Genomic DNA, 144,179 nt, shown 5'->3' with positions numbered 1-144,179 from the left:
TGTTTTAAAGCTTTAGCCAGTGAGATAGACCCTGTTAAGGGTTGGATTTTTTCTGTCCTTGAAAAATGTGTTGACGTCCTAAACCTGGTAACTATAAATGTGGTCCTTTTTGGAAATAGGAACTTTGCAAATGTAATCAAGTCAAAATAAGCTCAGGGGGAGGTGGGCTAATATAGTGGGGCTGACGTCCTTATAAGAAGGAAATTTTGTACATAAAAACTGATATGAAGAGAGGCAAGATGGAGAAAGAGAGTGAAATAGTATTTCTACAAGCCAAGGAAGGAGCAAGGAAGTTCTCCTCCCTGGAGAGCATGGTCCTACTGATGCTTGATTTCAGACTTCCAGTATGAAGAACTCTGAAAAATAATTTTCAGTTATTTTAAGCCATCCAGTTCCTGGTACTTGCTTATGGCAGAACTAGGAAGCTGATGAGCTCACCAATTATTATTATTCTCTATTTAAGCTTCAAAAAGATTTATAGAGGAACAATCTGGCTATTTCCTGTGTGCACAATCAGCAAATGCTTTTGTAGTCTCTACAAAAAGAAATTTTATCTAATAGGCATTGCATTAGTTTCCTATGGCTGCTGCTATAAATTACCACAAATGCAATGGGTTAAAAATGACAGATTTTTTTTCCTCTTACAGTTCTGGAGGCCAGAAGTCCAAAATTAAGATATTATGAGAAGCATAATAAAGAGGCTCTACCTCTTTCTGGTGACTGTCTGCATTACTGGACACATTACTTCAATCTCTGGACCATTTGTCATATCATCATTGAGTACATCTGTCAAATTGATTTTTACTGATTTTTACTTTTCGTTGAGTTTTACTTTCTGATTTTTACTTTTCGTTGAGTTTAGAGCCCATCTGAATAATCCAAGATAAAATCTTCATCTCAGAATCCTTATTTAGCATGTAAGTTTTGCCATATCAGTTAACATTTACTCTTTTACCGTGTAATGTAAGAGCCACAGGCTCTGGACACAAGAACATGGGAATATCTATTTTGAGGTCAACATTCAACTCATTATAGACATGCAGTCCTTTATACATCTTTGTAGACTCAAGCCCATCCATACTTCTAATTCCTTAAGGATACTATTAGACAACCTTGTATTTTCCTATTGAAGTGATTTAAAACTGAAAATTTACCCAAATGGCAACAACTACATAATTTTTAAAAAATTAGTTTTTCCTGAACGTTTTCTACAATGTAGAGGGAAAATGATTAAAATCAAACTTATCTAAGTTACATTTTTTAAATATCCCAAACTCCGTAGTTTATATTCAGCCTCACTCTTGGTTTTATACATGTACCTTCTATGGGTTTTGATAAATGTATGACATATGTCCACCTTTGTAGTATCTCAGGGAAACTTTCTCTGGTCTAAAAATCCCCTGTGCATCACTTATTCATCCCCCCATCCTCCTAAACCCTTGGAAGTTGCTGATTTTTTAATGTCTGTAATTTTGCCTTTTCAAGAATGTCATATACTTAGAATTATTCAATACATAATTTTTCATATTGGCTCCCCTAACTTAGTAGTAGTCATTTAAGTTTCCTGAATGTATTTTCATGGCCTGATAGCTCATTTCTTTTTAGCTTCACATAATACTCCCTTGTGTGGATTCACAACTGTTTATCCATTCACCTACTGAAGAACAGGTTGACTGTTTCCAGTTTTCACAATTATGAATAACGCTTCAAGAAACATCCATGCGCTGATTTTTGCATGGAATAAGTTTTAAACTTCTTTGGTTAGATACCAAACAACATCACTGTTGGATTGTATGGTAAGAGTAAGTTTAGTTTTTCATTTTTTTGTTTTCGTGCCAAATTGTCTTCCCAAGTGGCTGAACCATTTTGCATTCCCACTGGCAAGAACAAGCGTTTTCATTACCCCACAGGTTCATCAGCATTTTGTGTTGTCATGTTCTGGATTTTGCCAGGCTAATAGATGTGTAGTGATATCTTATTGTTTTAATTTCTATTGTCCTGCTGACATAGAAAGTAGTAGATATTTTCATATGATTGGTTTTTGGTGCCACGGTGGCACCCCTTCACCCTCAAATAAAAACAGCTGGGACACAGATTGAAGGTACAAGCCTACAAGAGGTGAGCTTCCCATAGGTGCAGGGAGAGCCCTGAGTAATCTCTGTCGTGGCCTTTTACTGAAGCATTATGCAACAGGTGGCAGGGGGCCACAGATGGAGCTACATGCTTAATGATCGCTACGTGCTTTTTCTCCACAGGCTCGGGCTCGAATCCCACCCTGTTGCACCACAAATGTCCAAAGTATAACACCTGCTTCATTAATGCTGGTAGTTGCTTGAGGGCATGTCTCTGAGCAGCAAAACATCTCCATACCAGCTAGAAGATTTGTCTCACTCCCAGTGCCTCCCTCAAGAACTGGTGGCTTCTCCTATAAGCCTGGCGCTTGTTCTCTTACAATTGGTCACCTCTTTGGCAAGGTGTCTATTAAAATCTTTGACACATTTTTTAAAACGAGGCATTTGTTTTCTAAATGTTGAATTGTAAGAGTCGTTTTTTATATTTTGAATAATGATGGTTCATCAGGTCTTTTGCAAATATTTCCTCCTTGACATGGTCTTTTGCTGAGTGGAAATTTTTAATTTTAATAATGTCTAGTTTATCGATTATATTTTTCACCAATTATACTGTTAACATTTTAATTAATAAGACATATCCAAAACTTAAGGATATAGAAGCTTTTTTTTCCTATGAAAACATCAAGGTGTTTTATCATTTTGCATGTTATGTAAGTTTTGAATTAATTATTGTGAAGGTTGTGAGTTCTCAATCTAGATTTCTTTCCTTTTTTGTTCCATGTTTGCATGTCCAGATATTTCAATACCATTTCTTGAGAATATTATCTTATTCCATTGTATTATTTTGGATTTTGTGTCAAAAATCAAATGAGTATTTTTATATGAGTGTATTTCTAGGTTTTCTATTATGTTCCATTGATCAACGTGTTTGTATTCTCACCAATACTAGTGTTTTGTTTGTTGTATCTTTATTACAAGTCTTGAACTTGGATAGTATCAGTCCTCCAATTTTGCTTTTCCCCTTCAGGATGGGGTTGGAGATTCTAGGTCTTTTGCCTCTCCATATACAATTTGGAATTGTTTTTTTAATATCCACAAAATAACTTACTGGGATTTTTATTGGGATTATGTGAGTTTGTAGATTAAGTGAGAAAGAACCAACATCTTTACAATGTTGACTCTTCTCATCCATGAATATAAAATATCTATCTAATTATTTAGATATTTTTCACTCATTTCAATGGAGTTTAGTAGTTTTTACAGATAAATATTATTTATATTTAAACCTAGTTATTTTCTTTCTAGAGGTGCTAATGTAAGTTATATTGTATTTAATATCAAATATCACATATTCATTGCTAGTATGTAAGTAATAAATTGATGATGATACATTAACCTTGTATCTGGTCTCCCCAGTATAATCACTTATTAGTTCTAAGAGCTTTTTTGTTGATTCTTTTTAGATTTTCCACATAGACAATCATGTCATCTATGAACAAAGATAGTTTTATTTTTCTTTCTCACTAGACATGCTTTTTGTTTCCTTTTCTTGTCTTATTTCATTATCTAGGATTTCTAGCAAGATGTTGAAAGTGTTGAGAGAGTACATCCTTTGCTTCCCATTTATCTTACTGGAAAAGCATCAGTCTGTAGGGTTTGTATGTATTCTTTGTTATACTGAGGAATTTCTCCTCTAGTTCTATTTTAGAGCGTTTTTTCAGGAACGCATGTAAGATTTTGTCAAAAGCCTTCTCTGTGTACATTGGTATGACCATGTGATTTTTCTTCTTTAGACTATTGAGTTTATGGATTATACTGATTGACTTACAAATGCTGAACTAGCATTTCATACCTGAGATTAATCCCATTTGGTCATGGTTTATAAATCTTTTTTAATATCATTGCATCTGATTCACTAGTATTTTGCTAGTTTTGTTGCATCTATGTTCAAGAGAGGTATTTATTTGTTATTTTATTTTCTTTTAATGCCCTTCTATGGCTTGGTTATTAGGATAAGACTAGCTTCATAAAATGAGTTAGGTATTATTTCCTTTGCTCCTATATTCTGAAAGCAATTTCAAAGATTTGATATTATTTCTTCCTTACATGTTTACTAGAATTCATCAGGAAACTTATCTGGGCCTTGCCTTTTCAGTTTCAGAAGAAGGTTATTAATAGTTTATTAAATCTCTTTAGTAGACATTGACCTATTAAAAGTATCTCTTTTTAACCAAAGGAAAATTACATATTTTTCTATCTTTGTGACAGGACATAGTTTTATAATTTAGAGAAATATTTCCACTAATATTAGGTGATGGGGTGCTATATTTTATGGTGATTATATTTTAAAGGGATGTCTCCCAGGTCTTTAAGGAAAATATTCTTGAATTGTAAAACCATCAAGAAGCTTTTGAATATATTTAAATATATTTGAAAGGGACAAAATGAATTTATAAGATTTTTATTTGCTTGTTTGTTTTTAAATACTCAAAAGGGAGGTCAGCATATAGAGTTAGAGGGAAGCTTCTCCAATGTTTAGTCAAGCTGAAGGTAATGTTAAGAGCATCTTGGGCAGTGTCTATTATCTGTCTGTCTCTCATACACACACACATTGCTTAAATATATGTATTAATAATAGTAATGTTTTCAAAGATATTATTTAATAATAAGTAATTATTACAAATAATTACTATATGCACACGCACTACATTTTCCTTATATATTTGAAACCATTCCAGAAGAAAAATAATTTATACTAAAAATTCAAAAATAAAATGAATAGTTGTGCTATTATATATTATTTCCAAATTGAAAAACATAGCTCACTAATAAAAGAAGGGGGAAAGTAAACAAACTTAGATTTAGGAAAATAAGTCTCCTTTGTTTTTATCTTTATTTTTGCAGAAGTATCAAACATGTTTGAAACCAAAGGTGACTTTCTGAACTAAAAGTTGGATAAGAGCCACTATGACTTAATTGAGCTTTCCCTGAAGAAACTAATGTCATTGGAAACAAACTTGTGGAATCAAATTTATCTTATGTAACAGTATTTGATTCTAGTTCATCTATTCATGGAAATAACAATTTTCTGGTTCAAATAAAACTTTTGAGAACCACATAAGTGTACTCAGAAAGCTAATGCAGACCAGATAACCCTTATCAAATAATATTTGTGATAGTAAAAGCATAAAAGCAGAAATATATAGACCCAATTTACTTTGAAATGAGGATAGATGTCAAAATTAAAGTAAAAAAAGCACATATTTTTGAGGATTTCTTTCATACTTTCTAGACTCCTAACGCCCTCATGGTTTCCACTTCTGTCACAAGTGTACTTCTTCAGCAACAAAGACATTGATCAACAGAAGGAAGTGTTTGGAAAAGCCTGATGCCTCTTCTGGAAATTAAATACTAGGGAAGCTATTTAAAAAGAAAAAAGGCAGATTTAAAAGTTTTCTCTTGAATGGTACAAAGTGTCTATTTAGAAGTTTTCCAAGGTAATTGCCTCAAAGTCTGATGAAATAAAACATTATTCAAAGACACACCATTTAAAATGAACTAATTTTACTTGCTTAGCACCTGGGCAAAGTGAGAGTGTGTCCTATCTTAACCATATTGCTTTCCGATCTAATTAGATGGGCATGCATTTATTCAGGAGCCAAGATTGCAACTTAGTTTGACTTGCTTGTTTGTCTTTGTGGTGAGAGAAGACATGTGTATTAAGGATAAAGATATGGGTATTGTTTTGTTGTTTGTTTTTGTTCTTAATTTTTAACATTTCTTAATGAAGCTGAGCTAATTTCAAAGATGGAAGAAAAGGATGGAATGGAAATTTGATTATTCATTTCATATCAGAACATCATTCTAAAATGCTGAAATATACAGATAGCAATGGATTAAAATTCAAATATCTGTAATTTTTTCTATAACATTCTGTGACTCACAAAAATGTATGGAGTGAAGAAAATAATTACGTATTTTTATTTATATATTCTTTTTTATCTGAAAAGAAAAACAACTGGTAAATTCCACTATACCTGTCTCAAAATAGTAATTTTAAAAAACAACTAGTTAGAGTCATAAATCTAATGACTCTACAGCTTCTTTTTTACTGAAAATAATTGAAGAGGGTTCTAAGTATGTAGAATTCAGAAAAGCTGCGAGCATAGTAATGCTGGAATAAAATGGTCTGAGATGTCTTTTTTTTTGTTTCAAATAGTTCATTAGTAATCTGCACTTTAAGATGAAACTTTTAAGTATTAGAAGTTCGTGTGTCTTTTTTACATGGAATTGACAGTATCTTTGAAAATGAGTTTAAAATAATTGAAAAGAGTATTTGTTCAATTATTCATCATACAACTCAATCAATATAGATAGAAAACAGACATACACAGAAAGTTTTATGGAAGTACTTTTGCGGTAACATGAAATTACTAAATTCTGTATAACAAACAACATCAAATAATTTGATGTAGTAATGTAGAAATAGACTAATTTCATTACATTGCTACTCACCCATATCTGAGGTAAAGTACTGTCCCTTCAGCAGGTACCCTGGGTGAAGGGCTCAACTACAACTTGAACTTTACCTGGGAAGTGAGAACTATGTACCTAAACATTTGTACCCTCATATTAATTTTAAAATAAAAGAAATACAGAAAATTCAATCTGTTTGTGAAAGCAAGGAAGGGCACATAGATATCTGTTCTTCCTCATATGTAGCTTCCCACATATATAACATCACATAATTTCAAAATTTTTATCATATCATCTAAAGCACTAAATAAAAATTTTTTAAAATCTCTTTCAGAAAGAATTGGTCTTTTCATATGTTGATGCTCTGTTTGCCAATTGTGTTACTGAAATAAGAGATGACATCTCAGTCTAGAGGCTGTTGTATAAAGAAGTGGAGGGCAAAGTGGTGCAGCATTGTAAAAGGAAATAATCTTCTCACAATCCGGTAATAGGAAGTTAATGCAATTTTTCAGATCCTTCTTAAATGTTTCACACTAATCAGAGCAGAAAATATTGTAGTCTCTGAAAAAATATTCTATTGTAGAAGCTTCAAAAATAAACATTTTAGAAACATTTTGTTTGATATGCTCTCAATTGTGTGCTATTCATAAGGCAAAGTGTTCTCTTACTCAAATATAGCTAGTATCTCTGGTCACCACTGTCAAAATGTTTTAAACTGCATATAAATGCAAAGAATCACACTGTAAAGTACTGTTTCTATTTTTTTTTGCTTAAATCTTTATTTAATTGATTGCCTTAGGCAGAAAACACATCGTAGCAAAAAAAAAAAAGAAATAATAATAATAATAGCCTCTCTATGCTGAAAAGATGAATGTCTACAGGACAGTATTAATTATACCAAGTAGTAATTACACAAGATAAATGTATGCAACAAAGAGTTTTCGAGAAATAAGGTTCTTGCATTGCTCTGTTTCCTACATTTATTAGTTTATTAAATAACTTTATGTCAAAGTAAAATCCTTTTTATTAGCCTAAAGGAAAATTGAGAATTTTAGCAATAAGGTGATTGATTCAGTTTCCAAACTGTACCTGTTAATGCAATTATGCAAAATTAGCTCTAAAATCAACCTACTTCTCAAAAATAAATGTAAAAGAATCTTGTTAATAGAAATAATGTTAGTGATCACTATTAATCTTCATAGAAAACAAAGTCTAACACTTAAGGCAATGTGATTACTTCTCTGGAATATCAACATTCTTTTTCATTTTCTATTCTTTGAAGGATTTACAAAAAAACTAACTTACTGAAATGCAGTCAGCAAATATTTAACATTTTCTTTGTAGGTAAAAATCATGATTAGATATAACTGTTTACTTCTCTTTTTTTATTTTTTTTTTTTGTTTGTTTTTATTGTTGGGGATTCATTGAGGGTATAATAAGCCGGGTTACACTGATTGCAATTGTTAGGCCAAGTCCCTCTTGCAATCATGTCTTGCCCCCATAAAGTGTGACACACACCAAGGCCCCACCCAACTCCCTCCGTCCCTCTTTCTGCTTTTCCTCCCCCCCCATAACCTTAATTGTCATTAATTGTCCTCATATCAAAATTGAGTACATAGGATTCGTGCTTCTCCATTCTTGTGATGCTTTACTAAGAATAATGTCTTCCACTTCCATCCAGGTTAATACGAAGGATGTAAAGTCTCCATTTTTTTTAATGGCTGAATAGTATTCCATGGTACACATATACCACAGCTTGTTAATCCATTCCTGGGTTGGTGGGCATTTAGGCTGTTTCCACATTTTGGCGATTGTAAATTGAGCTGCAGTAAACAGTCTAGTACAAATGTCCTTATGATAAAAGAATTTTTTTCCTTCTGGGTAGATGCTCAGTAATGGAATTGCAGGATCAAATGGGAGGTCTAGGTTGAGTGCTTTGAGGTTTCTCCATACTTCCTTCCAGAAAGGTTGTAATAGTTTGCAGTCCCACCAGCAGTGTAAAAGTGTTCCCTTCTCTCCACATCCACGCCAGCATCTGCAGTTTTGAGATTTTGTGATGTGGGCCATTCTCACTGGGGTTAGATTGTATCTCAGGGTGGTTTTGATTTGCATTTCTCTAATATATAGGGATGATGAACATTTTTTCATATGTTTGTTAGCCATTCATCTGTCTTCTTTAGAGAAGGTTCTATTCATGTCTCTTACCCATTGATATATGGGATTGTTGGCTTTTTTCATGTGGATTAATTTGAGTTCTCTATAGATGCTAGTTATCAAACTTTTGTCTGATTGAAAATATGCAAATATCCTTTCCCATTGTGTAAGTTGTTTCTTTGCTTTGGTTGTTGTCTCCTTAGCTGTACAGAAGCTTTTCAGTTTAATGAAGTCCCATTTGTTTATTTTTGTTGTTGCAATTGCCATGGCAGTCTTCTTCATGAAGTCTTTCCCCAGGCCAAGATCTTCCAGTGTTTTTCCTATGCTTTCTTTGAGGATTTTTATTGTTTCATGCCTTAAATTTAAGTCCTTTATCCATCTTGAATCAATTTTTGTGATCTTATACTTAGAGAACACCAAAGACTCAACCACAAGACTCCTAGAAGTCATCAAAAAAATACAGTAATGTTTCAGGATATAAAATCAATGTCCACAAGTCAGTAGCCTTTGTATACGCCAATAACAGTCAAGATGAGAAGCTAATTAAGGACACAACTCCCTTCACCATAGTGTCAAAGAAAATGAAATATCTAGGAATATACCTAAGGAAGGAGGTGAAGGACCTCTATAAAGAAAACTATGAAATCCTCAGAAAGGAAATAGCAGAGGATTTTAACAAATGGAAGAACATACCATGCTCATGGACGAGAATAATCAACATTGTTAAAATGTCTATACTTCCCAAAGCAATCTACCTATTCAATGCCATTCCTATCAAAATACCAACATCGTACTTTCAAGATTTGGAAAAATGATTTTGCATTTTGTATGGAACCAGAAAAAAACCCGTATAGCTAAGGCAGTTCTTAGTAATAAAAATAAATCTGGGGGCATCAGCATACCAGATTTTAGTCTGTACTACAAAGCCATAGTGGTCAAGACAGCATGGTACTGGCACAAAAATAGTGACATAGACACTTGGAATGGAATTGAAAACCAAGAAATGAAACTAACATCTTACAACCACCTAATCTTCGATAAACCAAACAAGAACATACCTTGGGGGAAAGACTCCCTATTCAATAAATGGTGTTGGGAGAACTGGATGTCTACATGTAAAAGACTGAAACTGGACCCACACCCCACTCACAAAAATTGATTCAAAATGGCCAATATCTTCCAGTGTTTTTCCTATGCTTTCTTGGAGGATTTTTATTGTTTCATGCCTTAAATTTAAGTCCTTTACCCATCTTGAATCAATTTTTGTGAGTGGGGAAAGGTCCAAGTATAAATTCTGCAGAGTTAGTTACAATTATCTTACCACTGTCACCTTTGGGGATCTGAAAGCAAATACACATGTGTATGAGAATGAAAACTAAAACTATCTTTTCTAGTCTCACAGACTTTATGGCTGAGTTACACACTACGAGATCTGGTTTCGATCTCTTTTTCAAGGAACTTTAGACAATTACCAGCATATTATCTTTGCCATTTTCTTTTTATCATGTTAAACCGTGGTTATTTATATTTATATTTACCTGTGACCCTACCCAGATTAGGTTTTATTTTTTGGTTATTTTTTTCCCCACAATATGTAAAGCCAGGCCTTATTTCTAGAAATTCTGAATCAGAAGATACAAATAGAGGCCTTAATTATATATTTAAATTAAAATAAGTGATTTTAATATATATCTGTGATTGGAAAAAAACACATTTAAAGGCCAAGAGGAGATATGTTACCCTGACGTCCAAGGTCCCACCATCCAGTGCTTTGCCCCTGAAACAATTCGTCCTAATTGAGGAGGAGGAACCCTACTATATCTTAAAACATGCATGTGGTTTATATTTTGTTAGTATTAACCAAAGGATTTATTTAAAATCATGAGATACAGTGCAAATATAATTTTAGAGTTAGACAAACCCAAATTTGAATCCATACCCATCTTTACTACCCCTCTGGGAATCCCAGTTTCCTTACCTTTAACTTCTGCAGATTAAATAGAATAATACCAGTGAAGATTTGATGAAAGATATATTTTAAATAAATATTATTTACTTTCCCCATCTTCTAACTATGCAGACTGTAAGCACTTAGTAGTAACCCGTCTCTTTGTGCATTGATCACCTTCATCCTTATAGTACCTTTTAAATCCAATTTAAAAATGCAGGACCAATTAAAACTGCTCATGCTGTATACTTCACAATACTAGGGAATATCTTTCATAGAGTTAGAAAAAATAGCCCTTTCCATCGTTTTGAGGCTTAGTATGTATACGTACATTTGGATTACTGTAAGCTGTGTATTCTAAAATTATTAGCAAGCACAGTGGTAGATACATGCAATAATGTCTTCTGGGATGTCTCTGAAATACTTATAAATTTGCTTTTGAAATTATAAGAACAGTGACAGGTATGTGTTATATTTTATTTCCTCTTACAATTACTTTTATGATTATACACTATGGGTCAATAGCAGAGCAATATGTTGACAGTTGAAAGGCAGAAGTTAATAGCTAAATTTATCACTCTTTGAGTTTCTTCTTAGAGAGGTTCTTGAAAGTCATTTAGTTGTTTGAGTACACAACAAACAAGTAGTTTAATTTAGATTTTTATTTGGAGCATGTGAGAATAAACATTGTCTGTGACCATAATCTTAATTATCAATGTGTTAAGTCAAAACTAAATGCATTTTTTCCTGAAAGGTATCTTACAGTAGTTTTTGTGTTAAATAATTGTTTTAGATATAAGCATTCCTGTTTTGCAAAGAGGCTTTAACTGTTGGTCTTCAAATTTTACTTTGTGTGTGTGTGTGTGAGAGAGAGAGTTTAGATTTCCTCTTCTTTCTTTACTTGACACTCACGTACAGTAAAGCCTAATAATCAATTCAACAAAGCCAAATACTTTCTGGTTCATTGTTTTCTTGAAAATATTTTCACCTCCAAAGGCTTGTGTTATGATAATTTTATAATTGCTTCTGTTCTAATGGAGCCACTTAAAATTGAAATTATGCATTTTAAATATGTGATGAGACTCTTATCAGTGAAGCTTACATTTAATAATGATTTGTGTGGAAGCGAAAATGCTGAAAGCAGAGCTGTTGGCTTTTGGCTCTCTATTACAAGTGCAGTATAGACTAATAGCTCAGTAAGTACTTGTCTCTTTCAGAGAGGATCTGAGAAGAAATTTCATTTGAAATGTGAACAAGGGCATAGAAAGCTATTTTCAAAGTGGAGATGTCGAGAAATAAGCTTACCAGCTCTTCTTCTAACAGCCCTCCTCGAGGAAATTTCCACTGTGACTATTATGTAGGTTAGGTACACATGGTTTTTATTTTTCAAGTACCAGTAATCTATTCTGTGGGAACTGAAAGTGTGAAAAAATTACTAACTGGGTTTTATGTGTGGGTATAAACTGATTACATAAACATAAATAACTCTGTGGCTAGACCTCAGTTGAGAGAGTTCAGATATACAGCATTGGTATTTTAAAAAATGCACCATCTTTATTCCAGACCTTTTTTCTAAATGTTTCATTAAAATTACAAATTGTCCCTTTTAAACTCTCTAGAAAAAGGTAAATTTAACAAGAGCAGAATAAGGAAAGACAATGCCCAAATCAGGTTTATCGATTGTTTTCCTTCAAGGTTTTTGTAAAAGGAAAAATCTTCACCCATTGCATTTTTAGTTCAATCATCCACGGTTACTTCACGACTTATACTGATGTGAGAAAACACTTCATATATTCTATTTCACTTATTTTTCAATAGTCCATTAGCTTTGAGTTTTGCATGTTAAAAGAGAACTGAGGTTCTCAGGTTGCTTATTTACATCATACAAAAAGAGTCACTGTTCACACCAAAAGAAATTTGCCGATAATAATTACACTCTTATTATCGCAGAGCGTTTGCGGCTCAGGTGGAGTAAACAATATAAAATTTTTTCTGTAAGGTAAATATTAACAATACTTTACATGTTAAGTTACTATTTTATAGTCATCATTACTTGTAGCTATAATCCTGTCATCTTTAGTTATACAAAGCAAAATGGAAAATGAATATGCTTGCAGATACTAGTAAGAAAGGTATATTAAGGAACATATTAAAAAGGAGAAAAATAAAGAACAATCGGTGCATAGCAGGAGATGCAAGCTATCAAAATATTTACTTCATGAAAATATAAGAGTGCCAAGGTATATCAGGTTTTCTCCTTCCCTCTGTATACTAATAGTATAGTTCTTTGCATACATCAGCATTTAAATTAGACTATGTGTTACCCGATGGCATATTCAGATCTGTCCTACGTGTTTTCAAATTCTGAGTTTATGTCAGGCTAATGATACAGTGTCAACATCTGGTGTGCATTTGTTAAATACATTGCATTGGTCATCAGTAGGACACAAGGATAGCACTGAGTGACCCATAGTGCCAATTAAGAAAAGGTGCACTGGAAGGGAAGACAATCAGAGGAAGTGCTGCTTCCTTCAGGGCAAGTGTGATGACCTCATGGTCATTGTTTGGAACGAGAAGGGAAAACCAGATTTCGCTCTTCCATGTAGGCTATCTGTGTGCAGACCAGTACAGAGCAAAGACACTTGAACTTGTGCAGCATTCTCAGGCTTAGGTGAATGGCCTGATGGTCATTTTGTTTTGTCTTATCCTCAAGGGGTAGCCAAGGTATCCAGTTTGCTGTGGAAGGACAAAAACCTAACCTGGTTCAACCTACACTTTTGCTCTTGTCATAAATAAGGGAAAGTTTGCTTCTCCTCCAGGTATCAATTAATAAATCCAGGTGGGCCAGCCGCCTGACTAACTCCTCTTCACACCCCTCAGCACTTTTTCCTCAGGATACCCTTGCTGTTAAATGTCACCTAAATTTTGCCTGAGGGAAGTTGAATTTGGTTCGAGATTCTCTTCTCTCATGGTACTACTGAATAAAGTCCATTCTTACTGTCTTCATTAGTGCCCAGCTTTGTTTATCTTTGACAGGCGCCCAGCCTTTGAGAGGGAAGGAAGTAGGTACCTAAGCCCATGAGCACAGGAAGTACTATCAGCTCCCTCATCATTCAAAGAGGACAATATATTGACCATGATGTAAACATAGTAAATTATAAAAAATTGTGGTTTGTGCTATTTGAATCATTATTTTTAAAATACAGGCTTTGTATGCAACAGAGTGTAATTTTGAATATTTCCACATTTATCCTGTTGTGGCCTCTTTTTGCTGGGCACAGGGGTAATGTTCATAGTTAAGATTGTTAAGCATACTGTGGAGTTTTAATATTTCATGGAGAAATGAAAAATATTAAAGATTTCAACATAGTAAGAAGGGTAAATTCACAGTTTTATTTAATAACATAAAAATATTGTAGTTTATAATTTAGTTCATTTAGAAGGTATTTTTGGTCATTCACCTGTCATGATTTCAGAATAAAATTATTATTGTTTTCATGATACTTAAAAATATTAAATAAAAAGAAAGTTTGAGAATTTAATTTTTTTTTTTTTTTGAGACAGAGTCTCATGCTGTCATCCTGGGTAGAGCAGTGCCTTGGTGTCATAGCTCACAGCAACCTCTAACTCTTGGGCTCAAGTGATCCTCTTGCCTCCGTTTTTCTATTTTTGGTAGAGATGGAGTCTCTCTTTTTGCTCAGGGTGGTCTCAAACCCATGAGCTCAAGCAATCCACCCACCTCGGCCTCCTAGAGTGTCAAAATTACAGGTGTGAGCCACCGTGTCCAGCCATAATAATTTTTTTTTCATTTAAAATACTATTATATTTATTTCAGTTAAAATCTGCATGAGTGTAATTTAGTAATATTAAGACTAGGAGATGGTATACCTTCATAAAAAAAAAGGCATTTCCTGACTTTCGTTTCAGTGAAAGAGACTAACAGGATCCTTAAAATTTGCTGAGTAGTATTTATGGCACACATATACCTCAGTTTATTAATCCACTCATATGTTGATGGGCACTTGGGTGATTCCGTATCTTGACAATTGTGATTTGAGCTGCCATAATAAACATTCTTGTGCAAATGTCCTTATGATAAAATGACTTTTTTGTTCTTCTGGATAGATAATAGCAATAAGATTAAAGGATCAAGTGGAAGGCTTCCTATTAGTTCTTTGAGGATTCTCTATATTCTTTCCAGAGCCTTTGTATTAGTTTGCAGTCCCACCAGCAGTGTACAAGTGTGTCCTTCTCTCCACATCCATGCCAGCATCTGCAGCTTGGGACTTTGTGATGTGAGCAATTTTCACTGAGGTTAAGTAATATCTCGAAATTTGCCTTGACATGATATATATGTGAATCACATTTTCAAAAAGAAAGTACACCTGTCGGAATTTTTTACCAACAGCAACAAGAAAAATTTTGCCCAGGTGCTAATTTAAAATAAATATGGGTATGTTGGGTACCAGCCCCAATGCACAATGGGTTCCCTTCTAGTGGCTTGTTGGGGCAGAAAGCAGTCAGAAAATTGGAAAATAGGGAATAATAAATGGGCAAGAGCAAGGAAATAGTTTTGAAAGCAGTGAGGATTTAGGCGACGGCACCTATCATCATGAGGTTTCCAGTATGCTGCCCTCAATACCAGGCTAGCTCTGCAGTTATTTCATACACCAGTGTTTCAATCACAAAGCTCGTGAAGGCAAGGCGAACAATCCTGTCATGGTTCTTGCTGTGCTTGCATTTCTTTAACTAAACTATTTCTTCAGCTAACTACGTTAATTGTATGGATTTACTTGTTACTTTATTGTTTTAAAATATTTATGTTCTTTATACAGAATATGGGTAGTGAAACAGTCCAGGAGCAGGACATCATAGAAATACTCTAATTAGACCACCGTTGCAAATCACAGGAGTGATTTTTTAATGTCTCCGAAGCCTTATGGCCAAACCAAGGTGACAGAAGAAAAGAGATATTTCATCTCCTTATCTGGTCTGGAGCAACCTTGCTTTTTTCAATAAAGTTGAAATATTCTACATTTCCCCTAAAATCACTCTCCCGGAGTGAGCAGCACCCTGGAAGAAAACCTCTGTGGCTTACAGCCACAGTAGCAGAGGAGTGCTGTGGGGGGCAGGGGAAGTTCCAGCAAGACAACCTTCAGAATTTTAAAAGGGCCAGGTCTTACCCAGTGCTTTGCACTGAAATTAAGCTTCCTCTCAAATCTCTTATCTCCTTTTTCTGTTTTCCTTTTGTCCACCCTCTGTAATCGTATTCCTAATTTAATTCCTAATCTATTTACAACTAATAGTTGAATATTGGTTTCAAGCTTATAAAATCTTTATTACTAGTAATGCAAGCACATCAAGCTATGACTATTCCCTTAGGTATTCCCACATGCACTCTGCATGGACACACACAGTAGAGAAAAGACTGACATGAATTTTACATCCTTCAGGTAGGTTAGTTGATTTTAGCAAGTGTGGTTGTGTTCCTTCAGACTTCTCATTTCTTACCATAAGTGACTCTCCATAAAAAAGTTAAAAATCGGAGCTTGTTGAATTAATAATAGTTCACAGACTTAAATGTATTTATGAAATTTAGCATGTTCACAAATTGAGTAGCATTCCAAACCAATTATCAGTTTTTACCCTGCTATTGCATGTTCATGTACTTTCTCAATATTTTACAATTCTTACATTAAAATTCTGGTATTATAGTGTTACCAGGTAGAATATGTGAGACCATAGAGCTGTGCAATTGCTGAGTTACTTGCTCTAGATTTAAATAAAACATTGTGAAAAGCAGTAGGGGTGTAGTGTACCTCTCCCAAAATTTGAGTGCCTAATTTTGCATTTCATCTTCCATTGCACAAAGCTTCTCTCAATCCCACCAGGGTTGCTACTACTTGATAGATTCAAGGGGAAACGATGCTTCTAAACACTGTTTTTTCATTTGCGTGTGATTTGTATCAATACACTAGCATCATAATAAGGTGAAGGCTCTGACCCCAGAGTAATTAAGTAGTTTATAAAATCAATCAATGATCAACTCTATTTGCTTAGTAACAAAATAATAATTAATTAATAGGACTAAAAATTTAAAATAATTATAAAAAAAGGTTAGAGAAAAATTGAGGACTAATAGCTGTCATCTGTTACTGTCCTTGGGGAAAAGTTGTCTCTCTCTCTCTCGCCTCCAGCTCCTTTCTAGGGACTCCACTTACTATATTAGTTGACAGAATGCAAAATATTCTGCACATGACCTGGATTCTTATCTGCTTTCCATTTCTGTCTTTCCTCAACTTATAAATCTCTATACTATTTCCTAAATTTATTAACTTAAGACATTTTATTTTGACTAATTGTAGTATTTTTAGTGATCATATTATCTTCCTGTGCTGTAAATAAACAGCTTGCCCTTCCAATCATTTCTGTCAACTCAGAAATTAATACATCATTCATTAGATGAAAGATATTAATTTATTTCAAAACAGTAATGGTTTTTATATTTATTATTTTCTTTTACCTAAAATTGTAAGGAAATTGATCATTTGGAATGTTTTAAATGCCAATAATAAGTGAATTTATATAATTCACACCTCTTAAATAAGCTCAGAAGACCACATGCCTAACACGTAGTTCTCTATGAGGCTGTATCCTTAACCTGACATTATTTTCCTGATAGATAGATGAGCCAAATTCCTTGGAGAAGCCTGTACATCATTGAAAGAGCTGTTAGTGGCCTATAATCATAGCTATTAGTCTGCCTGTGGAAGCTGAGATTTTTTTTCTGAGATTAGCACATCTCTCTGGAGAAAATCTATAATGTTATAATCTTTACAGATCCACACAACAGCACTATTACATGACTTAAAACAGTTACACTTTATTTGAATAAAACATTAAATTAACATTGAATTACAGTATAATTCTTATGAAAGTATGTGCGACAACCACATTAAATTCAAATGAATTCATTATGATTAGCGCTATGACAATGAATACAAAGGAGTTGACAATGACATGACACTAAAAAATGTTTGCAAAAAATGTAGTAAGGGGCACAGAATTGTTATATAGTGTCCAAGCGACTTTCTGTTCTTTTATTACGATTTCGTGCCTGAACTACTAAATCCTAATGGCAAAATTTCCATATATAGGTTAATTCTTAACATTAGCAAAAGTTGAAAATACATGAATCTGCTTCTTTAAGTCCTGCTCTAAGGTAATAACTTATAGACTCCCTTCACTGTACATATGCTACGCATTTCTGGAGCCTTTTGATTGATATAGGAAGAACTCTCCCTTGTTTTGGAGCTAACTCATATTCTGACAGCAGGTATCCATCCTCCAGACTTACCTTCCAGCAGCATAAGTGGCAGATTAGTGGGCACTGCCATGTTTACTCCGCCACTCCTTGAAATGCTGCCATGCCTACAGCTAACCTACACAGAATTCCCATTTCAGTAACCAGTCTGTGCTGTCTCGTGCACTGCTTTCCAGAACTATATTCCATACAGGTACCTGCTCAAGAGCAGTAGAGCCAAAACCGCCAATGCTCCAGATGGCTGTACTTACTAACAAAAGCAAACTGCAGTGAGTCCAAATGTTCTGCATGTTTTCTGTGGGTCCTTTCCTGAAAGCTTATAAAATCAATCAATGAGCAAACCTATTAGCTCAGTAAGAAAATAAAAACTAATGAACTGATAGGATCAAAACTTCAAAATAATAGTTATAAAAACATGCTTAAGGAAAAATAACATTTATACAATCAATAGGCCAATAATCTTTGAGGCCCATTAGGTGCCAAACTCTACGTACTGCAGGCTGAGATATGCCTTCTGACAAGGTCAGGCCATCTCCCACTCATGGAGTTTATGGTATGGTGAAGGTCTTCTTGACTTCCTAATCATCCTTGACTCAGCTCAGATACCACTATTTATAGCAAGCTAAGTGACTACAGCCAGGCGCTGTGGCTCATGCCTGGCCTAGGCATTCTGAGAGACCAGGTGGGTGGATCACTTGAGCTCAGGAGTTCAACACTAGCCTGAGTAAAAGCAAGACCTGTCTTTACTAAAATAAAAAGCAAAACTAGCCAGGCCTTGTGGCAGGTACCTGTAGCCCCAGTTACTCAGGAGGGTGAAGCAAGAGGATCGCTTGAGCCAAGAGTTTGAAGTTGCTGTGAGCTATAATAATGCCATGGCACTCTACCCAGAGCAGAGAGTAAGACTCTGTCTCAAAAAGAAAGAAGAATTAAATGACTACATATCTTCTGTAGTGTCTTCAAATTTTTTCACATGGTTTTTTTGATCTGTCATTTATGGAACATCAACATCTTCTTAATCATTTAAGCTCATGCCCCAAATCATCATCATACAACCAAAGCAATATAGGACAATTAGTCTAAAATGGTGTTACCCAATGTTTGAAACTTCATATTTGTTAATTTTTACTTACACTTTTTGTTATTCAAGAGATTTTTCTCTTCTATTGTTCTTTGCTCTAAAAGTTTCCAAGATATTCTTAATACTTAAGCAACTTAAGTCTGAAATTAGGGCCTGGCTCACCTCAGTTCCATTCTTTTTCAGCGGAGTTAAAAATTGTGTACTGTGGGAATTAGGGGGCATGAGAGTTTGTGTACCCAAAGGCACACTATGTCAAGTGTTCATACAAAGTAAAAAATGTTATTTTAGTAATCACACATATTAATCGCTCCCTGAAGGATGGTACAGCCAGGTCAGCATCTCATGGTTTGCAGTTTCACACCACTGTCCCCCCTCTCTCTCTATTTATTTCTTCAGTCTCAATCATGGTGTGTTTACTTCACAAAAATAATCATGATCATCAGGTATCTCAATTATGAAAAAATATATATTTATATATCTGTACTTTTGCTTGTCTCTAATGAAGACACATATTCCTTCCAAATAAAGCTTCTATACTATGAGATTAATTTTATCTCTCTCTCTACATCCTTTTTGGATTTGGCTCCAGAAGTAATCATTATTCTGTATCCAGTCTCATCTTTACCTGGGACCAAGAAATTGGGGGATTATCAATATGTGGTAGATAGATAGATAATAGCTAACATTAAGGTAGAAAGGTAGCAAAGAGGACATACATAAACCCGATATTTTGTTTTCATTACCAGATTGGAATAAATGTGTACAAACTATACAAAGGAACAATTTCAAAATGTGCATTTAACAAATTTCAATTTAATATATCTGTTCAATTGTAATACGTTTGTAGCAAACAGACCATGTTGATAACTAATATGTTAATTCAATATAGTGTTATAAACTATGCTGCCAACTGTGTGACATATTTTATAAATAACACTATATTGAATTAAGTGATACAGTCATTATATTTTTGCTATATTGGAAAAGTTTCATTTAAATATAAGAGCAAGAAAAATCACCACACTGTAAAATCAGTATCTTAAGAGAATCAACTATAGAACTTTTAAAATGGATTATCTCTAAAAAATATTATTAGCAACACGTGGTGACCTAGTCACATCCCTGTTGAGCCTTTATTATGTAAGTACATGTTTGGTTGATCAATTCCAGATTTTCAAAGGAACTATAGAATAAGCAATAAATTAATATAAATATAGAAATCATTACAATGAAGTTGTAGTGCCAACAAATTGGTTGTTTAAAAAATTTCAATTCTTTGCTTCTTACTACTTCCAGCTGTGACCTTGAAAATATGTTTACCCTTAGACTTGTAAAGTACGCTACTAGATAATCTCTAAAGTACATATTTTGTATACAGTATATATTAATGTATTATGTAATATATTATACTAAATAATATCTAAGATATATGTGAAGTTGTAAAGATAATTATAGGTTATAGGATATGGTTCTCAACATTTTGTCTTTGTATTACATGCCTGGCCTTGACATGAAATACTCAGATGATTGGCTTTTAGTTTAGCGACAGAAGGGTGCTCCACTCAAAGCCAAAAGAGCCAACTACAATGATCTACCTTAGAAGTGATTTCAAAATTTGCTGTCAATTAATTGATGAAACACATTAGTTCCATGTTGGTTAGTAAAGTTGTAAGTTTAGAAGATTTGTCATATTCACAGGGGAGACATTTAATACTGCAGATATATCTGGTAAGGGGAAATATTTATATACTCTTATAGAAAGAGCCCATATGAGAATAGAAGCTATTCGGTGGATTTTACCAAGTTAACTATGCAGATAATTCCACCAACCTCTTTATCACCATTCCACTGTTCCAATTAGCATATGTGGCAATGTAATCAAAATACTGAAAAAATTACAGTCATAATGTTGACTTATAATATGCCACACAAATGCATATCAGTTTACCAGAGAATCAAAATTTAAACTCACAAAATATTTACTAAATCAATATCCTAGAAAACTAGCCCTTTGAGATGTTCATGAAAAGTGTTACAATAAGCTTTGAGGGCAATATATTTAGTCTGTGCTGTCTCCAATGCCTGGGAGATATGTGATATGCCCAGGCTTATTACACTCTGTTACTGTCATATTATTGGCTAAAGGTGTTCCATGTTACCCAAATAGAAACTATTTACATCTAAGTACATATCCTATAGATGCTTTGGGCAATGCTGAGAGAATTCTATTATTGTTACTGATTGACTGATGTTTTATGAGGTGTCAGGACAATATTTTATCATCTAATAAAATGTTTTGTAAAACTATTCTTCTGCTAAATATGTCAGTTTGCCTAGGAATGATCATACTATTTGGCTCAGATTTAGCATAGAATAGATGTAAAGGATCTTTGTTGGAGCATGTTAGGGTCTCACGTTTAAAATGAAAAAATGCCCATCTTATTCTGAAGCATACCTCTTACTCTTTCTTTCTAGTTCTCAGCTGTTCAATGTCCCACTGGGCATATTTAGGTCAATTCATGCCTCCTACCTGGTTTCTGAGACTATCTTAAAAAATGCAGCAATTCTAATCAACAGCCTGAGGACTCTGGCTCTCAGTGGGGCTTTGATCAAATGGTTCTCAGAGATTTGAGATACCTCAAGTGAGTCATGATTTCCAGTCACCTGCCTTTCTTCCCAGCTATTTGTACTTCTAATCAAGACTGAAGCAGACTGGTTCACAGCAAGGACCAACGCATATTCCACGGCCTTTAGAACAAGGCTTTTTATAGGAATAGTTTTTCCCATATTTCTGTCTTCCATATTTTCTCTGCTTCTTTCTCTGATGCTGAAGCCCAGATGAAGGGCCAGCTGTTCTACCTTGCTTTCTCTGGTCTTACTGTATGAACTTATGAATTAACACAAATATTTCTGTGTTTATAAACACAGAAAAGCTGTAGTCACTGTTACCTGGAAATGAGTATCATGGATGCCAGCACCTATTTTAGTTCTGAATGATGATATAGAAAGAAGACTGAATTGTGACTACGTTAACCTGGCCAAAAGAATTTTAACTCAACTAGCATATGTGCTACTTGCAACATCTTCTGCTGTGAGTCTGGTAGTGAAGGCCAGTTTTTTCACTACATTCTCTGTGATGCAGCAAGCAGACCAAGACTAACCACTGAGCCAAACATGATCGTCCCCAATTATCAAGTAAATTTGATGGGTTTAAAGATTATTATTATAACACATGCATTTAATAATAATAATATTTTATACGTGTTTATGCAATCTAATCTTGTAATATTAATTGGGCAAGTATTATTTATTATGCTACCTCAAAACAAAACAAACAGAAAACTAATCTCGTGCTTTCTGGAGAAAAACATAAAATATTAGCATCAGATACAATTCATTTTCATTTATATATGTATGACATATTTTAGCATTATTTAAAACAGAAGATGAATTCATGCATTAAAAATTGCATATGAAGAATTTTTAAAATGCAAAATCATTTTGAAAATCATGTACTTGTAGATATTGGATTTAAAATATGAATAAATATAAATAGAAGAAAAAGTTTGTTTAATAAAAAACTATGAAATTTGATATGAATTCTTAATAACAAAATATTTTATATTTTCTATTATCTTTGAATGCAGGTATATAAATTTTATTTTTGCATGGTCTTAGAAAATGATTCAGCATGTAAAGTCTATGCATTCGCTTCAATTGAATAGTCAGTTTGAATAATTTCTTTCATTCCCCACTTGAAAATTAAAAAAAAAAAATAGTTCTCAACTTTAAATAGCAATACAAACATGAATCACAACCCACAGGGAATCTTTGGTTGTGTATAGCAATAGAATAAATATTTTCTTATAAATTAATTTATAAGCCTTCAATTTTAATGTATGGCATATGTGGTCTACCTGTGGATTCCAGTAGTCATTCAAACTCCCCCAAATAATGTATTTTGTATGTATGTGCCCATACATATTTTTTTCTTGGAATAAAGTCTAGTATTTTATAGGTTTTACAGTTGTTTGTAAAACTATTAATATAAACTGAAGGACCACTGCTTTAGGGAGTCTGATCTTTTCTGAAACACATTCTGGAATTTGAATGCACAGAGAAATATTGTCTCAGAAAACGGTTGACCTTTGGTTATTGCTTTTCAAATTGTATGCTATCTACTCCTGAGTCCTGGGAATGGCTGGGTGGTGCATGGGGTGACTTGACACTTCAGGCTGTTTTTTTCTGGCCATAAGTAGCCTTGTGTGAGACTTCTTGGAGTGCAGCCTGGGCAAAGACACTTTGAACAGCATGCTCCCTAGACCCCCACAGCTGTGAGTGTGAGGCAGTGTACCTGACAACCACTGTTCTGGCCCAGTATGCTGAGCATACAGAGATTCGTTAACACGTAAACAATGTGAAGTGAACAAGCATGTTCCTGTCCATTGTGGAGAGGGAGCTGGTATGGATTTTCTGCTGCTGCATAAGGAAGTGCATCAAAAAGAGGCAGCTCAGTGCAGCAAACATTACTGTCTCACATACGTTCTAAGTGTCATGAATCCAGGAAGGTCTTAGCTGAGTGCTTCTGGGCAGGATCATTCATGAAGTTTCAGTACAGGGACAGCCAAGTTGTTTGAAGTCTTGACAAACCTTGAAGAATTAGCTTCTAACCTTATTCATCTGGCTGTTGGCAGCTTTCAGTTTCTCCCTATTAAACAGGGCTTTCTCTTCCAAATGCTTTGACAGAGGGCACTTAAGTGATGCCACACTGTCTTTTACAACCTAGTCACCTACCACCGTTTCTGCTTTATTCATCTTATTGAAGTTAAATCCACCACACCCTCAATAAGAAGGATTGCATAAATGTGTGAATGCAAGGGGGCAGGAACACTGGAAGGTCATCTTAAAGGCCAGCTCTCAGACCAAGCAGCTGTCAGAGGACTTGGTCTTCCAAATGCCTAAGGAGAATGTCACATAAGATGTTAAAGAAATAATCTGTTACTCAAGATGTTAAAGAAATAATCACTACAGAATCTTGATTAGAAGTTGCATGTAGGTATTTCAACACTAAAAGAATTAGGGAACAAATATTAATATGTTACTAAAAAATTTCAAAAGTCTTAGATAATTTCTTAATAAATACAATAACTTATAAAATTAATATTTACACTTAGATTCACTGTATTTTATTTTTGTTCTCATAATTATATAGGATAATAAAATAAGCTTGATTCTGTACCTCTACAAGTATAACCAAATTCTATTTTTATCATTTTCTACGTGTACCGTGACATTAAAAATTGTGAGGTATTATGTCATACTCTTTATAAATAGGTAATTATGAAGAAAACATAAGAATATGGCAAGATTTTTGTTTTCGTGTAATTGATTACAAGATTGCAGGATACTGTGAACTGCACTTCTTAGGTGTGAATTTACCCTTTCCTTCCTGTCCCCTCCCACCTGCTTGCTTTCCTTTGAGTTTTACTACCAAATGTGCACATGGGTGTTAATAGATAAGTTTCAATTTAATAGTGAGTACGTATTGGTGTTTGTTTTCCCATTCTTGTGATACTACTAGTTCCATATAGGTTGTTATTAAAGATATTAGTTCACCATTTTATATGGCTGAGCAGCACTGCATGGTATACATATACCACATTTTATTAACCTACTTACTAATTGATTGGCAGTTGGGTTGTTTCCATAGCTTTGCTGTTGTGAATTGTGCTGCAATATGTATTCAATTACATGTAACTTTTTTTAAATGGCTTTTTTTCCTTTGGGTAAATACCCAATAGTGGGATATTTGGGTCAAATGTAGGTCTACTTTTACTTCTTTGAGATATATCCACATGACTTTCTATAGAGGTTATACTAGTTTGCAGCACCACGAACAGTGTGTAAGAGTTCCTTTCTCTCTGGATCTATGCCAGCGTGTTATTTTGTGATTTTTTTTGATGAAAGCTATTCTCACTGGAGTTAGGTGATATCTCACTATGATTTTGATTTGCATTTCCCTGATGATTGTAGATTCTGAGCATTTTTCATATGTTTTTGTCCATTTGTCTATCTTCTTCTGAAAAGCTTCTGTTCACGTCATTTGCCCACTTTCTAATGGGATTGTTTGATTTTTGTTTTGTGAATTTGCTTGAGTTCTTTATAGATACTAGTCATCACCCCTTTCTTGGATATATAGCATGCAAATATATTTTTTCCATTTTGTAGGTTATCTATTCACTCTATTGATTATTTACTTGGCTGTGCAGAAGCTTTTTAATTTAGTCATTACCACAGTCACAAATTTGCTATCTGTTAATTTTCGCTGTCTCTGTGATTGATTTGGGGGTGTACTTCTTAAATTCTTTGGCTTGGCTGATGTCTGTAAGAGTTTGTTCAGCATTTTCTTCTAAAATTCTTATAGTTTTATGCCTTAGCTTTAAGTCTGTTATCTATCATGAATTAATTTTTGTGAGTGATGAGAGGTATAGATATATATCCTGTTTCAATCTTCTACATGTGGCTATCCAATTTCCCCAGCACTATTTATTATATAGGGATTCTTTTCCCAAGTGTGTGTTATTGTCTGCTTTGTCAAAGAGCTGATGGAAACATGAGGATGGTTTTATAACTGGGTTTTCTGTTATGATACATTGGTCTCTGTCTTTGTTCTTGTGCCAGTTCCATGATACTACTTATCTGGTGCAAGAAATTTCCCATTTGTATATCACGCACTGAAATATTGTGTCCAGTTCTATTTTAAAATTCAATTTTATTCCTTTATGGTTTCTTTAGAAACCCAGAACCTTTTAAAGAAAGTAGTACTTCCAAAAACCAAGCTTTGAAAAGTTCAGGAGATTTTAAAGGCATCTAATAGAAGCTAATTTCTTTGTATGATCAAACAAGAAGGAAGACTAGAGGAGGTTATTAAAGTGGAATTCCTCTTAGATTTGAGAAAAAGAACATCTCAGAGTTTTTGTCCAGGTCAGGGAGTTACATTCTTTTTCTTTTCTTTCTGCTAAATCATGAGTAGAGACTAAAATAGTAAAAAGAAGAAACGGCAATGAAAAGTAGTCTACTCCTTCTACTTACAATAATAGAAGGAATTAATGTAACCAATGTGGTATGTTCCACTTATAAAAATACTCCACAAAATCCAGGGGTGACAAAAAGTATGCATTCAGATTAGGTTACTTCATTTAGCTTTGCAGTCACCTGGTTAAATTAGCAATAAATAATCAGATACATAATTGAAACCATGTAGTGTTATCTAATTAACCAGTGAAATCTATAATTTCTGTGACTCATTTTTGTTTAACCTTCTTTCTCCAAAGTGCAAGGTGCGGAGAGCACATGCCATGCTTTATTCTGCAGGGAATTCCATTCTCAAATACAAACGTCTGTAGGTTCAAGTTGAAACTGGTAAACCTTCTCTTAGACAACCATGGTGTAGGATAATATTTAGAAGTAAACATATCCTACATCAAGCACACAAAGTGAACTCAGTGTGAGTTTAAAACGGCTTGCTATTCTTACAGAGGCTTAAGGAACCTGGCCCCCACCCCCTGAGGCATGCACAGAGCTGACTGCCTAAAGTTAAAATTCCACAGGCCAATTCTCTGAAGTTGTGTACCCTGTTAAGCCTGAGGCCAAAGGGCATGCTGCCCTTCCTCAGAGATATGGGCCAGAGGGTTGACGTATGTTAAAAACATATTGTCAGAGATCTATAGGTGCTCTGCTCTGTGGAGAAACACAGTTGTTACTTCATGCTGAGTAAACTGAGTGAACGCTTAAAGGTAATCTTCCATTAACTCCATTCCCCTGTGGCTGTTTTCTTCTTTGTAATCTTTATTTAGATACCTGCCCAAGAGATTAGTCAGTGTCTAGAAAGGAATGTTTACTGCAAAAGTGATTGTGTTGATGTGGTAACAGGATATTTCCTTACAAGTTAATTTCAGATAGGTAAAATGAGGTAATGGTGAAACTAACAGATGATAGATTAAGTGTGTACATTACTAGAAGTGTATAAAATCAGACCCCCAAATAAAGAACTTTGCTACATGCCATCCCTTCCAGAGTGCTGTATTGGCATTAAGCCCCGTTTGCCCACCATGATAATATAATATCATTTTGTTCCCTCCCTTTTCTGGTAAGCAAAATGAAAACAAATTTATTTCTTTTAAAAAATGTGAACAGAGCAGATATGTTAAGGTAGAAAATAGTAAAAATGATAGAATAAATACTGAAGAACTGAAAGTCTTTCCAAACTAGGAATTTAATTCTTTGCTAACAACAAAGAAGTCATTAGCCTAAGGTTTGTGACCTTAGAGAAAATTAAAAAGTTTTTAAACAGCTACTGTGAGCACCAGAGTAGGATTTCTACTTTCAAAATATAGATACAGAAGCAAACAAATCCTTGAATAAATGAGACTTACAAAATGTAAAAAAATATTAAATACAATTGAAATTAAATGACACAATTCTTAAACGGATTTTAATTATTCACTTACACAGTAGGATTGCTTGAAGAGTTCATGTGGGAATACTGAAGGGAAGAGTCAAATCTTGATGTGCTTGCATTCCTGGTAATAATGATTTTATAAGCTTAAAACCAATATTCAATTATTGTTAGCAGATTAGAAATATTATTAGGAATAGAATAACAGAGTATGGACAAAGGGAGACAGTAATAGAGGATTGATTCAGACGCAATTTCCTGGCTTTGAGCACAAAGAGCAAGAATTTGTCACTTTAATATTCTAAAGCCTGGAGTGTTGAATATCCCCTCACAGCTGCCAAGCAGCCACAGTCTATAGGCTTTGAGGCCGTTCTCTGCCAGGGCAGGGCTGTGTGATCTGGGAGAGTGTTTTGGGGGAGTTAACAATGTGGAATCTTTAAACTTTGTTCAACACAAGAAGATTTACTCCATATCAGATAAGAAGATATTTCTTAGCTTCTCACGTTAGTTTGGCCAGAGGAAGCCTTGTGTCTGTCTGGACACAAGGCTTCCAGAGTATTAAAACATCACATCTGTGATGTGTGACTGTGGGTCAGCTAGGGCTTGTTCCTTGAGTCAGCCTCTAATTGTCTACCTTGTCAAGACTCTGTGTTTGTATTAAGACCATAAATACTCCAAAACAATAAAAAGCAAGCAAATCCATACAATTAATGTGGTTAGCTGAAGAATTATTCTAGTTTATAGAAATGCAAGCTCAGCAAGAACCATGACGGGATTGTATGAAATAAATACACAGCTAGCCTGATACTCGACGCAGCATACTGGAAGCCTCACAAAGAAGGATGTACCACCTCCGAATCCCTGCTGCTCTTAAAACTCTTTGCCTTTGTCTATTTATTCTCTATAACTTCCATAATAATTTTCCATCAATCTTGTAGTACCACCAGGCCACAAGGAAGTAGACTCAGCATGTATGGCTGGTTTTCTGACAATTGCTAAATAAATGTAAGGTAAATTTTGACACAATTTTAGTTATACATAACTTTTTCTTCAATGATTTGAGTCCACTTCATTTTATTTATTTATTGAGACAGAATCTCACGTGGTTGCTCTGGGTAGAATGCCCTGGCATCATAGCTCACAGGAAAAGTCAAACTCCTGGGCTTAAGTGATCCTCTTGCCTCAGACTCCCAAGTAGCTGGAACTACAGGTGCCTGCCTAATTTTTCTATTTTTGGTAAGACAGGGTCTTACACTGAGCTCAGACTATACATTTTTAAATTTTCAGTGTGTTGCCATTTTACACACTAAAAGCCAGCTAATAATCCTTGGTTATGATTCATATTCACTAGATAGAATTAATCAACTTAAAAGAATTAAATTGAATTTTTGTCCATTCCTCTGATTTACAACATAGACTTTCTAAACATTTTTTCATTGATTGATTAAAAAGCAGAAAATCTAGGTTTTGACCTCTAAAACAATTTTAGTAGAATCAGTAAGGCTCACAATAGAATTAATAAGCCCTACCCCAAGAAATTTTTTTATTCCTGTTAAAATGACAAGTATATCTGTAAAAACTTTAATATGTGAAAGACCTAAACTTGTAATTACACAAAAATAATGTGTGAGCATTCTAATTTTTATCAGAAGTTGGAGATCAATGACATGAGTTTAATGTTATCACATATTTTCCCCAGAATTGAATATGGACACTATGGCTAATAAATGTCAGACTCAGCATTTGAAACTAAGTTGAGGTTAGAGGCTGGGCTTTTTTTCTTACCCTACGGACCTTCTTATTACCATAGATAATTTGTTGTATAGTAAATTCTTTACATATTTATGTCACCAGGATTTTCATAGCAGTCTTTACACAGATGTTATAATTTCTTTTGCAGATAAGTGAAACTGAAGCACAAAAATATTAACACTAACGTTCTCACAAGGACAAAATTGGTACGTGCTAAAATTGGAATTTAAACTCAGATACATCTCTCTCCAAAGTCCATATAGCTCATCATTTTCTGACATTCTAAAATTCTCTTTTTATTAAGAACACAGACTTTAATGACTGATGTATTTCAGAAATTCTCACTTGCTTTCCTATTTTCTTCCACTACTTATCACCATAGCTCTTCTATAATTGTGTGTACATTTAGGCATTAATGTCAATTGCACAAACAATAAATCACAAGTTTTCTTATTTTGTGCTATGTAGATTGATACCTTTCCTACTAATAATTGACCTTGCCTGCATTTTTAATTTTCTTTCTTCTGCAGAAGAGTCTCTTCAATTAAACTACTGAGGGAAGGGGGAGACAAGATGGCGGACTGAAGCCAGCTTTCAACAAAGGCTCCCGTCCAGAAGGAGAGTTAAGGGACAGGAATTTAGTAAGTATCCTGGTGGACTTGAGCCTCACCAAGAGAGAAGGCTGAAGAACGCACATCAACACCGCTGAGGCAAGTTGTGATCACAAGGACGCAAACAAAAGGTACAAAATCCACCACCAAGCGGACGGGAGTCCCCCTCCCCCATGAGACCGGCTCTAGAGCCCCATAATTGAACAAGCGGGCAGAAATTGAACAAGCAGGCAGAAATTAGAGCCCTTTAATTTCCACGGTCTCTCCACGGGAGAGACCTTCTAAAAACTGGACCTACCTCCCCTACTGGGGTGCCGTGGCGTTCTCCTGCTGGACATAGGGCTGAATAAAACTTTGGGAATCCTCTGCCGGCAACCCTGAATCCCCGGCGCTCCCCTCCCGCCCACTGAGGTCTGGAGGCCTGTCCCCCAGGACTTCGGATCCTTGGGTGATTTCTCAACGGGAGTGGACAGTCCCCTTGAGTGCGACTGGTCAGCATTGACTCTGAGGCACGCCGAGTGAGGAGAGGGCACCAGGCTGAGGGGGAGTCACGCCTCGCGGCACTTCCCTGCGGTGCAGTGCAGCAACCCTCCCCGGGCATACGGGGCCCAAGACTGAATCAGACTCTGGCCTCCCCGCTGAGAGCTGAGAGCCCCTACTCTCACTCGGGGTCTGAGGGCCTATCCCCCAGGAGTTCGGTTCCTTGGGTGATTTCTCAAGGGGAGTGGACAGTCCCCGAGTTGCGACTGGTCAGCATTGACTCTGAGGCGCGCAAGTGAGGAGAGGGCACCGGGCTGAGTCACGACTCGCGGCACTTCCCTGCGGTGCAGTGCAGCAACCCTCCCCAGGCATACGGGGCCCAAGACTGAATCAGACTCTGGCCTCCCCGCTGAGAGCAGAGAACCCCTACTCTCACTCGGGGTCTGAGGGCCTATCCCCCAGGAGTTCGGCTCCTTGGGTGATTACTCGAGGGGAGTGCACAGTGCCTGAGCTGCGTCAGGTCAGCGCTGACTCTGGGATAAGTGAGCGAGGAGAGGGCACTCTGCTGAGGGGAAATCAAGCCTTGGCGGCACTTCCCTGCGGTGCAGTGCAGGAGCCCTCCCCGGACCGTAGTATTGCGTGAAACTGAATGAAACTCTAGCTTCCCCCCGCCCCACTCCCAATCGGGGTCTGGGGGCCCATCCCCCAAGAGTTCTGATTCTTGGGGGATCTCTTAAGGGGTGTGGACCCAGCGCAAACTGTGGCCGCTCAGTGCTGACTCTGGGGCGTGGGACAGAGGAGAAAAGGGTCGCCTGAGTGCCCACACCAGAGCAGCAGTTCCCTGGAGGTAGATCAACAGCCGTTTTTTCTTTAACGGCAGAACGCTCACTTCTGGATATTCTGAGGCCACACCCCCTGTCTCCCTGGGCAACCAGAGGAGGCCACCGGTGACACGGCTCACAAACCCGGAAGCCTCCAGGGCGGGGCCGACCCAGAGAGGTGTTCAGACGCAATTCTCCAGCAGCAAAGACGTTTGAACTCAAAACAGCCCGTCTCCTGTAGGCGACGACAAGAACAGAGACAGAACCTCACAAAGTTGTCTGTTCTGTTCTGTTCTGTTAGCAGCATGCCTCAGGGACGGGGCTAAGCCTGAGTGAACACCTCCTTCCCATCACCTGCATCAAACACTCAAAGATGTCAGGCCCCATCTCCTCCTGCTAGATAGCGGCAGTCTGCGGGGGCCTGGCAGACTTCCTTGCGATTCAGGCAGGTGCAAACCCCTGGAGTGTCTGTTCACTGCAGGCAACTGGGTTAGCCATCTGCAGAGATACCAGTGACTGGGTCCGACGGAGGGGCAAAGTGAGGAAGGAGACGTCAACCTTCCCAGACTGCTCTGTTTGCTGGGTGGCTCCTCCTGACTCCACGCTGCACTGGGGTGAGCCGTGTCAGAGGAGTCACCAGGCCCCTGTGATCCAGTTCCCAGAGACCTCTTGAACCCTTCCACCCGAGACAAGTGCCGATTGAGACAGTTGATTCGGACCTTTTGAACTGGGCTAATAGACTGAGGACTCTTCAGGCGGTGCCCTGGGTGTGCGATTGTAGGAAGGTTTGATTCTCCTTTTCCAACTGGGGCCAGAGGTGGGCAGGCGGGGTGACTTAATTGCTGATTTTTCCACACAGCTGCGACTTCAAGCCAGAGTAGAAGTTGCAATAGGATCGAACAGAAACCAGCTGAAAACAAGACAGAACCACTTTGCTCCACCACACCAGACAGGGCCCCAGTTTCTCAGGCCACAACACTGTACGGGCCCTCGATAAAACCCCAGGGGAAAAACCAAAGGGAGTAAACCATGGGGCGGAATCAGCGGAAAAACTCTGGTAACATGAATAACCAGAATAGATCAACCCCCCCAAGAAAAGATACGGCAGATGTGATTGAAGATCCCATTCATAAACAACTGGCTGAGATGTCAGAAGTCGAATTCAGAATTTGGTTTGCAGACAAGATTAATAAAATGGAATTAGGAATTCGAGGAGAAATTCAAAAATTGTCTCAAGAATTTAACGAATTTAAAGACAAAACCACCAAAGACTTAGACACACTGAAACAAGAACTTACAGCCCTCAAAGATATGAAAAATACAGTAGAATCCCTCAGTAACAGAATGGAGCAAGCAGAAGAAAGGATTTCTGACATTGAAGATAAAGTCTTCGAACGCTCCCAATCTCTCAAAGAGGAAGAGAAATGGAGAGCAAAAATGGATCACTCACTCAGAGAGCTCTCAGATAATTCGAAAAAAAACAACATAAGGGTTATAGGAATTTCAGAGACTGATGAAGTAGCTGCCAAGGACACAGAGGCCCTTCTACATGAAATTATGAAAGAAAATTTTCCAGACATGCCTAGAGAATCTGAAATTCAGATAGCAGACAGCTTCAGAACCCCAGCACGATTCAACCCCAATAAGCCATCTCCCAGACATATCATAATTAGCTTCACTAAAGTTAACATGAAAGAGAAGATTCTCAAAGCAGCCTGGCGAAAGAAAACTATAACGTACAAAGGTAAGAATATTAGAATAACTGCAGATCTCTCTGCTGAAACTTTTCAAGCAAGAAGAGGCTGGTCATCAACTTTTAATCTCCTAAAGCAAAAAAACTTTCAACCCAGGATCTTGTATCCAGCTAAACTGAGTTTCATCTATGATGGAGAAATTAAATACTTCAATGACATTCATATGTTGAAAAAATTTGCCATAAGTAAACCAGCTCTTCAGGATGTTCTCAGACCTATCCTCCACAATGACCAACCCAATCCTATACCACAAAAGTAAACTCACTCAGAATCTTCGGATCAAACTCCAACTTCCACACTGGCGAAAGGATTAAAAATGTCCACTGGACCTTTGAAAAACTCGATACCCAAAATTCCACCAGACTTATCAATACTCTCCATCAATGTGAATGGCTTAAACTGTCCTCTAAAGAGGCATAGGTTAGCTGACTGGATACAAAAACTCAAGCCAGATATTTGTTGCATACAAGAGTCACATCTCAACTTAAAAGACAAATACAGACTCAGGGTGAAAGGATGGTCATCCATATTTCAGGCAAATGGTAATCAGAAAAAAGCAGGTGTTGCAATTTTATTTGCAGATACAGTAGGCTTTAAACCATCAAAAGTAAGGAAGGACAAGAATGGTCACTTCATATTTGTTAAGGGTAATACTCAATATGACGAGATCTCAATTATTAATATCTATGCACCCAACCAGAATGCACCTCAATTTATAAGAGAAACTCTAACAGACATGAGTAACTTGATTTCCTCCAGCTCCATAATCGTTGGAGATTTCAACACTCCCTTGGCAGTGTTGGATCGATCCTCCAGAAAGAAGCTGAGCAAAGAAATCTTAGATTTAAACCTAACCATCCAATATTTAGATTTAGCAGACATCTACAGAACATTTCATCCCAACAAAACTGAATACACATTCTTCTCATCAGCCCACGGAACTTACTCCAAAATTGATCACATTTTAGGTCACAAGTCTAACCTCAGTAAATTTAAAGGAATAGAAATTATTCCATGCATCTTCTCGGACCATCATGGAATAAAACTTGAATTGAGTAACAACAGGAATCTGCATACCCATACAAAAACATGGAAGTTAAATAACCTTATGCTGAATGATAGCTGGGTCAGAGATGAGATTAAGAAAGAAATCACCAATTTTTTGGAACAAAATGACAATGAAGACACAAACTATCAGAACCTCTGGGACACTGCAAAGGCAGTTCTAAGAGGGAAATTTATAGCACTGCAAGCCTTCCTCAAGAGAACGGAAAGAGAGGAAGTTAACAACTTAATGGGACATCTCACGCAACTGGAAAAGGAAGAACATTCCAACCCCAAACCCAGTAGAAGAAAAGAAATAACCAAAATTAGAGCAGAATTAAATGAAATTGAAAACAAAAGAATAATACAACAGATGAATAAATCAAAAAGCTGGTTTTTTGAAAAGGTCAATAAAATAGATAAACCTCTGGCCAACCTAATCAGGAAAAAAAGAGTAAAATCTCTAATATCATCAATCAGAAACAACAAAGACGAAATAACCACAGACTCATCAGAAATCCAAAAAATCCTTAATGAATATTACAAGAAACTTTATTCTCAGAAATATGAAAATCTGAAGGAAATAGACCAATACTTGGAAGCACGCCACCTTCCAAGACTTAACCAGAATCAAGTGGAAATGTTGAACAGACCCATATCAAGTTCAGAAATAGCATCAACTATACAAAACCTCCCTAAAAAGAAAAGCCCGGGACCAGATGGTTTCACGTCAGAATTCTACCAAACCTTTAAAGAGGAATTAGTACCTATATGACTCAACCTGTTCCAAAATGTAGAAAAAGAAGGAAGACTACCCAACACGTTCTATGAAGCAAACATCACCCTGATCCCCAAACCAGGAAAAGACCCAACAAGAAAAGAAAATTATAGACCAATATCACTAATGAATATAGATGCAAAAATATTCAACAAGATCCTAACAAACAGAATCCAGCAACACATCAAACAAATTATACATCATGACCAAGTTGGTTTTATCCCAGGGTCTCAAGGCTGGTTCAATATACGTAAATCTATAAATGTAATTCAGCACATAAACAAATTAAAAAACAAAGACCATATGATTCTCTCAATTGATGCAGAAAAAGCTTTTGATAATATCCAGCATCCCTTCATGATCAGAACACTCAAGAAAATTGGTCTAGAAGGGACTTTTCTTAAACTGATAGAGGCTATCTACAGCAAACCCACAGCCAATATCTTATTGAATGGAGTTAAATTGGAATCATTTCCACTCAGATCAGGAACCAGACAAGGCTGCCCATTGTCTCCATTGCTTTTCAACATTGTCATGGAAGTTTTAGCCACCGCAATTAGGGAAGAAAAGGCGATCAAGGGTATCCATATAGGGTCAGAAGAGATTAAACTCTCGCTCTTCGCAGATGATATGATTGTGTATCTGGAAAACACTAGGGACTCTACTATAAAACTCCTAGAAGTGATCAAGGAATACAGCAGCGTCTCAGGTTACAAAATCAACATTCATAAATCGGTAGCCTTTATATACACCAACAACAGTCAAATTGAAAAAGCAGTTAAGGACTCTATCCCATTCACAGTAGTGCCAAAGAAGATGAAATATTTGGGAATTTACCTAACAAAAGACGTGAAAGATCTCTATAAAGAGAACTATGAAACTCTAAGAAAAGAAATAGCTGAAAATGTTAACAAATGGAAAAACATACCATGCTCATGGCTAGGAAGAATCAACATTATCAAAATGTCCATACTACCCAAAGCAATATATAATTTCAACGCACTCCCTATTAAAGCTCCACTGTCATATTTTAAAGATCTTGAAAAAACATTACTTCGTTTTATATGGAATCAGAAAAAACCTCGAATAGCCAAGACATTACTCAGAAATAAAAACAAAACAGGAGGAATCACACTACCAGACCTCAGACTTTACTACAAATCGATAGTGATCAAAACAGCATGGTATTGGCACAAAAACAGAGAAGTAGATATCTGGAACAGAATAGAGAACCAAGAGATGAATCCAGCTACTTACCGCTATTTGATTTTTGACAAGCCAATTAAAAACATTCAGTGGGGAAAAGATACCCTATTTAACAAATGGTGCTGGGTGAACTGGCTGGCAACCTGCAGAAGACTGAAATTGGACCCACACCTTTCACCATTAACTAAGATAGACTCTCATTGGATTAAAGATTTAAACTTAAGACATGAAACTATAAAAATACTAGAGGAGAATGCAGGGAAAACCCTTGAAGAAATTGGTCTGGGTGAGTATTTCATGAGGAGAACCCCCCGGGCAATTGAAGCAGCTTCAAAAATACACTACTGGGACTTGATCAAACTAAAAAGCTTCTGCACAGCTAAGAACACAGTAAGCAGAGCAAGCAGACAGCCCTCAGAATGGGAGAAGATATTTGCAGGGTATAACTCTGACAAAGGTTTAATAACCAGAATCCACAGAGAACTCAAACGCATCAGCAAGAAAAAAACAAGGGATCCCATCGCAGGCTGGGCAAGGGATTTGAAGAGAAACTTCTCTGAAGAAGACAGGCGCAAGGCCTTCAGACATATGAAAAAATGCTCATCATCTTTAATCATCAGAGAAATGCAAATCAAAACTACTTTGAGATATCATCTAACTCCAATGAGACTAGCCTATATCACAAAATCTCAAGACCAGAGATGCTGGCGTGGATGCGGAGAAAAGGGAACACTTCTGCACTGCTGGTGGGAATGCAAATTAATACATTCCTTTTGGAAAGATATATGGAGAACACTCAGAGATCTAAAAATAGATCTGCCATTCAATCCTGTAATTCCTCTGCTGGGCATATACCCAGAAGACCAAAAATCACAACATAACAAAGATATTTGTACCAGAATGTTTATTGCAGCCCAATTCATAATTGCTAAGTCATGGAAAAAGCCCAAGTGTCCATCGATCCACGAATGGATTAATAAATTGTGGTATATGTATACCATGGAATACTATGCAGCCTTAAAGAAAGATGGAGACTTTACCTCTTTCATGTTTACATGGATGGAGCTGGAACATATTCTTCTTAGTAAAGTATCCCAAGAATGGAAGAAAAAATACCCAATGTACACAGCCCTACTATGAAACTAATTTGGGACTCTCACATGAAAGCTATAACCCAGCTACAACTTAACAATAGGGGGAAGTGGGAAAGGGGGGGGTGGGTAGAGGGAGGGGAATCGGTGGGATCACACCTGTGGTGCATATTATAGGGGTATTTGCGAAACTTGGTAAATGTAGAATGTAAATGTTTTGGCACAGTAACCGAGATAACGCCGGAAAGGCTATGTTAACCACTGTGATAAAAATGTGTCAAATGGTTTATGAAGTGAGTGTATGATGCCCCATAATCATATCATTGTATACAGTTATGATTTAATAAAAAAAATTAAAAAAAAAAAAAAAACTACTGAGTTGGACATCCTCTATTCTCCTATTCAAAAGAAAGTACTGCTTTCTGTGAGAGACTTTCAGATCCTTCCATTCCTCTCTATATTATTTTCCTTTGTGCTGGTTTATTTTCTTTCTTGCTGGACTATATAGTACATGTACTTTCCTCCCATCTGATTTGTGTTTCCCTTACTTTAGTCTTTACATCTAGGCTATGTGGTTTTCCTATCACTTCTACTCTTTTTCTTGTAGGGTAGATTGTATATTTTCTTTTGTCAGATATGCGGCTTTGTTGCCTAGAGCATAGAATATTATTAAAGGTTTTGTGTTTTATTTTGTTTTCTGCTCCAGGGCTTTCTAAACTATCTTTACCCCACAAATTAATGATGTTATAATAGAGGCATAAAATTAACTTCTAACACTTTCTTAAATATTATGAAGGCTTAGTAACTGAAAGTACTGTCTTATCTTTTGTTCCTCAGAAAGCAAAACTTGAGACAATGGCAATTCATATAGGAATTTTTTACTGGGGTTTCACAGTAGTCCAAAGGATCAGAAATGAAGAAGAGAAGATTAGAGCATGAGTGTGTTATTGAGTTGGCCACTGCAGTAGTCACTGTTTGATCCCACAGAACTTAGTAAGATCATTCAGATCTAAGTACTTGGGAGAAAGAGGGAACATTTGCAAATTGGGTTCTGCCACTCACTGATTACAGGTTTTCCTTACAGCATATCAGTTGTTTTGTACTTCTAGACTGCACATGCTGAGTTTAATCACATCTATGTTTCTGTCAACAAGGAGGGTCCTTGGCCTAATAGCAGAGTCTTAAGACAGTACCTCAAGGGACGGTATTGACACATGGAACCTGGCTCCATCTGGCCAGTGACCAAGAAGGACTGACAGATTCAGCAGTGGGGCTGCAAGGATCTGACGTGTCTGACCAATTAACCTCACTCGCAGCAAGCTGAGTATGTGGACAGAGCAACTTCCAGTAAGTTTGGAAAAATTTTCCTTAAACTCCATCAGTCTGTTGATATTCTTTCTTTATACTCAATTACGTTTTTTATTTATTTATTTATTTATTTATGTTTGGACAGGAACATTTTTATCTCTCCAGTCTTATTCGATCTCATTCCCAATCTTCTTCTGATCTATGATATAGATAATGTTGCTGGTATTGATTTAAACAGGAGAAAATTTGCTGACTTTTTTTTTTTTTTTTTTTTTTTGCAGAAACAAAGTCTCACTTTATGGCCCTCGGTAGAGTACCGTGGCCTCACACAGCTCACAGCAACCTCCAACTCCTGGGCTTAAGCGATTCTCTTGCCTCAGCCTCCCGAGTAGCTGGGACTACAGGCACCCACCACAATGCCCGGCTATTTTTTGGGCGTTGGCCGGGGCCGGGTTTGAACCCACCACCCTCGGTATATGGGGCCGGCGCTTTACCCACTGAGCCATAGGCGCCGCCCTAAACAGGAGAAAATTTGAAAATTTGTTTAAATTTTAGCCTCCTACTAATACTACATATACACTATCTAGGTATATAGATCACATTCAAGACTCAACAGTATTCAAGTATAATGTTTTTTATGAAAATAGAGCTTACTTAATAGCAGCTGAATCTGAAAACTTTCTTGTAAAACATATCCAAAGTCCAGAAAAAAATTAAAAGAAGTCATATTTTGGTGTTTTTCTTCATCCTGGTCAGGCCTAGGCTTTGTCACAACTTACAGAACCCTCAACTTTCTAGTATTTTTTTTTTTATCAGTCCTAATTTTCATAGCAAATTTTGCCAAATAACATGAAACCTTTCTTTTGATACTTTGTAGTTTTTCTTTCAGAAAGATTATCTCAATGCAGCACAAAAGGGTTGAGTCTATTTCACTACACTACACTTTGAATAAAAGGTACATATTTTTAATTTTCTGCATTCAAAATAAATATTTCTTTAGTGTCACACTATCACAAGATCTATAGTACAGTAGAGAAACAATGATGCTATAATAAAAATAATGCCTTTGTTTTCAAACATCTCTACCTATTTCATATTATAAAAGATACAGAGGTGATTATGAGAATAATCAGATCACAGAAAGTGGGGAAAGAAAGTTAGAAAAGTTTAAGAACAAGGCACAGTATCTCATTCCTCCTTCCTCTTTACAAAGGAACAGACCGTATGCAATTGTCTCCTCCGGGGTGACAAAGTTTAAACAAGGTTTCAGCTGCTGTGTTATGATTTTAATCATTTATTTCTGATCTTGGGATCTTGCATCTTCTGTACACATCTGTGAAACTGTCAGACTAATATTTGAGCTTGAGAGTAGGATACAATTTTCAAACATTCACAGTTCTTGACAGTTTTGGCAACAAGATGGGAAGGCAACAGAGACCATTTGTACCTTTCTAAGTGTGATGTCATGGAATTCAAGGGAAGTTCTGGGCAATTCATCAAGGATATTTCACTAACTTTTATAGTCAACTGGATAACACAAGTTTCTCTGTGCTATTACATGAGGAGGAGGAGAAACTAGAAAAAGAGTCACAGGCCAAGTATCTATCTAGGTTGAAAGGCAGCTGCCCAAATGGTACACTACCAGCTGATAACTCCCTTTTGGATAAGACTCTTCCTTGCCAATCTGGAATGGCAAAACTTTTTTCTATCATTGAGACAACAGATACAGAGACATACCTGCAGTGAATGTGAAAGGAAAGAAAAGTCGGTGAGTGCTGTAACTAATGACAGGATAAATCACCAGAATTGTAGCTGATTCCCTTGAGAGATGAGAGGGCAAATAATGTATTATGTGTTAAAAAGAATCTGGACTATCTGATAACCAAATTCTTCCTATAGTCTATCTATCATGCTAACCTTAGATCCATTGGGAAGTTTTTGCAATGGGTTTTTGGCTACTATGATGGGGCTTAAGCTGAAAGATTTTCCTGAGATAAACAAAATTCTCTGCATAACCACAGGTGGAGGCAATGGCTAGTTTTCAAGTTCTTATTGTCTGGGTTGAGTTTATAATGCCAATGAAGGTAACCTACTAGATCAGTGGTCAACATCTTTTGTGAAGAAATTATAATGTAAATAATCTAGGTCTTTAGGCCTGATAGTTCTCATTGCAATGCATACATGAGTGGGCATGGCTGTGTTTCAATAAAACTTTATTTATACAGGTGGCCAGCCTACAGGCCATAATTTGTTGGCTTTTGTATTAAAGAATAGAAACTGATACAAAGAAAGTCTGATAAATTCTTGTGGTGAGGCCATTGACTTTGGAAAACTTCTGTAGCTATAGGATTAAAACTGAGATGAGGGCAGTGCCTGTGGCTCAGTCGGTAGGGCGCCGGCCCCATATACCGAGGGTGGCGGGTTCAAACCTGGCCCCGGCCAAACTGCAACCAAAAAATAGCCGGGCGTTGTGGCAGGCGCCTGTAGTCCCAGCTACTTGGGAGGCTGAGGCAAGAGAATCGCTTAAGCCCAGGAGTTGGAGGTTGCTGTGAGCTGTGTGAGGCCACGGCACTCTACCGAGGGCCATAAAGTGAGACTCTGTCTCTACAAAAAAAAAAAAAAAAAAAAACTGAGATGAAATTTAAGAGGTATTAACCTGACAATGTAGCAGCAAATGCCTTGGGTTAAAATGGACTTCTTTGAAAAAAACTGATGTTCTATGAGTCAAGCCTGAGTCTACTAGATGTCACAAGCCTGTATCCCTGCCAAAAAAAAAAGACCAACAATGGTTGTGTCTGCCAAACACAGGGCACTCAAGCCTAAAGTAGATGTTCTTGCTAACCAATACGGAGCAGTGTGCAAACCTAAACACTGGATTTCAACTGAACCACAAAGCACCTTACTTACAGGGGTGGAGTCACACTTTCCTCCATGTCCCCCCATCTCTTCTACACCCCTGTGTCAGCTGCAAAGTTGAGTGAGTTCTTCCGATCTCAATACCATTTGTACATTTCTAGGTATGCTACAAAATTTCAGGGACAGTACGACCTCAAAACTGTTATGAGTCTGTTGGATCGTTTATGATCTGTTGCTAAAGGAGCGAGAATTTTTTCCTTATTTAGGTTTTATTGAAATACTAGCATTTCAAGAGTTTGTGCTTTATGTAGTTTCTCAATGTTAACTTCTCACCTTGCATTTTTCTAAGTCCTTGTCTGTTGGTGCTACATTAAACATTAAATCATGAGTGTCTTGGTTACCAAAATTGACAAATGCACCCTGAGCTGCTATACACTGGCTTCAGCTTATCATTTTGGTTTACAACTTTCTTTTTCTTTTTTTTTGCTAGTGGAAACCTGCCTGGATTTTTTCTTTTAAGTGTAGCTAGGCTTAAAAAAAAAAAAAAGTGTAGCTAGGCTTGTAAAAAGTATTTTGTTTTATTGTATTCATTATTCCTGAGTATCTTGTGTTAGAGAGTGTATCAGAATAGCTAATTGGCCATATTATCTAAAAGTGTATCATTAATATGCTGTTCTCCTATACTACCAGCTGCATCTGGGGTGATGCACTGTGTGACAATACACAGGAAATTTCACATTAATATTCTGCATATTTTCTTTTTGCTTAAATCTGAAGTTTCTTTTCACAAACACAAAAGCTTGTCCTGTATGCTGCATGATCCAACTTTATGTAGAAATTTATAGTTTGGGTAGGTTTAGTTAAGAAAAACAAGTGAAATCTACAGTTCGAGTAAAAATAAAATATTGCTGCATCCATGAAGACAAGGACTACCAGTGTATAAACTGATATATTCTTGGTCACTTAGATACATAATGCTGTATGATTATTCTCAAGATTGATCATGGCTGTTTCAATTAAGCAATCTGCAGTAACAGTAACCACATTATTTTGCATGAAGTAAAATGATATTGCCCAACCTATGATCTGTCCCCATAGTATTACCGGTGTCACACATTTTATGATTCCATTGGCCCATTCTTTCCAGTGGCTGTAGCCTAATCTGAGTGACATACACAAAGCAGCTCATCTTTTCCATCTGATTATTCAATATTCTTCCACAGTACCAAACTTTTGGTGAGCATTTTGATGAAAATCAAATGTCTTCCAGGCATAATGAAGGCTATACATTCGTTACATACATTATATACTTTTCCTAAACCCGGCTGAGCTGGAGGTGCCTCCATAGGAGTCAGTATTCACAGAACAGAAGGGAAGACCAGGACATTTACTTAGGGCTGTTGGTCAAGCTGTACACGTTTCTGGCCAAACTAACTCCACTTTCAACTAGATGGTACTGAAAAGGTTATTTATGAGTCAAACAAATCGGCCACCTCTGTTTCTTTCCCAAATAATCTGGCAAATGAAACCTCCTAGTGGGGAAAACAAAACAGGTGTAGCTGTGGGGACCATAACAGATGATGGGCAGGCTCAGAAAGAGCCCAAACTGAAGGTGTGTGCCTTGCACCCACATCCTCAAGGCTGAGGACAAGATCCTCACCTTGGACCAGCTGGCCCTAGGATCCCCCAAGGGTGATGGCACAGTCTTGCTTTCCAGTTCTCTCAAGTGCCAGGAGCTGTTCCAGCTTTTTGGCAAGGACCCATTGCCCTGGCACAGCCACACCAGACCTTTTGTCCACTCCAGGGGCTGGAAGTTCAAGCCCACCAGAGGCCAACAGATTGGCTGAGACTACCAAAACTAACCCTAGACCTTTTTTCTTTTTCTTTTTTTTTTTTTTGTAGAGACAGAGTCTTTCTGTACCGCCATCGGGTAGAGTGCCATGGTGTCACCCGGCTCACAGCAACCTCTAACTCTTGGGCTTACACGATTCTCTTGCCTCAGCCTCCCGAGCAGCTGGGACTACAGGCGCCCGCCACAATGCCCGGCTATTTTTTTGTTGCAGTTTGGCCGGGCTGGGTTTGAACCCGCCACCCTTGGCATATGGGGCCGGCGCCCTACTCACTGAGCCACAGGAGCCGCCCCCTAGACCTTTTTTCTTATTAAAAAGATTTTGGATACAATAAATAAATAGATAATTAAATAGATTACAAAAAAATAAAGAAATAAAAGCTCTTTGTTCTTGCCAAAACAAAATTAGTACAGATCCTTAACTCAGGGTATTTGCATTTAATGACATCATGAAAGATAAACTGTATTTCTCAAAGTTTTTCCCATGTGTAGTCTTGTTCCCTTCTGTTTTAAGGGTATCTGAATTCTATAGCAGATTTCTACATAGCTGGGTATGTAAAAATTTAGCAAATATTGTCATTCTGAGAATGTGAATATCCTACTCATTCAGTTATACATATGTTAAAAATGTATTTGATAGGATCTAGTAGATACTAAGTCCAATTAATGGCACAATGTCAGTATGCATGAATGATTTTATGATTTTATATGATAACTCCAAGACCACTATTGCTTCAGTTACTATTGAGTGTTCAGGATTTTTATTCTCTACCAACACCCAGTAAAACCCCAAAATATTTTCCTTAAAAAGAGACTTGATATTTTCCTAACAGGAAACATCTTTGCTCTAAAGCCCTAACTCTATAAGTTTCCTATCAGAGTGTTTCATAAACTCTTAACTCCATAAACTCTTTTTTCCCTATGAATATTCAAATATCATTGGCTCCAAATCATTTATAGATCTGAAATATCCAAGTGACAGAACTACTTTACTTGTAGATTGGAAAAGCAGAAATATTATTTTTCATTCTTTTTGCCTTGGATGTATTTACTGTCAGAAAATTTTATATTGCTGAGTAAATTAAACAGAATAGCACAAAAAACTATGAGAATGCCACAAAGGATTGTGTTACTCTCTAAGTGGTAGAGAATACAGTTCCTATTAACCTTCACTTTGAAGGTACTTATCGATAAGCTCCAAATCGTTGAAATGTATAATCATTATTGAGATGACAGGACAGTGAATTTTCAAAAAATGTATTTCACATATTCTGGCATAAATGTCTTACCAAGGTGTACATATGCAATATTTCTTTTGCCCCAGTCCAGTGAACATGATACTATTAATGTAAAAAATTAGCATTAAGTTCTGTGAATCACTATCACCATGGTGAGATAGTCAATTTTCCTGATGGATTTAATTGTGGTACAGAGCCAGAGAACTTACATATCTCAGGAGGCCTGTCAGTCAATTTTAAAGTAAGGCTCTTGTCAGATAAAAGCCATGGTATCTTCTCATTGTGAGGGAGAATTAAAGACATTTACCAGATGAATATCTATTTAGCAAATATCAAAATATTTATTTGCTTTATTAAAGAGTCCACATCAAGAATTAGTCTCAAATGGACGAATATAAGTCTATAATTTTTATCTTATTTATTTTTATAAGGTGTATTGACAGAGATTTTAGTTGTTAGCAGAAGAAATAAACATGGAATGGGCAGCAAAACCTCTGATAGAAACACCATCTTTTGGGCCAATCTACCACTTTTATTCAGTGTTCTCAGGCAATACTAACTTAACAAAGTCTTTAAGAAAAGAACTAGAATTCCAGTTACAATCCAAATTCTACATTAATCCTCTGAAGCACATCTCAGGCAATACTAACTTAAGAAAGTCTTTAAGAAAAGAACTACAATTCCAGTTACAATCCAAATTCTACATTAATCCTCTGAAGCACAAGTTTAGAATATATCCAGAGTAGAATGCCAAGGCTTTCAAAACTTGAATGGCAGGAGCATTTATCCTTTCAGCAGTACATGCGTGGCATGAACTAAATCAGTGTTCATTTCTGTTAAGTAAAACATACCAACCTTCTTCTGAGAATTTATATAGAACTCAGGGTTTATGCAACATGTTATTTAAAATGCTCCTACTATAATTCAAAATTACATGACAAATAGAGAATAAAAAATTGATTTGTTCTCAAGAAGAAAGGATGATCAATAGATAGCAATTCTGAGATAACTCAGATGTTGGGATAAATTAAGACTTGGTAGCAATTAGTGTAATTGTGTATCACAATTACAATTGTGTATTAGCAATTAGTGTCATGTTTGAAGTGAATGTAAAAATAAAAGTTCTTAGCAGAGAAATAAACACTATAAAAAGTAATCTTTGTATGTTTAGGGCTTACTTGATACTATTGATCCCTCACCATTCATGGACATGTTTCATCAGATGGCAGCGTAACTCCTGATGTGCAGTGCATTGGTGCTGCTTCTAAGTCAATCACCAGAATTTTTTTTCCTTTTCATTTTTTCCTAGCATATATTATTTAAATGAAAATCATGCTATAAAGAATTGAAATATTTGGATGTAAGGACGATCTGGCTGAGACATCTGTCACTCCCCTTGATCTCCAGGGTTGATTTGGCTGATCTGGCTGGCTAGGCAGGTGTCCCCTTCCTCCCTCACCGCTCCATATGCATCCCTCCTGAAGCTGTGCGCTCGGTCGAAGAGGACGACCTTTCCTGATACAGGAGGACCGTTCTTCAGTCAAGGGTATCCGAGTAGCTGCGCTCCCTTGCTAGAACCTCCAAACAAGAATTGAACTATTTGTCAAGTTGTGTAAACAAATGAAATAAAATATTTTCAGTAATTTAAGATTTTGCTATATCCTTTCAAGTGAAAAGAGCTAAGTTAAATAAAAAAAAAAAAATCAAAGAATATCCTTGTCTTTCATTTGTTCTGGAGGTAGGAGAATAAGAGAGGTGAAGAGTTAATGCAATATCCTTATACAAAGTCAAATTCTTCATAAATCCAAAGATTCCCAATATGAATTATAAAAAGGTTTATTTGCAAATAAGCTGTGCTTCCATGTATTTCTGTTTTTCATCTTCATAAAGATGGGCCTTATGCTGTGAATTCAATTCAGATACAAGTGGTACAAGTGGTACGTTGGACATTTCAGCATAGTCACGTTGTTAGGACCAATTTCACAGTTGTAATTAAATGTTTTTAATGGTGACTAAATGTATGCATGATGAGTGCTATTTTTTGGAAAAAAATGTAGGTTTTCAGCAGACAGAAAAAAGGATACAGTTCATAAAAAATTAGTACTTCTTTCACACAAAATGAACTAATTATTATATGTCAGATTCAGATCAACTTTACTAGATTTTATTATACCAACCTAAGGTTGTTATCATCCTGTCCACTATTTAAAATATATCAGTCATATAAATATGTACTAAAACACAGTTTGCATTTAATGGATTTGATTATTTTGTTGATTTTTTCCATTTCCCCCAATTATTTTTTCTAGAGTGGTTAAAATGTGTTCACTATTAGTAATGAAACATTTCAAATAACTTATTTCTAAGTACCTACCATACATATTAAAAAATTAAAAAAACTTTAAGATGTCTTCTAAGTTTTAAGTAATTATTGTGTTTCCATGGGTGGAAAGATAATAAAATCACAGAGTTCAAAAACAAATAAGAATCAACATAATAGCAAGATAGAGATTAAGATGGTAGATTTAAGAATAAAATTTGTTAGAGAATAAGACAAATTAGGTTTTTAATTATAGAGAGGTACTTTCTTAGTCACCAGAGCAGATGAACAACTGCAGATTTTTGCATAGGCAGGAAACCTGCCCTGTTACACTTACCGTATATAGGAGAGCTATCCAGGATGTCTATTCTTTGTGGGTAAACATATTTGAAAATAAAAAGCACAAAAGAGCTAAGTTGAGCATCACCACTTCTTTAATCCTAATTCCACCATCAGGAAAGAAGTAAATGAGCAGTGGAAGATATGATTGCTCTGAAAGTTTTTTCAGGGAAATGTGAGGTCAGAGGAAAAGAGGCTAACCTAATAGTAAGTTTTCTAGAAATTATACTAAACGAATAAAAATAACTTGTACTTGCACATTAGTTTTGTTACTAACAAGCTTTGTGGTTTTGTCAAATCATAACTCTTTATGGTAGCTGTTTATCTATAAAACAAATACAGAAAGACATGCACCACCAATTATAATGCATGCCTCACTGAATTCAATAAATGAAGTTATTCACATACAATATTTTTGTTCACATACAATATTATTGCATTGGTTTCTTGTTTTTATTTTTATCAAAGGTCTAAGATGCAAGATTTCATGGAAATAATCATACTAAAATTAAAAGTAATTTAATTATTATTTATATAATACAATGTATTTTACATATATAGCTGAGTGAAATATTTGTGATTCATACCAATTATAGAAGGCACATTTGAGGAAAGTGTTGAGATCATAGTATTGTTTTCTATTGATTTCATAATATTAGGAATAATGATTCTCACTTTTGTATAATTTTCTCATTAGAAATTTCACTTTATTAGATCTGACTGTAATCATTGGAGAGTCTACAGTTGAAATAGACGTATTGACTGACATTATTTTAAAATAATTCTGTTACTAATTCCAATTTACATTACAGCCAATAAGTAATGATTTTTGTCTTCTATATCTGCTTAGGAAGTATAAAAGAAAAATTTTATTTCTTTGTCCTTATGTAAGGAAAGAGAAAAATCCTGCTCATCTAAAGGGTGACAGCTATTGCCTGACTTAATTTTGAACCGAACTCCCCAACCTCAAACAAAGCCCACCATAGATTTGAAGACAGGGAGTTTATTTGAGAGGTAATCTCAGGACAAAGAGTTAGATAGTAAGAAAAGAAAAATAGGAAGAGAAGGAGGGGTAACAGAGTTTATGTTAATGAGATGTTGGCTGGTGGTGAGAAAGTAAGTATTCAACTTGCTGAAGGCTCTCTGAAGAATCCTGTAGAAAGTAGTTTGTGACTGTCCTAGCAGAATCCAGACAGAATGACATTTATCATTTAAAAGACTTCTCCACACACTTGTGGATTGAGCTTCATGAGACAGCAAAGCAGAGACCTCTAAATTACCTTTCAATTTCAGATGTTGGCAGTGAGGGTGGGTCTGTCCACCACATCTGCACTGAAGTGAAGCCACAGGGATATCCCCCTGTTTTCTGTAAGATTTACTATCAGCAGTGATTTTCAGAAGACAGCTCAGTAAGCATTATATTAAAAAGCAGGACTTGCTTTCTCTCTATTCCATATTTCCTCTCATGTTCCAATTTGAACCTTAAGATAGTTGTTTGGGGCAGGGGCAGTTAGTGCAAGGCCCATGTCTGAGACAGGTTCTCCAATAGAGTTTTTCAAAATATCTTGACTTTGGCAAGTTGTCAGGAAACTGGCTAGTTATAGTAAAGATGATGCTTTGAATTCCGTGTGTCTACTCATCACTGTATTTTCAATTTCAGAATCTAGAGAGGACAGGAGAGTGAGCCTTAAGCTCCCATGACTTCCAAAATAATGATAGTTTATTTATAAAGCAATAAATCTCAGGCTCTTGGTTCTATACAGAATAAACTCTATCACTCAGTAAATTTACTACTTTCGAGTGTCACTTATTTAAACTTTAGCTTAGTCATTTTCAATTGAAATAGTTAATACATATGTTTATACACAGGGTGCTGAAAAAGTATACACATTTTAATACAGAAAAAAACTGCATTAAATTTGTAATACTCAAGTTACACTTCTGCAATTACAAAAGGTGCTCCATGTGACTGGCATTCAGCTTTTGTTATTGATACATATTGAATATTACAATTTTAATACAGTTTTTTCATTTCTTAAAATGTGTATACATTTATGGCACTGTCTGTATATTCTATCATATGAATTTATTCTAAAATGGAATAATAATATTATGATATTTCCAATAACTCCTACACATATATGTGTGGGTATACACATAAGATTTATGATAAAATTCTAAAGAAAAAGTAGCTCAAAAGCAATAGAATTTTCTCTCTCTAATGTAAATGTTTTTACGTCAGTATTCCAGAACTGGAATGGCAGCTGTGATCCATTCATAAAGAGCTTTCAGATTCCTTCCTCTTTTTCTTGAATTATACTGGACTTCCATTCCCAGGACACTTTGTAGGCTAGGATATGTCCTCCAAAGAGAGTCATCATAAGCATACTCTATCCAAGAGAGGAGAAGAAACAAGGAATTAGGGGCAAGAGGCCATTCTGGATATTATTTAAAAAGCAAAGCATTCACACAGTAATTCTGTTTTCATTCATTATTCAAATTTTTGTTACTTAGTCATACCTGAGCTGTGTGTGAAATCAGCAAATGTAGTTTTACTTTGTGTAGCAATGCTCCCGGTAAGTATTTAATAGTTCTATAAATATGCAGGATGCGGGAAAGAGCCAAGATGGCAGACTAGAAGCAGCCTGTACAATACCACCCTGGAGAAAAGGATCACAAGTGACCAACAGACTTCCGGTCATCTGAGAGAGAGCTGTGGGAATCCACAGAGGGGAGGTGGGAATGCAGGGAAGAGGACAGAAGTGGGATGACCTGTCTAGGAGGACGGGCGGTAACTAGGAGAGGCACCACATGTGGAAAACACACAGATAAAGGTCTGGGCTCATGCTGCCCTGAGGATACTGCCACTGGAGTGGTGTAAGGGCCCGTCCGCTATAGCAGGCCTCCACTCACAGAGACCTGACGGAGTCTGCAGCTGTATTGCTCTGGAGAGAAGGGAGGGGGAGGCTGGCATGAGCCCAGCCCCCACTGCTATCGGTCATATCTGCGATGGCCCTTTGCCCCAGACAGGTGGGGAATCCCAGTGCTCACATGCTCCCTGTGTGCAGGTGATATACACTCCTGGAACTGCTGCCATGAGGGGCCCTGGGCAGAGCAGGAGACCACAGGCCCGGCACCCACTGCTGTGGCCAGGGCAATCTCCCTCTGACACACTTTCTGTGAGACCTGGGTACTCATCACCTATCAACACTCCTTGCCCAGTGATGGGGCACCAGGGCTGTTGCCACGGCCACCTGAATAGCCCTGAGTGGGACAAAAACCTGAGCAGCTGAGGCATTTGGCTCTTGGTGGACTGCACTCCACAAACCTGTGCTGTCCGGCACAGATGCCCTGGGCACCACGTCCAGCTGGCACCTTGCCTCACCCACTCACCTCACTCTGCAGGTGCTCCTACCCCAGAACATGACTAACCTGCCCCAAGGACCTGACCCTCAGCTTTGCCCTGAGGGTCCATTCTGTCTACAGGCCTGCTCTGCCAGTTGCCATGGGCATGTGAGACCACTATGCTCTGCACACCTGCTACACCACGTGCTGCCCTCTGTGTGGTCCTCACCAGGCCCAGGCACCTGCCATCTCATCCACCCAGGCCTGCATGCATGTGCACAGGCCATGCGCACACCCCAGCCCCACTTTGTGGGTGCACCTGGCACCAGGGTACAGCCCTGGCACAGTGGAGAACAGCGGTGTTAAAGGCTCACTGTGCATCTGTCCTTGTCCTGCCTGGTCTAGCTTCGAGAGTAGGACCCAAGCACAGCATCCAGCCACCCTCCATATCTTCACCAAACGACAGAGGTCAGGTATCTTCTCTTTTGTTTTGAGCTGAGAGCAGTGGTCCCAGATTAGCAGGAACCAGCATAAAAACTCCAGAAACAGAGAAAACAGGCTGTCTTCCTACCTCAAAAGGATCACAATAACTCTCCAACGAGGAACTCCAACCAATAGGAAATTGTTGAACTGATAGATATGCTAGTCAGAGCTAACTTACAGGTGGCGAATAAAATGAATAGACTTGAGGAGATGGTGAAAAACCATCTCAAAGAAACCCCAAATAAAAAAAGGCAGGATGCGAAAAAAGATTCACTAAAGAGATAGATAACATTTCAAAAGAGATAGCAGAACTTAAAGAAACAAAAGAATCATTTTGGGAATTTCAAACACATTTAAAAAACCCTCTAACAACAGACTAGACCAAGCAGAAGAAAGAATTTCAGAGCTTGAACACAAAGATTTCAAAAGTAAGCCAGATTGTAATAAATACACAAACAAGAATAAAGAAGAATGAACAGGGGCGGGCACGGTGGCTGACACCTGGAATCCCAACACTCTGGGAGGCCAAGGCGGGTGGATTCCCTGAGCTCGTGAGTTCGAGACCAGCCTAAGCAAGAGTGAGACCTCGTCTCTAAAAAAACTAGCTATGTATTGTGGCGGGAGCCTATAGTTCCAGCTACTTGGGAGGCTGAGGCAAGGGAATCACTTGAGCCTAAGACTTTGAGGTTGATGTGAGCTATGACACCACGGCACTGTACTCAGGGTGACCAAGTGCCACTCTGTCTCAAAAAATAAATAAATAAGAACAATCACTGTGAGAAAGATGGAATAGGATTATACAAAGTGAGCTAATGCAAGAATTATAGCTATCTCTGAGAGAGAAGAAGTGAGGGAGAAGAAGGAAAAAACATGGAAAACCTATTTGAGAGAATAACAGAGGGAAACTTCCCCGATGTTATAAGATGGTCATTGAAGAGTGTACATTTTCTAAATTTTGTATCTAGTTTCCGAAATAAATTTCCTATTCTTTAAATCTGATGTGCAGTGTAACTCATACTGTTAGTAATTACCCATATATATGAAATTTCAAGTGTAGACTGTCTCTATCAGCAGATTGGACCCTCAGGAGCTCTAAATTTAAAAAAAAGAGAGAGAGATATTTTAAACACCCGAAATTACCATTTAAATAATCAGATATTAGAGAAATATTTTGAAAAAGATCTTTGAGTTCTATTCTTTTGGGGCCTTTGAACTTCATTTTTTTTTATTCTCTTCACTTTATTCCCTTTTTTATAAGAATAATAGCATTTATAAAGTAACCAAAAGGATTTGAAAAAACCTTGAATTAAATCTTTCAATGCAGAGCAATCTTTTTATCAGACTAATAACATTTGTGTTTATAATTACAAGTAGGTTGTGATGAATATTTTAAACTGAAAACTGCTCATTTGAGTTTGAATTTGAAAAAATATTCAGAGAGTCAAAATGTGTGGGAGAAGAGAGTGCTGCTAGCAGTTTCTAAAGAAAAGTCTTTATAAACAAAAAAAAAAAAAAAGGAAAGAAAGAAAGAAAAAACAATAAAAAGATAAAATCAAAAACCTTTGATTCTTATACAGTAGCTGGGCACGGTGCTTACACCTATAATCCTAGCACTCTGGGAGGCCAGATCTGAGAGAGGATCATTTGAACTCAAGAGTTTGAGACCAGCCTGAGCAAGAGCAAGACCCTTGTCTCTACTAAAAAACAAGCAAACAGGTGGTGACTGTGGCTCAGTGAGTAGGGCGCCGGCCCCATATACTGAGGGTGGCAGGTTCAAACCTGGCCCCAGCCAAACTGCAACAAAAAAAAATAGCCAGGCGTTTTACGTTGTAGTGGGTGCCTGTAGTCCCAGCTACTCGGGAGGCTGAGGCAAGAGATCGCCAAAGCCCAGGAGTTGGAGGTTGCTGTGAGCTGTGATGCCACAGCACTCTACTGAGGGTGATAAAGTAAAACTCTGTCTCTCTAAAAAAAAATATATATATATACACACACACACACACACACACAATAACAAACAAACAAACAAAAACCAGAAAAATTAGCCAGACATTGTGGAAGGCACCTATAGTCCCAGCTACTCAGGAGGCTGAGGCAGGAAGAACAGTTGAACCCAAGAGTCTGAGGTTGCTGTGAGTTAGGCTGATGCCATGCTACTTTAGCCTGGGTAACAGAATGAGTCTGTGTGGAAAAAAAAAAAAACAAAGAAAGAAAGAAAAAAGAAACGTATGTATTTTGTTAATTCATGATTCAGGAGCCTTCCATTCTTCCATGTTGCATCAAATAAATGTTTCTAGATTTTAACATGCACAGATAAAAACTGATGTGCTACCATCCTTATTTTCTTTTACGTGGCTGCTCTTGCTATAAATAACTGAAATCTACCTTCATAAAATCTGTGGACTGTAGAATGTGCCAGATGTAACTGCTCTGGGTGCCTGGGTGTCACAAACTCTGCAAAGCCAGAAAGCAGCTTGGTTTCTGATATCCAGAGAGATCTTGAAAAAAGAAAAAAAAATTTCTAACTCCTTTTCTTCCCCCAGAATTAAAATTTACAATGTTACGTTCAATTCCTTTCCATACAACTGACTGAATTATTCTCAGCTCAGTGGTTCATTCTTTCTTTCCTTTTTCAGTCAATTGCCAGAAGGAATCACCTTGACTGCCAAGCCTTTCACCTCTGTCCATCACACCTAACTCACCTTGTTTTGACTAACAACTAAAGGACAAAACAAATTAAGCTGATTGAAGTTACAGCAGCACCCTAGTTGGCAAATTAAATAGGGGAAATTTTGGTCTTTCTTGGATCGCTTTGAGGCCTATGCGCATGACACCATTGATGTTGATCCTTACGTGCACTTAAATTATCTGTGCTTTCAATTTTTCTAAATAGATACCCATGACATTTTTATGCCTATTTTGCCTGCATATGAGACAAGCTGGAGATCTGGAAAAATTGACTTCAAATAGTTAGGAGGAACTTTTGGAGTAATTGAAACCTTCTTGATTGTTGTTTAGGCTACACAGAAAAAAAAGTTCAGTTTTGTTGGATATCATTGTCTTAATAAGGATGATTACAAATTGAATTCACTGGCTTTTCATCTCTTTTCATACAATCTCTGTTTCCCACCCACCAAAATACTTTTATTTTCCCATATTCTTTTATTTATTTTTTATTTTTCTATATTTTTTTTATTTTCCTGTATTAACATGGTAATGATCCCACCATTATCTAAGATGAATGTTTGTAATTCCTCCATCCCTGTATTCATCAGTTTGGGCTGCTATAACAAATACATCACAGGCGAGGTAGTTTAAATGACCACATTATTTCTTACGTTCCTGGAAACTGGAAAGCCCAAGATCAAAATGCTGGCAGATCTTGAGTCCCTTGTGCGGCAGGCATATATAAAACAGAGAGATTACAGAGTTAGGTATGTACAATTTCTTCTTCCTGAGGTATGCATCAAATATGTCTTCTACCCTGGGGAGAAAAAGTTAATAGGTTATGGAAATCTTCACAAAGTAGGCCACCAGGTTGGAGATTGAAAAAGACTTTCCTCTCTATGTATAAATATGAAGTATGGAGAATAAATGTCCCATCCTAACAACTGTGTCTGACTGTCCCCAACATCTATGAGAGAGGAAGAACGCACTTGAGAATAAAGCTAACAAAGAGAAGAAATTAGCAGAAAAATTGAACAAAACTAATACATGATGACATTGCTTGAACACCTGAATGAGGAATCCTTCATGTCACTGTTCCCTGGCTCCATAAGGAGAAAGATGGGATCTATTATACAAATGAGAGACAAGAATATGGTTGGAGATCTTCTGCAAGAGAACATCGCTGATTTTCTACTAATATACATCCGCAGGGAAGGGCCCCAGTGCTTGTGTACTTTTGTGTGTGCACAAAGTTTTATGTTCTCTTAACAAATGCCGGTTTGAAGTAGCACATGCTCACCAATTTAATTCTTCATTTCATAGAAATTAGAGCTGAGCTAGCTATTGACTGCTGAGGGCCCCCTGTAATGATCTGGAAAGAGCTTACCTATGGAATAACATCAGGCACACCATACAGATGGAATTACCAGTTAAAGATAGTCCTTGCTGAGGACTAATATTTTCAATAATGTAAATTTTCTTACTCCAAATTTAAAGTATAAGTGATAGACAATTATCAGGTGTATGTTAGTACTAATGAAAACCATCAATAGAGAAAAAAATTATCAATCAAGTGTATAAATTATTGATATGATGTTTGAGAAACACTGTCACTGTATAGCTAGTTGAAATCTCATCACATACATTTCCTTCTGAAATTATTTGCTCCCTTTTTACATAAAACATGAATGTTACTGCTAATAAGATAATTGTGGCTCTACTACTTGAAAACTATTGAACTCATTTTATGCTTAACAAAAAATATTTTCAAACTTACATGCTAGAATTACATCATTGCATTTTATATTTGCTTGAAAATAAATAATATAAAGTTTAAGATATTGGTGACATATCCATGGAGTGATGATTAAAAAGTAGATGAACACACAAATGTGTATTATGCAAACTTACATTATATACAAATAAAATAAAATATCCTCAAACTCAACATCAATTAAGATAAGAAAAATATTAACCAACAGGTGTCCATTTCACACCTGCTAGACTAACACACATGTAATGTCTATTAATAGTAGCTCTAAAAGAGGATATAAGACAATGAAATTCCTCAGGCACTATAGGTGAAAGTGGAAACTGGAATTTTCATTTAGAAAGATGATATTTAGAAGAATAGAATATTCTGCTTATCTCACTTATTTTACTATAGAACATAGGAACACTTTTATATATGAATGCAGCATATAGATACACATTTTATAATAGTTTTGCTTTTAGGGGCAACAAACTTGGAAAATTTTTAAATATAGTTTAATAAAGTAATTTAAAAATTCTGTACATATAATAGTGTTCTATAAAACAGTTAACAGAAATGCACTGCATCTGTAAACATCAAGATGGTTAATCTCAAGACATAATGTTAAGTGAAAATAAAAAATTGCAAAAGAATATTTATAGTATGATAGCAATTATGTAAATTTTATAAACAAATAGAATGGTATTGTATATTTTAGGGACTATAAATAGGCAATTAAATATATAATCACACCAAGAGAGAATTAACAACTTCAGGTTCAAGCAGGGAAGAAAAGCGTGAGATAAGATAGGTGCTTTGAAATATTTCCATGATACTTTGTTTCTTATTTAAAAGCTATAAGCATATAAATGTATGCTTATATAAAACATACAAGCATATAAATGTAAAACAAATAACAATTGACATCTGAGTACCAGGTACATGAGGTTTATTACATATTTAAGAAAATTAAAGTATTTATTAAAACGCCAATTAGAAAAAAGTCACAGTCACAGTATCTTAGCGAGCACCGGCCCCCATAACGAAGTTCCACATACTAGATAGCTTAAACAGCAAAAATTTACTTCTCAGGGTTCTAGAGGCAGAAAAGCCTAAGACCTAGGTACCATCATGGTCAGTTCCTGGTGGAGGGACCTCTCTTGGCTTGCAGATGGCTGCCCTGTCATAATGACCTTACATGGGGGAGAGACAGTTCTCTGGTGTCTCTCCCTCTTCCAATGAGTTGCCAGCTCTGCTGGATTAAGGCTGACCCCTAATGACCTCACTTAATCTTTAGCACCTCTTTACAGACCTGTCTCCAAGTACAGTCATGCTGGGGATCAGGGACTCAACATACGGACATGGAGGGGGGAACAAACTTTTAATCTATAACAAGTAAAAGACTATTAGCTGCAATAGGATTCTTTGATTCTAGAAACTAAATAATAAAAAATTACTGAAAAAAAAAACAGCAGAGAAAAAAAGTACCAATTGAATGTGAGTTGTATGTGACTTTGTTTTTAGTTGCTATCTATACTTGAGGAAAGATCAGAAGCAGAAATGCCAAGGACAGGCTGTGGCTTTTGCTGTGACTTACATAATATAACTCTGTGAGGATAATATACAAGCCAAATTTTGAGCAGTCACTGTGCTTTAGATGAACTAATAAGGTGAACAAGAATATATTCCAAACCATCAATATTGCCAAATTTAGAATTGATTTAGAAAAATAAGGACAACCTTACTGCTAAGAAAAATAACTGAAAAACTTGAGCCATAGATTGTCGATGGGAATTACCAGATTTATCAGGATGACAGATAACTATCTAGGGAAATAGTGCTCAATGCAGCCTTATCCAGATAGCAATAAAACATTAGTGGGAATTGGAATATAGAAACAAACTTCAGTCCTCAAAAAATACGTATCAAAAAGTAAGGCGAGGAGATTATCTTTTGACTCATCTTCACTATCCTTGTTTTTTTTTTTTTTTTTTCAATCAAACAGTCATTTTGTTCTCTTTCAAACCTTACTTTTAGTTTGCTGCAATTCAACTACATTGCAATTTTGGTCTAATAAGAAGTCTATGAAGATCATTCTACTATTTGAAAAAGGGATTGAAAAATGAGCAGAAAAAAATGTTTTGTTTTGTGTTATGCTTAATCTTGCCTCAAATCAATATTAATTTGAAAATTCCTTAAATCACCTAAGACAAGAGAAATTATAAACTCTAAAATATATAGATACCTGTTTTCTTAATTCATAAAAATAATTACTAAAGCTAGTTCTTGTAGTTGCAAATAAACATCTTCACCCTGGTGTCTTAATTGCCTTTAGATGGTTTTAATTCCTCTCTACATGCTCAGGCAGGTAGTATTCACACTTCTTTTTTACAAAGTAGCTTAGCAACTGCAAATTTCAAAGCTTATGTCCAATGGTGTTCTCTGAATACTTTTAAAATTATGCCACCCTCCTAATTCCAAGAGAATACTGCTAGTAGACCTCACAAATGACAAAGGCAGTCTTTCTACCTCTTATATACTTAGTTTGGTGATCTCTCTAAGCAGATAAGAACTTCAATCTGAAGGTCAAATTTACCAAATCTCACTTATAAAAACACTCAGTGCAAAATAAATCAAAGAATAAGGCAATGTGTGATTTAAGGACCCAGAATGGCACTTCCTGGTTTTTAGATTATTTTTAAAAGATGGGTAATGTAATCAACATACTCAGACAACCAATTAAATCAGGTATAAGTACTAAGAAATATACATTAAAATGCAAGAGTTAAGTAAGACTGATTTCCAAATGTCATAAAAAGAAAATAAGTGTATGCTTTAAGTTAATTCGGGTTGAAGAATTAACTTAGATAATTATGTGATAATTACTAGAGGTCAGAGAAGAAAGTAATCATGTCACACGTGGCATGTTTTTCGTTAACATTCTCCTAGAAAGATTTGCCAGAGATAAAATATAGGACTCCCATGTAATTGAATTTCAGGTAAACAACTAGTAAATTTGTAGTATAAATAAGCATATGCCACAAATTACTTGGGATAAGTATATCCTGTACAATATGTAGGGCATACTTACTTATAGTAAAAAAGATATACATTGTTTATCTAAAATTCAAATTTAAAATTTAATAGAGCTTTCCTATGACAACTCTACTACAAGGCAATTTAAGATAGAAATATAAAATAAATTAGCTGGTTATTTTGCTTACATTAGGTGCTAAATGAATGAATGACTAAGATATTCAGAGTACTATAAATAACTTTTAGCTTTTATTTTAATTGATGCATCATAGTCACAATTAGTTTCTTTAAACAGATAACAATATGTAAAACAATGATGATTTATAAGCACAGTTTAGAATTGTATTCTCTGCATAACTTATCTGCACGTATGTTTATGTTTATTCAATAAGGAATACCTTATCCTATAGGAATAGTTAACACATGCAGCTTTTCTTAGAATCGTTCTTATACTGGAGCAAAATGAAAATACTGTTAAAGAAAATGTCATGGTGAATTATGAAAGGCAAGAACACAGTGGAGGACTACAATTCTTTCGGATTTGAAGGATAGAGACAGTGTCAGCAAGACTCGCTGCCCAGTTAAATTGAGATGATGGCGCTGGATATTTAAGAAAGCACAGTAGTGGATGAAGGGTCACATCAGGGATTGAAATGAGGAAAGTCCTTGCTGTCATTTTTATTTCACTGGGTAGAGTAAGTTTTCAGCTTGTGAAAAGTGGAGCACAGATCCTGGAAATTGAAATCCTTTACTATAGCACAGGCAAGTGCAGGGCAATCAATGGCAATATCAGATTGAAGCTCATACCTGTTAATCAATGTGACTTACCCCTGATTTGGGAGGAAAAAATTCTTTTGAGGATGAGAATATCAACCCTGTGCATTCCCTTGCATTTCTGCTGAGAGGAACAATTATTTCTCATCAGTGATGATGTGGAGCCTTCCCAAGGGAAGGACATGCAAGAAAAATGGCTGCCAGTGGATGGAGAGGATGGCAGCTGGGTGTAAGCCAATTCTGCTGTAGCCAATATGCGATGTCTAAACACTAAACAAAACAGCAACAGTGTCATACACTTTCTGTTTCTAATGCTGCTTGCTTGTGAGACTTACATACTTATTTAATCAGTCAGCTTCTTTTTTAGTAAATAATGTGAACATTTAGGTCTTTCTAGCTTTACCAACTTTGACTATACCCATAATCAGGATACCAAGGAACTAGAATTTATCATTGCCATATATGAATTATTTTGGCTTGTGATTAAGTACTGAAAATTTATTTTCTGGGTCAGGATATTTGGGAAAGATACTTTGCATGTTTCTAAGTCCATGTATTTTTTATATACTAAATTTCAGTCATTTATGGAAATTACTGAGTCCATGCCATGGGTTTTATAAGAAGTTGGACACTTTAACAGATATTAACAGTATTTGCTCAACTTAGGAATGGGGTGTCTTTCAGTAGATATAAACCACAAAGTAGACATAGAATCATGCATTTTCAGGTCTTAGATTCTTTTGTGCTGTGGCCAGTTATGAAATTACTATTCACTGATTCTAAAAAAAGTGAAATTGCTATTTCACTTTCTGAAACCTTCCACTGAATACTCTGTAGTAGAATGGAATTAATGGCAAGTATATGTATAAGTCCTATTAGGCTGGTTTTAAGTTCTGGCAGGCAGACATGGCAGCTATTTGAACTTAGGCAAAGCATCTTACCTTCATGTGCCTGTATTTTAAAATAAAGATAATAATTATAGCAGTCTCTTAAGATCACTGTGAATTTTACCAGAAAACATCTGATGTAATGCATTCACATGCTGATTGCACAATAAATAGTAGCTATTGCTCCTATCATTACTGCTATTACTATTATCAAAATAATTATTTTTATTAGAAATCTGGGAAGAACTTAAATAAGCTTATTGGAAGAATTCAGTTCTGCTTTGCTTTTTCACATCCACTAATCCTCTAATCCTCTAACAAACATCCATAAGATTAGGCTTAAACAAATTGGTGAAGAGAAGAGGGAAGTTGAATATTCGTGAGCTATTTATAAAATACACCTGAATATATAGTAGATGAGATATGGCCTTTAAAATTTAAAAAAAAGATGAATGAAGAAAGTAAATGTATTTGCCTATACCATTGCCTGTACTTGGTAGACAATATGTCATCAATAAGTTAATCATTTTTTAATTTTAATTTTAGGTATCTAACACAATTTTTTATGTAGACAAACACCTGTGTATACATTAGCTAAATGTATGAAAAAATGTTAATGAAGATATCCAGGCTCATCATGAGGATATTTCTTATTAAATAAATATTAAATAAACATTATGACAATTTCAGGTCAGAAGTCACCTTCCTTTACTCAGAGGCAATAATTAAAACAGCAGGTGTTAAGAAGTACCAGCTTACAGTATTGTATTGTTAATTTTGGAGTACCAAGCTCTGAAAAACTTGACTGGTTCCCAATATCTCCTTACAGAGATTTCATTATAACTGAAATTATTGTTATTAGCCTCAATTCTTTGCAACATGTTATGATTTTCAGGAGCACTTAATTAAAGTTAGTAATACCTGTATTAGCCACTGGGAGAATAAAGAGCTTTTTCACATTTCCAACGCATTTGACACTCTGAAGTTTATTGCTTTGGCTGAGACCTCTAGTAGAATATTGAGTAGCTGTGTGACTTTGGACATCTTTCTGCTTTCCTGATGTTAAACAATAGCTTTCACCTTTTGCTATTATTGAGACATTAAGTAAACTTTTGTTTTCTTTTTTTGTGAGACAGGGCATTAAGCTGTCACCCTGGGTAGAGGTCTGTGGCTTCATAGCTCACAGCAATGTCTAACTCCTGGGCTTGGGCAATTCTCTTGTCTCAGCCTCCCTAGTAGCTGGGACTACAGGTGCCCAAAACAACGCCGGCTTTTTTTGTTGCAGTTTGGCCGGGGCCAGGTTTGAACCTGCCACGCTCAGTATATAGGGCCAGTGCCCTACCCACTGAGCCACAGGTGCCACCCTAAGTATACATTTTTGTAGATGAGCTCTATCATGTTGACAGCATTTGCTTCTAGTCCTCATTTCTGAAATATTTATCATAAACTTTGTTGATTTTTTTCAAACATTTTCTATGTCTTTGAAGGTTATCAGATTGTTCCCTTTGAAATTGTTAACATTGATGATATTCAAATGTCAAATCAAACCTGCATTCCTGGGTAAGCTCCATTTGATTACAATGCATTATTTTTATATATCACCACTTTCATTTTGTTAAGAGTTTAAAAGTATTTTTGCCCATATGTCTATGCCAATAGTTACCTATAGCATTTTTGCTGATTTGTTTTCTTTATAGTACCTTTGGCTTTAATATCAAGATAATTCTGACCTCATAAAATGAGTGGAAAATTACTTCCTTCTCTACTTTCTGTAAGAGTTTATAAATAATTGGTATTATTTCTTCCTTTAACATTTGGTAGAATTCACTACTAAACCTATTTGGGTCTATGGGGTTTTTTTATATTCGAATAATTTTTGAAACTCTAAATTAAATTCTGTTAGTAAATATAGAGATATTCAAGTTATTTATCTTAGTAGTTTCTATCTTTTGAAGAATATTTCCATTTTACCTGCTTAACAAGCACATCAGCCCAAAGTCAAAATTTATTTAATTAGCATATAGTATTGTCTATAGGCTTGTCCACTCTTTGATCATATTAGCAATTTATTAGTTGGATAATAATTAAAAGTATGGTATAGAAAAGCCTTCTGCAAAAAATGCTTAGAGAAACATTTCTAGCTTCAAAAGGAGAAGAGGTGAAATTTAACCTTCACTAACGCAGGTAGAAAATTAAAATCAAATAAGGTAAAGGAAAAACATGATGGTTATAGTAGCAAAAATATTAACAAAATAGAGTAAGAGAAAATCAACAAAGCCAGAAACTTGCTCTCTGAGGATGTTAATAAAACTGAGCAACCTCCAGTATAACTCAACAAGAAATGAAGATAAAATACAAGTTTACTTGGAAAAAGGTAAATTTACTGTGGTCATTAAAAAAAATAAAGGGATAGTAAGTAGTAGTTTATGAAGAAACCTATTTATGCTAATATTAAAGAATTACAACCATACAAACTATGTTCTCTGACCACAACAAAATTAAATTAGAAAATTAATAAAGACCGGAAGGGGCAGGGAGGAGAGGATTCAGTAAGTTACCACCTAACAGGTACAACATATGGGTGTATGAGAGATCGCTGTGGTCATAGAGCCTCAAGTACAACTTGGACTTTATCTTATAGGCACAAACAATGTAACCTAATAGGATGTACCCTTGTGTTAATCTGAAAAAAAAAAAAAAAGTTCTTGAAAGACAAAAATTCTCCAAATGCTTACAAATTATACAACAAATTCCTAATTCTAAAAATGTGTAAAGGAAATTGGAAAATATTTTAAATTGAACAACATTTAATTGTGATATGTAGAAACAATAAAACTAACAAATTAGCATTAAATACCCACATAAGAAAACAGAAGAAAAATCTCAGTGAAGTTTTGAATTTAACATTTTTCTTTTCATTTTGCTATTTATTCTGATTAGAAATAAATTTGATATTTTCTTCCTTTTAATATCTGTGAAATATAGACTTCTTTGCATATCATCAGTTAATATCAACATTAATTATCTATCATGGCTTTGACTTATTTTCTCTCTGTGCATATTTTTATTTAATTTCTCTAATTAACACCTTCAAAGAAGTCCAACTTCTTACCTCAGCTTTCTTCATTCCACTTAGTTTTCTTTAATCCATTTTAAATTACATTAAAGTGTATCCTGGGAAGGAGGGTCAAGATGGCCAACTGGAGACAGCTTTAAACAGAAGGAAGAATAATGACCAGAAAGTACCCAATAAAGCTGAAGACTGGAAGCCCTGCTGAGAGAGAAGAGTGGTAACTGCACATCACCTCTGCCGAGGTAAGCTGTGACTCCAAGAGTCCCCAATACAATTTCACCTTACCTGTCCATCTAGCCAAATATTGAAAAGTAATCATGGGGCAGAATGAGCAGAAAAACTCTGGCAACATGAATAGTCAGAGTAGATCACTCCCCCAAGAAATTACAAAACAGACATACCAGATGATCCCATTCATAAACCAATGGCTGAGATGTCAGAAATCAAGTTCAAAATTTGGCTGGCAAATAATATCAACAGAATGGAGGTAAAGATGGAATTAGAATTTCAATGAGTAATTCAGAAGTTGTCTCAAGAATTCAGTGAATTTAAAGACAAAATCACAAAAGATTTTGACACATTGAGACAAGAACTTGCAGCCCTCAAAGATCTGAGAAATATAGTAGAATTCCTCAGTAACAGAATGGACCAGGGAGAGAAAGGATTTCTGACATTGAAGACAAAGCTTTTCAACACTCTCAATGCTCAAAGAGGAAGAGAAGTAGAGAGCAAAAATGGACCATTCCCTGAGAGAATTGTGGGACCACTCCAAAAGACCAAACATTCACCTTATAGGAATCCCTGAAGGAGAGATGCTCTACTCCAAGAGATAATCAAGGAGAACTTCCCAAACATGGCAAGATATTTATGAAATCCAGATAGCAGACGGTTTCAGACCCCCAGCATGAATCAATCCACATAAAGCATTGCCAAACACATTATAATTAACTTTGCCAAAGTTAACATGAAGGAGAACTGCAAGAAGCCAGATGTAAGAAAACCATAACCTACAAGGGGAAGAATATTAGAATGAACCAAAGAGCTCTCTGATGAAAATTTTCAAGCTAGAAGAGGATGGTCATTGATGTTTAACCTCCTAAAACAAAATAACTTTCAACCCAGGATCCTGTGTCCACCTAAGCTGAGTTTCATTTATACTGGATAAATTGAATACTTTAATAACATTCGCATGTTGAAGAAATTTGTAATAACTAAACCAGCTCTCCAGGATATTCTCAGACCCATCTTCCACAATGAAAAGCTTAACGTTCTACCACCAAGGTAAACTCACTCAGAAACGTTTGATCAATCTCCAACTTCCACAGTGGCAAAAGGATTAAAAATATCCACTGGACTTTTGAAAAACTCAATACCCAAAATACTACCAGGCTTATCAATACTCTCAATTAATGTGAATGGCTTAAATTGTCCTCTAAAGAAGCACAGGTTGGTTGACTGGATACAAAATCTCAGGCCAGATATCTGTTGCATACAAGAATCTCTTCTTACCTTAAAAGATAAATATAAGGTGGCACCTATGGCTCAAAGGAGTAGGACACCAGCTCCATATGCTGAAGGTGGTGGGTTTAAACCCAGCCCTGGCCAAAAACTTCAAAAAATAAATAAATAAATAAATATAGACTCAGGGTGAAGGGATGATAATCTATAATTCAGGCAAATGGGAATCAGAAAAAGCAGGTGTTGTAATTTTATTCACAGATACAATAGGCTTTAAACCAACAAAAGTAAGGAAAGATAAGGATGCCACTTCATATTTGTTAAGAGCAACATTCAACATGATGAGATTTCAATTATATTCTTTAAGCACGCAACCAGAATGTGCCTCAATTTATAACAGAGACTCTAACAGACATGAGCAACTTGATTTCCTCCAGCACCATAATAGTCAAAGATTTTAACAACCCTTTGGTAGTGTTGGATAGATCCTCCAATAAGAAACTAAGCAAAGAAATTTGAGACTTAAACTTAACCATTCAACAATTAGATTTAATAGATATCTATGGAACATTTCATCCTAACAAAACTGAATACACATTCTTCTCATCAGCCCATAAAACATCCCCTAAAATTGATCACATCTTAAGTCACAAGTCTAACCTCAGCAAATTTAACAGAATAGAAATTATTCCTTGTATCTTCTCAGATGATCATGGAATAAAAGTTGAACACAGTAAAAACAAGAATCTGCATACTCACACAAAGACATGGAAACTAAATAAACTCATGCTGAATGACAGCTTGGTCATAGATGAGATTAAGAAGGAAATTAACCAAATTTTTAGAACAAAACGATAAAGAAGACACAAATTAACCAAATTTTTAGAACAAAACGATAAAGAAGACACAAATTACCAGAATCTCTGGAATACTGCAAAGACAATCCTAAGAGAGAAATTTATACTGTGGCAAGCCTTCCTCAAAAGAATGGAAGGAGAAGAAGTCAACAACTTAATGGGACAGCTTAACCAACTGGAAAAGGAAGAACATTTCAACCCCAAACCCAGCAGAAGAAAAGAAATAACTAAAATTAGAGCATAATTAAATGAAATTGAAAACAAAAAAAATTATACAACAGATCAATCAATCAAAAAGTTGGTTTTTTGAAAAGGTCAACAAAATAGATAAACCTTTCACTACCCTAACCAGAAATAAAAGAGTAAAATCTCTAATTTCATCAATCAGAAATGATAAAGGCCAAATAACAACAGACTCTTCAGAAATTCAAAAAATCCTTAATGAATATTACAAAAACCTCTATTCTCAGAAATACAAAAATCTGAAGGAAATAGACCAATACTTGGAAACACACCACCTTTCTAGACTTAGCCAGATATAAGTGGAAATGTTGAACAAGACTATATCAAGTTCTGAAATAGCATCAACTGTAAGAAATCTCCCCCAAAAGAAAAGGCCGGGACCAGATTTTCACATCAGAATTCTATCAAACCTTCAAAGAGGAACTAGTACCTATATTACTTAACCTTTTCCAAAATATAGAAAAAGAAGGAATACTTCCCAGCACATTCTATGAAGCAAATATCACCCTGACCCCCAAACCAGGAAAAGACCCAACAAGAAAAGAAAACTACAGACCAATATCTGTATTGAATATTGATACAAAATTATTCAATAAAATCCTAGCAAACAGAATCCAGCAACACATCAAACGAATTATATGTCATGACCAGGTGAGTTTCATCCCAGGGTCCCAAGAATGGTTCAATATACGTAAATCTATAAATATAATACATCACATAAACAAAATAAAAAACAAAGAGCATAGGATTCTCTCAATCAATGCAGAAAAACCTTTGATAAAACCTAGCATCCTTTCATGATTAGAACACTTATGAAAATGGGCACAGAAGGGACATTTCTTAAACTGATAGAGACCATCTACAGGAAACCCACAGCCAATATTGCATTGAATGGAATTAAATTGAAATCATTTCCACTCAGATCAGGATCTAGGCAAGGTTTCCCACTGTCTCCACTGCTTTTTAATGTTGTCAAAGAAGTCTTAGACATCACAATCAGGTAAGAGAAGGCAATTAAGGGTATCCAAATAAGATCAGAGGAGATCAAACTGTCACTCTTTGCATATGATATGATTGTATATCTGGAAAACCTCAGGGACTCAACTACAAAACTCCTAGAAGTGATCAAGGAATACAGCAATATCTCAGGATACAAAATCAATACCCACAAATCTGTAGCCTTTATATATACCAATAATAGTCAAGATGAAAAAACAATCAAGGACTTTATTCCTTTTACAATAGTGCCAAAGAAGATGAAATATCTGGGAGTGTACCTAACAAAGGACATGAAAGATTTCTATAAAGAGAACTATGAAACGTTGAGAAAAGAAATAGCTGAAGATGTTAACAAATGGACAAATATACCATGGTCATGGCTGGGAAGAATCAACATTGTTAAAATATCTATACTAGCCAAAGCAAACTATGGATTTAATGCAATCCATATTAAAGCATCTCTGTCATACTTTAAAGATGTGGAAACATTAGTACTTCATTTTATATGGAAACTGATATTACTCAGAAATAAAAACAAATCAGGAGGTATCACACTACCACACTTCAGACTATACTATAAATCTATAGTGATCAAAACAGCATGGTACTGGCAGAAAAATAGGTAGATGTATGGAGCAGAAAAGCAAGAGATGAACCCAGACACTTATCATCATTTGATCTTTGATAAGCCTATCAAAAATATAAATTAGGGGAAAGATTCCCCATTTAACAAATGGTGCTGGGTGAATTGGCTGGTGACTTGTAGAAGACTGAAACTGGACCCACATCTTTCTTCTCTAACAAAAATTCACTCTCACGGGTTAAAAGACTTAAACTTAAGACATGAAACTATAAAAATTCTTGGAGAGAGTGCAGGCGAAACACTTGAAAAACTTGGCCTGGGAGAATACTTTATGAAGAGGATACCCCAGGCAATTGAAGCAACATGAAAAATACATTACTGGTATCTGATAGAACTAAATATCTTCTGTACTGCCAAGAACATAGTAAGTAAACCAAGTAGACAGCCCTCAGAATGGGAGAGGATGTTTGCAGTTTATATTTCTGTCAAAGGTCTAATAACCAAAATCCACAGAGAACTCAAACTTATTAATAAGAAAAGAACAAATTATCCCATTTCATTGTGGGCAAGAGACGTGAACATAAGCTTTTCTGAAGAAGACAGGTGCATGGTCTATGACACATGAAAAAAATGCTCATCATCTTTAATCATCAGAGAAATGCAAACCAAAATCACTTTGAGATATCTGTCTATACCTGGTAAGTGTGTCCCACATCACAAAATCCCAAAACTACAGATGTTGGCATGGATGTGGAGAAAAAGGAACACTTCTGCACCGCTGGTGGGAATGCAAGCTAGTATGTTCCTTTTAGAAAGAAGTTTGGAGAACACTCAGGGATCTAAATGTAGACCTGCCATTTGATCCTGCAATTCCTCTACTAGGAGTATATCCAAAAGACCAAAAATCACTTTGTAACAAAGATGTTTGCACCAGATCGTTCATTGCAGCTCAATTCATAATAGCCAAGTCATAGAAGAAGCCCAAGTGCCCATTGACCCATGAATGGATGAATAAATTATGGTATATGTGTACCGTGGAATACTATACAGCATTAAAAAAGATGAAGACTTTACTTCTTTTATGTTTACATGGATGGAGCTGGAAAATATTTTTCTTAGTGAAGTATATCAGGAATGGGAAAAAAATTGTCCAATTTACTCAGTACTACTATGAAAAAAATTTATAATCATGCACACTTTCATATGAAAGATGAGTCACAACTATAACCCAGGATGAAGGAGGGAAGGGGTAGTTTGATGGAGGGCTAATGATGGGACCACATCTATGGAGCATATTGCAAGCATACAAGTCAAATCTATCAAGTATAGAACACAAATGTCTTAACATTGTGATTAAGTAAATGAGGTGAAAGCTATGTTAATTAGTAAGATGTAAGCACTCCAATTTGTACAAATAATCAACACATTGAATCTCTCAAAGGCATAAACATATTCATGATCTATATATATATGACTTAATAAAAAAATAAAGTGGTGCTCGCTTTGACAGCACATATACTAAAAGTGGAACGATGCAGAGAAGATTAGCATTGCCCCTGCACAAGGATGACATGCAAATTTGTGAAGTGTTCCATATTTAAAAATAAATAAATAAATAAAATAAAATAAAGTGCACCCTGAATAAGGAGATGAATGGAAGTTAGGACACAATCACCTCTCAGGAATAGCACTAAGCTTCCTTGGGAGGTTCTTCAGCACCAGCAGGAGTACGATGGACTAGGACCTGGCTCTCAAAAGAAAAGTGTCAGCAGGGCTATCAAAAGCAATTGTCTTCTTCTCTCGATTGAACACAGTCTGTGGTTAGTTGCCTATTCACTAATTTCTCCTTCATGCATTTATACCTTTAATCAAAGTCTTTTTTCCCTATATTTTCAGGAACTATGTTTTGAAAGATACAGGATTAAAAGAATATATCCATTCACATCAAAGTTACATTTAAATTTGCCAGGAAATAATAATAGCCAAATAATATACAAATAACTAACTTCCTTATAGCAAAGCTAGTGGATTAAGGTCTTCAGACCAATGCTATTTTGTAAATCCAAATTTAAAAAGTGACTTCTGTTGTGGTTCTATAAATAGTTGTATGATATTCTTTCCAATTACTCTATATCATACACAGTTTTGAAGAAAATTAAGGAAAAAGCACCTCTTTGCAATCATAATTATTAGCATACTCTCCCCATTCCATATGAAATTCTTTGTAGATGAGACTATTTTTCTCCTTTTTGCTCTTATAGAATCCACTAATACCTCTTTCTACCTCACAGACTAGTCATTTTCATTTCTTTTTTGTGACTTCTCTTAGACTGTATTGGCTACTCTATTAAAAGAAAGAAAGAAAGCTTTTAGTACCTTCGATATCTTTTAGTAACTTTTAATCTTAACCAGTATCTTCCTTGACTTAACATAGATAATTGGACAATAAAAATGCCTGAACAAGCATTTCAGCCTGAAGCTCTTTAATACTGTAGTGAGACATAGGGACAAAAAAAAAAAAAAAAGAAAGAAAGAAATGCTAAATTGATCTTGTTCTGTGTATCCTCCATAAATAATTTCTCATCAAACATACCCTAGTTAACTTAGAGATACTCAAATTTCATATAATATATTTAATAGTGATAGTGGAATAACACAGCTTTGTTGCTCTCTCATCTAGTACATTTCGTTTTTGTTAGATTAAATATTTTAGCACAATTATATGCCTGATGATAGAAAAATGGCATCCAAAATGTTCCATTTTTTAAAAATCAGGTACAATTAATTTTTTGCTATATGATACAAAATTCATTCACAACTGAAAATGGGTTTTAAATTAATTGTGCAGAAATGGAGACTGTTCATCATTACAAATAATTTTATCCGGCGGGGATTCGTAGAAACCACTTCACACCATGCCTCTTGATGAGTTGATTGTTTCTAACTGTGACATATCCTTTTATCTTAACTGGAAACCTCAGGAGGTAGACTGTGCTCATAATTGAAAACAAAATATCACACAACATCATTTGGAAAGTCAAAGTTACAATTTGCACATTTACTGTGTTGAAGAAAAATTAACCATGAACCAAAAATATACATGTCAAACTTAGTAGTATTTTAATAAGCCCTGAGCAATAGCACTGAGAAAAAAATAGTTACAAATAAATTTCCCTTTTTACTATATCACTTGGCTTATTCATAAAAAACTTCCTTGTGTCTGAAAGTGATTTGATCTTTTTTCCAGATTTATATTTAGCCATGGTTGAGAACCATTATTTAAACCTCTACACTTTTAGAGTGCAGTATTTCAAAATTCTGCCTCTGAACAGACTAAACAAGCTATGATGCTTTGAATACTATTTCCACTCCTGCTAAACGAATGACCTTAGATGAGGGTCTTAATATCTTCATCACTTACTTTGCACATCAGCAGAATGGGAATAACAATATTGCCTATACGATTTCTGCAAATATTATATCAGATATGTGCACCAATTGCGTAACTGCATGGTACATAGTAGGCGTCTTACAACCACCAGGAATGGGTTCATTATTGCCAGCAGCATGATGAGTGATTCACTGCAAATACTCCACTCTATCAACTCCTTTCTCATACCACTTTAGGTGCCAACTGCAGAAATTGATACTGAGTAAACAGAGAAAGATATGTGTTAGGGATCAATACCAGTGAAAGGAAGACAAAAAGCAAGAGTAGGGGTAGGGCAGGGTCCCCCAAACTTTGGCCTTTCTGGTAGAATGCTCCAGAGTGTGCAGTGACTGTCAGAGAAAGGTCACATCTCTTGCGCCTCACCTTGCTCTCACTCTGTGTGTCCCCAGATGCAGCTGCATCAGGAAGGGCGTGAGCCTCCCATTTGCACTCTTTGCAGCCCAGACAGATGGGACAGGACACTGCGGTACTTCCCAGAAGGGAGGCCTACGTAGCACACGTCTGTGCCTGCCACACAGTGATCTACCAGCTTCTACAAATATAAATATTTTAAAAACAGTGTTAAAAGTCTTATAAGGGAATAGAATAGTTTCCTGCTCCACCTTTCCCTACCCATTAGGGGAAATTGTGGTATTTCAATTCCCTACTACCAAATAACTTGTTTATAGTATCATACCTTATTTAGTTATGTTGGCATTATGATTTCCTTTCTGTTTGTGTCACATTCATATCTTTATCACATTTCTCCAGTACCTTGTTCAATCCATTCAAGGCTCTGATCGATGTCTTTGCTGTGTTATTATGTACTTTACAAGGGTTTGGTTTTTTTTGTTGCTGTTTTTTGAGAAATGGTCTCACACAGTTGCCCTGGGTAGAGTGCAGTGGCATCGTAGCTCACAGCAGCCTCAAACTCTTGGGCTCAACAGTTCCTCCTGCCTCAGCCTCCCCAATAACTGGACTACAGTTGCCAACCACAACACAGCTAGTTTTTCTATTGTTAGTAGAGACAGAGTTTTTCTCTTGCTGAGATTGGTCTAAAATTCCTACACTTAAGCTATCCTCCTGCCTTGGCCTCCCAGAGTGGTAGGAATACAAGTGCAAGCCACCATGTTTGGCCCTTTACTAGTTTTCAAACAGACTCTTTATATTGCAATAAGTAACACATCGACATTCTTTAAACAGATTCCCAAACATTCTAATGATTAAACACACACAGACACTCACATACACATTTTATTTCTCTACACCCCCCTCCTGTCTAGCTTTGGAGCAATGCTATTTCCTATGTACATTTATTTATAATCCCTCTGAATTAAAGACCTGGGTTTTTGAAGTTATTTCATTTATTCCTTGGATACTTCCTCTTTACCTAACAACTTCCTATGAAAAGGCCAATATATAGAAAAATGATCTGTCCCATTGCAATGCATCCTTTTCATTCTTATATGGCTGAGTACAATTTTCGGTTTAAAATCATTAGAATTAAAAAATGTGGTATTATTTTACTCTCTACTAATAAACATTTACTGTTGAGTGGTCTGAAGTCACTCTGGTTGCACATACATGCTTTGGCATGATGTGTTTTTCTATTTGGAAGCATTTAAGATTTCATGTTTAAATTTAATATTCTGAAGTTAAAAGGTTATATGTCTTTTGTGATATATTTTTAAATATATTCTTGTGAGGCCTTGATATACATTTTCATTTTCTTTTTTTAAATTTCTAAGGGAGTACAAATGTTTTGTTACATGGATACTTTTTATAAGGCTTAATTCGGGACTTCAAGTGCCCAACACTTGAATAGGTATATTTTTACCCCTCCTCTCCTCCTCTTGATTCTTGATTTTCTTTGTCAGTTACTTCTCTTTGTGGTCATCAATTAGCTACTGATTTTTAGACTACTGATGTGTAGTGTTTGTTTTTCCATTCCTGGGATTTTTTCACTTAGGATAATAGTCTACAATTTCATCCAAGAATTACGCAAAAGGTATTTTTTCATTCTTTTTTACGACTGAGTACCACTTCATGACATACCACATTTTTTATACCACATTTTCTTAATCCATTCATTAATTGATGGGCACTTAGGTCGATTTCACATTTTTGTAAATTGTGCTGTGATAAGCATTTGAGTGCAATTGTCTTTTCAATAAAATGAAGTTATTTCCCTTGTGTAGATACCCAGTAGTGGAATTGTTGAATCCCATGGTAAGTCTATATTTAGTTCTTTGAGGAATCTCTAGATTGTTTTCCATAGAGGTCGTACTAATTTGCAGCTCCACCAACACTGTGTAAGTGTCCCTTTATCTCTACATTCACAACAACTTTTTTTTTTTTTTTTTTACTTTTTAATAATGACCATTCTGACAGGGGTAAGATGATACCTTAATTTGCATTGCTTTGAAGATTAGTGATGCTGAGTATTGCTTCATAATTTGTCTATCTTCTTTGAAAGACTTCTGTTCATGTCTTTTGCTGACTTTCACTTTTTAATGAGGTTGTTTTATTCTTGTTGATTTTGAATTCTTTGTAGGTTCTAATGTTAGCCCTTTATCAGATGTATAGTTTGATAATATTTTCTCCTATTCTGTAGATTGTCTGTTTACTCTGTTAATTATTTCTTTTTTGTGGACCGAAGCTTTTTAATTCAATCAAGTCCCATTTATTTTGTTGTTGCTGTATTTGCCTTTGGGATCTTAATCGTAAATTCTTTGCCTAGGCTGATGTCTAGAAGACCTTTTCATACATTTTCTTCTAAAATTTTTATAGTTTCATCCTTTGAATGTAAGTTGTTTATCATCTTGAATTAATTTTTTTATAAACTGAGAGATAGGGATCCTGTTTCGTTCTTCTGCATGTGGTGATCCAGTTTTGCCAGAACCGTTTATTGAATAAGGTTTCTTTTCTTCAGGATGTGTTGCTGTCTGCTTTATCCAAGATCAGTTGTTTGCAGGTAGGTGGTTTTGTATCTGGTCATCTATCCTCACTGGTGTAAATCTCTACTTTTCTGCCAGTACTATGCTGTTTTGCTTATCATAGCCTTATAGTATAATATAATTTGAAGTCTGGTAATGTGACACCTCCAGATTTGTTCTTTTGCTTAAGATTGCTTTGGATTGTTTTTTGGAAGGAATGATGCATAGAATCATTTTTTCTAGATCTGTGAAATACATTGTTGGTATTTTGATGGAGATTGCATTGAATCTGCAAATCATTTTTGGCAGTATGGTCCTTTTAATAATGTTAATCCTACCAATACATGAGCCTGAGACGTTTTTCCATTTGTTTGTGTCATCTGTGATTTATTTAATCAGTATGGTATAGTTCTTCTCACAGAATTCCTTCACGCCCTTGGTTAAGTATATTCCTAAGCATTTTATTTATTTATTTTTTGTCATTGTGAATGACATGGGGTCTTTGAACGAGTCTTAGTTTGATTATTAATGATATATAGAAATGCTACTGATTTGTGCCTTGTCTATACATTAAGCTTCATCAATTAGTTCTGAGATATATAACTATATTTTTTATTTGTAATTTAATTCACTGTTTTTTGTGTGATTTTTTTCTGTTTCTTTTGGGGTACCCTACTATTTGGAAATTTTCTATTAATTTTTACTCTATTTCTCATCATCTTTATTCTACGTTTTGGAAGATTGGTAAACTTTTTTTCCCACCTCTCTTTTATTGTATTTTTTCAATTTATTCAGAAACCTACTGTGTCTTGCCCTTTCTATGACATGCAGATTCAACAGTAATGACAATAATGATGTTAACAACAAGTCTTTTCATTAATGGAATGGACATCGAATGATGTAAAAGGAGGAAAATAAACAAAGTAGATAAATACATTGCAAGTTAGATAATGATAAGTGTCAACAAAAAAAATGAAAGGATGCTACCATGTTTCAGGTGTTGTAGTAATTTTCAATAGGGTGGGAAGGGAAAGGTTCACTAAGAAGGTGATTTCTGAGTACAGACCTCAGTTTTAAACATATTAAGTTTGAGAAGGCCTTTAGATATTGAGGTAGAGATGTTAAATAAGAATTTGCATATATAGATTTCAGAGAAAAGATATGAGAAGATACATCAATTTGTGAACCAGCAGTATATAAATAATTGGAAGCCATGAGACAGGATCAGATTTTCTAGATGGCTAGTACACACAGACATAATAAAAGAAAAATTCAATGACTGACCCTCAAGTGTGCTCTCATTTAGAACTCAGAGAGATGAAAATTCAACAAGAGCTCACATATATTTAATTTTAAAAAGTATGTTGCTGTTGCCCAGGATGCAGAAAGTTAAAATGTCATCCCTGCCTTAACTATAACAAAAAGTGAGATCATCTGCAAAGTCATGAAATTTCTTAAATCACTCAGTAAATTGATGTTGCAGGGCAAAAACCACCCTCCAATCTAAGACAGCACTTGTAAGGAGGGACTATGTGTGAGCACTGGTGACACACAACCAATAATAATCATCAAAAACTATTCAAGAACTGCTAATGTGACCGTATTTGGAGATAAGTTATTTAAAGAAATGTTAAGGTTAAAACTTTCAGGTGAGCCCTTCTGTGATCTGACTGATGTCCTTATGCAGAGAGGAAATTTGAATACCCAGAGACACCAGACTCATGCACCCACGGAGACAAGCACAGGAAAGCTTAGCAAAATGGCAGCCATCGCCTAGCTGGGAGGAGGGGCTTCAGAAGAAACAAAAGCTATTGACACTTTGGTCTTAGACTTGTAGCCTCTAAACTGTGAGAAAATAAATTTTTGTCACTTAATCCACCCAGTCCATGGCATTTTGTTATAGAAGACCAAGCAAATTAACAGAGAGGATTTGGAATCATTGGAAAACTCAACTCCCAAACGCATGTACATTCATAGGTTCTTCATGGACCTCTATTCAGGAGACACACACATACACACACCCAGAGACACACAAATGGTATTGCAACAAAGACCACAGAAAACTTCTCTCAGCATACAGGACAGAAAGAAATGAGTAGATACAGTACAAGCTTCACCCATTCCTATTCTCTTCAGGAACAATACTCTCAAATTTTGAGGAAAGACATATGACAAGCCCTTGTTGCCTGAGAATAGGAAAAGAATAAAATAGTACTTTCTATCTCTTGGGTAAGGAAGAGAAACAGTCTGGGCCCAGAACATTAAAAGTCTTAGAAGTTGGCTTTCAGTGAAAGAGGGCAAGATCACTCAGAAAGAGAATTTAATGAGAGCAACCACATATTAAATTATTTTATACATGATTGTCATCGGGCTTTTCCTTTTACATATATTATTTCCAATCTTTAAAATAAATATTATTTCATTTTAAAAAACTATAAATTGTATGTTTACCTCATTGCTATTTATTATATATTGTTACCAGCCTTATATTTAATCAATAATATATTTGCCAATCACTGAATATCTGCCAGAAATAAGACTTATTCTAGATGTTAGGAGCTGAGAAGATAGCAAAGAACAGCACAACAATTGATGGGGAACACTGCGTAGAGTAAGTCATATCACCAATTAAACTGAAATGTGTTTGGTTGCACTTGTGATAAATGCTACAAAGAAAATGTAAAGGGGGCCCTTGACTTGTCCTAGTCTGTAAAGGGAGCTCTTGACTTGTCCTGGTTTGTGGGGTAAAGGATGCAGTTTCCATCAAATGACCTTTTCACTGAGGAGGGAGGAAATTCTAGAGAGTGGCCATGGCACGTTTAACTGCTCTGAAGCCACAGAGATGTTGAAAAGGTGGCTTGAGATGCGGACTATGTAAAGAATAGAAAAGACATAAAAGCTTTCTTCAGAGAAATTAGTAAGAGCCAAATTAGGTATAGAAGTTAATGATTTAGAACATTTTATTAAGACACTTAAAGTTGTTGCTTATGTTTTCTTGGTAAGTTGGAGATATTTGCATTAAGATAAGGTATTCAAAACAAGATTTGTCAGGAGACTCTAATTTATTCTTATCTTTGTTTAATATTAGATTGCCTCGATTTTTAACTTTAGTCTCCTAATGTAGACTTGTGTAGCCTTAAATAAACAGGCACAGCTTACAAAAAATCCAATGGAAATTTGATGCCTCCCCAGAAGTTTCACTTATTATTGGTCTTCAACAGAAAGAATTCCAAATATATGAATTACTGATAATGGAAAAGCAGGTAAAATAGGGAAAAAATATTTGCTGCTTTACCTTTAGTTATTGGAATCTCCTTTTTATAAGCGGTCTATTTTCGGCAATGACTTATGCCAATTACCTAATTTAAATCTATAGTGAAAAATTCACAGAGAATCAAGTGGTTCTCAGATGAATATTTCTGTAAAAATGTAGCTACCAATCCGTAGGCAAAAAAACAAGCATTAGGAAGCCCCAGAGCCTGGAGGACTGCAGGGAAAGCCATTGAACGTGACAGATACCACCTTCCTTGCAGGTTCTTCTTGTGACAGAATATTCATGTGAGAGTACATTTGCTCATTGAATTTGGGGGGAAAGAAAATAATAGAGTAGAGAAATGAAAAGCAAGTCATCTCTTGCAGAGAATATTTATAATGCTGATGGGAGGTCTCAGAAAATGAGAGAAACCAAGAAAAACAGAATGGAGTGATAAAATAGAGAAAGATCTGAAGAAATGAAAATGAGATATGAAAAGCAAGATGGGGACAGTAAACATGAGGCAGACACAGAGGAAGGAGTCAGAGGAAAAATTAAAAGTGTTTTACAATGTAAATATCAATGAGTTTTTATTTGTTCATAAATCACATCATTTTACTATCATATTATGTTGCAATTTTATGGCCAGAGTCATTTTGGAACTGTTTTTTGCATAATCTGTGTCTTTTTGAAATCTATCATTTATTTATAATATGAAAGTTGTGATATAAAATGCAAATTCAGTTATTTTACTGCCCTGTATTATTAATCATTGTAAAAATATTATGCAATTTGGACCAGCCGAAAATATTTCTCCAGGAAAAGAATCTGTCACTGAAATGCAGGTCAACCTAATATCCAAACCCTAACAATCTCAAACATGCTTCATGTAAGCCTATTAGTGAATACCAGGTAATAGGTGCTTCTATGCGGTGGCCTCATTTCAGCTTAAACTTGGGAGATATGTCCATATTCAGGAATAATCAAAAAATGTTTAGGGAGTAGTATCCAGGGCAAAGGAAAGATAATTGGGATGGATCTCAGTCTTCGGGAAGTCAGTGGTTCTACAAGGTAACTGAGGCAGATATTTAGGTGAAGAATTATGTAAAATTTTCAGTTCATAGAACTAGGCTGTCAAAGAGGTAATGTGCAAGGAGAAGTCATTTATAATTTACAACCAAAAATTCATAGAATATGCCCACAGAATACAGGAAGCCAGTTCTGCTGACAGAAAAAAGAAAAAAAGAATTGGTGGCTGTGATTTTCTCATTATTTTCCAAATTGTGAGTTTCTAGTCACTATTTCCAAGTCCAATTAGATAGTACATGTGTAGTTGGAAAGGGGTGACAAAGTAACTTGGAGCAGATTGAGTAAGGAATCTGAGAAAACATTTCCTCTTTTTGTGGACATTTTCGTCACGTCTTCAGCCACAAGCATTGATTCCACCCCCCAGTTTTCATCAGTTTACCACTGATGGTTGAGCTAATTTGACATTGTATAAACAGCAAAAGGGCAAATGTGTGCATATTTGAGGTTTTATATTGTGTAAATCTGATTTTAGGTTACTTCCCAGTAAATCTGCATTTTCAAATTCAATTTTTTTTTCAAATTTTTCGTGTTAAACACTCCAGTTCTAAAATAAATCAAAGTTAATTGGATAGGCAAAAATCTATTCTGTACTTTAGAAACAAAGTTAAAAATAATTTGTCCATTAACAGACCAACTCCATTTTTAATCATAACACTTCATACCTGAAGACATTAGAACAACCTGTCTGGGATGCCCGAGGAGTGGAAATGTGACAGATTTTATATAATTGATATCATATGTCAATGAAGGATAATATTTTAAATACAAAGTAGGGGGAGAGACGGGCAAGAAGAAAGCATTAGACACTTTAGTATAGCTCATAGCAGAATACCTATAGTATAGCTCATAGCAGAATACCTTTACACCTTATAAGTAGACCTACTATATATAAGGTCTGACAATTAAGTTCATAATCTCATTCTAGAAAAAAGTGCTACCTACCTCATTGCTGAACATCACTATAGTCACCTTTGAGGCACTCCCCTTGGAAAGCTATACACTGATGCCAGTGTCTAGTGCACACCTTAAAACAATTTTGTAACTCTTTTTCTGGAATGAGCATCACAGCTGTTGCTATATGAGGCGTGATGATTAAGTCCAAGAACTTGCCACCATGAGCTTACATTGGCTGCATGGTAAAAGTAACTTGGCAAAGTTTCGTAACCTTGTTATATCAGTTTCTCTTGCTGTGCTTGTGTTGTTGTATAGCAGTGTCTTGCTGAGTGGTTTTCATAATTGTTGTGTGTTTTTGTGTGCTTTTATACAAAGGCAAATATGAAAAATGTTTACACTTTCAAATAAATAGTAAAATATTCACATGAAATAAGAAAGTCAAAAGAGATTGTATTAGATAAATAGCATTAACAGAAATATTAATGTCATCTCTTTGAACCAATAAACAATTGCAAAATTTAAAATAGTACAAATTGTAATGATAAAGATTAAATTATATCTTCATTCTATTAAGTGTTTGAGCTACTAACATTCATATTAAGAATAAATTTATCAAGTGAATTTAATATTTATTTAAATCCATTTAATTTCCCAAGTAATTAAAAAAATTCTCTTGTTTTGAAACGTTTTATTTTTTATTTTTTTAATTTTTAATAAATAATAACTGTATACATTTATTGGTACAAGGTGATGATTTGCTATACAGTGTGGAATTCTTAAATCAAACTAATTAACATAACCATCACCTCACTTATTTTTGTGGTAAGACAGTTAAAATATACTCTTAGCTTTTGAAATGTACCCTTGCATTGTGCACATTTGGTAAGATCCCACTAAATACCCTCCCTCCACTAGCCCTCCCCTCACCCTCCTCTCTCCTCTTTCTTTCTGGCCTACTTTTGTGTTTTATCATTAGTATGAATGTGTAAGTGATTATATATTGGTTTCATGATAGTATTTAGTACATTGGATACTATTTTCCCCCATTCTTGAGATACTTTACTAAGAAGAATATGTTCCAGCTCAATCCAGGTAAACATAAAAGATGCAAAGTCTCCTTCGTTTTTATGGCTGCATAGTATTCCATAGTATATATATACCACAATTTGTTTATATATTCATGGGTTGATGGGCATTTAGGCTGCATCCATGACTTGGCTATTGTGCATTGGGCTGCAATAAACATTACTTGCAATTTTTCTCTCTTACATGATAGTATAAGCAAATGACCAGTGCATTTGCATAATCATTTTCATCAAAGATATCAGTCCAGTAGATAAGTCTATACCTTATTAGGTGGTTTTTTGAAGAGAATGACTTGGTGGTAACATCACCATCACCATTCCCTCTGCTAAAAGGGATCAAAGAAGTAAATGAATAAAAGCCTTACTCTTGTTCCTCACCCACGTCAGCTAAAAGCAAGAATTCTTTGAAGTAATGCAAATGTTTTCTGTAATAACTACAGCAGCAATTTAACATATTTACATTTTTAAAATATCTAAATATTATTTCTACCTTATAAAATTGGACTAAAGTTATAAAATTATAACATTCATTAAATTTTGCTTATGATATCAGATTAATCCTTTCAAATACCCCACCAAAATTCTTTCTCTGATGTTGATATCTGTCTTTAGCCTCAGTTATAACTAATTAAATAATGAATGATACAATCACAATCAATCAGTTGGCCAAATGTACCTATAGTCACAACTATTCTTAAGTCTGGATTTAAAGTCTTAATCTTAAAGTCTGGGTTTAAGATCTTAACTTTCTGAAGCCCTTTCTCCTGAATTGTTCAAAGACGATTCAACTCCGAAATTCAGCATACTACTGATTTACCTGATGCCCATAGATGGGGCACTCAGCAGAGTTGTTGTGATTCACTAATGTGTGTCCCAGACATGATTCTTTTTTCAAGGTGAAGATTAAAATGGTTTCCACATTTTGAGTGTTACTTGTACTAAACATTTATGGGGTATATGTATACTATGGAATACTAACTAACGCACAAATGTTCTGTACTAGAGGTAGAAATATGTTCACAAGCTACATTTATAGAAATTCAATTAATATTTGAAAAGGTCTGAACATTTTTGAGAACTTGGGGGTGTATATTTTCAAGGTTATACCCATTCATTCCCCCACCAGCAGTGCATAAGGGTGCTGATGATATTAACATAGATGGCTCCTCTGTCAAGCTTTCTTTTTAGCAGATGAGATGTAGTCCTTATCTTTGAAATAGTAGTTCTTTTAACTAAGTTATTTACAGTGGAGCAGTCATACTAAGTCTTTTTTCTTTTATTAATTTTATTGTCCATTTCTGCAAAATGAGTCATTTTGTGATTTCATTGTGAACTATATATAAAATGTGATCTTTAGCTCTATCACTCATTCATTGTGATTCTTGAAATCACATTAATATCACAGGATTCACTTTCTAAAATGTCCTTTCAGCTTCCCTTTTCACCAGTGTCTAGTAGGATTTCAATTGGAAAACATAATAATGTCTTTGTAAGTGTTATAGAGAAGCAGTTTTCTAGTTCATGCATTGTCTAGATTTTAACATGAATCATGAACTCATTACAAAAACAAAGAGAAAGAAACTACTAGGGAAAAGCAAAACAAGAAAAGTCATTACACTATGCCACAATAACAATACAAACAAAAATGATCTACTACCTGAGTATTAGTAAAACATAATTTGTTCATATCTATGCTATACCATTGTAGAATTTAAAAAGAAATAAATAAAAATAATAATAGTATCTTTTTAAATTATTTCAGATTGATATATGAATACAAATGATTAGGTTATATTGTTTTCATGTGTTGGGTACAGTCCAAGTTAGAGGGCAGCCCTTCACCCAGGAGGTGTGCCATATACACTTACCTTGCACCCCTTAGCTGAGAGCTTACCAAACCTCCTTTCTCCCCTCTGTGCTTTTTTTCCTCCATTTCCCCACTACTTACATTTAATGGTGTTTTTTTTTTCTTGAGTGGGAGTGTAGTTGTTTATCTACTCTTTTCATATTAGTATTGACCTTTAGAGTGGGAGAAGATATTTGCATATTATGAATCTGACAAAGGCAGAGAATCTACAGAGAACTCAAACTAATCAATAAGAAAAGAGCAAACAATCCCATTTATCACTGGGAAAGAAACATGAATAGAACCTTCTCTGAAGAAGACAGACAAATGTCCAATAACACATGCTCATCATCCTAATCATCAGAGAAATGCCGATCAAACCGCCTTGAGACATCAACTGACCCCAGGAGAATAGCCCCCATCACAGCTTCCACAGCTGCAGATGCGGGTGTGGGTGTAGAGAGCAGGAACACCTGCGCACTGTTGGTGAGACTGCAAACTAACACAGCCCTACAGCTCTTTTGGAAACAATAGTATCTTTTTTTTTTTTTTTTTTTTTATGTAGAGACAGAGTCTCAGTTTATGGCCCTCGGTAGAGTGCCATGGCATCACACAACTCACAGCAACCTCTAACTCCTGGGCCTAAGCCATTCTCTTGTCTCAGCCTCCCAAGTTGCTGGGACTACAGGCACCCGCCACAATGCCCAGCTATTTTTTTTTGTTTGTTTCAGCCAGGGCCGGGCTTGAACCTGCCATCCTCTGCATATGGGGCCGGTGCCTTACTGACTGAGCCACAGGCGCCGCCCAACAATAGTATCTTTTAATGGATGTAACTACTGTATCAGTCAGAGTTCTTCAGAGAAACAGAACCAAGGAGAGAGAGAGCAGGGATAGAATGGGAAAGAGACAGAGAGGGAATTTAGAATTTCAGAGGGAAAACTGGAAAGGTAGAAATTTAAGCAGGATTTTTAAGTAACAGACTTGAAGCAGAATTCCTGCTTCATTTTCACCTTTTGCTCTTAAATACTCACATGCTTGAATGAGGCCAACACATTGTAGATGGTAGTAAGTAATTTCCTTTAGTTAATGTCATCTGATATTAAATGTCAGTCACATCACAAAGACCTTTGCAGCAACATCTCTAGACTAGTATGTGATAAAACAGTTGCCCACTAATTGTACGTAAAATTTAAGCATCCCAACTTTGTTCTATCAGTTGCTACAAATCATATTTAAAGAATATACATAACTTATTGGGTTCCAGGTATTTTTTATTTACTGTATGTTTTTGGATAAAATGCAGAATGGATGTTTCTTATTTACTTTTTTTGAGACAGAATCATTCTGTCACCCTAGGTAGAGTGCTGTGGCTAATAGCTCAAAGCAACCACAAACACTGGGGCTCGAGCAATCCTCTTACCTCAGCCTCCAAGTAACTGGGACTACAGGTATACACCACTATGACCACAGATGCTGGTGGTTTTTTGTTTGTTTGCTTCTTTGTTGTTTGTTTGTTTTTTTGTTTTTTATTTTTTTTACCATATTTAGTAGAGATGTGCATCTCACTCTTCCTCAGGATGGTCCTGAATTCCTGAACTCAAAGCTATCCAACCTGCTTGGCCTGCCAAAGTGGAGCAGTGAGCCACAGCACCCAGCCCAAAATGCATTTTAAAGTACTCTTGTTACACTTATTTCTTTTCTGAAGACTATAGATGACTTCAAATAGAAAAAAAAAATGACTTTTCTACTTTTCCCGTCATTACTAAGTATTATAAAATGTTTTTTCTTATTGACTATTACCCAAATCAATCTTTTTTTACTTAATTTTTATTAAATCAGAACTATATACATTTATGAGTACAATGTGATGATTTGATATACAATGTGAAATGCTTAAATAAAACCAACATAACCAGCATCTCACTTATTTTTGTGGTATGATGTTTTAATATACTCTTAGTTATTTTGAAATGCACCCTCGCATTGTATACATTAGGTGAGATCCCGCCTAATAAAATGGTTTTCAAATTCAGAATACAGAATCTAGAGATAGAAAAATGTTTATATTTACACCTATAGCCATTCAACATTCAAGGTGGAATAGAGATACACATGCAGTTTTTCCAAGTAATACTTTCCTCAACATTAATAAAAACTATATTGTAAACAATTCTACAAATGTAAAAAAATAATAATTTTAATATGTGTCAAAAAAGTTTATCAGTAAAGGATAATGGAGTTTTAAGATTATTTCAATGTTTTGTCTGAACTCATCATTGTGAGGGCAATAGTGATAGTTAAGTATGAAACCATGATAAATAGTAGTTCAAGATCCTATTCTGAGGTGTGATAAAATGTGACCGGAACCAATCTTGCGACCGTAAGCTCCTTACTAAGTTTCAATTGATTTATCTGAAACAAGATGTAAGAAAAATTGGAAATAGGCTGTTAGAGACTAGAGATATCTCTTTATAAAGAGATACAGTCCTGAAAAGAAATTTCCTCTCTTTTATAGAGGAGTTCAGCTCTATTATTTTTCTGCTTTTCTATGTGGGGAAAGACAAATTGTACTTTCCTCCTCATACCAAGTAAGAGATAAGCCAAAGACTGGTCAGAGGAGGAAGTGCTTGTGAGAAAAGACACATCTTATTCCTACGTGGAGTCTTTAAACTGCAGAAACTTGTTGACTACTATCAAAGCAGAGCACACATAGGTTCCTGTAGAATCAAAACATATACAATGAAGCTGCCTAGACAATAAGGTTAAGAGAGAGGCTGCATTTCACTAGCAACCTCCCAAGACTCAGGGTTTTCCCTGTACAAATACACACAACAGATGGTAGATGGCTTAGGCACAACTTGAAAGGACCCATCATAAAGTGATTGCTAGTCAGGGTGCAGGGGCCCTGAATATAATGCCCCTGAGAGGGTGTCATTAAAGGTGGCCAGAGAGTGTAGTGCCCAAGTTCATTTCAGAGACCCAGGGCTAAGGAGGCACAGTGCACAGAAGCAGATGTGTCTGAAGATTCCACCACGATGCCCTGGGAAGAGAGAACCAGTGACTGGATTCCTTCCATGACAGAGTCAGTGAGTATCTCTTGGTTACTAAAACGGGACCACACACAACTCCTGCTAAGCACAATGGCTTTTGCCTCTTTGCCTTTAAACATTACTTCCCCCCTAACATTGGGGGAAACAAAAGCAACTTGATAAATGGGAGAAAAAGAATAAGGTGGGGTGAAGGGACAGAGCATGCCCTTTCCCACTGTGAGAGTATGGAACAGGCATGTTTATAAGAAGGAGAGAAGTTTTGAATTAGGAAAAAGGTTGACAGGCTTTATCATAAAGAGAGGAAGCAGAAAGTGATTGCAGTATGCTCTCTCTCTCTCTCTCTATATATATATATATACATATACACACACACAAGTGCACATTATATTTCTTTGATATAAAAATTCATGATGACTTCAACAAAACTACGTACATTATCATTCTAAGAAAATATAATCAACGTAATGATGCATATGGAATAGTTTACTAGGTATATTTTATTCCAGTGGGCACTAATATACTTAAAAATAGATTATATTGGCCATGGCTCAATATGAACAAATTTATGTTTCCTACACTGACAATAACTGAATACCATAAACTATGGGTGAACAATCGGTTTTCCTTTTGACCTATTCATGAGGAAACTCATCATGTTTGAGTACAGATATATACTTTGATAAAATTTAGATTTATTGCTTTGTAATATTTTTAAATTTTAAATATGTATAAGTCATGTTTTCATCACAAAGGAATACCGCAAAACAAATATCACCAATGTTACTATGCGTGTGTATTAGGATTTATAGTGATCCATTTTTCATACCTTTACAAATACCATGTAATTACATATATGGTTAATACATATTTTCACTGAGCAATGACTATATATTTAATATGAAGGCCTGGGTTTATCTACCTTTTCCCTGGGGTGGGGAGTAGAGAAAGCAACATTATACTCATTCTACTGCATATAATCCTGATCTGTTCAGTCTATTTCTGAAAATGTTATTTCATACTCAAATCTATATACTTTCACTTTTGATAAGAGTAAAGAGTGGATACTATTAAAAATAAACCCAGAAAATCAGAACACAAACTTAAATGCTGACTCTAGTAATACAGCATAATTTATTAGAATTTCCTTAAAAGTGTGTGATTCATAATAAATGTTTCTAAAATTTTATTGTAACTATTTATGTAATTTATGGATTATTAACAACACTATAATTTGATATGCCATTGCTTTTGACTAAGATACACAGGAAAAGAAAGACAAGTGAAAAATAGTGTAAATAATGAAAATATAAGTAAAAAACAAAAACTTGGAAAATTATGACTAACAGACAATAATATATGTAGAAATACCTGAACAGTAGTACAACATATAGAAATACTAATAGTATGTTCTTATAGGTAGTACCCAACTATCTAATATAGCATGTCATCTTACTTTTTCCCTTCTAAATATTTTCCAATTCTTGGTGTCTTGCTATCATCACATTATCCTTTTCCCTAATGAAATACGAAACCAGTCACCATAGCCTACCAATAGATTTCTTGCGTGGAGTTTTCTCCTCTGTAATACATCCTGCATAACTCTTGAAATAATCTCCACAAAATATTATTTCATTGTAGCAATTATTTTATTCATCAACTACTTTTTTTTTTTTGAGACAGAGTCTCACTTTGTTGCCCTTAGTAGAGTGCCATGGCATCATAACTTATAGCAACCTCCAGCTCTTAGGTTTAAGTGATTCTCTTGCCTCAGCCTCTGGAGTAGCTGGGACTACAGACACCCGCCACAATGCCTGGCTATTTTTTTGTTGCAGTTTGTGTGGGCCAGTTCAAACCTGCTACCCTCAGTATATGGGGCCAGTGCCCTATTTACTGAGCCACAGGTGTTGTCCCATGAACTACTTCTTGACTGCTGTGCTCTTTCCTGCATAAATAATTTTTTTTTTTTAAGTGACAGAATCTCACTTTGTTGCCCTTGGTAGAGTGCCATGGCATCACAGCTCACAGCACCTCCAGCTTTTGGGCTAAGGCCATTCTTTTGGCTCAGCCTCCCAAGTAGCTGGGACTATAGTCGCTCACCACAACACCTGCCTATTTTTTGTTGTTGTTGTTGTTGTAGCTGCAATTTGGGGCATTCAAACACGCCACCCTCGGAATAAGGACAGTGCCCTACTCACTGAGCCACAGGCGCTGCCCCTGCACAAAGAAAATGTGGTAAATTCTGCTGGAGAGATGTAGTCAACAAATGATTATCCTTATAAATATAATTACTAATGCCGATAGCTGTAGTAAAGAAAATGACAAGAGTGTTATGAGGGAAAGGGGCTTCATTGGAAATTAGAAAATATTTCTTTGAGACACCAAAATGTACACTGAAAATTGAAGGATGATGAAGGAAGACCCAATCAGTGAAGATTTGAAGTTTAGGTTATTGTATAGATTGTTATAAGGGAAATGTCTGGTACAAGGGTGGATTTCAAGAATTCCTGGATTGCAGTGTGAGGAGATTTCAAGAGCTTTTTGGCAAGGCAGGGAAAAGTTTAATCATATGGGGTCTAGGAAGCCAGGCTGGAGATGTTTTACTTTTCTTGAAATGCAAATGGAAATTAATGCAAGCTCTTGATAATCAGAATGCAAAGAAAGGGAAAGAGAGGGGCTAGAGGAAGGAGGTATCATTTGCAAGAGATTAATGCAGAAGTCCAGGTGAAAGATGACAGCAGAGTTCAGAGTTTGAAACTGTGCATATATTTGGAAGTTATTTTTATAACAGATTTATCAGAACTTAAAAAGATCTACCCTATAATTAAAAACAGAAGACCAAAAAGGGTATATGTGAATCCTAGTAAATGTGGAATGTAAAGGTCTCAGCAAAATAACTAAGAAAATGCTATGAAAGCTATGTTAACTAGTGTGATGAAAATGTGTCAAACGATCTATGAACCAAGTGTATGGTGCCCCATGATAATATTAATGTACACAGCTATGATTTAATAAAAATAAAAAAAAGGAAAAAAAAACAAAAATCACATTATAACAAAGATATTTGTACCAGAATGTTTATTGCAGCCCAATTCATAATTGCTAAGTCACAGAAGAAGCCCAAGTGCCCATCAACCCATGAATGGATCAATAAATTGTGGTATATGTACATCATGGAATATTATTCAGCCTTAAAGAAAGATGGAGACTTTACCTCTTACATGTTTACATGGATGGAGTTGGAACATATTCTTCTTAGCAAAGTATCTCAAGAATGAAAGAAAAAGTATCTAATGTACTCAGTCTTACTATGAAACCAATTTATAGCTTTCTTATGAGGGCTATGACCCAATTTTAGTCCAAGAAGAAGGGGAAAGAGAAGAGGGGAGGATGGGTGGAGGGAGAGTAATTGGTGGGACCACATGTACGGTGCATCTTACAAGGGCACATGTGAAATTTACTAAGTGTAGAATGTAAATGTCTTAACACAATAACTAAAAAAATGCCGCGAAGTCTATGTTAACCAGTTTGATAAAAACATTTCAAATTGTATATAAAACCAGCACCTTGCACCCCATGATTGCATTAATGTACACAGCTATGATTTAATAATAAAAAATAGTACCCCTATGACAAATAATCAAAATTATTCTACTTGATCTCAAACAAATTTTAAGTTATAGTTCCAACCTATGTACCTGTGATTATTCTCCATAACTTTTGTGGCCTTTAAGTTCTAACCCCTGCATGCAGAGTCCCTATTTCCCTAAAGCTTTGCTCAGGCCTCTTTCCCATTCCTATCCCAGAATGGCTTTCTTCCTTCTACCTCCATTCCTCATATCCAAATTGATTCTTCATAGTCCAACTGAAGCCCTCTATCTTTATAAAAATATTTTTACTCCCGCAATTATAAATACAACTATTATAATTTTATATAGCAAAGATTAATTAATATTTGCTTTATGCATGTTAAATGCTTTTCCTCTAAACAAAACAGAAAGTTTCTAAAAGGGAGGGAGAATAGAATTTTGGTATTCATTCACTCAGCCAGAATAGGAATGTCAAGAATTAAAACTATTTCAGTGATTTAAATGGAACATCTGTTAGAAGGGTAGTAGAATCACCTTCTGTAACTTTCACCCTCACCATGCATGAGTTAGAAATGACCCTATTTCAAATAGGCAAGACTCTTTCCTATTCTAAAAATTCTACAAAATCTGTATTGTTTAGTTTAAAAACTCAGAAATAGTCTTTGAATATATGGCATGGTGCTAGGTATTCAAAGAAATACCTAAATATTGAAATATCACTAGTTTTTAAAGAAACTGCCACACTTTTCCAGAGGGGATGTTCCAGTTTACATTTTCCCCAGATACATATGAATGATTTGGGTCCTCTGCAACCTCACCAGCTTTCGGTGTTGCCACTATTTTATTTTAGCTGTTTGATGGTTATGTACTGAGATTACATTGTAGTTTTTACCTGCATCTCCTTGATGGCTAATGATGTTGAATATCTTTTCATGTGCTTATTTGCCGTCTGTATATTCTCTTTGGTGAAGTGCATTTTTATGTCTTTTAATCATTTCTAAAATTGGATTTCTTTACTGTTCAGTGTTTTACTAATTATTCTTTAAACGAGCACTGCCAATCAACTCTGATTTAGTTGGGTAGACAAAAGTGACCCAGTTTGTATGATCAACATTCACATTTCCTCCTTTTGATCAAGATTTTTCTCTGAAAGAATTGCTGATGAACCATCTGGACACTAGACTCACCTGCCCCTCAGTGTTGGCATGAACCTGCCCCGGTTGTCTCTATCCTATGTTAGGGGGAAGGTATAGGGTTCTGTGTCAGAGATTTGCGCCACATTTGAGTAACAAAGAGACCAAAAATAAACATGCTTTCAGGGCAGTGTTGCATAGAGTACGGCACTGAGTTCTATCGTATTAATTCTGTAAGTATTACTGATAATCTCAAAGTGTTGGGCTAACATTACCCTATTGAGAGACCTGAACTTACAAAGGTAGATGGGCAGCAAGAACAAAGCTTGAAAATTATACTACAAAAAGTAACAACAACAAAAAATGTCAACTCTATAAGACAGAACAACAGTACAATTTGAACAAACTTGTATTTGGGCTATTATCAAAGTTTCCCACTGAGTGGACTAAAAAGGTTTTTTTTTGGTCAGATTTTGACAAATTACCTATGACATCTACTGACGGAGAAATTTCAATTGCATTATTATTATGTCCAGTTAAAAAACAGGTATTAAGAGGAATAGCAGTCTCATTACAGTATGCAGTCTTCTTCCAACATGTTGAGAAAAGCTGAGTACAGTCAAAAAAAAAAAAAAAAATCACTTCTCATCCTGGTTTTCAGTTTGAATGTCTCTGATCATGGTGTTGGGCAATCTGGTAAACTATCTGTTGGCCCATTCATCAGGCCCAGGACTTCAATCGCTAAATATGCTTAGTGTTAGATTACAGGGTTTCAAGAACAGAGCCATTCCCATTTTAATAGTATATAAAGTTGGATTGGAAAAATATAGAGGAATTGAAATCTAGTCTAGTCTATAGATAGATAACAAGAACTCAAAAACAACATAGAGTTACATTCTAATAACAACCACAGTATATTTTTTCTTGAAAGACAACTTCTTTCCTCTAAATCAATCACATAGGAACTTCAAATTTACAAACAACTTAAGGCTAGGAAGCCCAGTCTAGGCTTCTTAGATATTATGTCCAGTCTTAATATTTCTTCCCAGAATTGATATTTTTTATTTACTCACTATAAGGATGTAATTTTTAGGAACATTTTCAAATATGGCATTTCAGTTAAAATCTTGGTAAAGTAACTAATGTTGTCAATTTATTCTTCTATAAAGAGAAAGCAATTATTATTGGACTTATATTAAAAAATTGCTATAAGTATATGCACAAATAGTTTTGAATTTTAGAGAAATCAAGTAAGGACAAAATAGCAAAAAAATTTTTTGTTTATCAAAATATACTTTATCAAATTCTTTTAAATTATAGAAAGCTTAAGAGAGAAAATTTTCTTAAATATACAAAACAAAACAAAATATTTGAGTAAACAACCAAAATGTTGATCTCCTGCCAACTATAGCTAAAAAGAAGTGTTGTCTTAGAGCCTAGTGTGCATTTAAGGATAAATTTTCAGAGTCGAGTAACAGCTTCCCTGCAACAGGGCACGGTGAGTCTGGGGAGACAAGACTCCAGGCTTCTCTGGCCGGTGTGATCTGCCTATAATCATCCCTTTGAGGATACAGGGAGCCAGCAAGGGACTTCTAAACCCCAAGAGGAGGACAAAAACAGTGGAAAACTGGCAAGTGGTTGTGTGTGTTCGATCGACCTAATCACGCCAGCAACCATAAGTACAAGCAGCAGTGAGACTACAAACTGGAAAGGCCTTACCTGTGAACTGTTTCGGTGTTCTTGGACTTGGCACTCAGTTGAACTGCCTTGGGGAGAGCTTGAGCAGGAGTGTGGAGAACTTTGGGCATTGTCTGGGGCCCCAGACTGAGCCACTGAGCTGGGTGCAGGAAGCCATTGTGAAAGAACTGCCCAGGCAAGCTCCACCCTCAGGGTCTCAGAGCAAGGATTTGGCGGGTCAAAGTAATCTACTGACTGAGCAGCCTAAAGGCGGGGACTGAGCTGCCTTACAGACTTAATCCTTAGGGGCAGAATGAGATGGTTTGGGCACACTGGAGCCTTGGGCTGTTGCCCTGGGTAGAGTGCCATGATGTCACAGCTCATAGCAACCTCAAACTCCTGGGCTTGGCACCACCCAGACCTCCATAAGAGCTGTGCAGGGACCCCCGACCCGTGACCCGCACCCACTGGGCCTCCGCATTCCCTGACCAGGAACTGTGGGAGCCATGCAACCCTGTGTCCTCCCTCCTGTGTCCTCCCAGCTTCCACACTAGCCCGTTCATCTGGACAGGGACTCTGGTAGCTGCGTGCCCTTTGGAGCCCTCCCTGCCTCTGCGCAGAGCTCTTCTCCTGGCCAGAGACTGCTGGAGCCTTGGGCTCTCTGCCAAAGTCACTGGGCGCCTGGCACTCCCAGAATGGTGCGCACCACCCCCAGCCCTGTTGCTGGATCCGGGTGTGTCACAACCCGGAGCTGCTTCCACAACCAGAACTCCCTAGCTAGAGTAACCCCAGAGGAAATACACAGGGTCACTCCCTACAAAGATCCAGCAACAATAGAGTGATCTCGCTGGGGTCTAATCTTGGAGAGACACCTCCCCAACTCTGAGGACGGCCAGAGGCAATGGTGAAAAACAATCATGAGGTGAAATCAACAGAAAAACTCTGGCAATATGAATAATCAGAGTAGATCAACTCCCCCAAGGATCAATGGGGCAGAAACAGCACAAGACCCCATGCACAAACAAATAGCTGAGATGTCAGAAATTGAATTCAGGATCTGGATAGCAAATAAGATTGAATTAGAATTCCAAAAATTATCTCAAGAATTCAACAGATACAAAGACCAAATGACCAAAGATTTGGACACATTGAGACAAGAAGTTGCATCCCTCAAAGATCTGAGAAACACAGTAGAATCCCTCAGTAACAGAATGGAGCAAGCAGAAGAAAGGATTACTGACATTGAAGACAAAGCTTTTGAATGCTCCCAAACCCTCAAAGAAGAAGAGAAATGGAGAGGAAAAACAGACCACTCTCTCAGAGAGCTCTCGGATAATTTGAAGAAAACAAATATTTGTCTTATAGGGATCCCCGAAAGTGACAAAGTGGCTTCACAAGGCACAGAGTCTCTTCTCCATGAGATTATGAAGGAGAACTTTCCAGACATGCCAAGAGATTCCGAAATTCAGATAGCAGTTCCAGAACTTCAGCATGACTCAACCCAAATAAGACATCCCCCAGACACATCATAATCAATTTCACTAAAGTTAATATGAAGGAGAAAATTCTGAAAGCTGCCAGACGAAAGAAAACCATTACCTACAAGGGGAAGAATATCAGAATAACTGCAGATCTCTCTGCTGAAACCTTTCAAGCTAGAAGAGGATGGTCATCGACTTTTAATTTCCTAAAACAAAATAACTTTCAACCCAGGATCCTATACCCAGCTAAACTGAGCTTCATTTATGATGGAGAAATTAAATACTTCAATGACATTCACATGTTGAAGAAATTTGCCACAACTAAATCAGCTCTCCAGGACATTCTTAGACCTATCCTCCATAAAGACCAGCATAATTCTCCACCACAAAAGTAAACCCACCCAAAAAAGTTTTGATCAAATTCCAACTTCCACAGTTGCAAAAGGATTAAAAATGTCCACCAGTCTCTTGAAAGGCTTATCAATACTCTCAATTAATGTGAATGGTTTAAATTGTCCTCTAAAGAGGCATAGGTTGGTGGAATGGATACAAAAACTCAAGCCAGATATCTGCTGCATCCAAGAATCACATCTTACAATAAAAGACAGATATAGACTCAAGGTGAATGGATGTTCATCTATATTACAGGCAAATGGAAAGCAGATAAAAGCAGGCGTTGTAATCCTGTTCACAGATGCAATGGGCTTTAAACCATCCAAAATAATTAAGGATAAGGATGGACACTTCATATTTGTTAAAGGTAATACTCAATATGATGAGATCTCAATTATTAATATTTATGCACCCAACCACAATGCACCTCAATTTATAAAAGAAACTCTAACAGACATGAGCAACTCGATTTCTTCCACTTCCATAGTAGTTGGAGATTTTAACACCCCTTTAGCAGTCCTGGATAGATCCTCCAAAAAGAAGCTAAGCGAAGAAATTTTAGATTTAAACTCAACCATTCAACATCTGGACTTAACAGACATCTACAGAACTTTTCATCCCCCCAAAAGTGAATACACATTCTTCTCATCAGCCCACGGAACATGCTCCAAAATCGACCACATCCTAGGCCACAAATCTAACCTCAGCAAATTTAAAAAAATAGAAATTATTCCTTGCATCTTCTCAGACCATCATGGAATAAAAGTTGAACTCAATAACAACAGGAACCTGCATACCCATACAAAAACATGGAAGCTAAACAACTTTATGCTGAAGGATACATGGGTTATAGAGCAGATTAGGAAGGAAATCACCATATTTTTGGAACAAAACAACAATCAAGTGCAACGGACCGCCCTGTCGGTGGGCTCCAGTCCGAGGGAAAGCAGGGAGAAGGAACGAGGAAGGTTGAGAGATCGGCGAAGGAATGACAGACTAACACACTACGGGTGAAGTATGCAGCTGCAAATTTACTGGGTATACATGTTGGTATTTATACATTTTTACAGAGCTTACATAATGCAATCTTTTTGCTTACGTGCGCGGGTTATCTTTGTGTTTGCAAGTGTGATTTATTATGCATTGTTATGTCTTAACGTTCCGCTTCCCGGAGGGTAGCAGTTATTAGTCAACTCTGCCCGCTTCCTCCTATCTCAAGAATGTTACCGCCTCCAACTCTTTTCTTAGTTTCTTATTATCTTTTTAGAACAGCTTGATATCTTCTTTATGTTAATGCTTGACTAATTCTACATTTACTATTTGATCTTATTGTTATTGATAATTATAATTTTGATTTAGAGTAAATTTCTTGACAAGTATTAGTTTTTCTATTGATTTTTATTATGCGTGACAGTTGGTGAAGTAAGATGTTCTGAACAGGACTTCATGGTGGGTGGATGTGTTTCAGTGACTTTGTAACTTATGTAGATAATTTGTATTTCGTGTCCTTAGGCTTATCGTCTTAGCTCACTGGTATTTATGGTGGGAAAACATCTTTATGTGCTCATTGTTGGTGCCACTGAGTCTAGTAGCTCATGAGGTGGTGTTATATCTGGATCAAGAGTGTATTGTGTTCATTCTTAAGAAGGTACATATTGATAGTTTATTAGAACAAACAGACTTCTGGTACAGAATGACAAACACATGAATAGATGCCACAATCTTTAAACTTAAGCGGGTAACTGAGCATGCTAGGCAACATTTCTGATGCTGTGCATACTGGGGGCGCTGGGGGCTAAGCTCCGTGGAGCACAATCCACCTTCCTGTCGTTCTATAACGCGGACAGCACCGCCTCACTACGGCTATATGCCGTGGGCGCGGCAATCAAGACACAAATTTCCAGAACCTCTGGGATACTGCAAAGGCAGTCCTAAGAGGGAAATTTATAGCACTGCAAGCCTTCCTCAAGAAAAGGGAAAGAGAGGAAGTCAATAACTTAAAGGAACATCTCTAGAAACTGGAGAAAGAAGAACACTTCAACCCCAAATGCAGCAGAAGAAAAGAAGTAACCAAAATCAGAGCAGAATTAAATGAAATTGAAAACAAAAGAATAATACAACAGACCAATAAATCAAAAAGCTGGTTTTTTGAAAAGATCAATAAAATAGATAAACCTTTGGCCAACCTAACCAGGAAAAAAAGAGTAAAATCTCTAATTTCATCAATCAGAAATGGTAATGATGAAATAACAACAGACCCCTCAGAAATTCAAAAAATCCTTAATGAATACTACAAGAAACTCTACTCTCACAAATATGAAAATCTGAAAGAAATCGACCAATATGTGGAAGCACGCCACCTACCAAGACTTAGCCAGAACGAAGTGGAAATGTTGAACAGGCCTATATCAAGTTCTGAAATAGCATCAAATATACAAAATCTCCCTAAAAAGAAAAGCCCAGGACCAGATGGCTTTATGTCAGAATTCTACCAAACATTTAAAGAAGAACTAGTACCTATACTACTAAACCTCTTCCAAAATATACAAAAAGAAGGAATATTACCCAGCACATTCTACGAAGCAAACATTACCTTGATCCCCAAACCAGGGAAAGACCCAACAAGAAAAGAAAATTATAGACCAATATCACTAATGAATATGATGCTAAAATACTCAATAAGATCCTAACAAACAGAATCCAACAACACATCAAAAAAATTATACACCATGACCAAGTCAGATTTATCCCAGGGTCTCAAGGCTGGTTCAATATACATAAATCTATAAATGTAATTCAACACATAAACAAACTTAAAAATAAAGACCATATGATTCTTTCAATTGATGTAGAAAAAGCTTTTGATAATATCCAGCATCCCTTCATGATCAGAGCACTTAAGAAAATTGGTATAGAAGGGACATTTCTTAAACTAAGAGGCCATCTACAGCAAACCCACAGCCAATATCGTATTGAATGGAGTTAAATTGAAATCATTTCCACTTAGATCAGGAACCAGGCAAGGTTGCCATTGTCTCCATTGCTCTTTAACATTATAATGGAAGTTTTAGCCATTGCAATTAGGGAAGAAAAGGCGATCAACGGTATCCACATAGGATCAGAAGAGATCAAACTTTCACTCTTCGCAGATGATATGATCGTATATCTGGAAAACACTAGGGATTCTACTACAAAACTTTTAGAAGTGATTGAGGAATACAGCAATGTCTCAGGCTAAAAAATCAACACCCATAAATCTGTAGCCTTTATATATACCAACAGTAACCAAGCCGAACAAACAGTCAAGGACTCTATTCCTTTCACAGTAGTGCCAAAGAAGATGAAATATTTGGGAGTATACCTAACAAAGGACATGAAAGATTTCTACAAAGAGAACTATGAAACTCTAAGAAAAGAAATAGCCAAAGATGTTAACAAATGGAAAAACATACCATGCTCATGGTTGGGAAGAATCAACATTGTTAAAATGTCCATACTGCCCAAAGCAATATATAATTTTAATGCAATTCCTATTAAAGCTCCATTTTCATACTTTAAAGATCTTGAAAAAATAATACTTCGTTTTATATGGAATCAGAAAACACCTCGAATAGCCAAAACATTACTGAGCAATAAAAACAAAGCAGGAGGAATCACGCTACCAGACCTGAGAGTATACTGTAAATCCATTGTGATCATAACAGCCTGGTACTGACACAAAAGCAGAGAAGTAGATGTATGGAACAGAATAGAGAACCAAGAGATGAATCCAGCTACTTACCATTATTTGATCTTTGACAAGCCAATTAAAAACATTCAGTGGGGAAAAGATTCCCTATTTAAAAATGGTGGTGGGTAAACTGGCTGGCAACCTGTAGAAGATTGAAACTGGACCCACACCTTTCACCATTAACTAAGATAGACTCTCACTGGGTAAAAGACTTAAACTTAAGACATGAAACTATAAAAATACTTGAAGAAAGTGCAGGGAAAACTCTTGAAGGAATCGACCTGGGTGAGTATTTTATGAGGAGGACTCCCCAGGCAACTGAAGCAGTATCAAAAATAGACTACTGGGACCTGATCAAACTAAAAAGCTTCTGCACAGCCAAGAACATAGTGAGTAAAGCAAGCAGACAGCTTTCAGAATGGGAGAAAATATTTGCAGGTTATACCTCCGATAAAGGTCTAATAAGCAGAATCCACAGAGAACTCAAACGTATTAACAAGAAAAGAACATGTGACCCCATCTGAGGGTGGGCAAGGGACTTGAAGAGAAACTTCTCTAAAGAAGACAGACGCAAGATCTACAAACACATGAAAAAAAGCTCATCATCCTTAACCATCAGAGAAATGCAAATCTCTGAGATATCACCTAACCCCAGTAAGAGTAGCCCACATAACAAAATCCCAAAACCAGAAATGTTGGCGTGGATGTGGAGGAAAGGGCACCCTTCTACACTGCTGGTGGGAATGCCCACCAATACATTCCTTCTGGAAGGATGTTTGGAGAACACTTAGAGACCTAAAAATAGACCTGCCATTCGATCCTATAATTCCTTTACTAGGTTAATACCCAGAAGACCAAAAGTCACAATATAACAAAGACATCTGTACCAGAATGTTTATTGCAGCCCAATTCATAATTGCTAAGTCATGGAAGAAGCCCAAGTGCCCATCGACCCACGAATGGCCTAGCAAATAGTGGTACATGTATACCATGGAATACTATGCAGCCTTAAAGAAAGATGGAGACTTTACCTCTTTCATGTTTACATGGATGGAGCTGGAACATGTTCTTCTTAGCAAAGTATCTCAGGAATGGAAGAAAAAGTATCCAATGTACTCAGCCCTACTATGAAGCTAAATTATAGCTTTCACATGAAGACTATAACCCAACTATAGGGGAAGGGAGGGAGGAGGTTTAAATTAAAAAAAAAAAGAAAGAATAAATTTTCATTAAAAAAGTCAAAAAAAAGAAAAAGAACCAAAATGTTTTAAATAACAAGTCATAAAAACATTATCTTCACTGGTTATTTGATCTCATACACTTCATTTTTGTTCTGCTTTATGTCAGTAGTTTCATGAACTCATCAATTTTTTAATTCGGGTACTTCTTTTGGGTATGGGAGACAGTCTAGGCTAGAGTGCTGTGGTGTCAGCCTAGCTCATAGAAACCTCACACTCCTGGGCTCCAGTGATCTTCCTGCTTCAGCCTCCTGAGTAGCTGGGGCTACAGGTGTGTACCACCACCCCCAGATAATTTTTCTATTTTTAGTAGAGACAGTGTTTCACTTTTGCTCAGGCTGGTCTGGAACTCCTGAACTCAAGGTATCTATTTACCTTGGCCTCACAGAGTGCTAGGATTATAGACATGTGCCACCATGCCTGGCCAAACTTCTAAAAATTTGTATTTCTTATATTAAGTTTAAAGTTATCAGAAACATGTATTTAAGAGTACTTGTCAGAGTTTTTTCCAACTATAAAAGTTTTTAGAAAAAAATTTAAACCAATAACTGTGGATGATAAACTTAAAATAACTATGGTTAAAAATCTGTTGTAATTTTACAATTGACAAGGAAGTTTCACTGTTTCTGTTACATATGATAATTTTAAGACAACATCCAGAATTATGACTGATAACATAGATTCCTATAAATTATATAATTTTTGAAGCATTCATATCAATAACTACCTAGAAATTCTACTAAAACACAATATAGTATCAATTATAATTTGATGATATTTCATCTATGATTAACAACATAAATTTAATCATTTAATATGTCACCAAGATTATTTATATACATCTTTAGGTTCTCTGTGAGCTCCGGTGAAAAATCCCAAAGTTAATTCTAGATTAAAAAAAATTTAAGTTAGAATTTTGTTTTGAAGACGTTTGACAAAGATGTTAAAAGGCTCAAAGTATTTGATCAAAACCCAATCACATGTCACTTGTAAAATGTTAGCCATTCATGTAATCTACATAATAATCAAAAGACTGTAAAAGTACTATAGAGTTATGTGCAAAAAAAATCTTAGCTCTTTTAAATCTCAAAGTTCATTTTTTGTCCCCAAGTAATCAGAAATCTAATAAAAGTAATACAGAAAATTATCTGATAAAATGTAAAACCTTTTGTTCTCAAGATAGTTCCCAAAAAGGCAAATAAAAACTTTCTGCAGTGTGATTGCTTCTTTTTAAAGGAAGCTAATTTAGACAATCTAAAGTCAAGCCTGATGAAAGGGTACTCAAATCTAATCAGACATAGAAAGAATGTGTTGAGTTTTCTGAAAACAATTCAGATTCATTAAGAAAAGCCAAAATACAGAAACAAAATACAGAAGTTATAATAGAGAAAAACATTGCTTGTCTACACCTTCAGGATGAACATTCAGTGTCAGGTTATAACAGCTGAGTTGTAACTGGAGAAAAATAGTTACAGGAGCTGATGAAAAAGTTGAAGGAGAGAGCTATCATCCTAGTCCTGCCAAAGGAGAGACAGGGCTGAAGGCAGTGATGATCACAGCAGCAAAATGAATGCAGTGAATCACAGCAGCAAAATGCAGAAAAAGTTGGACCTCTGAGGTATGAATCTGAAATTTCCAAAGCAAAACTAAACATCAATGAAAGAAATTACCATTTTAAATGAAGAGGGCAGAATTTTTAACCCAAAAGGAGAGAATGAAATGTCTCTCAGGAAGAAACGTAGGAGAACTAGAAACTGTGCAGTTTACATGATGGCTGATAAAAAAATGTTGTAGAATTAAAAATAACAATTTCTAACAATTTTATTAAGAGCTCGTCAGTATGTCAAGAAAACTTTATTGTCTGTAAATATAGGGGACCAGATTCTTGTGTCAGAGTACCCAACACCATTGTTTAATTTTTAGAATAAAACTTATAATAATAAATTCTTTCCAGTCCTAACCAATCCAATCATACATACAACTGTTTCAACAGGCCTATATTTCATAAGTCCTCTTTAACTTGTTCAGATCTTTTGTTATTTTCTTGTAACCAGAGTCTTAATTTGGTTCTATAATTTTTCATTTTTATATTGGAACAACGAATTATTTTACCACAGAACAAACATTTGCCACTCGAGACTCTCATACAAATTTTTTTCCTAAATTTAAATTTTGATTAATACAATTAAATATATGTTATTTTCTTTAAATTTAAGAATCCTAGGAATAAACATATTTTTTCAGAAATTCCCTTCAGTTTTTTATCTTATTTAAATATGACTTATACATTTTATGTACCTATTATGTAACTTAACATCTTAATAATTACTTAAAATATTTATGAATAGTTATGCCATTTACAATTACTTGATTTAGTTATTCTTAACAATTACAACTAAAATATTTCTGAAAATCGCTTTCGTCTTTCAGCTCAGAGGGGGCCAAAGTGCAATTTCCTTCAGTCGAATCCAGGTTCCTCCGACACCAGCCGCCTCTACCATCCACCTAGGTTTGACCCCAACGAGATCAAAGTGCACCAGCAGCAAAGTCAGTGCCAAGTCTGCCTTGGTACCCTAGATTGATCCCTTGGGTCTGTCCCCAAGGCAACCCGTGACCGGAAGGGTCTGAGGATTACAGTGAAACTGACTATCCAGAACAGACAGGCCCAGACTCAAGTGGTACCTGCTGCCTCTGCCCTCATCACAAAAGCCCTCTAGGAAACACTGAGAGACAGAAAGAAACAGAAAACATTAAACACAACAAAAATATCACTTTGGATGACATTGTCAACATTACCAGACAGATATGGTACCAATCTTTACCCAGAGAACTCTCTGAAACCATTAAAGAGATCCTGGGGACCACCCAGTCTGGGGGCTGCAATGTCGATGGCTGCCACCCTCATGACATTGTAAATGATATTAACAGTAGTCCGGTGGAATGCCCAGCTAGTTAAAAAGTACAAAAGAAAATGTTTCCATAACGATCATTTCATACACCCTCCAAAACAAAATAAAATAAAATATTTATGAAATTAAGATATTAGACAGACCTAGTTATTATTCTAAGCTAATTTTTTATTCATCAACTTTATAGCCTGTTAATATTAAGTGTTTATCTAAGAACCTTAAAGTTAAGTACATAATTATCCTGTTGACTTAAGAGATATAACTGTTTTTATTAAATAAACAACTAATTAAAAATTAATCTTACTTATCAAATAATTGCACAAAGATCACTCTGCTTTAAGCTGAGTTCATGGCTTCATGTCTGTAAAATGTACAGCCAAGCTGTATAAAGCTGTCTCACAGTAAAGTCAGGCAAAATTACATGTTGACAATTTTGAAAACATTGTCAATTATATTTTATCAACAATTTTAAAAGCAAATAATTTGTTAAAACTTTACTTAAGTCATGTGAACTAAAAAAAGCAATGATCTAATTACTATAGATTTTATATGGACACTCATTTATTTAGTCAAAATATAGTTTTTTGTTTATTTATTTATTTAAATTATTAAATCATAGCTATGTACATTAGTATGATCATGGGGCACCATACACTTGGTTCATAGATCGTTTGACACATTAGTTTATTGAGGAATATCTAGCAGATTGCACCAGATTTCAATATGCAGCTAGAGTGTATAACTCATGTACATGTTCAAACATTTATACATACACACAAATAAAGATCTTGCAGCTTTTATTTTAGAATTTTTGCCATGAGATAATAAAATGTATAAACTCATCAATTTACAACTGAAAATTGGATCTAAAATATTAGAGAATAAAAATTTTTTAGTAGGTAATCTTATTAAGGCTATAAACCAATTTTTGAATAAAGTAGTTGAAGTCAGTTACAAATATACTTACTGTCTTGGACAAAAAATAGTTAACTGTGAATATGTTGCTGAATTATGTGAGGAGGTCCAATATAGGAGAGTTATAGCAAAGACTGTACACTATTTTCTTGGTCTCAATTATTTTTCTTTAAAAATAAGAATGTTACCATTCCTTTTAATATAGGAATGGTATATTTTTTAATTGAATATCATTTTTTGATTTGAAGAAACAGCAAAAAAATCAAAATAATTTTTTTAATCTCCTGGTTTTCAACTGTTTTTACTTAGTATGCTAGATAGATAAAGAGAAGGAATTGTAGAAAATGGAAAAGAGAGCTCCAGAGAGGAAAGACAATTATCTAGCTTGAAACAATATTTTGCAGAGAGGCAATCTTTCAGTCCTGAATATTTTTTGTTTGTTTTTGAGCCTCAAGATGTCAATTGAAATATGAGTGTTATTTGAAGTGTATAATTTTATAGTCATGGTCTTTTAGTTTAGTTAAAGAACAACAGATTATTTAAATGATCCCCTTAATGTTTAAACATGTTACCAGCTGGAGTCCCAGAAAATATCTTGACATGCCTTTGAACTTGGACAGCTCATTTGTGACTAAATGTATCTAGGTGATTCAGTTTAATGCCGAATATGCAAAAGCCAATTAAAATCCAAGTACCAAAGGAAAATAAAGCAAGTACTTACCAAGAAGGACAGAAAACTGCACTAGGAAAAACTTCATCACCCAGACCAACTACCCAGCCAAGGTCAACAAGAGTAAAATTACCATTCCCAATGGGAGCTCTCACAGGGTGGGGAAAAAAACTCCTCTCCTACAGGAAAGGAAAAACCTCTCAAAACAAGTCACCAGAAAAAAAGAACTGACCAAAATCAGTTTAGTCCAAGACAGACTACCTGGAGGAAGAGTGTGCGTGGAAGTGATGATCTCACAGGTCTCAGTGTGGAAACCTCTAGTTGTAGTTCCAGGAGCCAGGCGTTCTCCCATAAGTGAGTTGGCTCACTTTTATCAAATAAAATATAGAGACAAATCTCTTAATTTCCAACATTTTATTTGGGAAGCAAGAATTACAATTTGTGACATATAGATAGACTGGGTAGGTGATCTGTAGTATGTCCAAAGAAAAGTACGGGAATTTCATTCGAAAAAGAATTGTTATCTATCATTTTGAAAGAAAGCTCATTGGCAGTAGAGAGGTCTTGGGGACCTGGTAAGCTTTACTTGGTGAATGATGCTGGTGCACAAAACCAGTTTAGCACCGCAGCACTGTGTTTCAGCAGCTGCGAGATAGAACTGGGCTCAGGGTTACACCACATAGCAAATGCTTTCAGCATCCAGGCTTGTTAAAAATTCAGTTTTGGAACAAGTATTGTGTGAGTCAGGAGTGTTTTTCCCTGTTGGCCACTCAACTACGATTTAGTTGGGTATAACAAGAATGACCTGGTTTGTATAATTAACTTTCACCAGCGCCAATACCAAGGTGAGGGCAGAGGAAATACCAAGGAGCAAAAGATAATAAAAGAAGAGTTAATTGTGAGATGCAGTATAATCTCTAAAGATTATGCAACTAAATTTTTAAATTTCATAAACCAAGTCTCAGAGACACGGAATTCTGGAGTCAGACTATAAACATTCTGGCTACAAATCAAATGGGAAATAATACATCAGGGAAAATGTAGCACTAAGGAGAAATTTGTCAATAAATCACAAAGACGGGCCGGGCTGGGTGGCTCACGCCTGTAATCCTAGCACTCTGGGAGGCAGAGGCAGGTGGATTGCCTGAGCCCATGGGTTTGACACCAGCCTCAGCCAAAGCAAGACCCCACCTCTAAAAATAGCCAGGTGATGTGGCGGGTACCTGTAGTCCCAGCTACTTGGGAGGATGAGGCAAGATAATCGCTTGAGCCCAAGAGTTGGAGGTTGCTGTGAGCTATGACACTGCACTCCATGGAGGGCAACAAAGTGAGACTCTGAATAAATATAAATAAATAAATAAATAAATAAATAAATAAATAAATAAATAAATAAAACAAAAATGGTTCCAAGGAAGTCAACAGAAAAGAGAAGGAATATAAAGGCACAAAACTGAAAATGATTCGTTTTCAAGTGGATAAAGAAGGAAAACAGGTAATACGAAGAGAATTTTATAATAATCTTATTTATAGAGATCTGTATTTTTTATTTCCAGGTTTGACTTCCAAGAGTACATTAAAAATTACAAATTAATTAATTTTGTTAATGCACCTCCCTTGAAACAATCAAACCCAGAATTCCCCAGTTGTCAATGTAGAGAGAATGAAATGAAAACATCATTTATTTCCCCTGAATTTGTCTTTCCCTGAATAATTTCTTGCTTTTATCAACTTTGATAGTTATGTTTTCTTCTAAGAAAGAAATTAACTTTTTGTGCCCTTATAGAGAGGTAAGAATGATTATTTAAATAGGACCCTGATTTTGGTTTAGCTTCCAAAGGCAAGGAGCGGAGGACCAATTCAGATAGCTCACTCAGGATTAGGGACCTACACCCTCCCAACTTCTGACTTGCCCTCTTGTAGAAATTTCCATTTAGTCTTTACTACTTAAATATTCTCAAACATTTTCCAATAAGTCTGTACCAGAGAAAGCGTAATCTCAAGAGTAGTTGGATTTTTCTCTCAAATGTCAGAAGCTGAATTTTTTATTTTAGTGTTGTGCCTGAGACATTCTTCCCTAGAAAATTGCATGTCATATGGATATTTTCTTAACTTTTAAAATAATTTCCCCATGAGAAGTAATGTAAGAGTACATTCATGGTTAATGATGTAAAATGGCACAGTTAGGAAACAGATTATATGAGGTCTACATTAATATGTGACAAATATTATACATAAGTATGAAATTTATGGATTGTTTAGTCTTTTAATAGTAAATATAAAACAGTAACTACACTTCTGTGGTTATCTCTAGATGAATCAAAGATCATATTTTCCGGTTTGGCACCATAGTACAGAGGCTGGCAGATTCAAACCCGGCCAGGGCCAACTGCAACCCAAAAATAGCCAGGCATTGTGGCAGGGGCCTGTAGTCCCAGCTACTGGGAGGCTGAGGCAAGAGCATCCCTTAAGCCCAGGAGTTTGAGGTTGCTGTGAGCTGTGATGCCATAGCACTCTACTGAGGGCAACATAGTGAGACTCTGTCTCAAAAAAAAAAAATCATATTTTTCCTACAATGTGATAGCCAGAGTTATGGGAAACATTTCCAACTCTTAAGAGGAGAAATACCATGAACTAACTGTAATTTATTCATATGCTCATCATATATTTATTAGGAGCTTTCTACAGAATAGGCACTGTTTTAGGCTATCCAGATCCCAAAATAACCAAACAAAAAAAAAGAAGTCCTTCCTTCAAGAAGTTACCATGTGATTAGAAGAGAAGAAAATTAATTAATAGTGTGATGATATAAAGTAAAATACACTTCTACCACTATGAACAATTAATTATGTTTGAGCTTAGAATAAAAAAAATGAAGTTAAAATGTTTAAATGTTGAAAACTAAATAGGATTAAGTAAGAGTTTTAAAAAATGGATATATTATTTTCCAATTTTAAAAGCACTTCAAATGCTTCCATAGTAACACACAGATATACAAAATCAAAATTAAGAACACCTGGTATATTTATTCACCATACTTTTATTAACTGCATAGGCAGTAGGATAGCAGAAGTAATCAGTGACATGGCCAAATTACTGCATGGTTTGAATGAGAATGTTTTCCTCATTAGCAGTTTTCCTTTGATACCTAATGACAGGGTCTCCACTGTAATTAGTAATTAGAAAGGAATAATAACATATTCAGCAAAAGGCACTGTTTAATTCCAAGTAGTGTAGTATAGATAGTATAAAACTCTAAAAGGAATGACATAGAAATATCATGATTAATAGGGCATGCATGCAGAATTTGTTCAGTCGGATTTTGTTTCTTTTTTTCCTTTTATTAGGTCATATACGCATAGGTCATGAATACATTTATGCTTTTGTGGGGTACAATGTGTTGATTTTTTTATACAATTTGGAATGGTTACATCAAACTAATTAATATAGCTTTCACCTCATTTACTTAATTACGTGTTAAGACATTTATGTTCTATACTTGGTAGATTTGACTTGCACCCTTACAATATGCTCCATAGGTGTGGTCCCATCATTTACCCTCCCTCTATTGAATCTCCCCACTCCCCTCACATCCCCCTCTACTTCTCTCCTTCATCCTAGGTTGTGATATATCTTTCATAAGAAAGTGTGAGTAATTATAAATTTGTTTTATAAAAGTATTGAGTACATTGGATAATTTTTCTTCCATTCTTGAGATACTTTGCTAAGAAGAATATTTTTCAGCTCCATCTATGTAAACATAAAAGAAGTAAAGTCTCCATCTTTTTATAAGGCTGCATAGTATTCCATGGTATACATATACCACAAAATGTTTTAATCCATTCATGGGTGGATGGGCACTTGGGCTTCTTCCATGACTTGGCAATTATGAATTGAGCTGCAATGAACAATCTGGTGCATATATATTTGTTGCCAAGAGATTTTTGGTCTTTTGGATATACACCTAGTAGAAAAAGTACAGGATCAAACGGTAGGTCTACTTTTAGATCCCTAAGTGTTCTCCAAACTTCTTTCCAAAAGGAATGTATTAACTTGCATTCCCACCAGCAGTGCAGAAGTGTTCCCTTTTCTCCACATCCACACCAACATCTCTAGTTTTAGGATTCTGTTATGTGGAGTACTCTACCAGAGATAGATGATATCTCAAAGTGGTTTGGATTTGCATTTCTCTGATTAAAAATGATGGACATTTTTTCATGTATCTGTAGGCCATGCACCTGTCTTCTTCAGAGAAGTTTCCATTCAAGTCTCCTGCCCACAATGAATTGGGATCACTTGTTCTTCTTTAATAAGTTTGAGTTCTCTGCATATTGTGTTATCAGACCTTTTTCAGAAACATAAGCTGAAAACATCCTCTCCCATTCTGAGGGCTGTCTACTTGCTTTACTTACTGTGTTCTTAGCAGTGCAGAAGCTTTTTAGTTTGATCTGATCCCAGTAATGTATTTTTGGTATTTGCTTCAATTGCCTGGGAGGGTCTTCCTCATAAAGTTTTCTCCCAGGCCAATTTCTTCAAGTGTTTCCCTTGCACTCTCTACAAGAATCTTTATAGTTTCATGTCTTAAATTTACGACTTTTATCCAGTGAGAGTCAAATTTTGTTAGATGTGAAAGGGGTGGGTCCAAATTCAGTCTTCTACAAGTCACCAGCCAATTCACCCAGCATCATTTATTAAATAGGGACTCTTTCCCCCAATTTACATTTTTGATAGGCTTATCAAAGATCAGATGGTGATAAGTGTCTGGGTTCATCTCTTGGTTTTCAATTCTGTTCCATACATCTACCTCTCTATTTAGGGGAAAGTACCATGCTGTTTTGATCACTATTGATTTATAGTGTAGTCTGAAGTCTGGTAGTGTGATTTCTCCTGATTTGTTTTTGTTTCTGAGTAATGTCTTGGCTATTAGAAGTTTTTATCTGTTTCCATATAAATTGAAGTACTAATTTTTCCAGATCTTTAAAGTATGACAGAGGTGTTTTAATAGGGATTGCATTAAATCTATAGATTGCTTTCGGTATTATGGACATTTTAACAATGTTGATTTTTCCCAGCCATGAGCATGGTATGTTTTTCCATTTGTTAACATCTTCAGCTATTTCTTTTCTCAGAGTTTCATAGTTCTCTTTATAGAGATCTTTCATGTCCTTTGTTAAGCACACACCCAGATATTTCATCTTCTTTGGCACTATTGTAAAGGGAATAGAGTCCTCTAGAGAATAGAAAATTCTCTGCTTGACTGATTGTTGGTATAAATAAATGCTACTGATTTGTAAGTATTGATTTTGTATCCTGAGACACTGCTGTATTCCTTGATCATTTCTAAGAGTTTTGTAGTTGAGTTTTCCAGGTATACAATCATATCATCTGCAAAGAGTGAAAGTTTGATCTCTTCTGACCCTATATGGATACCCTTGATCGCCTTCTCTTGCCTGATCTCAATGACTAAGACTTCCATTGCAATGTTAAAAAGCAATGGAGACAGTGCGCAAACTTGCCTGATTCCTGATCTGAGTGGAAATGTTGTCAATTTTCTCCATTCAATACAGTATTGGCTGTGAGCTTGCTGTGGATAGCATCTATTGGTTTAAGACATATCCCTTTGATACCTTTTTTCTTAAGTGTTCTGATCATGAAAAGATGCTAGATATTATTAAAAGCTTTTTCTGCATCAGTGGAGAGAATCCAATGGTCTTAATTTTTCACTTTGTTGATGTGATGTATTATATTTATAGATTTACATATATTGAACCAACCTTGAGACACTGGGATAAAACCTACGTGTTCATGATGTATAATTTGTTTGCTGTGTTGCTGGATTCTGTTTGCTGGATCTTATTGAATATTTTTGCATCAATATTTTTTAGAGATAGTGCTCTATAATTTTCTTTTCTTGTTGGGTCTTTTCCTGGTTTGGAGATCAGGGTGATATTTGCTTTGTAGAATGTGTTGGGAAGTATTCACTCCTTTTCTATGTTTTGGAAAAAGTTAAGTAATATAGGTGCTAGTTCCTCTTCAAAGGTTTGGTAGTATACTGATGTGAAACCATCTGGTCTCGGACCTGTCTTTTAGGGGAGATTTCATATAACTGATGCTATTTCAGAAATTGATATAGCCTGTTTAACATTTCCACTTCTTTCTGGCGAAGTTTAGGAAGGTGGTGTGCTTCCAAATGTTCGTCTATTTCCTTCAGATTTTCATATTTCTGATTTTTTGTATTTCTGAGGCGTCTGTTGTTATTTCATCTGTGTCATTTCTGATTGTTGAAAATAGAGATTTTACTCTTTTATTTCTGCTTAGGTTAGGCAAAGTTTTACCTATTTTATCACCTTTTCAAAAACCCAACTTTTTGATTGATCTGTTGTATAATTCTTTCTTTTTCATTTAATTCTGCTCTTAATTTTGGTTATTTCTTTTCTTCTGCTGGGTGTAGGGTTGGAATTTTCTTCCTTTTCCAGTTGCTTGACATGTCCCATAAAGTTGTTGACTTCCTCTCTTTCTGTTCTTTTGAGGAGAGCTTTCAACACTATAAATTTCCACCTTAGGATTGCCTTTGCAGTATCCCACAGGTTCTGGTAATTAGTGTTTTCATTATTGTTTTCTTCCAAAATTTTGGTAATTTTGTTCTTGATCTCATCTATGACCCAGCTATCATTCAGCATAAGGTTATTAGTTTCCACATCTTTGTGTGAGTATGCAGATTCCTATTGTGACTGAGTTCAACTTTTATTCCATGATCATCTGAGAAGATACAAGGAATAATGTCTATTCTTTTAAATTTTCAGAAGTTAGACTTTTGGCCTAAGATGTGATCAATTTTGGAGGATGTTCCATGGGCTGATGAGAAGAATGTGTATTCAGTTTTGTTAGGATGAAATGTTTTGTAGATGTCTATCAAATCCAAAAGTTGAATGGTTAAGTTTAAGTCTAATATTTCTTTGCTTAGTTTCTTATTGGAGGATCTATCCAACACTGCCAAAGGGGTGTTAAAATCTCCAACTATTATGGTGCTGGAGGAAATCAAGTTGCTCGTGTCTGTTAGGGTCTCTCTTATAAATTGAAGTGCATTCAGGCTGGGTGTATAAATGTTAATATTTGAAAACTCATCATGTTGAGTGTTTTTCTTAACAAATATGAAGCGACCATCCTCATCTTTCCTTACTTGTGTTGGTTTAAAGCCTATTGTATCTGTGAATAAAATTGCAACACCTGCTTTTTTCTGATTTCCATTTGCCTGAATTATAGGTGACCATTCCTTCACCCTGAGTCCATATTTATCCTTTAAGGTAAGATGAGATTCATGTATGCAGCAGATATCTGGCCTGAGTTTTTGTATCCAGTTATCCAACCTGTGCCTCCTAGAGGAAAATTTAAGCCATTCACATTAACTGAGAGTATTGATAAGACAGGTAATATTTTGGGTGTCAATATATTTTTGTTCAAAGTCCTATGAACATTTAATCCTTTCATGACTGTGGAAGTTGGGTTTTGATCAAAAGTTTTTTAGTGAGTTCACTTTGGTGGTAAAGCATTATGCTTGTCATTGTGGAGGATGGCTCTGAGAATATCCTGGAGAACTGGTCTATTTATGGCAAATTTCTTCAACATGTAAATGTCATTAAAGTATTTAATTTCTCCATCATAAATGAAACTCAGTTTAGCAGGATACAGGATCCCGGGTTGAAAGATTTTTTGGTCTGGAAGTTTGAAGGTTGATGACCATTCTCTTCTGGCTTGAAAAGTTTCAGCAGAGAGATCTGCAGTCATTATAATATTTATCCCCTTGTAGGTTATGGTTATCTTACGTCTGACTGTGCAGAATTTTCTCCTTCATATTAACTTTGGTGAAGTTAATTACAATGTGTCTGGGACATGCCTTTTTGGGTTGAGTCATGCTGGGGTTCTGAAACTGTCTGCTTTCTGTATTGCAAAATCTCTTGCCATGTTTGGGGATCATCTCTTGGAGTAGAGCATTTGGATCTTTCAATACAACCTCATCCCCTTGAGGAATTCTTATAAGGCTAATGTTTGTTTTTTTGAATTGTTCCACAGATCTCTGAGAGAATGATCAATTTTTGCTCTCCACTTCCCTTCCTCTTTGAGTGTTTGGGATCATTCAAAAACTTTGTCTTCAATGTCAGAGAGCCTTTCTTCTGCCTGCTCCATTCTGTTACTGAGGGATTCTACTGAATTTCTCAGATCTTTGAGGGCTGCATGTTCTTGCCTCAATGTATCAAAATCTTTGGTGATTTTGTCTTTACATTTATTGAATTCTTGAGACAACCACACTCTTGAGACAACCACACTCTTGAGACAACTTTTGGATCATTCCTGGAATTTCTAGTTCCACCTTACTTCCATTCTGTTAATCTTATTTTCCATCCAAATTCTAAACTTGATTTCTGACATCTCAGCCATTTGTTTATGAATGTGATCTACTAGTGTGTCCTTGTTTTTCCTTGGGGGAGTTGATGTACTCTGATTATTCATGTTGTCAGAGTTTTTCCACTAATTCCGCCCCATAATTGTTCTTCACCATTTGGCTAGATGAGCAGGTAAGGTGAAACTGGATTGGGGGCACCTGGAGTAGTGATTAACTAGCCCTTTGCCCAAGAGCTGGAACTGATGTCTCCAGATTTTCCTCTACAGCTTTGCAAAGAACCTATACAGTACTACAGACTGTGACTCAGGGGACCTGCTTGATGTGGTGGGGCCAGGTGACTCTGTCTTGTATTTAGCTGTTCTCTGTCCAATCCTAGTGAATCAGTGACTCTGGGTTGAAGTCTCAGCTTGCGGGGTCCTTAAGTGATTGGCCCAGATCAAGAGTTCTAAACCAATTGTCCCAGTCAGCACCAAGTCTCAAGTGGGAGAGTTCAATAGGTCTCCAGCAACTAGATGCAGGAGTCTACTGGCAACTCAGGTGTTTCTCACCAGTGCTCCATGGAGTCAGAAAGGCCCACCCAGTGAATGAGTTCATCCAGGGAAGTTGATGCCACCTTCCTAACCATGCACCTCCATCACACCCAGTCACTGGTAACTCCATGTGGCTGTTTCCAAGTTCCCTCCAATGAGCAAATGCATCAAGGGTTTGTGTCTGCCAGAGTCACAGGGATAGCAATGTCTCCTCATCCATGCCACTACATTCTGCCACCAGCCGGCAGAGGGAGCTGAAGCCTGTCTACCTCAGGTGCTCAATGGAGGCTGGGGAGTGTCACTCAGTTCCAGCCCCTCCCAGTCTGATACTGGAGCCACTTATATTCTCACAGAATTTGTGTTTCTGTCCTGGCTGTGTTCCACTGCAGGCCAGGTGCATTTTGAGTTCACAAAAGCTGTGACTCAGCCTTACCCTTTGCTGCTGCCACCATGCAAATTCTCGCAGTGCTTGTATCTCTGTCTCCACTGCCCTCTTTTTGGGCATGGGTATGATTAAAGCTCACAAAGGACTCTCAGTTCCTGGCCTGCCCTGGGCTAAGGCTGCTGCCACGTGCCCTCTTGTCCCGGTTGTGCCTCCCTGGGGAATGGGTGCATCCTGGGCTCACGAAAGCAACAATTCTGACTCAGCTCTGAATTGGGAGTATGCCACCTTTGTGTGGGCATATTCTAATCTCAGTCCCCTCTGAGTCCTGCCTGGGCAGGAATCACCACAGGCATAACCTTTGCTCACAAGGCCTGCGTTTCCATCCCAGATCTGCTCCAACCTTGGCTGCCCCCAGAGTAGAGGCCCAGCTCCTTGTGGTTGCTACCAGAGATAGGAAGTGTTTCTCCAAAATACCACCAGGAGCGTGAGCCCTATTGTTCCTGCTGGTGCTGCAGCCACTGCCATGCTCTGCTGCGGGGCACTGTTTCTCACTCTCCTGTTTGGCTTCCTCACTCCACAGTCCTTGCTTTACACCTGTGCTGCTGATTCAGCACAGACTTGTAGCAGCCCAAGCCTTCCCATACCTCTCTGAAAATTGCCTAAAGAGTCTGGACTCTGCAGGGGACAGGCTTCCAGACTTCAGGGTAGGAGATGAGGGAAGTGTGGGGAAGTCAGATTTGCAGGTAGAGTATATATTCAGTTTTATGCCTGGTGGAAGAATGCCAAGGCACACAAGTGGGTTCTCTCTGGGAAAGGAGTTCCAGTTTTTAGAGGGTCTCTCCCAAGGGATAAAATAAGAGGACATCTGAACTCTGCTAGCTTATTTGTAGAAAGTACACTGTGAGTTGTTCTCATGGGGGAGGGGACTCCCATCAGCTTGGCAATGGGTTTTGTACCTATTGTCTGTTTCCTTGGGGCACAGCTCACCTCAGCAGCTCATCTCTTCAATCTTCTCTGTTGGCTCAGCTCCAAACCATCAGCTTACTTGATAAGCTTCTGTCCATTAACTCTCCTTCTGGATGGGACCCTCTGTGGAAAGCTCCAGTTGGCCATCTTGCCTCTCCCCCAGATTTTTTTGTAAACCAAGAAAAATTACAGATCCCACTTGCTTGAGACATTGCTGATGGTTACTGACATTCTCAAAAGGCAGACTCATACCCTGCTAAATGAGTATTGTAAACTTTCACTGGCAACTGCAGACATGCCACTTACTTCTTGTTAGCTCTTCCAGATCCAGCCTCCATTCTTCTCTCTTCTTTTGATGAGTGGCCTTAAAGCACTAAGTCAGAGGGCTCCTTGGCTTCTGGCTTGCTGTTGCACTTTTGGCTGAAGGCAAACACTTGCAAGAGTATCGGCAGGCTCTGTTTTATTTCTTTCTATTTGATTTCTATAGACTAAATTCCTAGCTTTTCTATATGTTGGATGTCTTAATCTTGAAGGACTACAAAAATCTTTCAGAACCAGTCTTCTTTTAGCAGGAATACATATTATCCTTTTTAGAATCCTGTATTTCTTGTCGGATATCATGTCATCTGAACTATTCCAAAGTTTTCTTAAGCAGAGTCTTCTTTGCTTTGATAGAAGATGTGGAACTACCTATACTGGACACTTAGCCAATAGAATTTCTATGTTCTGTAACAGGGTCCCCATTGCCACTCTAAGCTAAGCACTAGAATAAACACTTCAAAAGGAAACTCCAGAAAGAACAAAAGACTTTGTCAAATTGTTGATTTACTAATGCAAAATTAGTTGGATAGCTTTGAAAGATTTACAAATGTTGGAGAATCATGAATTTTATTATATAGTTTTTCCACATCTTTTTTTAAAATATAGCTTATCACAAGGAGTCCATTGATAATTAATTTTATAAAAATTAATATTTCTACTATTTCTCTGCAATTTTTTTAGCTTTTCCAAGTACACATATTTTTGATTAGTTAAAGTTTTAACAATCATCAACAAGAATTTCCTGAAATCAGAATATTAATAGAGATTAAAATAAAATAAAGTAGAATGTGTTAATCAGAAAAAGCTGGTAATATTAATGAAACAAATGCTAGACAACTATAAACAATCTTCTTTGTAAAACATTCATGCACTAGAATATTTGAGGAGCAAGTCTGACTTTTAAAACACAGACACATGCAATGGAAAGCATATTTGCACCATTACTGACTTAAGTTTAGAATCTGAAGCAAACTGATATGTCATTATTCATATGCCATGAAGCACCGATATCTCCCTTTTCCTGCCCTTGTCACTCTCTGTGATCCACACATGACTCAGCACTTCTTCCAGAACACCTAAAAATACATACAGTATGGACACTCAATTTATGAATTCAGTCTTAGCTAGAGTAGACAGATAGTTTTAGAAACTTGATTATGCAGCACACTTCAGAATGGGTTACTACATCACTTTAGGATAAACAGTTGCTTTTCTAAACTCTAGCAATTGATCTGAGAATTTAAGGTTGTAAATAAGAGCCCTTCCTTGCCAGACAGCCAACTGATGGTTCACAAAATGATGTTTTCAACAAACAACAACTGTATAGGACAGACGACAACAGGAGATGAAGAAAAACTCAGGAAACCAGAAAGAATAAAGTAAGTACAAGTATTATTAATATTTAAATAAGTGTTTGCATCTGATATTCATTCCCTCTGAGAATATGAAAAGAAAAAGTGATGTAAGGGCAGCACCTGTGGCTCAGTGGGTAGGGTGCTGGCCTCGTATACTGAGGGTGGCGGGTTTGAACCCGGCCCTGGCTAAACTGCAACAAAAACATTGGTAGTCTCAGCTACTCTGGAGGCTGAGGCAAGAGAATTGCCTAAGCCCGGGAGTTGGAGGTTGCTCTGAGCTGTGATGCCATAACACTCTACTGAGGGCAATAAAGTGAGATTCTGTCGAAGAAGAAGAAGAAGAAGAAGAAGAAGAAGAAGAAGAGGAGGAGGAGGAGGAGGAGGAGGAGGAGGAGGAGGAGGAGGAGGAGGAGGAGGAGGAAAGAAAAAAGAAAAATGATGTAGCAAAATATTTGAATATGTTTTCTGCAATCAATGCAGCAGACCCAGTATAAATACCTGTAATTTTGTAGAACTTAAAAAAAATTCTTTGGAAATTACTCTGTCATTTAAGAGATTTATTGGAGTTATTGAAGTTGAGGTAAATAATGCCACAACCATTCTGGTGCTCTAGGGTTGCCCTTCTCCATATGGTTTCTTCTAGGAAATCCTCTGGATCCCCCTTAGTCTTTGACCACATATTTTAATCACATTCTTACTATTTTCATCTTCACTAAAATGTTATTTGATATGCTCTTTTGTTTTTTTTAATCCTAGGGAAATTGTATAAAAAATTCAAAGTACAGTTTTAATTACTGGCATCATACAGTATAGTAATACTGGAGGACATTTTCTGGCAATTTATTTATTTTTCTTTTTTTGTATGAATTATCCATTTTTATTTTATTTTTTTTATTAAATCATAATTGTGTACCTTTATGGGCTACAATATGCTGATTTGATATACAATGTGGAATGCTAACATCAAACTGATTAACATAACCATCACCTCACTCATTTGTGGTCAGACATTTATACTCTACTCTTAATAGATTTGAAATGTACCATTGCATTGTGCACAATAGGTGAGGTCTCATCAAATACCCTTGCCACTCACTGTCCTTCCTCCTCTCCCCTCTCCTCTCTTCTCTCCTTCTTTCTGGACTATAGTTGTATTTTATCATTTGTATGAATGTGTAAGTGATTATATATTGGTTTGATAGTAGTATTGACTGCATTGGATACTCTTTTTCCATTCTTGAGACACTTTACTAAAAAGAATATTTTTCAGTTCTATTAAAATAAACATAAAAGATGTGAAGTATCCATCCCTTTTATGGCTGCATAGCATTCCATGTTATACATATACCACAATTTGTTAATCCATTCATGGGTTGATGGGCATTTGGACTGCTTCCATAACTTGGCACTTATTAATTGGGCTGCAACAAACATTCTAGTGCAGATGTCTTTGCTTTAAAATGGTTTTTGATGATCTGGGTAAATACCTAGTAGAGGAACTGCAGGCTCGAATGGTAGGTCTACTTTTAGTTCCTTGAGAATTCTCTAAATTTCTTTAAAAAAATGCTGTATTTTTTTTTTTTTTGCAATCCTATCAGCAGTGTAGAAGTGTTCCCTTTTCTCTACATCCATGCTAACATCTGTAGTTTTGGGATTTCGTAATGTGGGCTAATCTTACTGGAGTTAGATGATATCTCAAAGTGGTTTTGATTTGCATTTCTCTGATGATTAAAAATGATGAGCATTTTTTCTTCCTATGTTTGCTGGCCATGTGTCTATTATGTTCAAAGAAGTTTCTGTTCAAGTCTCTTGCTCAAAAATAAATGTGGTTATTTGATTTTTTTCTTGTCTTTTCTTTCTTTCTTTCTTTTTTTTTTTTTTTTTTTTTTTTGAGACAGAGTCCCACTATATCACCCCCCTGGGAGAGTGGCATGGAGTCACAGTTCACAGCAATCTCAAACCCTTAGACTTCAGTGATTCTCTCGCCTCCTAAGTAGCTGAGACTACAGGCATCACCACAATGCCTACCTATTTTTTTTTGGTTGTAGTTGTCTTTGTTTTTTAAACAGACCTGGGCCAGGTTCAAACTCACCAGCCCTGGTATATATGGCCATCACCCTAGCCATTGAACTGTGGGTGCTGAGCCTACTTGATTTTTTCCTGTTGATTAGTTTAAGTTCTTTGTGTATTCTAGTTATCAGACCTTTGTGTGAAACATAACCAGCAAAAATTTTCTCCCATTGTAAAGGCTGTCTGTTTGCTTTACTTATAGTACTCTTGGCTCTGCAGAAGCTTTTTAGTTTGATAAGATCCCAGTAATATATTTTTGGTGTTGCTTCAATTGAGAGGGGAATGCTCCTCATAAAATATTTTCCCAGGCCAAGTTCTTCAAGGATTTCCTCTGCACTCTCCTCAAGTATTTTTATAGTTTCATGTCTTAAGTTTAAATCTTTTATCTAGTGAGAATCAATTTTTGTTAATCGTGAAAGGTGAGGGCCCAGTTTCATCTTCTAGAGGTTGTTAGCCAGTTTACCCAGCACCATTTGTTAAATAGGGAATCTTTCACCCAACTAATGTTTTTGGTAGGCTTATCAAAGATTAAATGACAATAAGCGGCTAGGTGCTTCTCTTGGTTCTCTGTGCTGTTCCATATGTCTACTGCTCTATTTTTGTGCCAGTACCATGCTGTTTTGATCACTATAGATTTATAGCATAACCTGAAGTCTGGTAACATGATACCTCCTGATTTGTTTTTATTACCAAGTAATGTATTGGCTATTCAAGGTTTTTTCTGATTCCATATAAGAAGTACTTCCATGAAGTACTATTTTTTCAAGATCTTTAAAGTACGACATTGGTACTTTAACAGAGATTGCATTAATTCTATAGATTGCTTTGGGTAGTGTGGACATTTTAACAATGTTGATTCTTCCCAGCCATGAGCATGGTATATTTTTTCATTTGTTAATGCCTTCAGCTATTTCTTTTCTCAGAGTTTCATAATTCTCCTTATAGAGCTCTTATACGTCCTTTGTTAGGTAAATTCCCAGATATTTCATCTTCTTTGGCACTACTATAAAAAGAATAGACTACTTAACTATATTTTCATCTTGAGTATTCTTGGTATTTGTAAGTATTGATTTTGTATCCTGAGACACTGCTGTATTCTTTGATCACTTCTAAGAGTTTTGTAGTTGAGTCCCTGGGGTTTTTCAGGTATAGAATCATATCATCTGTGAAGAATGAGAGTTTGATCTCCTCTGACCCTATATGGATACCCTTGATCACCTTCCCTTGTCTGCTTGTGATGGCTAAGACTTCCATTACTATGTTTAATAGCAGTGGAGACAATGGGCATCCTTGTCTAGTTCCAGATCTGAGTGGAAATGTTTTCAATTTTACTCCATTCAATATGATATTGGTTGTGGTTTTGCTGTGGATGACCCCTATCTGTTTAAGATATGTCCCTTCTAAGTATATTTTCTTAAGTGTTCTGATCATGAAAGGATGCTGGATATTATCAAAAGCTTTTTCTACATCAATTGATAAAAGCATATGGTCTTTTTTTATTTTGTTTATGTGATGTATTATATGTATAGATTTATGTAGGTTGAAACAACCTTGTAACCCTGGGATAAACCCAACTTGATCATGGAGTATAATTTTTTTAATGTGTCATTGAATTCTGTTTGCTAGTATCTTATTGAATACTTTTGCATTGATATTCATTAATGAAATTGGTCTGTGGTTTTCTTTCTTTGTTGGGTCCTTTCCTGGTTTGGAGACCAAGGTGATATTTGCTTCATAGGACGTGCTGGGAATTATTCCTTCTTTTTCTATGGTTTGAAAAAGGTTATGTAATATAGGTACTAGTTTCTCCTTAAAGGTTTGGTAGAATTCTGATGTGAAGCCATCTGTTCCTAGACTTTTATGGGGGGTGGGGAGAGATTTCATATAGTTGATGCTATTATGCTTGATATAGGTCTATTCAGAATTTCTAATTCTCTTTGGCTGAGTTTAAGAAGGTGGTGTGCTTCCAGGTATTATTCCATTTTCTGCAGATTTTCATAGATTTTTTGTAGTAATTATCGAAGATTTTTTGAATTTCTGTGATATCTGTTGTTAGTTCTCCTTTATTGTTTCTGATTGATGACATTAGAGATTTTACTTTTCTGTTTCTTGTTAGGCTAGCCAAAGGTTAATCAATGTTGTTAATCTTTTCAGAAAACAAACTTTTTGTTTCATTGATCTTCTTCATGATTCTTTTATTTTCAATTTCATTTAATTATGATTTAATTTTGGTTATGTCTTTTCTTCTGCTGAGTTTGGGGTTTTAATGTTTTTCCTTTTCTAGTTGCTTGAGATGACCCAGTAAGTTGTTGACTTCTTCTCTTTCTGTTTTCTTGATGAAGGCTGCCAATGTTATAAATTTCCCTGTTAGTATTGCCTTTGCAGTATCCCACAGGTTTGGATAATTTGTGTCTTAATCATCATTTTGTTCCAAAAACTTGATGATTTCCTTCTTAATCTCATCTTTGATCCAGCTATCATTCAGCATAAGGTTATTTAGTTTCCATGTCTTTGTGTGAGTATACAGATTCCTATTGTTACTGAGTTCAACTTTTATTCCATGATGGTCTGAGAAGATACAAGGAATAATTTCTATTCTTTTAAATTTGCTGAGGTTAGACTTATGTCCTAAGACAATGATTAATTTCAGAGGATGATCCATGGGCTGATGAGAAGAATATGTATTCAGTTTTATTAGGATGAAATGTTCTATAGATGTCTGTTAAGTTCATTTGTTCTAGGGTCAAGTTTAAGTCCATTATTTTTTTGTTCAGTTTCTTCCTTGAGGATCTGTCCAGAAGGGACAAAGAAGTGTTAAAATCTCCAACTATTATAGTGCAGAAAGATATCAAAATGTTCATATCTGTTAAGATTTGCTTTATAAATTGGGAACATTCTGGTAGAGCACATAAATATTAATTATCAATATGTCTTCATGTTGAGTGTTTCCCTTGAGAAATATGTATTATTCTTATTTTTTATTCTTATTATTCTTATTTTTTCTTATCTTTGTTGGTTTAAAGCCTATTGTATCTGCAAATAAAATTGCAACTCCTGCTTTTTTCTGATTTCCATTTGCCTGCATGACAGAGGTCCAGTCCTTCACCCTGAGACTTCTTCTATCCTTTAAGGTAAGATGGGCGTCTTGTATGCAACAGATATCTGGCCTGAGTTTTTGAATCCAGTCAGCCAACTTGTACCTCTTTAGAGGACAATTTAAGCCATTCAAATTAATTGAAAGAATTAATAGACATGACAGTCTTTTGGGTGTCATGTTTTTCAAATATCCAGTGGATATTTTTAATCCTTCACCATTGTGGAAGTTAGGTTTTGTTCAATAATTTCTGGGTGAGTTTTCTTTGGTGGTGGACTATCATGCTGGTCATTATGAAAAATGGGTCTGAGAATATCCTGAAGAGCTGGTTTAGTTGTGGCAAATTTCCTCAACATGTATATGTCAGTAAGTATTTGAGTTTCCATCACAAGTGAAACTCAGTTTAACTGGATACAGAATCCTGGGATGAAAGTTGTTTACTTTTAGGAGGTTGAAGGTCAATGACCATTCTCTTCTGGCTTGAAAGGTTTCAGCTGAGAGATCCATAATCATTCTAATATTTCTCTCTTTGTAGGCAATGCTTTCCTTATGTCTGACTGCTTGCAGAATTTTCTCCTTCATATTAACTATGGCAACGTTAATTACACTGTGTCTAGGAGATGCTTTATTTGGATTGAGTCTTGCTGGGGTTTTGAAACTGTCTACTGTCTGAATTTCTGTATCTCTTGCAATTCTTGGGAAATTCTCCTCCATAATATCTTGGAGTAGAGTATCTGTGCCTCTAGGAGCATTCAGTTCTCCTTCAGGTATTCCTATAAGATGATTGCTTTATCTTTTGGAGTGGTCCCACAACTTTCTTAGGGAATAATTTGTTTTTGCTTTCCAATCTTCTGCCTCTTTGATTGCTTGGGATTGTTCAAAAGCCTTGTCTTCAATTTCAGAGATCCTTTCTTCTTCCTGCTCAACTCTATTACTGAGTGATTCTACTGTATTACAAGGCATCTTCAATAGCTTTTCGTTTCCTTGAGCTCCGGTACATTTTTTCTTAGTATGTCTATATCCTTGCTGATTTTGTCTTTGAATTCATTAATTTCTTGAAACAACTTTTGCACAATTCTTTGGCTTTCTATTTCCATCGGTTCCTCCATTCTATTCATTTTATTTGCCATCCATAGTTTGAATTCTATTTCTGACATTTCAGCCATTTCTTTATGAATGGCATCTGCTGATGTATCTTCTTTGTCATTCCTTGGGGGAATATATTTACTCTGATTATTCATATTCCCAAAGTTCTTCTATTGGTCCCATACCATTATTATTTCCCACAGTTTGACTAGTAAAACTGGTAGGGTGAGATTGAATTGAGGGCTGTAGGAATTGTAGTTAACCAGCCCTTTACCAAAGAGCTGGGACTGGTGATTGTGGCTTTTCTCCTAAAGCTTTACATGGGTCCTTTCAGACAGACCTACAGCCAGAGACTCTCAGGACCTGATTGGTATGATAGGTGTATCTGGCTCTGTCTTATAGTCACTAAGCCTCTATCAAATCCTAATGAGTCACAGATTTAGGCTGAAATCTCAGCTAAGGAGGTATATAAGCAGCTGATAAACCACAACCCCCACCAGTGACAACTGGAGGGAGAGAATCAGTCCCTCCCACTACAACCCTACCATCGATCATCTTTGGAGTATTCTGGGTGGACAGCCCAGGTCAAGAATTCCAATCTGATTGTCCCAGGCAGCACAATTACTGCTCAACTGGGAGAGTTCAAAAGGTCTCCAACAACCCAGCAACCCAACAGCAGGGATCCACAGGCAGCTCCATCCTGAAAACCCAAGAGGCTGGAATTCAGCTCCCTCTGGTTCTCAATGGAATCAGGAAGGCACACCCAGCCACAATAGTCAGACCAGAGGAGTGCCAGGCAGGAGAATGCCTAGGGTGACAGTGCCCACTGGAGGGTAGAGGTGCTCACACCCTGGGACAGACTCCAGTGGAATACTTCATCCTCATCTTGCACTGCAGCCACTCACTGCCACTGGAAACCCTGGGGGTCTGGGCCTGTTTCCTTTCAGTGAGCACCAGTACCAGGGATACATGACTGCCAGAGTCAAAGGGGAGTCTGTGCTTCCTCTTCCACCACACTGCCACAGGCAACCCCAAGTGGTTGAAGCCTAGCTTCCTCTGGTGCTCAACATAATCTGGGAAGTGTTCCACCGGAGTCTGTCCCAGGGTATGAGCACCTCTGCCCTCCAGTGGGCACTATTGTGGCACATTATTCCCTCTGACACAGTCTGTGCCTCTACCCCACTGTACTCTGCCACCACCAACCCTGAGGGGCTGAAGCCTGGCTCCCTCCAGTGGTGAACAGAATTCGGGAAGTGGTCTTCCAAAAACTGACCCAGAGGGCGAGCCCACTGCCCTCCATGTACCCTAAGGGCACGGCACATCTCTCTCTCACACTTGTCCCTCTCTCTCTGCACCTCCCAACTTGCACTCGAGTCATTGTTTAATGGCCCACACAATGACCAGGCTTCTCACAGAATTACCAAACACTCTGGGATATGAAGGGAACAGGCTTTCAGATCACCAGGTAAGGGGGGAAGTGTGGACTGAGAGTTCAGAATTGTAGGGAAAATATTTGTTCAATTTTATGCCAGGCAGGAGAATGCCTAGGGTGACAGTTGGGACCTCTCTGGAGAAGGAGCCCCCAGTGTTTAGTAGCTCTCTTCTGTAGGGTAAAATAAGAGATTTTTTGTTCACTGCTTGCTTGTAGAGAGCACATAGCAAGCCATTGTCTTGGGGGAGGGGTCTCTTGTCCTCTTGGCAAAGGGTTTTGTACCTGGAGTTTGTTTCCTTGGAGTCGCAGCTTGCCTTAGCAGGGATGATGTGCACTCATCAATCTTCTTTCTTAGCTCAGCTCCCTACCTTTAGCTTCACTGTGTTCATTTTGTCTATTATCTCCCCCTGGCCAGAGACTCTGTCAGCCACCTTACATCCTTCATTTTCTGGCAATTTAATTTAACACACTAAAATCATTTCAATGTATCAGTCTCTAAATTAGTTAAATAATTAAACTTGAATATATTGGTCTGTTTATACCACTACAATAAAATCAAACAATTATTTACTGTAGCATTTTCCCTTCTAGCTGATAATGAAAACTTGTAACTATTTTCCAAACCAACTATTGTACACATCATTTATTTTCTTAGATGCAATGTTGGTATCACTACTGAACATTTGTACAGTGAAATAGTATGTTCTGAATTACTTACATATCTGTTAGAAGCTTGGATCTCATAGTTTATACTAGCTGTGTGTATAAGTAACCAGATGTCCTGGGCAGGCAGACTGAATAGTTAAATATGTGTGATCGTCTACCACTGCTTCAGTCATTATATCTCATTCTTAAGAGGTTCCCTTGTAAAATTTCATATTTTTGAAGTATGGAGACATTTGAAAATTCTTAACTGAGCATTAGGAGGTCTTCTGTTGAAAAAAGGGAGACAAAGCACTTTACATAGGCACTATTCTGAGGCCTTTTATATAAAAAAATCCAAGAATATCTTGCTAGTATTTTTCAAAAGATTAAAAACACAAAAAATTTACACTCTTGATAAATTGTGATTAGCTTAAAAAATGAAAGTCCTTTTCCTTCCAGAAAATTATGTTTTATTGGATTTTGTAAGGCCAAATAATAGATAAAAATAACTGATGTATCCAACTAGCTCTTCTGATGGTACATAAGTAGTTCAGATATGCATTCTGTGAACACAAATATCCAAATGGCCAGAATAATCTGGATTCCAGGTTTCATAAATGTTCACAGCATAGTGCATATAAGAGATTATAATATGAATATAAAGGACAAGTTAATTTAAAAATAATTTTTAATATTCATGAACTAGGGGTGGAAGTAGAGGGAGGTATTATGTACCAAGGTTCTTAAAAAGATGTTTGAATATTTTAAGAATATGTGTCTGTTATGTTATAATAATACCTTCAGTTTATCGAAATGTGTTTTAGAGAACAAAATTATTTTAAATACACATAATTTATCAGGAATTAAAAAGGTTTTAAGTTCTTAGAACCCTTAGCAATGTGATTGGGAAAAGATCTGTACATTCCAAGACTGATTTGAATCATCTAACATTTTGCCATATATATGCAAAGAAAAATGTGTTAATAATCAGTCAGTTAAGTGTCAAACTAAAGTATTTACTTCCTTACATATTGGTATTTATTTAACTAATCTTTATTTTTACATAAGGTTAGGGTACTTTATTTTCTTAACATATATGACAGAATACTTAAAATAACATACAAAAAGGATATTTACATAATGCATACATATTTGATTATCACAAATTATATGAACACAATAAATAAAATGATATTATTGGCATATAGAAAAGTTGTGGTAATAAAGAAAATCATAATTATAGTATAATAAATTGCATGTCCTGATCTTCTCCCCTTATGGCCCTCTGGCCTCCATAGTAGTAGGTGGCATCATAATTTTCTTTACCTTTCAGTTTATAGTCCCAGTAAACAACATGAATGGAGATATTTAATACATGAATTATTTGCACATTATAGAATGATTTTCATTTGTAATCAGTTTTGAGAAACTGCTGGGTAGAGCTATACTAATTGCATCTTATTCATGTCTACTGAGGTTAAAAATAACCCTATACTCATAAAATTGTACCACTTTTCTGGTGCTCTATTCAGGCATGTTTATGTATCTATTAAGAACATTTTTTTTCTGCCTGTGCTCCTGCTGATATCCAAATAGTGCTATTATCTTAGCTTAACTTTCCCCTCCTGTTGTTATCTACCAAATTATTCTGTTTAATTTGCACAACAAAAGTTGCTATATCACTAACTGAATTTTTAAATGAATCAGAAGTTTAGAACTACAAATAGAAACTAAGTAAAGGTACCGAAACATGCTAACATCTAAAAAGTTCAATAACTATTTTGCTTGTTCAGAGAGGTAAAAAAATATATTAATGCACTCTTAAGGTGTAAATATAGGGAAATTTGGGGTTCAATTCACATGTGATAGAAAAAGTAGTGAAGAGGTAAATGAAAAATTTTAAAAAATGAATTAAAGATGTATTTCTGTGATTGGGGGCAAAAATACTGTCATTTCTATTGCTCACACAAAAAAGGAATATATACAAAGTGACAGTTAGAATAACAAGATAAAGAAGAAGAATGAATGATGACACTTATTTGTGCTATAACTATGGAGATAGAATTTCTTTCTTGTGAATTCTAAAACAAGTACACAAAAGACATAACATTTCATTATAATTTTTATGTTTTTTTCTGAATCTTTAGAAAAATATTTGACATTATAGCATAAATTTTATGATTAATAATTAATTTAAGAAAATATCATATAAAAGGTTATATATATATTTCTAAATATTGGTTATCTCTTCACTATTTAAGTCAATCTTTCAAAGATTATTGAATGAAAAAAAGCTATTCACCATTTGAATTTTTATGTTTATAGTATATTCCATGCTCTGAAATTTGATTTTCTATGTTATTTATTCTTTTCAATTTTCAAAATATGCAACATACAATATGTTTGTATAAGAAAGAGATGAAACAATTAATTTTATATATAGTATATTTTCTACTTTTCGAAAGCCTACTAAAGTTTGTTAAATCTTATAAATGAAAACACAACTAAAATGAAAACTTTGCTTCCAATTCTTTCATCTGATTTTTAAAACATAATAAAACTGGATTCAACAATAGTTACCCATTTATACCAATTTCTAAAGTAATTTGGTGGCTTTATTTATTTATTTTGCGATCATGGGGCACCATACACTGGCTTATATACCATTAGAAATATTTTCATCACACTGGTTAACATAGCCTTCCTGGCATTTTCTTAGTTATTGTGTCAAGACATCTATATTCTACATTTACTAAGTTTCACATGTACCCTTGTAAGATGCACCATTGGTGGCTTTATTTTCAAAGTATATCCAAAATTCAATAGCATCCAGTTAAAGTGGACAATTTATATAAACTGAGAATCCTTGAAATTAGTAATTTTAGTAATTTCATTTTATTTTACTTGTAACATATGAATGAGCAGATACTAACTCGGATCATAACTTAATACTACTTTAAATCTTACTTTTTTTTTTTTTTAGGCAAAGTCTCACTCTATTGCCCTAGATAGAGTGCTGTGGTCATTTCAGTTCACAGCACCTCAAACTTCTAGCCTCAAGTGATCCTCCTGCCTCAGTCCCCTGAGTAGCTGGGACTATAGGTGCCTGCCATGATGCCTGGCTATTTTTCCATTTTTAGTACAGATGAGGTCTTGCTGTTACTCAGAGCGGTCTCAAACTCCTGAGCTCAAGCAATCCTCCTGCTTTGGCTTTCCATAGTGCTAGGATTACAGGTCTAAATGTTATTTTTGAATTTATACTCCCCCAAAAAGATTAACATGAACCTTGTTTTCCTTTCTACCTGATCAACTGTAAAATTTAACAAAATATATGTATAGTCTAAAAGCCTATATGTTTCTGTGCCCAAGCTGCGTGAGAAAAAGCAGTTTTGATTTCTCGCTGACACAGATCAGTTGAGGCCAGGCTGTACTTAACAAACAAAGTTGTTAAGCGTGATTGTTTGGAGGTTAAAGTCCATCATCAGTGACACAACTTTACCATTAAGCCTGATTCCTCAGAAATAAACAACAAGCATCAGAGATACGATCGGGAGGCTGATGCATGCAAGGCATGTGTCAGTAAGCTATTCTGATGCATGCAAGACATGTGTCAGTAAGCTATTGGTGCCTCCGGGCTGTGGTTAAGCGAGATAATGAGTTTCTGCTCTTCAGGTGCTTTAGGGCCTCCAGAAAGCAGGCATACAATCAGCCTACTCCCCCACTGTGGTTTTGTGACTCAATTGTTCATGGGCTTGGAGACCGAAAAAATAATCTATCCCCTGCTGTGATCTTGTGACATATCAGTCAGTGGGAAAACAACAAACAACGTGTTTTTTACTATTATTATTTTTAGAGTAGAAGAATGTATATTAGTCAATCAATAGATTAGCAGATTCCAGGGAAAGAATGATTTGTTTTTTGCAATAGACCCCTGAAACCATTTTGTGATTATTGATTAATAATGTGTACATCCAGAGCTGGCTATTTAAGCTTGTCAGAAATAAAGAAGTTTGCTCCTTGCCATAAAAGAGCTTTTAGTCATTCTTTGCCCTATACAATTTCAAAAAGCAGGTTCTCCCAACGCTTCATCAACTACCTGATTGGCCTTCATGCAACAGTATGAAATTCTTCAAGGCACTGAACATCAGGCAGTCATTAAGGCCTGAGATGTGGGACACAAAAGAACTGGGCCCTGTGCATTCCCCACATTATTGGTGGAAAGAGTTTCTAGGCTGAAACTAATTTGTGACTATGCCAGTTGTCAATCTGCTGGCAATTTAGTTTTGTTACCTAAATATGTGCTGTATTACCAAAACTTCCCTTCTTAGCTCTCTTTATAGAATAGTTAGGACATAATATAGATGTTTAAGATAGTAAAGCAAATAATCATTACCAAAAGAAGACTCAGATTCTGTTGGAATTGAAAACTAGAGACAGGAAGAACAATTAAAGTTTAGGAAAATGCTCAATATCAGTAATCATCAAGGAAATGCAAATCTAGCAATTTCAATTCTAGGTATATACACTAAAGAAAGGAAATCAGTATATCTATCGAAAACATTCTTGCACTCCCATGTTTATTGCAGTCCAATTCACAAATAGCCAAGATATGAAATCAATCTAAGTGCCCACAAATGGATGAATGGATAAAGAAAATGTGGTGCATGTATACACTGAAATGCTATTCAGCCTGTCATTTAGAACATTGATGGAAATGAGGACTATGTTAACTGAAATAAGCCAGGAACAACAAAACAAATTTCACATGTTCACACTTGTATATAGGAGCAAAAAATTAAAACATTTGACCTCATAGAGATAGGTAGTAGAATGATGGTTAGCAGAGGTTTGGAAAGGTGGCAGCAAGGTTGGGGTACAGTGGGGATGATTAATGGGTACAAAAATATAGTTAGCTACATATAATGAACAACACATGCTAGCACAACAAACTAACTATGTCATAATAAGTTACTGTATACTTTAAATAAAAAAGTGGAATTGGAATGTTCCTAAGGCAAAGAAATGATAAATTCCTTGACGTGATTGAAACCCCCATTACTCTGATTGTTTGGTACATGTTGTATGCCTATATCAAAACATCACATTTACCTCATAAATACACTCAGCCATTATGTGCCCATAGTAATTAAAAATGATAAATAAATAAGTAAATAAGTAAGTCCTAGTGAGATATTGAAGGAAAGTACTACCAAATCCAAAAAGGGGGGGGAGGGGACCAGCCATGTAGCAGCACCTCTCGCCCCCTCCCATAAGAATGTGACCTTTTGTAACTGTTCCAGGAAATAGCCCCGAGCTAAAGCAGATACCCGGTAACTGGTTCTGAGAAAAGAGCTAAGCAAATGTTTGACTGCTGATCTTGTCCTAAGACAGATGAGTAATGAACCAGAGTTCTTCTTATCTGGAAAGCCCCTGCTATGTCTGCTACCCCTCCCTACTTTGTGGTTTTTGCCTTTATAAGCTTGTAAAAACCTGTTGCTCAGGGATTGACTCCTCTGCTCCTGAAAGAGTTACGAGTTAAGCTCCAGCATGCTGAAATAAAATCCTCTTGCTGACTGCATCAAGCGCCGTCTCTTGTGGTTGATTGGGGTCATCTCATTCAGGACAGAGTGGGGGGTCCTGCCCAAGTCTTTCAATATCACCACACTACAGTTAGAAAGGCTATTACTAGTAAGACAAAAAAATAAGAGATGCTGGTGAGAATACAGAGAAAAAGGAACTGTTATACACTACTGATGGGAATGTAAACTAAATAGCTAATATAGAAAACTGTATAAAGATTTCTCAAAACTAAAAATAGAGCTACCATGTAATCCAGAAATCCTACCAGTGGGTATTTATCCAAAGGGAAGGAAATCAGTATATCACAGGGAGACCTGGTCCCTATGTTTATTGCAGTACTATCTCCAATAGTAAAGATATACAACCAACCTAAGTGACCATCAACAAATGAATTATAAGGAAAATGTAGTGTATATACACAATGGAATATATTTGACCATAAATATAAAAAAGTATGAAATTGTGTTATCTGAAGCAATATGGATGGAACTGGTGATCATTATGTTAAGCAAAATAAGCCAGGTGCAGGGAAATTAGTATATGTACTCACCCATATGTGGGAGCTATCAATAAAAAAATTGAGCTCATGGAGGTAGAGGGTAGAATAGATACCAGAGGCTGAAAAGGGTTGTATTGGTGAAGAGTGGGGAGGCATCTGAAGAAACCTCTTTAATAGATACAAAGAGTGAGATGAATATAGTTAATAGCACTATGTTATGTATTTAAAAATACACATAAATGATAAATACCTGAGGTGGTAGATGCCCTAAATATCCTGACTTGATTAAACATTCTATGCATGTAACAAAATATCACATGTACACCATAAATATGGGTAAATATTATGTATAAATAAAATACAATTTAAAGTGTGTGTTCCTAAATCATGTTGCTAAAAAAGATTTACCACTTTCTTGGTATTAAATCCTGGCTAAATTGCTTACAATCCCATTCTTTATTTTTTAAAATAAGGATAATTATAATAGGCCTCCTTCATAATTTCTTGAATAGAAAAATGAAAGATGATGCCAAGTGTTCAGAGCTATTCTTGGCATATAACAATAGCTCAAAACTTGTGATCAAAACTTGTTATTATTAGCTAACATGACATCATGAGCGTTACATGTTTTTAGTATTTAACCTACTATTTATAGCACTAATAAGAAAGAATCTAGAACTACCAGGGGGGAAAAAAGCAATAATAAAAGTTCTCATTTAAAAAAGGTACTAACTTTGAATGGGATATGATAACACTCCTTGGTTGAACAAATTTTTGAGTACCTACTATGTACCAGACAGACATGCACATTCCACCAGTGAGATGATGAAATACAAAAACCAAATAGAAAATATTTACTGTATGTTAGACATGACCAAGGCTAGCTACATTGGAATATAAATCAGAAAAAGAGGAATGATTTGAAATTACATATACAGGGTGGCTATTTTAAATTGCACATTAACTTTATGGCCACACTCTATTTGTAATGAAAACATTGTAAAGATTTACCTTAGATTAAGATCTGAGGTGATAAGGGAGATAGCCATATGACTATCTCGAATAAAAGCAATTCAGGAAATGAGAAGGGCAGGTGGAAGTATCCTTAGGTAGGAAGATGGTGGTTTGTTCTAGAAACTGCAAGGAGCACAGGGTAAAGAATCGCATACCTTGTTTCCCCGAAAATAAGATAGTGTCTTATTTTAAGGTGTGCTCCCAAAGATGCACTAGGTCTTATTTTCAGGGGACGTCTTATCGTTCCTGTAAGTAGGTCTTATTTTCGGAGGATGTCTTATTTTCAGGGAAACAGGGTAGTAGTGAAGAAAGCAGATGAATTCAGAGAAATAATAAAAGGCCAGTCCTGTAGAGTCTAGTTGGGCTTTTGGTCTCTTCCTACCCCGAGTTTGATGGGAGGCCACCAGAAAGCGAAGAGTGATATAATCTAATTTCATTTCATTCACAAATCTAAAGAACACTCAATAAATATAATGTAATGCAGCACCTATAACCAATCACACCTCACAGGAGGTGATAGGAAAGTAGACAGTAATATTATGCCCCTGACATTTAACTTGTTGCTCCTGGCATGCTTTTGCTGGAGGTCTGCTTTGAGAGTTCTTATTCATTCAAGCATGTGTTAATGAAATGGAATTTTGCCCATTTCATTGGTACATAAACATTTCATTGGTAAAAAACACCAAATAATTATGTGTCTAGGTAGAAAAGTTTAAAAAAAGAACCTGTTAAAGACAAGGATGCCCACTTTCACCACTTCTATTCAACATAGTACTGGAAGTCCTACTGGAGCAATGAGGCAAGAGAAAAATAAAGGGCATCCAAATCAGGAATGAGAAAGTCAACTTATCCTTGTTTGCCAATGATATGATCTTATATTTGAAAAGCTCCAAAGAATACTCCAAAAGACCTTTGGAATTGATAAATAAGTTGAATAAAGCCTCAGGTGACAAAATTAACGTACATAAATCAGTAGCTTGTCTATACACTAAGAATAGACAAGCTGAGCGTCAAATCAAGAACTGGACTTCCATTTAAAATAGTTGTAAAAAAAATACCTAGGAATATACTTAACTGAGAAGGTTAAAGATCTCTAAAAGCCGATATACAAAACCCTGATGAAGGAAATAATAGATGACACAAATAGTAGAAAAATATCCCATGCTCCTGGATTGGGAGAATTAATATTGTTAAAATGTCTATGTTGCTTGAAGTCCTATACAAATTTAATGCAATTCTCATCGAAATATCAATGTCATATTTCACAGCATTAGAGCCTGAATAACCAAAGCAATCCTAAGGAAAAAGAAGACATCTAGAGACATCACATTAACCAACTTCAAGTTATACTACAAAGCCACAACAATAAAAACAGCATTGTCAGCATGGTATGTCTAAGTGTAGAATTACGGATCAATGGAACAGATTACATAGCCTAAAAATGAAACTATATACCTACATCAAACTGATCTCTGACAAAGCAGAAAAAAACATACACTGGGGAAAGAACACCCTCTTCAATAAACAGTGCTGTGAATTAGAGACCCACTTATGTAAGAATGAAACTGGATTCCTATTTCTTTCACAAAAAACTAATTCAAGATAGATTAAACACTTAGACATAAGGCATGAAACCATAAACATTCATGAATAAAACTTAGGAACAATTCTTCTGAATATTGGCATAAGCAAAGAATGTATAACTCAGATCCAATAGTAAATACAATAACAAAACAAATAAATAAAAGATAATTAATTAAAGTAAAAATTTTCTACAGAAAACACCAAAAATAACCAACAGAATAAATAGCCAACCTACAGATACAGAATGGAGAAAATAATTGCAATGTGTATGTTTGACAAAGGACTAATATTTAGAATCTACAAGGAACTCAAACAAATCAGCAAGAATAAAAAAACTACCAAAAAGTGGGCAAAAGGCATGAAGAGACATGATTCAAAAGAAGAGAGGTAAATGGCCGGCAAACATGAGAAAATGCTCAAAAATCACTAATCAGCAGAGAAATGCAAATTAAAACCACAAGGAAGGATCACCTTTTCCTTGTCATAGTGTCAGAAACAGGGAGAAAACAATAGGTGTTGGCATGGATGCGGTGAAAACAGTGCTTATACACCTTTTGTGGGATGTAAATTAAAGCACTCTCTATGGAAAACAGCATGGAGATTCTTCAAAGAACTAAAATAGGTTTACTATTCAATCTAGTAGTCGGTCATTATATCAAAAAGACACACACCTGGAAGTTTATTGCAGCACAATTTTCAAGGGCAAAGATACAGAATCAACTTAAGTGCCCATCAACTGATGAATGAATAAAAAAAGTATGTTATGCATGTGTGCATGCATGCGCACACACACACAACATATTATGAAATTTTACTGAGCCGTAGAATGAAATAATATCTTTTAAGCCCCTTGGATGGAACAGAAAGTCATGATCCTAAGGGAAACATCACAGAAATAGGGAAACAAATACTGCATATACTTGTAAGTGTGAGCTAAATGATGAGTATATATGTTCATGCAGAGTGGTATAATGACCTTTGGAGTCTGAGAAGGGAGGAGGATGGAAAACAGCTGAGAGAACAAAAATTACCCATCAAGTAGAAAATATACTATTCAGGTAATAGGTATACTATAATCCCTGACTTCACTGCTGTACAATTCATCCATGTATTAAAAAACATTTACACCCCTAAACTTATTAAAATAAAGGCAAAAATTAGAATTTGCTAAAAATTTGCTAATATCTGGAATCTACGAGGAACTCAAATAAATCAGCAAGAATAAAAAAACAACCAGTATCTAAACAGTCTTAGAAAATATAGGTAAATATTTTTTAAAATCAATCCTGTTGCATTAAATAAATAGATTAAAATATAATGTCTTTGAAAATGTAGGTGAAACATTAACTCAGGGACTTTCTTTTAATTTTCGGTTTCCACCTTCAGCTTGTACATTAACTACTGACTCCACATAACAAGCTCCATCCTCAACTTAAACCCTCAGCCAATGATAGCTCTTTGGTCAGCCCGTTTCATGAGACAGGCTCTGTCTGCCCTTGAAAGTGAGACTCTGTAAGAATAATAGGTGTCATCTGCACAGGAAATTCCATGTTCTGAGTATTTGGAGCATATTCTTAAATCAGCTTTTTCCTTTTCTTTCTTTTTTTATTGTGGAGAAGGACACAGTCAAAAGAATTTTTTAAATGAATAAACAAACACAAAAAATTGAAATTCATCACAAAGAAAATGATTGATGTGACTAGGATAAAAATTAAGTATTTCTGTATGTGAAAAATCCAATAATAAGATAATTGCAAAGGGTAAAGTTGGAAAAATATGTTAAATATGACAAAAATACAAATGCCTAATGGAAATATGAAGTGATAATTTCACAAAAAACAAATTAGCAAAAACTTAAAGGTGTTCAATCTAATCTAGAAAACAAGGAACTGCAATTTATAACATCAATAATATTTAAATTTGTATCACTCCGCAATGCTAGAAAATAACATTATCTTTCAATACAGAAAATGATAACCTTTGCTACTTAAGCAAATGTAAATTATAATTTTTTTCAAAAAATTTAAAAAATTAAAAAGACTTTCACTCTGTAGTTCCACTTTTATTATATTTCAAAAGAAAAACTTAGCCATATAAATAAAATTTATGGAAACATATGCTCGTGACATCAAGGAGAAAAATGTAGAAATGATGATGTAAGTTCCTGATAAGAACGATTGTGATATGAGATTATTTAATGCAATTGTTTTAACATCAGTTGATACATCATACATTAATAGCTTATTATATTTAACCATCTGTCTGCATTATAGATTTTTACGCATTAAATATTTTAACAAATTTTGCCTCCACCACTATGGAACAAACATATATGCATCCTGTTATTATTTGTATGATGAAAAAGAAGTCTTTATTTTCTTTCATGGATTTTCAAGTTTTTTTATAAATAATAAATATTTAATAGAGACAATAAATAAAATTTAAATGTGAGAAAATGAAATAATGAAAAATACCATGAAATTACCATGTTCTAGTAAATCATTTTTCCTGACATTGAGGAAAAAAATCTCAAGAAAGAAGAAATTTTCCCCAAATATTAACTTCAGTTTTGCTGATCAGATTATTTTTAGGCAGAAAATTGTATTATCTTGTACACTTACAAATGCATATACCTCTTATTTTCCTGTAAATACATAGTATGGAAATGCTAAGCAGCTGATAATACACGTAACATATACAAGCCAAATTGATCCTAACGTTCACATTTATAAGTTGTGGCTTTGCTTATTGTTCTTTTGTGAAACTCAGTCTTTTGTTCTCTAAGTGAAAAATGGTATTGGTAATGGAGCATCATTTTTGAATAAAGCCTTTTAAATACAGTTTATCAAGTCAGAAACTTTTTACTCACTAACAAATTCTAGAGAGAGATATTTTAGTTCAAACTGACTATTATTTTGACAATAGAATTGCTGATAAGAACCTAATGGATTTGCTATTTGACAGGTATATCTTTTTGGCAGATACAAGCATACCTTCTATTTAGTCAGCAAATAAAACCTTGGGTGATTTTATGCTACTAAGTATATCATATTGAACACCCTTCTCATTCAACAATTTTCAAAATAAATATAAAGATCCATTGGACATAACAGAGAGTTTTGGGCCTTCTTGGTGTTCTATCGGTTCCATATAAAACTTAAACTCTGTAATTGGTTTAGTGAGAAATCTCAATTCATTTGAGTAAAACTATGAAATGGCATCAATAATGGGTCAAGCTCTACTATTTTCCTAAATAGCTGTTGCTTCTCTGAAAACTCATTTATCCTGGGGATATCAAATAGTAAGGAAAATGAGGATATAAAGACCGTCCATTGGCTAACATTCTCAACTCTGTTCTGATACCCAGTCTCTGACTTATTGGAGGGTGAGGGACCAGTTCAGGCATTGTCACACTTTTAACAAATTATTCTCTTGGTGCTTTCCATCTTTTACTTTGGGAAGGGAAGCTAGCTCATTGCATTCTCTTCAAAGGAGAGGTAGAAAATAAAAAGACAATCTTTTCATGAATACTGCATTCCTTTAAAGAAATCTTTTCATCTACCTCTTTACATCAGGTAATGAGAAAGAAAACAAATTTCCCTTCCTTTTCTGAATAGTGTACTCTTCCTTATCTCTTCCTGTTCTGCCATCTGAGGATGAATCAATAGTTTATGAAGTGCCTACATTGAACTAAGAGGATGCACACTTCAAAGATACCCGGATTTAGATACAGAAGATCTTCTTTCCTCCCAGCCCGCAGGCTACATATGTTAGCAACATGGCATATTCTGTATTACTCAAAAAATAAATAAATAAACAAAACAAAACATGTAATTCTAGAAAATGGATTAGCAATCTTTCTCATTTTCAAGAGGAGGTAAAACATTTCAGTTGGCTGGTGTGAATATGTTCAGCACTGGTGGATGGAGGAGGAACAGAGTGAATTCTTAGGTCTGGCAGAGGTAAATAGGTGGTAAGGAAGTGGATAAGGATGGGAAATGGGAACCAAATTGCAGCTAGGAACCAAATTGCAGCTGGGAACTATTCCCTGTGGGAACACCCACAGGAGTTCGTAGTGACCTTTACCTGACCTGGACTCATTACCATTTGTTAACATTGCATGGGTGGAGCTTTTGTGAAGGCTTCTGGGAAAGACACATGCTTAGAAATGAAAGTTGTTGTATAACCAACCTGTTATGTAATTTTTTATACACATATAACCCCAACTTGTCAATCACCCCAAAGGCAGGAAATGACAGGTAGGAGAAAATGGGGCACAGATTTCAGAGGCTTTCCCCACACTTGGGGAGACTGACCTGTTCTTCTTTCTCTAGGTCTTTCATTTTTTTTTTCTTTTTTGAGACAGAGTCTCAAGCTGTTGCCCTGGATAGAGTGTCATGGCATCACAGCTCACAGCAACCTCAAACTCTCCTGCCTCAACCTCCCAAGAAGCTGGGACTAAAGGTGCCCACCATAATGCCCTGCTATTTTTTTTGTTGTTGTTGTTGCGGTTGTCATTGCTTTAGCTGGCCCAGGCTGGATTCGAACCGCCAGCCTCAGTATATGTAGATGGCGCCCTACCCACTGAGCTATGAGCGCGGCCACTCTAGATCATTTTTTTGTTTTGTGTCACTTTGTGTAGCTTTCTTCTTCACTTTTCTTTTGTATAGCTTCTTTTTTCTGTAATGCACTGTGCATTTGCTTTGTATATGTGATCACTCCCTCATCAGCTCCACTGGATACAAGTACTCATCCTTGACACTGGGAACAGAGGGACCAGGGAACATCCAGACAGACCTAGCAGAATCATTCTCTTTTAAAGATTCCATCAACCATTCAAATATCCTTACACAAATAACTACTCCTGGACACCAGTATGCAATCTACTCTGACTTTGAATCAATCAGAAGTGATGAAAAATATTTCTAGAGTCTGAAGACAAAGTTCAGGGACCCATCCTAGAAAAAGTACTACATACCCCACTGCTGAATATCACTATGGTCACCTTTGAGGTACTCCTTTTGAAAAACTATGCACTGACTCTAGTGCCTAGTCCACTTTTGGAACTCTTTTCCTGTAATGACCATCCCAGTTGTTGTCATATTTCCCCTGATGTCCTGATTGTCATCAAAATTTCTTCCTTTTGATATTTCCTGTATCTTCACGTAAAGAAAAAGTTACGTGACCAGATCAGGTATGTAGGAAGGTGTTCCAAGATAGTTATTTGTTTACTGCCAAAAAAAAAAAAACACCTCCCTCACAGAGAGTGCCACGTGACCTGGTGGATTGTTATGATGCAAGAGTCACACTTTTCTCATGTCAAGATTGTTAGTTAAGATTTTCCTGTTTCTTTATCCATGTTTACTTGGTCTGCTATGCTTCTCACAGTCAGCTCATAATTTTGGCAAACAATTCAATGAATTTTTTACAATGTTTTAATCAATTCTGCTCATTAGTGGCTGCCTTGATCTCTCCTCATCAGCGATGTTTTCTCTCCCCTCAGAAAAATATTTAATCCATTTGTACGCTTTTATTTTTTTCTTGGCATTATTCTCATTAACTTGAAGTAACATGTCCCTGATTTCACTTCCACTTACTACGTTTAACAATAAATTTAATGTTTGTTTGTTGCTCTAATTTGAGCTCCAACATCCTGGTGATGGCAAACACACACACACCAAAAAATAATAATATTTCTATTATTACAGAAATGATAAGGAATGCCATTCAGCAAGACACAACCACACATCAACACAAACACAGCTGGGAGACTCTGGTATGCCAACGTTATGAAATCTTACGGAGCTGTTTGTACAGTGCTGCCAACATAAGCACATGGCGACAAGTTCAGCAAGCTTAATTGTTAGATTTCATATAATTAATGAGCCCTCAGTGGCTCTTAATGGCCCCAAAAGATATGTATTGTAGTGTGGGGTGGCTATTTTTCCTATGGTTTTATGTCCAGCCTGCTGGCTCTGGTAGTCCCCTTTCTGCTGGAAATTTGGTCAAGCAGCCTGTGTTGTGGAATGACAAATGTTTGAGAGACAGCAAGAACTCTGCTTATAAGTGCCTCTTATACATAAACTCTATGTCTGCACTGTGTGGTACAATAATATGACATATGGTAAATCACTGGACTGGCAGAATATCTTATACACCACATATAACCCTAGAGGTGTATCTCTGTGAACTCTTTCACAACTAGTAGCAGAATTAGAGTAAGAGTTGTTAGAATTTTCAAAGCCCTGTTTTGAGGTGGCTAGCCAGTATCAGCAATTACCAAAACTTCTGAAAGCAGTTATTTAACATCTGTGTATAGCTGTGGCTTTCTTTCATTTCTGATTATGTCAGGTCATAATCAGAAATTAATTGATTAATCAATTAATCAATTAATTGATTAATTAATTTCTGTAATTCACATGAAACTTGTATAAGTCTACTTAGCCAGGAGATGTTTACTAGCCATGCTTCTTCCTGAAGTTTAAGTCATACTTAAACTTACTTGTACTGCACATGTCTTAGCTCTTTCAAATACCTTTAAAAGAAGGAAAATCAGTACTCCCACATGAGTCTTCTTGTTTCCCAACCTGTCACAATCTACCATAGCTAATCATTTATAGTTATAATGTTATCATTATAATTCTACTAGTTTACATATTAATATTCCTTATAATTATAATGTTAAATATTATATGGTAAAATTATATTGTTAAGTTTTCTGATAATATATATAGCAGGGAAGTAAGATACAGAAGAGAAAGGAGCTGAAATTACAGACGTGGTATCTGAAGAGAGAGGTATCTGAGGAAAGAACATTCCAGAAAAAGAATGAGCAGCAAGTGGCAAAGAATGTGTCTAAAATTATTAAGGAAAGAGCTAAGGGAGATGAGGAAGTGAATGGGAAGACATGGATACAGAGATGTAAAACTGACTTTGGCTAACTCACCTAAGGTAAGAAGAGGCTTGGTTTCTCATTCTCTCTTAATAAGATGGAAAAACCTTACAGAGTTTTTTGAAGAATCAAATGGTTGTTTTGACAGAATCACTATGGTATTTACATTGAATGTGACAATGATCGTTTTTGGGACCTGACATAATCAGAAAAACTAATAAGGAAGCCATCACACATAATTATCCACATTAAAGAAGATGGACCAGAGTGTCAGGAGGAGAGTGGAGGAAAACGGCCAAATCCTGAGTATGGACTGAAGATAGAACTGATATAATTTGCTAAGAGACTGATGTCAAATTCTAACACTAACAAATCTGATGTCCAGAATCATCCTAGATTTTTCATCCAAACAAATGATAAAATGAAGTTGGCATTAATTGAGACAGAGAAACTGCAGGAGACCCTGGTGGGTGGTATGACTGTTGAGGTCACTTTCAGACATGTTAGCGCTGTATGGAAAACAAGTCAAGAGATCAGAAGATTGAAGAGTGGAGATGTCACTGTCTCATTTAGTGCATGGCTAGAACCTGAACTTTCTCCAATGAGAGGGGGAAAGTTAATACCAATAAGGTGATCTTAACCATCTGAATTCTTATTTTTCTAAGACTCTCATAGAGCCACACTTACCCATGGACACAATGCTCAATTCAAATTTTAATTAGACTTGTATTACACTGAATAGTGGGGAAAAAAACATTACATATTCTACATTTTGCAGATATACAGTTTGTGCACTATTGCATGACAGACTTATGTTCTATATTTCATCACCATGCAATGTGAACATAATGTAATTTAGCTATTCGAGGTTATCATAATTTTTTATGCGCAAACTTATTACAATAAAATGTACCACAATATAGAAATTAAACTAATAACATCTTGCTGCAAATGTAGGAAAAGTATTTTTAAAAGATAATTATTACAGTTGACTCTTGAACAACCTGGGCTTGAGCTGTATGGTTTCACTTCATGTGGATTTTTGTAAAATAAAAGTTACCCCAGGTGTGCCTGCCTCTCCTGCCTCCCCTTCCACCTCTTTCACCTCTGCCACCTTGAGAAAGCAAGACCAACGTGTTTTCTTCTTCCTCCTTAGCCTCCTCAACGTGAAGAGGAGAATAAAGACCTTTATCATGATCTACTTCCACTTAATAAATATACTTTCTCTTCCTTATGATGTCTTAACATTTTATTCTCCTTTGCTAACTTTATTGTAAGAAAACAATATGTATATTATATATAACATATGAAATAGGTGTTAATTTATTGCTACTTATGTTATTGGTGAGGCCTCCAGTCAACAGTGGGATATTAATGGTTAAATTGAGGGGGAGGGGAAGCCAAATATTAAACATGGTTTTTCAACTGTGTGGGGAGTTGGTTTCGCTAAACCATATATTGTTCAAAAATTGACTGTACTTTTAAATACCTCCAGGGGAACTACTTTATAGTGACAAATTCCAAGAAAGAGAAATATAGAAATGTTGTTTTCTTACAGGAGATTTATCTATAGGAATATGTGCTAATCTAATAGCTCTAACATATTATGATGATATGAAGTCATTTCAAGTATAAAACAAGTCTGAAATTCTTAGATGATAATTATTGCTGGCATTCAAAGAAAGACTGTATCGAGTCACTCTTTGGGTTTGCATATGAGCTGGGAGATAAGATGCTCTTAAATAAACTGCTAACATTTAAACCATAACTATGGAATACTTTATTATAATACTAAAGGCAATAAATATTAAAAAGAAAAGAAAGTTACAAGTACTGTACATCATTAAGTCCAGACGACAGCATCGTTTGGAGTAAATGCTTGGAAGCTTTGATTACATAATCCCATGAATATACATCACTAAAATTCACAACCTTGATGATGAAAAAGTAATGGGCGGCGCCTGTGGCTCAACGGGTAGGGCGCCGGTCCCATATGCCGGAGGTGGCGGGTTCAAGCCCAGCCCCGGCCAAAAAAAAAAAAAAAAAAAGAAAAAGTAATAATAATGACGTTTGCATAGGTTATGCTTTTTTAAACTCAAAGTTCCACTGAATTTATGAAAAGAAAAGTTATTTCTGAAGCCAGATGTTTAATAAATAATGCCTGCTGTGTATGTTCGAAATAGGTCTCATTCTCCCTCTTTAAACTGATTGAGCAAATTCTACCACTAACCAATCTATCATGAGCTCATTAAAATTTACTGGAGTTTTTGATAGGCTATTCTATTCCCACGCTTTTAATTAACTTTGATGTCACTTGTTGATTTAGAAAGGTTTATTTCACATAATCTCATCTGCTTTTCTAATTCATGGCAGGACCACCTAAACAGCTTTCTGTTTAACAGGATTATAAAAAATATTAAAAAAAAAAACAGGAACAAGAAAAGGTCATTTGCCTTATTAATTCTCATCTTTGATAACATTTTCTAAGCACAGGGTTTAAATAACACCACTGAAATTACCTAACACCTTTGCCATTTGGGGATTTTTTCAAATCACTGCCAAGTTCCACATGAAATGTATTTCAGCTTTTCTAGCATGAACTTGGAAGAGGTTTGCTTTCCACGACTCTTTCACAATTTTACAATGTGACTTTTGCCCCTTTTGTGATTTATCAGTGGAATTCCTGACCTAATGAAATTTGTTTTCTTTTCTTTTCATGTACTCTCTTTCCTGTGGCATCCATACTTTAAAACGACAAGCACAGTTTTGAAACCTGCTTTCACCTTTGGGCCATAATAACATAAAACAGCTAAACCCTATTTTTCAATCTACCTTGCACTTAAATCTAACAGGCTTTGTAAGAGTCAGTTACCCTCATGGGTAAGCAAAGCTAATGGGCAAGGAGGTCAGCAACGTTTCTATGATGGATTTTGTTTTACTATGGTTTCTTTGGCCTCAGATATGCTTGTTCTTTATAAGATTTCTGGAATGGGCTTGTAAATTAATTTCTGGCTGTGGAAAAGCTCTCTCGCATTATATTAAATCTCATCATCTTTCTTAAAGAAACGTATAATACATTTTTTTAATGTGTTACATATTTTGTTAAGGTCCATTATTATTTCCATCAAGAAAACACATTTTTGTAATGAATTACACCTGTGTTAAATTGTTCCTTAAACAGATTGACAGACCCTGTGAATGGGGCAGAGCATAACAAGTTGTTGGCAACTTCAACTGATGGGATAACTACTCAGATGTGTGATTCATTGCTGAATAAGTTTTGTTTAATGTGTCTGTAAATATTATGTAACAATTTTAAAATGCTAAAATATAAGGCTTTGAGATAATGAGAATGTTTTGATGAGACTTTTAAAAAATATTTTCAGTTCTTATAGCTTCAGGGACATAGTTCCAACTGTTTATATAGTAGGCCCAAGTAGAGATTTGTGTGTGAATATAAATTTGCATTGTAAGTGTCGTTGGAGCCAATACCTAATTTTATTTAGAACTAACCCCTCTGATTTCCTACAATGTTTTTAGAAATATAAAATATTCAAAATGTAAGATAGAGAAAATATATTTTGGAGTCCTCAAATATTTTTCTTGGAGGCTTCCAATATTCCTTATAGAGCTCAAGTTTAGCTGTCATAAATAAAGTTAAACATTAATGGTAGTGAGTGATATTTTACCTTATTTGAATTAATATGTACTTCAAATCCTTAAATTCTTTACAGAGAAACAATGACCAAAGGAGATATAGACAGTCAATTGAATTAAAGGGGGAGGGGGAGGGAAAACTTATTTCTCATATATTTTTTAACAATAAGCACTGCTTTTATCACAAAATAATTTTTGTGCTTATGTGCAACATGGGTGATACTAAACAATTAAAATTATAATTTAGCATGTCACCTTTGTATGCAATTTAGAAAATAAGAGTATTGGGTGGCGCCTGTGGCTCAAGGAGTAGGGCGCCGGTCCCATATGCCGGAGGTGGTGGGTTCAAACCCAGCCCCGGCCAAAAAAAAGAAAATAAGAGTATTGCTGGCCTTCACATAAACATGGAAACTTGTAGAAATATGTAATGCAAACTAAAAATACTATTTGGCATGAGTTCGATTTGACACTGAAGACATTTTTAAAAGCTAGATACTTAATTTAATTTTGTCTATTCTAAAGTGGCTGCTGTATTGGGCAGAACATTTTTAGAAATAAGAAACACAAATCTTCATACAGCAATAAAATGAAACACTGCATCATTTCACAAAAGTTAAACATCAGATTATGACTCCGTATTAAAAAAACCAATCACTTCACAAATCATAAAATGGATACGATTGATTATTGATGATGATTTCATTTCTTTTTGAAAATAGACTCAAATTTATTACCCTATGTTAATGTGCCAGTAAAGCAGGCTTAGGTAATTACACTATGAGTATTTTATCTCTGAGTTATTAGACTCAGAGATATTCTGCCTCCCTACACGCTAATGTTAGAGGTTAATAAGCAATGTTCTATTTTACCCAGTGCTTTACTTCACTTAATGCAATGATGCATGGCTTTCATTAAAACATGAAGCAAAGGAATTGAAGAAAAAATGAACATCCAAATTCAGGGCAAAATAACCTTCCAAAAAAGAATGGTGATAACAATCTCTGTCAAGTTTAGCTAGGTATACAATGCAGTTGTGAAATATATGTTGAATTTTAACACATAAAAGAGAATACATCACATTACAGTATTTCTAAAGTGGCATCTTTAGGATTGGTTCTTATGCATAAATATCTGTGGAAATATCAGATTAAACACATTCTACTGGCATTCAATCTATTCAGGAGCAGTGCTTTTACTATTCTAATCAGCTGCCCTGCTCAATTAAGAGGTTACTGGTAATGATGGGGAAATAAAAGATGGTGTAATTAGCTATGTGTATTTTTTAAGTGTTCTTTCGAATTATCATCCCCTGTCTTTAATCTATTCTTACGTATGCCAAATAAACAAAATCTGTTATCTTTTTTTAAATTTCACATTGCATTCTTCATGTTCAACAGTAAGCTCAGTTACCTGGCGTGTTGTACATCCCAATGTCCTTGGAGATTAAGGAAATTGTAATTTCTGGCTTTAAGACAGAAGCCTTACTATTCTGGCCTCAACCTTGAACTCCATTTTTGTTATATATATCTACTCACAACATTTTGATAGCATATTATAATGGCTTTCAAAATTTTATTAGTTGTGAAATCCTCCCTTTAAGTAAAATCCTATGTAAATGTGGAATGAAGGGAGCAGGCAAAAGTAGGACGCTGATTGAAGGAGGCTGCCCTCTCATTCACAGGCCTCAGCCGCTCTGTTTCTATCCCTATAGATTAGCTTTGCCTGTTTTTGACCTTTGTGTAAATGAAATCCTGCTTTATAGTTATATAAAGTTATATAATTCATATATTATACAACTATATATAATATATATTAACTTTATTATATAAAGTTTTGAAACTTTATTTTTTGAGTATTTCAAAAGTATACATTATTTTATTACTTAGTAGTATTAATGAGTATATGAATAGACCAAAGTATACTTTTTTAACTATGTGCAAATATAGTGTTTAGAGTTTTGATGATCATGGACAAAGCTCGTTTAAACATTCGTGAACAAGACTTTCTATGGAAGTTTTCATGCACCCCTCTTGGAGGAAAAATCTATAAATGCTATTGCTGCATCTTAGTATAAATATATATTTACTTTTATTACAAACTGCCAAATGGTATTTTAAAGTAGATGCACTATTCTATCATACTGCCAGGAAACTGTCAGTATTTCAGTTACTCTATCTGGGTAATAGTAGGTGTGGTCAGTCTTTTTCATAACAACCTTAATAATGAATATAATTTATAGCAT

The 144,179-nt window shown here is 35.8% G+C and overlaps 1 non-coding gene across 1 annotated transcript; it reads left to right on the top strand.

The window, feature by feature from the left end:
* Positions 1–68,607: 68,607 nt before the first annotated feature.
* LOC128592267 (U6 spliceosomal RNA) lies at positions 68,608–68,714 on the top strand. Its single transcript, XR_008381825.1, has one exon. It is a non-coding gene; the product is annotated as a U6 spliceosomal RNA (small nuclear RNA).
* Positions 68,715–144,179: the final 75,465 nt, after the last annotated feature.

Source organism: Nycticebus coucang, chromosome 1, assembly GCF_027406575.1.
Source record: "Nycticebus coucang isolate mNycCou1 chromosome 1, mNycCou1.pri, whole genome shotgun sequence".
NCBI lineage: Eukaryota > Metazoa > Chordata > Mammalia > Primates > Lorisidae > Nycticebus > Nycticebus coucang.
Note: the sequence above shows the minus strand (reverse complement) of the source record. Positions and strands in the feature narration are given on the sequence as shown.